The sequence below is a fragment of the Motacilla alba genome, chromosome 20 (assembly GCF_015832195.1).
Source record: "Motacilla alba alba isolate MOTALB_02 chromosome 20, Motacilla_alba_V1.0_pri, whole genome shotgun sequence".
Classification (NCBI taxonomy): Eukaryota; Metazoa; Chordata; class Aves; order Passeriformes; family Motacillidae; genus Motacilla; species Motacilla alba.
In genome coordinates this window covers 8,845,185-8,985,864 of record NC_052035.1, presented here as the reverse complement: position 1 = coordinate 8,985,864, position 140,680 = coordinate 8,845,185, and the positions used below count along the sequence as shown (strand labels likewise).

Here is a 140,680-nt window from a genome sequence, read left to right as displayed (position 1 = left end):
ACTCGTGCTCAGCATCCTGCTGACCCCTGCTGTGCTCCTCTGCCAGCACGGGCAGTGACCCTGCCCAGAGCAAGGACATGGCTGATCCTTTCCCAAGGATCCCCCCTGCATCATCAGCAGGTTCTGGGAGTCACACTGAGCTGTGAGTCTCCCTGGCAAATCATCCTGATGGTCTTCTCTTGAAGCTGGAGCATTGCAAGGGTTAGCAGTGCCACAGATGTGCCTCTCTGGGCTGGTTTTTGCTTTTAGTCCTTGACTTAATTCTGCATCTTAATGTTTTGGCTGAGACATCTGCCTGTGGGAGAGATGGCATTTATTAGATAAAAGGAAGAAGGAGAAATGGGGATGTCATCAGTAAATACCAGCAGAAAAGGATCCCATTTTAGTGCCAGTGTTCCCTGAGAGATTTAAACTCCCACCAGCCTCCTCCAGCACCAGCATGGGAGGAGGGGACACCAGGTGCCTGCCCCTGCCCCCTCTCACCTGCCCTCTCCCCCAGCCATGGCACACAGAGGGTCAGTCCCAGCCCCACCCAGAAGTGCAGCCACCACCCCATCTGCTCCACTTCCACAGCAGCTGATGCTCTCCAGCTGCCACCAAGGGCAGGGACAGCCCAGGCCAGGCAGTGACACCCTCACCCTGCAAACATTCACTCCTAACTGGGGCAGAACCCATCCCAACATCCTGCTCATCATCACCTTCTGTCACTGTCATCTCTGAGATGTGCAGAGAAGGATCACACGGACTTTTACCATCTGGGCTTTGTCTGCTGGTGTAGCCCCAGGAGGGACAACTTCTTTCATTCCCTTGACCATTCCTTGGCTTTTCCCTTAGCTGGCAGCTCCAATGTGTGATATGTGCTAATTCTGCTCAGACAAAATCTAAAAATCAAATTAGTAGCTTTACCAGAAACATTAAACTGTGGTGAAGAGACACTTGATAGGCAGCCTCCACTCCAGGGGATGGGAAATGCAAAAGATCTTCCTGACAGGCACTGACAAGTGCTAGTGTTGCCAAATTTTCAGGGGAAAACAATCTTCAATGTGTCAAGAGAAGAGTTTGATACCTTCAGTCCTTCCCCACTCACCACGGGGACCAGGATCCAAATATTCTCTTTGGATGCTTGGACCTGCTGAAAAGAGTTCAGGGAAGCCACAAGGATGCTCAGAGTGCTGGAGACCCCTGCTCTGGAGACAGAATGAGAGCTGGGAGTGCTCAGCCTGGGGAAGAGAAGGCTCTGGGGAGACCTCAGAGCCCCTTCCAGGGCCTAAAGGGGCTCCAGGAGAGCTGGAGAGGGACTTGGGACAGGGGCATGGAGGGACAGGACAAGGGGGAACAGCTTACCACTGCCAGAGGGCAGGGTTAGACGGGATATTGGGAAGAAATTCTTCCCTGTGAGGATGAGGAGGCTCTGGCACAGATTTTGCTTGCACAAATCCTTTACATATTTTCTAAGGAACTTCACCACCGTACCCAGGTGCTTTCCACATAAAACCGCGGTAAACCTTGGTGGTTTGGGGGTCTGTAGGAGGCATTTATTTCCAGGATGGAAATGTACTAGGCTTAGAAGCTTTGCTTGATGAATATTTTTTGCAAAAAGCTTTTCGTTTCTTTTCCTTTCCTTCCCCAGAGGATTTAGTTCAGTTATGTGCTCTGATTTCCCCGAAGGCACACACAGCACAAGGATCCAAACAGAACAAACAAAGATCACAAGTTCAGAGCAAACTTTCATATGCCTTTTTAATTCTTAGCTGAATCCTAGATGAATTTCATCCAAATTTTCAGGCAGTTTCAGTTGACTTTGTACAGCATTTTTCCCAGAAAGTGAAGATGCAACTAACATTTTCTTGAAAGCTCCAGCTGAAGTCGGAGCCAAACCCTGGCTAAGAGACACGGTGACCTTGATGGAAAATAAACAGAAGAAACGTGAAACAGAAACACTCAGAGTCCTCCACAGCATCCTCTCATGACATCAGGCAGCTCAGCTGCAGAAAATGTCACCTCTGGCAACCAGATGACGTCGAGGAAAATTTCTAGGAAAAGGGAAGAAAGAAAGAATAAAGACTTGCTTTTATTTTAAGAAACATCATGTGCAGCTGCCGTCCTCGAGGAAAAGATTGAAAAATCATTTCCTGGTTAGCCAGGGGCTGTTGGGTTTTTTGTTCTTTAACAAGGAGATACGGCCAAAGCTAATGAAGGAGGAGGATGAAGCATGTGCAGCCCCTGAAGCTGGAGGGAAGTGCTGTTCCTGCAATCCCTGGATGCCTGCACTTGGAGCACCTCTCTGGCCATGCCATGCACAGGGCTCTGGAGAGCCAGCCCGAATTTGGGAGAGCTGAAAATGTTTATGGCAGCATCACAATCCAGAAGCAAATTCGCGCTGCCATAAATGTGAGCCCTGCTGGCACTGCCATAAACATCCAGAGCAGAGAATTCCAGCTCCTTACCCTTGCCAGACTATCCACCTTCTCCAAACCTGTTTGCAGCTCATCAGCTGCTTTGGGCAGGAACGTTCCCCTACTCCCTCTGTGCAGGTCTGCCTGCACCATCCTCTTCCTCCCAGCCCAGGAATGACACGGGGACCTTTTCCATCCCCAGAAATCACTTTGCCCCTGCTGAGCCTACACAGTGGGTGCATTAAAGCACCAGCCAGATCTCTGCTTGGTCACAGCCTCAGATGATGGGCCATGTCTTAAAAGCATGGAAAAGCTTTTAGGAAGTCATTTAGGAGATTCTATTTATCAGTTCTCAGGTCATTCCTCAGGCTGTGGCTCAGTGCCAGGAGCAGGAGCTGTGTCCTCCCCAGCTCTGAGCAGCATCTTCAGAAGGTGCAGATGCCAAAGGAAGCCTGTTCCCTGCTATTAAACAAACCTGCAGGAGCAGAAAAAGCCTCAGGGGCATCAGGGTCCAGATAGAGTGTGTCCCTCCCAACCCAAATCATTCTGGGATTGCCCCAGATGCAGTTTGGGACCCCAGGATGAACCCACTGGTGGCTCTGGCCCACCCCTGAGGACTGGCTGTCCTGGGAGCCCACCTGCACCTGGCTAAGAGCAGAGCTGCACCACTGATTTACCTGGGACTCCACCAAGGGACTCAGACAGGGTGAAGGTTTCCAAGATCATTCCTCCTGGGATCACATGTCACTCTGAGCCCTGCTGAGGGACATGTCTGGGTTTTTCCCAGCCCAGCTGATCAGTGGCTGCTCCTACCTCATTTGCTATCCATCTCCTCAAGGGCACCATGCACTGGAAATTTGCTCATGGGTTTTTTTCCTGGCTAATCCCAGTTTTGTCCTGTATGTGTAAAGTGAATCTCACCCAGACCTGGATTACAGACCCAAGCTCCCCTTCCCAAATCCCTGTCTCTCAGCAAGGCCAGCACTCCTGTCTTAAGGTTGTACTTCAGGTCCTGAATTTATGTGGCTTTGGGCTGAATACTTAAAAGAGTTGTTAGGTGATTTCATCCTTGGATGCTGAGATGCAGCTGCTTAAATACAGTTCCTAAATTTTCTTCTTTTTTTAATGTGAAAATATTAATGTCTGAGGACAGCTGCTGTCCAAGGACTGACCCATTTTGACAGTACAGCTGTATTTTTCTGGCCCATCTTCTTTTCGCTTGTGCAGTCTTTGTTTCCTGAGAGAAAACAACAGATCAATTTTGCTTCATTATGTTCACGGCACATTTTTAGAGATTCCTTATAAAGTTCTCTGTACTGTTCCACCTGTTTATCTGAAAGGTTGCAGGAACTTGAAGCATCGTTAGATCCTTGGCAGAAATTATTTCTGCCTACAATTTACCATCCCTGCTTGGAGAAAAGCCTCAAATCAAAGGCAGGAGAGCTGCCCTGGAGCTCATTAGCTGTGTGAGGCTATGCTCTCTGTGCAGATCACATCAGCAGCTCACCCAGGGCTTCCAAAACTTCCTGATGTTTTGTGGAAAAAAACCCTGACCCCCAAACAGGACTTTGCTTCCTGTATCATGCTCCCAGACCACAATCCCCAGCTCTCCTGCAGCAGCTTTTTTCAATATCAAAACCCTAGTGGGAAAAAATCCTTCACCTCCTAATCCATGTTTACTCCAAATTCTACAGAAAAGCTTCCCAAACCCAATGGGATAAGAGCATGTTCAATAGCACTGAGGAAAAGAATGGCATGTCCTGATGTCCAGTTTGTGCCTGTGGAGCATCTGCCACGGCCTGGGAATGGGCTTCTGGATGCTGCTGCTGTGAAAGTGCTGGGACCTGGGTCCTCACACTTTGGTTGCAACCATTTCACTCTTCCAAAGCCAAAAATTAGGGGGAACAGCTTGAAAACACAACGATTTATAATATTTCCCACTTGGCCAGAGAAATTCACTAAACCAAGTGAATTCCTTTTACTTTGCAATATGTTCTTGAGAGAGAGCACTGAGGCATTAAAAACATTGGCTTCCATGGATTAAAATATCCCTTGTTTGTCCTCCTGGAAGAGGTGACTTTAAAACACTTGTGCATCAATTCACCCCTAATATCACCAGGCCACTGCAAAAACAGCTTTTAACCTGAAATCACATCTCACATGTGAAACCGGGGGGAAGATAAGCCAAACAACAATTTTGTGTTAGCCTAGAACTGTCTTTAACTTGAGCTATTAAATAAAAACATTGGAAGTCCACAGAAATGTCACAAGCATTTGTTTGCACACCCGGAGGCGTCAAAGCCTTCATCCCAGTCCTGGTGTGACCTTCCTCCCTTTATCTTACTCTCCCCATCTCTACACTTCGGATCCCTCTGGGGACAGTCAAAAAAACCCCAGACAAGGTCTTTGACTGTCACCAAAGCCTGTTGGCCAGCAGGCACACCTTTATTGCCCCTGTACCATGGGATGTTGGAGTGCTGGGGGCTGGGATGCTCCCTGTGGACAACCACAGCCCAGGGGGAGAGGTTTGCTCCAGGGGCTGAGCACCCTCAGCATGAAAGAAGGCACCCACGAAGTCCAACAGGAATGACTCAGCCTGGGAGACCCAAGTGGCAGCATTGGCTGCAGATGGAGATGCATTCCTCACCCTGGAGGGGTGGCACGGGCTGTGCCCTGGGGGCAGCAGTCACTGAGCAGCTCCTGGCTGATTCTCAAAGCCACTGGGTCCCTTCCAGTCCTGTCAGAAACCTGAAACACGAGAAGAATGGACAGCTTGGGGCCTGTTTGGGGCTGAATTTGTGTTTCTCCTGGGGTTTCATGGCTTGCTTGGGGGTCATGGCTAACAGGGAGGAAGAGCCAGGTTTGGGCAGCATCGCTCTCTGCTTCCAGTCACCCACAGCTGGGAGCAGTGCCTAAGGAGGGGAATGGCACTGAGAGGCACAGCTCAAAATCAGGATCCTTTTGTTCCTGTGGAGCCCTCAGCATCCTGGGGAAGACAAAAAAATCCCCTGCCTTGGGTTTGGAAGACACTGTTGCTGTAAGCACTGTAAAGTACCTCTGGACACAGACCCCGTGACATCTGGGCTAAGCCAAATGCTGAGAATTTATCCAAGTGCCTTCTTTGATGGAGTACAGCTCCTTGGGTAGATTCTATCACTATCTTTAAATGATTTTTTTTCATTTAAAAAATGTTCTTTTCTATTGGATTGCATCCTCACCCATAATCATTCCATTTCAATGAAAAAAAACCTTGGTTCTCTAACAAATAGCACAGCAAGAGGTTTTCTGTCCTGCAAAGGCCAGTGCTGGAGCTGATGGAGGCTGAGCCCTCATCAGTGCCACTCCCCCAGCAAAGCTCCCACCGTGGGGTAAGGATCCCCATCCCTGCAGCTCCCTGCTCCCACCAATGTTTCTCTTGCCCCCTCGGGTAGTTTAATCCAAATTCCATGTGAAACGATGTCAAACACTTTGCAAAACCCCAGGAATATTAGAGCTACCTAATAACCATGACTAAGCTAATGAATTCAGATGTCTGTGGATCTGTGTTTCATAAATCCATTAGTTTTATCCCCAGCCTTTAATTCTTCCTCATTTGAATTCCCTTTCACCTATACCATTATTTTGCCCAGGATTACTGGCTTGTAGTTATCTGGGACGTGAGGACAGCCTTTTGGAAATATAAACCAGCTCTTTCCCAACTTTTCTGGTATTGATTAAAAACAAACATCTGCAGACCTCAATCTTCTGAGCCTCTCAGACACGAGTGATATGGACACTGATTTCTAAGTGTACCCCCTGACAAGGCAGATATCATTTACTACACTGTTGATTAGAGATGGAACAGGAACGATTTTATCTCCCATTAGAGAGATAAAGCACATCATTCTGTCTTTCTAAATGCCACAAAGAAATACTGACCAGATCTTACTGTGCTGATTGAACTGTGTCACCCAGTGATGAACACACCAGCTGGCACTATTTTTTTTTTCTGTTTAATGATATTTAAAATTCTCTTGATAGCCAGAGACTTAAGCACTTGTCCTTCATCAGCAGGCTGAGCTTCATAATTCCTGATACACATCACTGGCTAATCAGCTTCCTTTACAAATTACTCCTTTTTGCAGTTTTTTGGAATATCTTCTCTGACCTGGCTCCTGGATCTGGAAGTCCCTCAAGGCAAAGCCAATCTCTCTTGATAACAAATTCCAGGGGCTTGTCCACATTGCGATCTCTACCTAAAGATTTCCCAAGTTGTTCACCCCTTTCTGTTCATATTTTAGCTTTCCAACAATTCCAAGTTGGGGAGGCAGCCCTATGGAAGCTGCTGTAGGACCGTATGGCTGCAAATAATGATGCTATTGATGAAAATGCCCTTTGTCAGCCCATACTGGACATAGTCAAGCGCTGATCACCAGTTCCTAAGCAACCACAAAAACTCCTGTCCAGCAACCAAGTCCAGAATAGGGTCCAAGTTTCCTTTGGTCAAAATATCTTCTGTGTTAGAAAATGATTAGCTCATTATGAGAAAGCCTTGCAGTGTTTTAATTACTGGGTGCACGAGACTTCCAGCAAAAGTCACCCTTGGGAATCATAACAGGTTTTTTCCTGCAGGTTGTCAGCAGCAGCAGCAGAGCCCACCCTGCTGCAAGATGCAGCATCTCCTTGGGAGAAGGATCCCCCTCCCACATCCCCAGGGCTCATTAGGAAACACATCCCCACACATTTTCACTCCTCCAGGGTTAAGCAAGAGGTCTTTTAGAGCTACAGATAAAAGCACTCCCTGCTCCTGAGAATGGAAATCTGCCTTCCCTATCAGGTGATTCCCAAATTTTCAGCTTCCCAGCATTTCTGATCCCATTTCTGAGTAAGGAGTTATTTGCCAGAGCTGAATCTCTCCAGGTTTCCACTCCTATCTGCTTGTATTAAGCCACTTCAAATTTCCCTCTGGGCAGAAATTAAATCTGAATCAGGAAAATCTGGATGGCAAATAACATTCTCTCTCCAAAGGATATATTATTTTTTCTTCAGTTAATTAAAAAGTGAATTACATCCTTTTCCAAAGTTTCTTGAGTGTCTGGAGGTTGTGGGCACCTGAGAAGCAGCAAAGACAACTCAAAAGAGCATGAAACAGCCCTTTGCAGCAGGAGATGAAAGAGTCAGCACAAGAAAAACCCAACTTCTTGGCACCCTTCAAAGGACCTGAGTGTCAGCAGCCAACCAGCAGGAGGGCAGAGTTTAAACAGAGATCACAGGGAGGGTTGGTCACCTGGACCTGCTCTCACATCTTAGCAGGGGCCTGGGAGAAAGATGTCCCAAAATGTCCAAAAATAGAAATGCTACAGACACCGGGCAAAGGGAAAAACTGCTGAGAGCCACCGTGCCAAGTGTCCTCCATGCCCTCTCCAGAGGGCACGTGGCCACTGCAGTGCAGGTCACCAGCAGGCAGGGTCTGCAGCACCAGACCAAACCAACCTCCCTCTCCCTCCATCCTCGAGTTTTCCCAGCTTTAGCTGTAGGGCAGCACCCCCTCTGCAGCCTGAGCTCCCTCCTGACCTTCAGTACCTCTAATCGTCTCCCCAAATCTCCCAGTCCTTCCTCCCATCCCTCCTCTCATGTATCAGACATCTCCCAGAGCTGTGGACTATGAGCACCATTCCTGGTGAGCAGCACGTTGGAAAGCTCAGCTCACGTTTGCCTCTCTCTGTTGTCTTCATTCTGGGGACAAGGAGAACTGTCCCACAAGAACCTTCATACCACAGTGATACCTCTGCTTTCAGAGCAGCTGAGCTGTGCTTTGAGCTGTGCTAAACCCCAAGACTCTCCGTGTCCAGTGAATCTGAGATTGAACACATATTTCCTTCAGAAAAGAGTTTTTTCCCCTTTTTTCCCAGCAGGCAAAAAAACAAGGCAAAGTATCTCTGTTAAAACTGAATCAAAACTCAGCTTTTTCTGTTGTATTCCAGGTAGGTGACAATTCCTGGAGTTACTCTCATCCAAAACACCCAACAGCTTTGCTTAGATATTGAAGGATCCAGCTTCAGAAGTGTGGATTTAAAGATTTCTCTGCAACACTTCTGAGCTCTTCCCACCTGTTAGAGCCATGCTTCCCCAGAGCTGTGCCTCTGGCAGGCAAAAGCCAGGATGCAATTCCCTGAATTCAGCAGAATATTATTTATCTGAGCAGGGAGCAACAATAGCACAGCAGAGATTTCATTTCCTTTCAGCACATAAGAAATCCAGCGAGTGAAGGTGAGATTCAATAATGCAGCAGACAGAAAGAAAGCAAGGCTAGGGAAGGTTTTCAAGTCGTTTTCCTCTGCAAGGAGGAATGAAAACCTTACAGGAGGCTTCACATCTGCATCTCCCTGGCTATCTTAACAAAGGAGCCTCAAAGACTCCCCACACAGACTCACCACAAGCTTTCCTGGGTGGCTGCAGAAGGACCCATCTTCCCAGCTAGCAGAGTTTAATGTGGACTGGCTTGGGGTTTGCCACTCAAACCATTGATCCAGCTCCTTCATTTTATCACAATTTTTTTTTTCTTTCATAGGGAAAAGGTGCTGCTTGATTCTGGAGGACAATGAGCAGTACAAAAGAGTCCAAATTCCTGATACTTTTGTTCCCAGCAAAACGTGTCAGGCACGCTGGCAGGAGCTTTGCAGACACAGCACTGGGCCCTGGGGCCACTTGGAGAGGTGTTGAAGTCCATCCTCACACAGGGAAAAAAGGTTTCAAATTTAAAAATTAGGAATTATATCTATATATTGGAGATTTAAGCATGTGCTTAAGCATGTACAGGCAAACTCTGACAGGAAGGGTGGGCAGCTGAGCCCACCCAGAGCTGACAAACTGTGAAGCAACTGATGCTCACACGAGTGGAAGGAATACACAAGCAAGATGCACAGAAGGAGGAGTGACATCTTGGCACTTCATTGTAATCAGAAACCCAGGTTTTGGCAGTGCCTCACGGCTTTACTTTCAGCCAATACAACAGAAAATGTTGTGCCTCCTGTGCAAGTGGTTGCAAGAATTCATCAGTCTCATTTGAAGCCAGAATAATCCTTTATCACCAAAGACTTCTCGAGATCTGACTGTGAGCCAAGGACTGCAATGAAATGTAGGACTTAATTATGTTTGACAAAAGCAAGTCAATTAGAGGCTGTTTCACATCTGTGCCATTTGACTGGGGCTTCTGCTTTATCATCTCCTCTCTGGTCCCTTGCAGAAATTTAATATTTATGGCCAGGAATTAGGTCAAAGCTCGGGAATGAATAAATGTTTGCAGCTCTTTGCAGGAGATGGGGAAAATTTCAGATTGCTAAACATGAAGTAAACCCCTCTTTAATGGCCCAAATGGCCAGACAAAGCCATCAATAAAGAAGGAGCCTCACCTGAGCATGTGTCATAGCTGGGCAGCCTGAGCTGCAGTGGTGGTGGGGCTGCACAGGAGATGCTCAGGGCAAAACTGTTCAATCCACAGAGCCATTGCCCATTTCTGGGTGTTTTATTTCTCTGACATCCCTTAGATATACCTCTAAAATCGATGGTAGAAATTACCCTTACTGGAGAAGTCACGAACTCCACAGTTCACTGGCTTTTAAGTGCCTGGATTTAGATTTCAGGGATCTGAGCCTCAAGTGCCTCTTTGGGAAGTGATGTTCCCACAGTGAAGCTCTTCCCAAATGTGGGGCTTGCATGCAACAAACTCCCCTGACTCCCACCCCTCTCCTGAGACCCTCTTCTTCCACTTCAGGATCTTTGACCCCCATCAGCTGCTCTAAGGTACAGGACACTGCACAATTTAACTTTTTACTGCGTGCTCCAAAGCAGCCAGGCCAAGTTTGAGTGTACAGGGAGGGGAAAATTTGTGTGTTTGGTGCAGCAGCACAGCCCCAACAGCATCACCACACCTTCAAGCCCACCTGCCTCTCCCTTGTGTTCAGCAGCCAGCAAAGCAAAAGGGATAAAAGCGACTCCCAGGTCACTTCTGAAAACTCTGAAAAAAGTGAAAAAACAACAATTTTCTTTATGCTGACTGGTAACAATTATTTCCCCATATATCTAAATGTAAGTTCTGAATTAAATTTGGCAGAATCTTTTTAAATGAATTTATTGAAACATGATGTTTACCTATTCCTCCTTATACCATTCAGGGATTGTTTTTCTCATATACTTGCCCCTGACAGTTTAATATTTACACCTATATTAAACTACTCAAACTGCTTTCAACACATTGTCTGACATCATTCAATCTTTAATAACTTGCCTGCAACAAAATTGTTTCCAATATACTTTTAAATCCTGCAGCAAGACTTTTGGTGCCAGATACTAAAAGCTGACACTAATGGTAGAAGGTTTGGACCCAGCAATCCAGCAGAAAAGTTTATCATACTCCAGAGGAACCTGAAGACACAATATAAATATGGAGCAAAACTTCCCAAATATGGAGCAAAACTTCCCAAATCACATTCTGTCTTCTGGCTTTTACCTTTTGTGAGGAGAGGATGACACAAAACCTGTAGGCTGAGTTGCTGCCAAAGGATTCTGTGAGTGCAGGGCTTGGCTTTCCAGCACTTTGGAGGAAAAGGTGTTGAAGCAGATCAGGAATGCTGGTGGTTACCCCAAAGGAGAGGAGAGCAGAGTCCTGCAAAGCCCCACCCAGTGCAGGAATTGAGAAAGAGCAGGTTTAGATTGGATATTAGGGAGAAATTCATCCCTGTGAGGGTGCTGAGGCCCTGGCACAGGGTGCCCAGAGAGGCTGAAGTTGCTCCATCCCTGGAAGTGGTCAGGGTCACATTGGATGGGGCTTGGAGCAACTTGGTCCAATGGAAGGTGTCCCTGCCCATGGCAGGGGTGGAATGAGATGAGCTTTCCTTTCCAACTCAAACCATTCTGGGATTCTATGATCTGTCTATTAAACTCCCCTTCAAGAAAATAAGTATTACAATAAAACAACATTCTCCCAGCAAGTGTCCCAAACACCCGCCAAAATCAGATGTACATTTCTGCATCCACAGGGTTTATAATGGACACAAGGTTGTGGCTTTTTGAAGCCATCACCTTGCTGGCATTACTCTTTCATATAAAAAACATAGGAAAAAACAACCTAAACTTAGCAAAAAATATCTTTGTCAATTAAGCCCAAATTAAATTAGTACTTGATTCTCCTGGAGCCACCCACAAAGGCAGAAAAACAATCTATTATTCACCTGGCTTTAATTCCAACTTCTCTAGAGAGATGAGGTCACCCTCTATTAATCACAAGGATATTACACAATGGGCAAAGAGGTAAAAGCTTTGTTGCCTGGTATTTATTCTGTCTTCCTTTTGAAATAACAAACCCAAGATAAACAGAAACCTTTTACCCTGCTCCAGCACTAACCACAGCCTGTCCTGAGGAGCTGGGAGCCAGCAGGGCTCTGCACCAGAGGGAAATGTGCTGCAGGCACTCAGGGAAGGGCACCTCAGAGCTGCTGCTCACATTTGCCCCCACATGCTTTAAAGCCCATCCATCCTGCTGTATTTTTAAACATCACATTTATTTTCTTTGTTAACAGCTCATCTCACTGCAAAAGGAAAAAGCAAAATGTTGGGGAGTTAAATAAAAATGCCCTTGGTGCTGGAGGCACTGGGGTGAAGCAGAGCATCCTCCTGAGCTGGTGGATGGTGACTGATGGACTGACTGCTGGGGCTGGCTTTTATTTTTTTAGTGTTTTAAGGACTTTCCTTTCCCACCTGACTCTTCATTCCTGATGCCTCTGGAGGAAAGGGTCCCTGTGGGACAGATCCTCCCTGTGTTTCCCATCTCCACCAAGGTTTTGCTGCCCCAAGAGGGGTCACCATCCCCCAGGGACAACTTGTGATGGAGAGGCTGGAAATGGCAAGGCACGAGCCACAGCTGTGCAATTCCTGCAGGAAAGAATAGTAAGGACCCTTTGGGCACTGCTTTTTCTTTCCACGCGTGGAAAAGAGCAGCAAAGCCTTTTCAGACCTGCAACGTGAACACTTGGCACAGTCAGGCTGGATTTGGACCAAGGTTTAACTCACATTCCAGGTAACTGAGCAGCAAAACAGGGCATGCAGAGAGAGGGCACATTCATGAATTATTGATGTTTCTAAGACCAGATTAGATGTCTTACAAATACCCTGTGTCTACAAAAGCAAGGGAACTTTTCTGTTAGTGATGTCCAAGCTTCATCCACTCCCTTCCAATGCTTTTTCCTTCCCCAAACCATAACTCAGGGCTGTCACAAGCCTGGGAATAATCTCACCTGGAATTGGGACAGGAAAGGCTTCAGAGGACCAAACACTGCCTCCACCCCACAGCATCCCAAGCCTGGAATATTTCTGCTGCAGAAAGTCCTCAGGCATCCATCATTCCAGCTGGGCTTCCACCAGAGGCTGTTCTTGGGCCAAAAGGCACTGGAATAGCTCAGACATCACTCCAAAGCTCATTCCTTCTGTGGTTTGAGACTCATTAATACAATGGGCTGTCCCTCACCTTCACACTCTGGGGCCTTCCCCTCTCCCCACAGTCTTTGCATCAGGGGAATTTCAGCCTTGCAGAAGTGATCATCCTGCTGGAATAATTATATCTGTGCTGAGCTAATTCCTCTCCTAAAGAGCCTGGCAAGCATTAAGCAAAGACAACCCAGCTCTGTCCCCTCAGTGCATTGAGAGGGTTCACACTAACACAAACCGGTGCTGACAGCCTCACTCTCTGCTTCACAGGTGTTTTCTGCTTCCTTTCTGTTTCAAAGTGCCAAGTGGAGCAGGATTTTATTTGCAGGCAGGAGCATTTCTGACTCCCTGCCAGGCAGAGCGAGCCAGGCTGGAGCTGGGGAGGCACAGAGACTCGAGTGAGCTGTGGCTGATTGCCAGCCCCAGGTACAAAGGCACTTCCCTGATCCAGCCTGGGGGCAGAGGCATCTCCCCAGTCTGGTCCCAAGAACCAGAGCCCCTCCCAAATAGAGCCCTCACTAAAATCCACCTCCGAATGGGAGCTCCACCCTGTATCAGACAAGGGAAATGCTGCAAACACCCCAGACATGGCAGGAAAAGCTGGGAGTCCCTGGCAGGTCCCAGCTCCACAGCTGATGATGTCCCCTGTGCTCTGCTGTCTCCTGGCAGCCCTGTTTTATACCCATCCTGGTTCTCCTTGAGGCTTCCTGTGATAACCTACAGGAAGGGCAGCAGTGGCTGATTAATGAGCTGATCCCAGAGTCAGGAAAAACACCTACACCAGGAAGGAATTGGAAATATGAAAATAAAGGCTTTCCTTTATTTTTTCCTCCTTTCTCATGTGTTTATAAATGATGAGTGATGGCTACTTCATGTCAACAGCAATAAAACCCCCACAAAATACAAGATGCTTGGTCCTCTTCTAGCTCAAAACTAAGTCTTTCTCATGTCAAGAAATACTTCAAGGGAAGAAAACAATTTTTCCCTCTATTCATCTCTTTATTGTGGCCTTTTCCACCCTCTGTAATTCACAGCTTTCTCCATCCCAGCGGGGTTGAAAATTAGCTCTGCCACCCTGGCCATCCAAAAGTGCTGTACAGCTGGCAGCACCACCAATTGCCCAATTTTCTTCAGCAGTTAACTCCTCTGCCAAGAGGAACAGAATGATTTACAGCCTCGCTGCCCATGTATTTCCTTGCTTCATGTGATTTTTCTGTCCTTGTCTTAGGCTGTCCCAAACAAATAAGAGCTGTTCCTAACCAGTGGTGCTGTCTCCTGCAGGAAGTGCTCCACAGCCCTGCCATGACACTGGGGGAAAATATGGAGAGGAAGCAACCCCTCTGGGGAGGGAAACGTGGTAATGTTAAGGTTGAAAAAGTCCTCTAAAATGAACAGGATCCACTCCTCAAGGGCCACCAGGGAGACCCCAGGAAGAGCGGGATTGTTCACCCCACAGTAAGATATCCAGGGGGAAAGAACTGCCCAGGTGGACTCAGATAACCACTGGTGCCAGATTGCTTCTATTTGGGGCTCCTCCTGCCCCCACAGGCAGCAGAGCCCCCCAGGAGGCAGAGGCATTGCACCCAGAGGGCTGTCATCAGCTCACACACAGCAAAGCCATTGCAGCTAATGAATCCCCTCTAGAATCTGAATTAGCATCTCTCAGTAACAGCAAATCACTCCTGATTTCTGATTGCTCATGAATAACCTCCCCATGACCTCAGGAGCTTTCAGACAAGGCTCAGGAGCCCCAGTACGCTGCTGAATTCCCCTTCAACCCATGGGACTCGCTGCTCCCTGGCCACAACCCAGTCAGGCTGGATTCTCAACTCCCTTGCTGTTTTTGCAAGAGCAAAAGTAGGACCCTTTTAATCCCCAGGAGGCTGGTGGGAATATTTATGGCACTACCTAATAATTAAACTCTTTATGATTTATCCCAGCTTCCTCTTCCATACAGTTGACAGTCCTTCACAGGCTGACAAGTTAAATGGATGTAACAGATCCAGTGCTCTGCTACATTTACATCTTCTGAGCACCTTCTGGCTGGGCAGCAAAGGGCAAAGAGCTCATCCAGGACTGGCCTCCCACACAACTTCCTCCCTCCTCACAGATAATTAGCCTTGTTGTCAAACCCTTTTAATTTCTCTATCCTGTTCCTTGACTTAATTCCCTCATTTAATTCTAAAAAACTGCTTTTGGAAGTCTTTGCATGTAAAAAGTGAAGTTAAATTCTCTTCTGTTCAGTGACATGTTTCCCAATGCAGAAATAATTCATCCTTTTATATTTAGAGGGACTGAGGGGCACTGCCTCAAGAAAGGCTGGGGGGTGACAAGGGTGTCATCTCCAGGAAGTCATTTTTAATGCTTGTATTTAGTAGTCCCTGACACTGTAACACAATCTGTCACCTGAAGATACAGAATTGTTTCATCAGCGTGCATTAAATGAGGCTCCACATCCTGCTGCGACTCCCAGTTTCTACATCATAACATAGGGCTGGGCTTCACTTGGACTTCCCTCCTTACCCAATATCACCAGTGGTTTTTTTAGTAAACCAGTCCCAGCAAATGGATTTCCTTTTGTTTTACGAAAGGCAGTAAACAGTACCACAAAACCTCGCTCTGTAATTACGGGAACACTCAACTGTTAATCACGGCTTAATTGTTTTGTACCTTTTGTCAAGTCCTGAACTACTCAGACTGTGATAATTCTTGTCATTAGTGTCTGAACCTTGGGGCAATCTTACTCTAACATCTTAACATTTGCACTCTGTCACTAGAGAACAGCATCAAATATGCAGAACAGGAGCCAGGGTGGAAATGAAAGGCCTTGTTGGAATTGAGAGTGCTCTAATCAGAGTTAACGACCTCCCTCCCACCGCAGAGCAGGACTCCAGAGCTGGGCTTGCCATCACTTTGCACAGGGGGGCTTAGCAGAGTAGCATCGGGGCTTTTTCTCCCCCAAAATATTGTATTCTCTATGCACCAGCACCAGCCCGAGCACAGGAGGGTGAAAAGGGGCACCCCACACCCAGCTGCAGCACTGAGGGAGAAGCAGCACCCCAAAATAACAGCACTGCAGTCGTGCTGACCGGGGTGCATCCAGACCAAGGCACAGCACTCGATGACACTGAGCGAGCTGGTACCCAGGACACACAGATGTCTCCTGGTGGCTCATTTCAAGAGCCACAGAGTCAAATGCCAAGTAATTCCAGCTCCCTAGGAAGGCCTGTTATCTCTCTGATTCCACTTCTTTTGATGTAGTGTCTTTCATACGTTGTTGATCAGAACAATTTACAGCCAGAGAGGAAAATAACAACTTCAGGCTTCGGTGAATTGCATGCAGCAGCCCCCTGGAAGAGCAGAGAGCTTTTCATCCAGCCCTTGTTACATTTTTGCCATAGCTGGGTAATGTGTCTCGGCCGCGTGGCTGCACAGATCACTCCATCCACAGAACCCAGCTCCCAGATGAGGCAGGAATTCTCCCTGTTAAAATGTGCAAATGGTAATACCCTGGAACTGAGGCTGGCAGCAGCTTGTTTCAAGTGCACGGGCTAAACACCCAGCTCTGGGCTGACACGGGCTCTGCATCTGGTTAGAAAACTGCTGTCAGTGCTCACAGTGAATCACCGGCCGTGGTCTCTGTACAAATCACAAACAGGACAGGACTGCTGGGAACGTGCTTTGAGCTGTTTGATTTTCCAGCAGCAGTCTCATTACATGGTTATGACAATGGGAAGATGCCATCAGCTCACATCCCGGGCAGCAGACAAAGAACTCAATGTTACAACTTACTTTAAAAGTTTTTTGACCAATCTCACAAAGCAAAAGCACATTGACAGTAGTTCCATCCAATCACTATAAGCACACGTACCTTTGGTTAAAACAATGCTTGCTTATTTCAAATGCAATACCTGCTTGTAAGCCTTCAAACACAATGCACAGAGCTCCATCATTAAGCTTAAAACTTCCTAATATCTCGCTAGATAGACTTTTCTGCAGCTTAGGGAGTTATTCCAGACCAGCATTAATACACAGACCATTGTTCTATTTGTCCTTACTTTTCAACTTCTTACATCATTTTTCTGCTGACCTATCTCATGGCTACTGCTGAGCTCTAATCACAGCTCTGCTGTCTTTGAGGCCTGCCTCTTGCAGCTTTCCCAAAACCCTCTGATTTTATGGATTCCCACACCAGCGTGTTATGGGCTCCATCCACAGAGCCCAGAAACACAGGGAGGGCATCTGTGCACAGGCACTCAGCAGCCCCAGCTACACAGCTTGGGAGGTGAGCTCCAAGCTTCTCTCCTGCCCATCAGTGGTCCAGCACCTCCTTCCAGGGCAGGACAGCATCGAGTAACAACTTACCCAGCTGCCCATAATTGTCACCATCACATTTTCTGGAAAAATCCCCTTGCCCAGGATTCTTCTCCTGGGAAGCTGAGAAGCCTCAGAGAAAAAGGAAAACAATATTATAATATCTCCTTTGCTTTCTCCTGTGTTTTGCTGCTTTGGAATGTGTTTGGAGATTGTTTATCCAACAGGTGGTTGTTGCATTGGTTTCTGATGTGAGTTGTTTTGACTCATTGGCCAACCATGGCCAAGATGGGTCAAGGCTCCGGAAAGAGTCACGAGTTTTCATTATTATCTTTTAGCCTTCTGTAAGTATCCTTTCTGTATTCTTTACTATATTCAGTATAGTATTCTTTAATATAAGACAGTATCTTAAAAAAATAAGTTAGCCTTCTAAGAACACGGAGTCAGATTCATCATTCCTCCCTTTGTCTGGGAACCCCGCAAATACAAGACATAACCATCACAAACCTTGGGCGGGGCATGTTCAAGGAGGAAAGAGAAGCGGCCTGAGAGCCAGCAGAGAGGTGGGAACGGGACAGCTCTGCAGATTCCTTCCTCCCAGGCCACAACATCACACCTTCTCTCCTCTGAGGATGACAAAAGAAAATATTCAGGTGAGAGTTAGGCATTCTTTCACCCCTCATCTAGCCACAGCCACTTTCATCACCCTGCTGACCTCAGCCACACCCCCTCCTCCACAGCAGCTCTCCCATTTATCGGCCTTTTCCAGGTCCAAACCCCACACGACCCCTCCACACTCCATCTCCCAGCTCAGCGCATGCTTTCAGCTACTCAGGAAGCTTTAAGGTCACAATGTTCTCATCTAATTCCACTTTCTGCAGACAAGAGCCATCCATAAACCCCCAGCTCTCCACAGGAGCCCGGTGTCCTCACAGACCCCGAGCCATCGTGTCAGCCACAAAGGATGTCACTGACGTCTGAAGGTCTTTGCTTTTGCAGCTTCACCCACTCTTCCCAGGAACGTGTTTGCCATCACCCTGTATTTAATCTTCCTTTCTCTAAAGCAACAGGCAGTGGCTCTTATCAGAGAAATCTGCAGGGCACCTCTGGTCAACGGCTTCTCAATAACGTTTTTAGCAGTATGTTCCCAAAGGCTCATGTAACAGAAAAAAAATTAAACAAAATAAAAAGAGTGGAAAAAACAGAGCAAAACAAGTAGCTTGTGTGTGGCTCTCCTGGAATTGTTTAATAATCCACCGAGTAAAAAGCACTGCAGGGGAGAGGCAGGAGCAGCACTCCCAATTACACCCTCTGCAGCCTAATAAACCAGAAAAATGTGGGGATTGCTGGGAGTTGCCAAATCCTAATGCTCCTTAACTACCTGTACTTACTGTGTTTGGTTATTATTGTGGTTTGAGTGCAAGCCCCTGCCTCACAAAACTCAGGTGAAAGCACCTGCGAAAGTTAATCCTTCCTATCCCACAATTCCCATATGGCTTTTCTGTTCCTGACAGGAGCATTTCACACAAATAGAAGGCTGAGCTCAAGCTCCTGAGATTTTCCAAAGGAAAATCCTAATCTTTCACATCTTGGTGAAATTTGGAGCTTCACCTGTGCTGTCTCAGCCCACACACATCAAGCGAGGACAGGGTTATGGTAGGCTGAGATGTTTCCAGTAAACCCCCAGAAAATGAAAGAGCCCAACACTGTAACACCAGAAGAGAAGGTGTGGTTCCCAGCACAGGGGCTCAAATCCAACGCCAAAATGACCCCAGCTTTGTGGCAGGAGCATTGCTACAGCCACAACAGCTCAGCAAGAGCAAGGCTCTTTGCAGCCCAGGACAGAGAGACCCAAAGATTTTGCTGTCATTTTACAGAGCCTGGAGAGAACATTGAAATCTTCATTGCTCCTTTGATTCATAGCACAGCTTCCATGGGAAGGCCATGCAGCAATGCACCAATAAAGTTTATTTCAGTTGATTTCTCCCCTGATTACCATGAAACTCCTGCAGACACACACAACTGTCCACACCCCATGTCCTGGGACCACTTCTGCCCACATCATGCAACTTTTAATGTTTCAAATATTTCAAGTTTAGCATCCCTTAGCCTGGAATCAGAGATAAGAGTCTAAGGAATAATGAAGAAAAAAGTCAATTTGTTGGAGAACAACTTTAAGCTTTCCTTGGCAAGGAGATATCTGTGGTTCTTATTGAGAGAACCAGGCACAGTGTTACATGCATCTTTTAGGAAAATTAAAATGCTATTGCTACTCCAAGTCCACTGAAAGCCAACACCATTATTCACTAATAAGCTTAAGGGATTTCACAATTTCATTGCAATTCCCTCAGAACCTGGACATTACCCCAGTCTCAGTCACAGGTACATGTCAGAGTCCCTTCACGCAACTGAGAATGGTAAAATTAATTTGCAAATTGAATGAAAGCCCAGAAACATGTCAGGAATATCTCCCCCAGGCCAGGCTGCTGGTGATGCTCAGCAGAGGAGCCTCCTGTATCCCTGTTTCCCACTCTGCTCACTTTGTCAGCTCTGTGAGCAGATGGGGATATCTCATGAAAAATGGCTCCTATTTGTTTCAGTCTGCTCTGGCTTTGCACCTCTCCCCACATGAGACCATCAGGATGATGTCTTGCTTTCCTCCCCAGAGCCACTGTGGATGGGAAAAGGACACAGGAAAACTGATTTTCCACAGAACATAACTTGTTTTTACGGTGTATGTTACAGTCACCCTGGAGAGGGAGGAAACCACTTTCTTCAGTGAAAAGAAATTAGAAAAGAAGGCATCTATATTACAACCAGAAAATTTTGTTCTATAAAGCCAGGAACAGGAGAAAATTCCCATCACCAGCTGGATTTAGGAAAGAAGACAGCACAGAAGGACACATTCATTTTTACCAGCAAAATCCCAGGACAACCCCCAGAGCTGCCCTGTGGTCCAGCACCACACCAAGGGATGCAGTCCTGCTCAGGCAGAATCCATCCCACACTCATTTCTGATCCAGGAGTGAGTCCTGGCAGTCCGGACCAGCACCTCATTTGTCCATGGGAAATTTTTCCAGCTGTCTCTCTCCACAGAGCCACCCCACACAGCACAACAGTGCTCCCCACACTGTCTCCATCACCAGAGGAGAGCAGAACAAACATGAGGATAATCCCTTCCCTGCCTGTTGCTGAGGAAGCAAATCTCCTTTCTGGGGAGTTTTACCAGCTTGTATTCCAGCTGTTAGAAAAATTACAATGCTGATAAATTGCCTGGGCTTGATGAGGTTCGCAGGGAGCTCCACCAGCCCCATCCAGGCTGCAACACAGCCTTGCTCATTCGGGGGCAAAGGAGGTTTCATGTCCTGTTTATGGATAGGCAGGAAACAGGAGGAGTTGCTCCTTAAATCTCTGAGAATTGAGGGCTTCCTTTTCCTTGCAGAAAGTCACCTCAGAGAGACTTTCCTTTGTCCCTTGATGGTCTCACAGAGAAACTGCCTCCATGAAAAATAGGAACTTCAGTGAGTCCCACCTTTCTGTGCTCTCCTCGAGCTTTGTTTCCACCCTCCTCACAAACACCAGCCTGCCCCAGCTCCCCATGGATCTGAGCAGGGGAATGGCTTTCCATAAACAGCCCCTAATTGGAACCCCTGCAGCCTGGGGCTCTCATTAGAGGCCAGGAGCTGCCAGCACAGAGCCAAACGGGGGTGAGTTACACCCCAGAGGCAGTGCATGGTGCAGAGGAAACCCCTGCAGGGAAGGTGAGACGCTGGATTCCCTGCACAGCATCCTCCCTCTGCAGTGCTGGGGGAGCCCAGCAGCAGGAAGCTGCTGTGGGCCACCCTCCTCCTCCACTCTTCCACTCTTCCACCCTCCTCCTCCACTCTTCCACCCTCCTCCTCCACTCTTCCACCCTCCTCCTCCACTCTTCCACCCTCCTCCTCCACTCTTCCACCCTCCTCCTCCACTCTTCCACCCTCCTCCACCACCCTTCCACCCCCCTCCACCACCCTTCCACCCCCCTCCACCACCCTTCCACCCCCCTCCTTCTCCTCAGCCCTGTCCCCAGACTCAGACAAGGCTCAGGGCTCCCCTTGGAGCAGGCACAGCCATCCAAGGGAGCAAAGTCACGTTTGGATGTGACAGGAGATGCCCTGTGGATTGAAGCCCGCAGCTCAAGCCGTGCTGTGTCTCAGATGTGGCTCCTGCAGACACACAGCTGATGCCTTCTGTTTGCTCCTGCCCTTCACCAAACACCCCAAAACTTCTGTGCCATCAGCTCACCCGAGGGCCAGGCTGACCTAAGTCAGTGACACCCAGGGAGGTGGGGCAGGCCCAGGAGGCTCCTCCAGGCTCCCCCCTCTGTGCTGTGTCCGTGCTGGACAGCTCTGCCTTCCTCCACACGGCCACCACGGGCTCTCACTGCCCTTCACTCCAACCAGGGCAGTCCCCAGCCCCAGCAGGAGCACAGCAGGGCTCAGGGCTGTCTGGAGCTCGCAGCCAGGAACCCAACACATTGGCTTTTACCATTTCCCAGCTTTGACAATTTGCCTGGGAAGTGGAGGACGAGTTATCAGCACTCACAGATAACCAGGCAATTGCAGATAATTGCTCAGAGGGATCAGAACCTTAATTGAATATCTGCTCTTCTCCACGCAGGTGTAAACCAGGGGGGGTTGGGGTTGTTTTGTCCTTTTTAAATAAGGGCTCCTCATGAGCTGACAGACATTAAAGTCTTCTGAGCATCTCCTGTCACTTCCAAGACCCCTCTGGACCCAGAGCAGGACAGATCCTGCAGGATGCTCCCACCCACCAGTGCCTGGGGCTGCAAATTGCAGGACAGAGCAGAGAGCTTGCCTAATTAGCTAATTCTGCTAATTTAAAACATCTCAGCAAGGCATACGATAACATGCAATTTGACCTGCCCTCACTTCAGTGAGTCATTTTGTGGAATCTTGTATTGGTTTTTCAGGATAACATTGAATTAGAATGATTGCAGACAACCAGGAGGCACATTCCCTTTGGAGAGGGGATTCCCCAACAGGGCAGCACCTCCAGCTCGAGGTGTGGGGCACCCCAGGACCCTGTCAGGGACTCCTGGGGTCCTGCTGATTTCAGCAACTTGGCTGTTGCCTTAAACACCAATGAGATTTGAGACTTAAGAGAAACAAGTGAAAGCTGAGAAAAATCTCTTTTTTGATGCCTCTCTACTGACTTGTGACATCCTTATTTCCATCTCAGACACAGGCTCTAGCACTGCATTAAGGGGCAATTGTTCCACATGGTCCCTGCAGCATGCAGGTATCCCAGCAGGAAGGATCCCACAGGGATGGGAGTCATGGGTAATGCTGGCCAGACTGCTGGGCTTCAGACAGAACTGCAACAAACCAGCCACAAGAGGCTTTTCCTATTGTTATCTATCTCACTGTCTCCAGTTTCCTCCGGAACCACGTGGATAAGCTCTGGCTATTTATTTAGTGAAAGCAGCACTAAATAAATGTATTCATGTAGCAGCAGCAGCTGAGATGATGAAGCACATCTGCACATGCTGGAGCTCCTGCCAGGAGCTGAGTCCCTCTTGCAGCAGCTGGAGGAGGAAGAGGGAGGTTGGGGAGCAAACACAGAGCTGGTGTGCACAGCTGGAACATGGGCAAATCACCCAAATCACCAAGTGTCCTTTTGAAGAGGTGAAGGATGGAAAAAGCAGAAAAAGGCAAATAGAATGTGATAATTGGTTTATCACTAATTTATCTACAAATCATGTTTAACTCTACGTTATTTCTTGCAGGATGAGCAGTGAACATGGGGGTAATTGTTCACAAAACATCCCCTGATGAGGATTTTCCTTTCTGCTCTAGAGTAGAACTAACCAGCTGCATATCCCATCCATTTTTCTGGCTCTCTCCTGCCCTTGGGTACCTGAGGAACTGACCTCCATGTACCTTTGTTAGCTGTCACATTGGACATTTGCCCAAGAGTAAAAGAACACACATTTCATCAACCAGGTTTTCCCTCGCCCAGAGGCAGCACTTGATGCTTTTTAACTGCAGTTAAGCAGCAGAAAGACTGAAAGAACACCACAAAAAGGCCCGTGAGGCAGCCTTGAGCTGGGATGGTGGTGATATCATCCAGCCAAGGAGCAAACCTGAGATCCTGCCCTGATAGCAGAGGAGCCAGCAGCCATCCAAGTGACTGCTTTCATCTGTCTCACAGTGGGTTTGGAATTTAAATCAGGTGTTCCAGCTCCAGAGCTGTAATTGCATCAAAGAGCATCTCACGCCTGCTGCATCAAACACCGAGCGTGAAGAATTGCCAAAGGAAAATTAAGGTGGAATTAGAGTGGTAAACTAATGCACATGAAAATAGCTGAGGCAAGGGCAGCTTTTCCACACTCACACTTCTCACACATCATACTGTGTGGTGAGCAGTGTCTCCAGGGATGGAACGTTCCCTCAGGCCACCAGCCCATCTCCTTCCCAGCACCAGCTTTTCACATTTATTAGAATCATTTCCAGCTTCGCCAGCTCAGGAGAGCAACAAGAATCTGGCACAGGTGGGACCAGCTGAGCCTTCCTCCCTCTTGATTTGCCAAATGGTTCCACACAACTGAACATTTTTTCAGTCCCTTTTTTCCTTAACATTTCAGGTGTTTCAAATTCTGTTCGAGAAATACCCAGTGACTTTCTTACTGTCTGAACAGGAACATGAGATTCATGTTGGGTTGTTATTTATTTTTGTAGCTTTACAGAAATGTTATTTTATTCACAGATCCATGTTAAGAAAAACCTCTCAGAGGGTCAGACCTCACTTGAATGTGTGAAAATATTCACATTGCAGGCTGTTTATCAGCCCATGTGAAGAAAACACTTTCCTTGTGATGAATCCATCCCTCCCATATCAGCCAGGACAACTCAGTGCCATTTCACCTAAATTCTTACTGGCTTTGAGAGAAAATCCCTTTTAAAGTGAATTTCATTAATTAATTCTTCTTTCAATTTGAAGAATAAACAACCAAAAGCTAAGAAAACATCCACAACATCTCCTCAGGGCCCAGCATCATGAGCAGGATCTGATTTATCCCATTGATTTATCCCATTGGAAGCTCCCTGCCTGGGAGCACGGCTAGCCTGAAACAACATTTCCACACAGCAGTCATGGAGCAGATAAAACACTAATGACAGTCAACAAATTCCATCATTTTTAAGTGTTTTCCATTCCCAACTGCTGCTGCTGGCAGAGGGGAGCATTTGGGGGTGTTTCCAGCTTGTTCGTAGTAAATAAATCCCTTTTCTCTCCATCTGCCATGCTGGAGGTGGCATGGCGGGTTCCCCTCGTCCCTGGAGAGCTGGAAACCCCTGAAACACCATCAAAAGCGAGGACATGATTCAGGCTGGCTGTTATAAATATTCCTACCCCGGGACCAGACACATTAGAGGAAAGCTCAGCCACATCCCCCTCAGTGAAGTCATAAATCTGCCCTCCACCCCAGAGCGGTGCCAGGAGCAACGTGGCGGCCTTAGAAATGCAAATATACAAAGAAATAATTAAAAAGCCTGGGACAGGGCAATCATTCCCACCTCCCTGAGGGGAAATCTTCAGTATCCTGGATAAAAAATGCTCTGGGAAGACCTTAGAGCATATTCCAGTACCTAAAGTTGCTCCTGCTTGGGGAGGGACTTTGTACAAGGGCATGGGGTGGCTGTGCCAGCAGCAGAAATGGCTTTGACACTCCCAGTAACATGGATCCTGCTGTTCTTGCCTCTGGGCAGGCTCAAGACTTCAGGTTTAGCTGAAGCACCATCATTTCCACAGGTTCTTCCTCCAGAAGAGCCTCCTTCCATCTCCACACCACTCCTCTGATGCAGAGGGCACTGCTGGGCTCCCCACTGCCCCCAGCATTTGATCCGAGCTGCTGATGGGTTGAGGCAATTAATGCCTCCATGGGAGAGCAGCTCTCACTGCTAAGTGCTCTCAGAGAGGAATAATTTCAGTAAGAATTCCAGTGCAAGAAGATTTAAGCAGAAAATCTTTGAAGAACAAGGCAGAAGACCTTTATCCACCAGGATACACAGTGTTTGTGCAGGAACTGCAAGCTGCTGCATGGAAATTAAATGTCATTCTTTTTTATGGTCTCCTACAGAGGCTCAGCAGAAATAAAAAATTTTGAGGACATAGGGCTGATTAAAAACAACAAACTTTGAGAGCTGCAAACTTCAAACCTCATTTTTTTCCCTTGCTATTCTTCACATGACAAAAAAAGAAATGAGGTAAAAAAAGAAGAGCTCATGCAAAGGGCAGAAAGAGTCCTGGTGCTGTACACCAGGAGCTTCATCTCAGCAGCCTTGGGGACCACAAGGACTTTCTGACAGAGCAGGAAGAGGACACCCAGACCTCCTGCAAGAGACAGCAGAGGGGCAGGACTACAAACCCCATGCCAAATACCCAGCCTGGGCCAGCAGGGCAGAGGTGCCAGCTCCAGCCTGGCTGTTCTTCACAAAGGCACTTCTCCATCACACTGTGCTTAAACAGACATCGCTTCTTTTCAGTGATCCTGCACAGCCCAATCCTCACCCCATTCCCTGTAAAGTCCAAGGAAAAGCAGCAGAGAGGCCCAGAGGGTTTTCCAAAGGCTGGAGGGAGCAGGGCTGTCCCACCCCACCCCTGTCCCAGCTCCCACGTACCCATCCCGTCTCCCTTCCTCCCCTCCCAGCTCCCACCTGCGAGGTGTTTGCAGGGAACTGTTTTCTGCAATCTGTCTGCCACTCCAGAGCCATTAACATCCTCCCACAATTTGGGCTGTCATTTTCCCTAATGATATATTTAAAGAAAATGATACCACAGGCAAAGCATTTCTGGGTGATTATCACACATGGCAAGTAACACCACCGGGCGTGAGTCAGCCCACCCTGGCTGTGTTTGTGCTCAGTGCTCCAGCTGCTGTCTGCTCCTCCCAGCAGGCACTGCCAGGAGCCACAGAACCACAGGAGACTCCAGCCCCTCATCCCACGGAGAGATGCTCCCCCAAAATCCCACCACGCTGGGCGTTTCTGTCCCACACCAGGCTCTCCCTGCTCCTGCAGGTGTAAGGAGTGTATCCCTGAAGGGATGATGCTGTGGGATGCAGCTCCAGGCCAGTGGGATGGGGCTGCAGGGAATTCCTGGGTTTGAGCCAGGGCAGGGCTGATGCAGAGGTTTTTATATAGAGCTGTGACTGGTGCACTGACTAGTTAGACAGTGTTTAATGCTGCTGAACAGGCACAGGTTGGGCTTGATGCTCTTGGAGGTTCTATTCTATGGTTCTGTATATTTTTCCCCCCTTTAAGGCTGAGCCACCTTCAGAGCAAAGTTGAGGGACGTGCAAGACTCCCAACTCCCCCAGCCTCAGAGCTGAAGGGCAAACAGGTTATTTTAAAAGTCTGATCGCCAAAAATAGAGAGAAACACAGCTACCCAAGCAGATCCTAAGCACAGGGACATCCCAAAGACACCATTAATACCACCTGGGAGTTCATTTATTGCCATTAAGTTGATGAGCAGCTGTCTCACACCCAGAGACAGGCAGCTGTCATGTGCACATCTTGTTCCAAACTGGGTTTTCTCAAAGGCAGGATCTCTTGAGACAGCTGGAAACACTTCCAGATTTGGCTTGTGCATCCCAGATAAAGCTACACTAGGTGAGAAAAATGCTAAATCTCATTTCAATAGCAATGGCTGAAGTGGATCAGTGTGGAAAGCCCAGCACATCCTGTGGGATCACCCAACCTTCAAGTCTGGTTCACCACCTGCAGCCCCACGTGCACCTGCAGCCCCTCTGCAGCATGTTCCTTTCTCTTGCAGGTCTCTCCTGATGCCATTCCAGCTGAAATCAAGACCTTGGCCTTGTCCAGGCAGGTTTTTTATTGCACTGCCATGAGCAGACTTCCAGCCTCCAGCTGTTTGCCCACTGATGGCACTGAACAGCCAAACTGCAGCACTAAGCCAGAAAGTGATGAAATAAAAGAAACAGGGGTGACATTCCAGTGCAAATAAATAAGTTAAATAAAGGAAATTTCTTTTTCTTGGCCTGTTTTCAGTTGATGCCATGAGGTTTCAGCAGTTCCAGCAAGGTGGATCACTGCACCAAGCACTCCCCAGCATCTGCTGGGCACTGAGTCATTCTGGAGCTTCTCTTAACTCCAGATGACAGGCACATGTTTGGGTGAAAACCTTCAACTTTGATTGGAAAAGAGGAAAAACACTTCCATTTCCTCCTGGCATTTTTCACTGAAAGGCACATTTGAGCTGCTGAGCTTGTGAGGAGCAGCTTGAGGAGGTGACAAAGTATGTCAGGAGCAAATCTGGCTGCAGCCAGCCTGCAGGAGAGTCACCACAGGGTGCAGGGAGCTGCAAGCTGGAGCTATCAGCACATGCAATTCCCCACACGGCAACAGTGAAGGAGATAACTTCCTTTAGACCCAAAAATCTGCCAGCAATTTGGGCTGCCATGTCTCCCACGATGGAAAAGTGTGGATGAGGACATGATCATCACCACCAGCAGGGACTCTTCCCTCTCCATCAGGTGCTTCCCTGGCCCGGAGGGCAGCAGGGGAGACCCAGGGGGACACAGAAGTGCCTGGAAGCAAAGGCACTTTCACAAGCAGGGAACAAAGACAAATGTCCCTTTGCAAATACCCACAGCAGCTCTCAGAGGTGATCCCCACAGGAGGGCTGGGGGCAAAGAAGGCAGCAGCTAAGGATGGGAGAAGGTGGGAATTAGAAACTTCCAGTTGCTTCCAGGAGGGATCCTGCACAGCAGAGGTGGGGACACAGGACAGGCTGCCATCCCTGCCTCGGGGCAGATCTGCCTCCAGAGAGAGAAAAGTAATGGAAGTGGTTAAAATTAAATTTAGATCATTGTAGCAATGAAACCAACGCAGCGAGTCACTTCTGCCTGTTTTCCAGCACAGCTCCAAGCAGCCTTCCCTGTGATTAATTTTCCCTTCTGTTGCCTTGGCAAGTTTGGGGAGACACATTGTCAGCAAAATCTGGGAAGAGACCCCCCCGGCTCGCATCCAGCACAGATGGAGGAGGGCTCTGCACCACCTCTGTGCCCACCTGCCACCCCCAGTGCAGAAATCACCACGTCCAGATCATCCAAAAAGTGTTTTTTTCCCTGTGCACGCTCCCCTGGCCCCTCACAGCATCAGGGAGGGCAACACCTCACTCAAGGCTTTCCTGCACTCCCCTTCCCACGAACCTGCCAAATTCATAATTGCTGAAGGGGTGGCAGTGAACCCTCAGGCTGTCAGCACGCTGAGTGCTTGCCCTTCTTTAGGATTAATTTCTACGAGGCAAGCAATTTGGCAATACCCGAAGTAGGGGGTGTGCAGTTTGGAACAGTGTGTCACTAAATAACCAGCTCGTCACCAGGTGGATCCCAATCAAACATCAGCAATTTAACTTGCAAAACACAGGTTGTGGTCCTGGAAGGAAAGGAAATGTCTCCTTTTGTCTGAAACACCACATTTGCCTCTCTCACCAGGAGATGCTGTTGTCAGTCTCTCCCACTGCAGAAGGAATTATTATTGCTAAACACTCTCTTTGCTATTTTGGGAAGAAAAACCAGGATTGCTGTAGGACTCTGCAGTTGCACCACAGCTCTTCACTGCTTTGTTTGGGAATAACAGCAAACTGGGGCTGGGGTGGGCACTGTGGATGTGGTTTGCACCAGGAAATGCTGCTTAGGGTCTCCAGAACCAGGATATTGGTCCCCAGGGGCTTGGAAGGGGAGAGCAGTGGGAAGGGAGCTGCAGATACCCCAAAGAGAGATCAAGAAGAGAGCTCGAAGGGGTATTTCCCTCCTTTTCCATATTATTTTCAGGAAATAAAGGCCGTAAGAAAGAATACACAGGAAGCAAGCACAGAGGAGCACAGCACTGCGTGGTCAGCTCTGCCCTCCCAAGGAGATCCATCTCAGGGCATTGCTGGAGGTAGGAGAAGGGATTTTTTTGGACAGGAATTCCACAAACACACAGTTACACCTTTTCTGAATTCTCACTCAGCTCAGCTCCACTGCAAAATAAAATAGTGGGCAGAATCTAAGCTTCACCCCCAAATAAGCCCTGGAGCCTCATCTCCTGCCAGGATGGCAGCGCCACACATCCCCCACAGGAGCCAGGGGCCGTGCTACTGCTGCTCAGAGCAGCACAGGCAGGTTTGGAGCATGTTAATGAGGCATGAGACAGCTGATCTGCATCTCTGCAGCCTTGTTTGGATCAACATAAATTACATACACTGAGTTTATGCTGATAAGTGTGTGCCTGCACCTCCCTGGCTCTGTGCTGCTTTGTCTCCCCTCAGATCCCTCAATGCTGCTGGCTGAGACACAGAGCCAAGCTCCCAATGACCTCCAGAAGCTGCAGAGTCCACTTTGTCAGGGGGTAGGGCAAGCACCTGCCATGGAGATGAATGGCAGCAGTCAAGGACTCCCAGTGCCTGGTGAGGGACCTCAGGGACCTCAGAGCCACTTCTTCAGCAGGTCCTGGTGTCTTGCACAGCAGCACACACACAGGATCACGGGGGAAAGATTCCATGGGCTTTCACCTTCCGTGAATGCTCACTTCTTCTTGTCTTGTGGAAAGGATAGAAATAAAAAAATAGGTAATGGAAAACAGATATGGAAAGATTTCCTAATCAACATTCCTAGCCAGCCACAATGTTGCTATAAAGACTGTACAACAGCCCAGAGTAAGAATCCTGTAAACCCTCCTCTACAGTATCTCTTATTTCTCTCTCCAGGACAGGTTTAAGGCTGGCATAGTCCAAGCAGCACCTTTTCCCATCTCATGGGAAGAGCTACAAATCCAGAGCACCCTTTATCGCAGGAGATCCTCTTCAGAGCTAATAAATCCCTTCCGCCTTGACCCCACTGTGAATATTTTCCTGCCACTTAAATCCTTTCTTAGCCCTGATTCTGCTGCTGGCACGGGGTTTAGCAGCTTTGGATAATCACCTGGCGAGTGACACGTTCTGTTCTCCCTTTTGTTTGGGAGGTTGCCTACAGCAGTGGAGCTGTGCTGCTGTCATTCCTGATGCAGACAGGTTTCCTCCAAGTGCTTCCCCACAGAGCTCTGCCAGGCCAGCTCATTTCCAATGCTTCCCATCCTCGCTGCTCCCTGGGGATGCAGGGCAGCTTTCAGAGCCGACACGGCTGGCGGGGTGGAATTAAATCCCTGCCTCCAGGAAGCCTGCCTCCAGGATGGGGTGGAATAATATCTTCTGACTTTGACACCCTTGGCTTTGGGGATAGCCATCACCAGAGCCATCTGCCTGCTGCAAGCTCTGTTGCTGTGCAGAACTGGGCACCTTGACCTCACCTCCAACACCCCCTCCTGACCCCTGAGCTCACACTCCACTGCCAGAGCCACATTTCCACCCAAATATGCCATTACAGCCACGAAGATCAGATGGCAAGGAAGGCAAAAAAAAGATTCAATTCCCCTGAATATTTAATATTAATTGAGGAAGTGTATGGGAAAGTCGGGTACACTCTGCACAAACACTTAATATGCCAGATGGGCTGGAGTAATTCTAAGCAGTGGTTTAGTAAATGTCTTAAGAAGAAAATGAACATGGGCACAGAGCTGCATAAGTGACATCCAATAAATACTTCAATCACTGTGCATTAAAGACCAGAATAAAGGCTATTTACAAAATTTCAGTAGGTAAAAAAAACCACTGTGATTTTAATGAGATACGAGGGCTAATTAGTTACTGGTACTTCACAAGACAGCAACAGCTGATGAAAAAAGTAGAAAGCACCCATTTGAAAGCATCACTTCTGTGCAACTGCTTTTTTTTTTTTTTTTTTTTTTTGAGCGTTTTTCCTGAACAGTTTCCACCAGAAAAACTGGCAGGCAGATGGTGTTTACTAACTGCAATGGTGGCAAGGAAAATGGCAAAATTTAGGCCTTCCATCCATCCTCAGCATCCTCCTGCCCAGCAAGGACAGGCAGGGACAAAGAGAGAAGTTCCTACAGCCCCCTGGGCAAACTCATCCTTTCCACAGCAAAAAGCAAATGTGGACTGACATCTCTAATCCAGAGACACATTTCTTCTTCCCGTGGTAGACAACCTGCTTTTCACAGCCTTCACTTCCTTTGAAGCTCAGAGGAAGAAATGTCATGTGTCAGAGGGCTTAAGTGGGTGCTAAGAAACCTGTGTTTCCAGACAAATGGGTTTCTTGCCATTTCACATCACTTTCTACATTCATCTGTGCAAACAACAGTTGTATCCTCATTACTATTTTGAACCATGCTGTTGCCATGCTGAAATGTCACTCCATGGCAGTGGCAGTGCTCCTTGCTAAAGAGAAGCCACCCTTGGCACCAGGAGATGATGCTTATCCTGCTCTTACTATATAAAAAGCCTCTGAGAGGGAAAAATAATTCCAAAAGCCTACCATCCATCAGAACCTCTTTCCCAGGTATTTCTTGAAGCAAACACACGAGCATCCTCTTTTCAGGGGCTCCTGTCCTCACCACTGAACCCTGGGAAAAACTCGTGCTCTTCCCTCACCATGGGTCACCTGAGGCTGCTCCAGGATTGCAGAATAACCACGGAGGTGTCACTGAGAAACCCCCCAGGGAAACAGCAGGAGGCAGAATCCCAGAAAAACCCTCTGGGAACAAAACGAGCCACCTAAATTGTGGAACAAAACCTGCAAAAGCTGTCACTTAGGGAAACCTGTGATCCAACCCCCTGAGTCACGGCAGCAGAGCCTGGAAAGCAGAGCAGGCTCTGCCTTGGCAGCTCTTCCCTTCTGTCCCATTGACTTCCCAATATCCTGACAAAGCCCTGGGAGATTCACACCCATCCCTCCTACCCTTGTCCCCAGAAATGGGTTCTGGCAGCAGGCAAGGCATGTTTTCACAGGGCTGAATCACTACCTGCATCCTTCCCACGCACCCACTGATACCCAGCACATCACCCAGCCCTCCCCTAGTGCTGTGACATGATGCTAGGGGAGAGATGTTCCCCCAGCGAGAGCAGCTGCCCACCCACATCATCCCTCTTGGAATAAAGCAGCTTCCAGCTGACAGATGCCTATTATTAATTATTAATTCCAGCACACAGCAAAGTTATTCAGTGAGCCCCAGGATTTGTGTTGGCGCCGTTAGGAAGAAGTAACAAGGCAGAACTGCAAAGACACGGGAAAGTTTGAAGGGAGAAAAACATTTGGTTCCAGGGAATGCCCATGGGGTGTCAGCATTTCTGGGAGTTAAGCAGGGTGGAACATAATCCTTCAAGAAAAGGTTAAAATTAACATCCTGATTAAGTTGCAGCTCACAGAAACCAGCTTATAGGAACAGGGCAAACAGGAGGATTTGAGTATGAAGGACCCCCAGGGAGGGTTTGGGTGTAAAGGTCACACATCTCTGATCTTCAGCCTCTTGCATGAAAAAAAAAACCAGCAGCACCCAGCTGACAGCAGTCCTGGATCCCCAGCCAGCTGGCATCATCCAAGCTGGAAAATACAGAGGGGAAAACGCTCTAGAGCAGATGGGAGCAGAGGAACGTGTAACAAGATGTTACTCCACTTCTGGAGGCTTTGCTCTTCAGAAGCCTTTTACATTTACTTATAATGGGATTATTCTTGAGTCAGGCTCTACAGCAAATCTGTCCTGGCTTTTGTCAGAGTCATACTTCAGGACTGCAAATTGCCTCAAATGGGGACAGTCCTGGCCTTGCTCTGTGTCCACTTGGATCAAAGCATCTCACCTTGACTGAGAGCAGGGCTCCAAGGGTCAGCTCAAAGCCTTCCTCATCATCATCCCATGCATCAGCCTGCCTCGCACGTGGGGATGAGCTCAACACAGGATGATACATCAGTGCCATTAAAGTCTCATCTCCTTGGATTAATTGGCCTCATGAACTTTGGGAGATTTGTAGAAAACAAATATGACTTCAGCAGAATTAAATCACCTCCTTCGGTGGGACATCAATTGTGGAAAATGCCATGCCAGAGTCTGCAGAGATCCCTGAGCACAAACCCCAGCATGGGACCATTGCAGATTTTGAGCAGGGATCACTATGGGATGTGTAGCACACACTACTGCTTCACGAACAATTTACTTGGGATACTCTAGCAAGGAGCGATTCTTCAGTGGCATTCATGAGCAGAACACAGAACAGGGATACTGCCCAGGAGGGAGGAGGAACAGGGGAAGACAGGAGGGAATAAAGAGAAGGAGAAATGGCTTCAGAGCCGAGCACAGTGACCTATGATGGAAAAGTAATTAGCACAGGGTTATGATTATCATAGTGAACACATCAGTGGGATCCTTCCACAAAAGCACTCAAGGGCGCACAGTGAAATTTAATGGCAAATTGCAGGGTGGAGAAAAAACCCAGCAAAGCCTCTAGGCCAGGGAAGAACTGCCACAGACCCCAGATGTTAAATGAACCTGTGGAAACAGCGTGAAGGGCTCTGTGAAGTAAATCCTGCAGCAAAACACACACAGCAAGAATGAAAAATAAGATCAAGAAAGAAAAACCTGTTCAAGTGTACTTTTTATTGACAAAAATGAGAGGCACTTGAAAAAAAAAAAAGCCAAGTGGGTTTTTTTTGCATCACCTCGAAGCCTCTGCCACATTTCCCCTTGTCTGGGCAGCTGTGCTCTGCATGCAAAGCGGGAGCAGTGCTGCTGGCAGAGAGATCTGACTGGCATTTCCCACCTCTGTTTGCAGAGCCAGAGCTGAGGATGCACTCTGCAGCTGGGGCGAGTCTCAGGGCTGGCTGCACAGACACACTCTGGAACCACTCCAGTGGTTATAGGAGCTTCTGTGGATCCCCAGATAAAGCCTTGCTCAGCCCCATGGTCTTGGCTCTGGCTCTGCCATGACAAACAGGGAGAGGAACCAGCACCATACCTGGGGAGTAACACAAAACCTCCCCAAGGATACATCTTCCCCCTGTAATTTGGGCTACAGAGGTGGATGGTGCCAACAAGAAATCTGGGAGGTTAATGGGTCACTGGCGACTCCCAGAGTTGGCTTGTCCCAAACTACACATCCCCTGAGCTCCACGTGTCCCTGGCCAGGCCTGAGAACAGCCAGAGCAGATCATCACCTCCTCTCAGAGCAGTGTGAATGCATGTCCAGCTCCCTTTTCCTAATTTATCCCACTCCTAGCAGTCAGAATTAATTGACTTCATCGAGCAGCCTCCACAAAGGATGTTTCCTCTTCCATTCACTGTTTTTAAGAGCAATGAAAGTTGCCATTTATTCGATGGGAAAATAAGTTGGTTTAGCTTCTTCCCCTGTCATTAGTGGGCATCACATTAAGACCTCAGCAAATCACTGAGGAGAAGAAGAAACACTTGTGCTAATCAGATTTAAAGAGTTGACAGCACGGCCTCAAATCGAGTTAGAGCAGCGAGTAACGGATGGCACTCACTGCCTGGTGGAAAACACCAGCATTCCTCTGGCTATGCAATTTCCTCACCGCCCAAATGCAAATTCCCCTTAACAGCACCACAAATTTCTGCAGACATCCATAAGAGTTTGGGTTAAATAAGAGTCAGCAGCAGAGTGTGAGCTGGCAGCAAACACAGGTCACCCTAGAGTGGCAGGAGGGGTCTGCAGTGCTGCCGAGGCCACAGCTTGCGTCCTGCAAGCACAGCCAGGGAAAGGAGGGGTGAGAGAGCAGGGAGTGAAAGCATTTAATGAGGGTTCAAATTTCCCCACAATTTTAGCACTATGCCCTCCCCACACCTCAGAATCTGTGCTCCTCATGGCTCCTTGTAATCAGCTGAGCATCACCTCTGATCTCTGCAGTGCCCCATCCCTGAGGCTCCCCAGCAGCCCAGCCACACTGCTCTGCCCGTGGGAAGCAAATGACCCTGCTGGGCAGTGACAGTGACAGCCTCAGTTCCTCCCAGTAACCAAAGGCCAGGGATAAACCAAGGCACTGCTTATCCACCCATGTACCAACACTAACGAAGTGGGGAAAATGCAGATGGAGAAGCACAGCAGTCTTAAGAGAGCAAGAGCTGGCTGAGCCTTTGCACAAATCCAGGATGTTTGCAAAGTCCAGCATCAACCTGATGAACTGAGGAATGGGAAATAAGAAAAAAAAGCTCCTGCCTCAGCCCTTTGTTATTTCATACAGTCCCTTTGTTATTTCATACAGTCCCTTATCATCCATTCCTGCCTGTCCCCTTCCCAAAGCAGCTGTGAATCCCACTTGGGGATCCTCACCCAGGCCATCCAGCCATCTCCCTTCAGTCTCTCTGGGACAGACCCGCCTGGTTCTGCCCAGTAACATCTTTTAATGCAGCAGGGAAAGCCATAAGGAGCCCCCGGCCCTGGAAACTGAAGTGAAATAAAGTGGGAGCTAGAAACAAGAGAGATTTTAATTGCCAGTTATTTCCAAATTTAACAAGGTCTTGTAGGGGTTTGCTAACATGTATCAGTGTTGAAGTTAAGATGCAGCATGTGCAGGAGATCAGGCAGAACTGTGGGCTTGCAGAGTTAGGGGGAATACTTCACACCTCCGTGGAGGTCGGAGTAAATAACCAAAGTGATCCCTTCCAGCTCCAAAGGCAGTGAGCTCCCCTTGGCAACCGAGTCTCTCAGAGCACACAACTCCATGAAATTAAACCAGAGCAAGGGTTCCCAAACAGAAATGCTTTAATCTGGTGCAATTTAACACAAACTGCCCTTCCATGCTTATCTGCAGCCTGCACGTGTAGCCCCCGGCGCTGATTTGCCGCTCCTGATAGATCAGAGCGCAGCAGAGGAAGCACAGAGCCCCACTCAACCCACCTTGGCTGGCAGACTGCACATCACAAAAGCGAAAAGATGTGGCCAGAAGCAAGGCAGACATGCAATACGGGACTTGCTTTCCGAGAGGAAAGTTACCAGGAGTATAAGGAAGCACACAAGAGCCCCAGGCCAGCTGCCTGCGAGGGCAGGTACAGGTGTTTTGGCTGATGAAGCCCAACCCAGCACCATTCTGGTGCCAGACCTTGGAGCACCTTCCAGGGCCTAAAGGGGTTCCAAGAGAGCTGGAAAGGGACTTTGGGAAAGGGCTTGGAGAGACAGGACAAGAGGGAATCCCTTCCCACTGCCAGAGGGCAGGGTTAGATGGGATATTGGGAAGAAATTCTCTGTGAGGGTGGTGATTTGTCCAGTTCATTCTTTATGTATCCTCTCAGTCACTTGGGGATACAAGATTTGCCCAGTCCAGCTCAGTAATATGATTTCCTATGTTTCCTTTATCCAGGGCCTGCCAAGTACATTTTATACATTAACCTGAAACTTTCAGCGGCACAATTAATTCGGCAGGCGAGGCTATTCATAGGGCAGCTCTTACTGAAAGATTTGCAATATGAGCTAATAAAATAAACAACAACATATGGGATTGCAGGGTGGATCAGCAGAATGTAATTGAGTGGACTGGAAACTGGCCAGGATAGTAAAATTAATTATTCTATTTTCTTTTGATGTCCAGGGGTGGTCTGGGCTTTGCATCCAACCAGCTCCAGGTATAAGGTAAAGGACAATCCCCACTGATTTTGAGAGCACAGCAAGCCCAGCTGACAAGGGGGAATGGCATCAAACCTGACAAAGGGCAGGATTAAATTGGACATTAGAGAGAAATTCTTCCCTGTGAGGGTGCTGAGGCCCTGGCACAGGGTGCCCAGAGAAACTGTGGCTGCCCCATCCCTGGAAGTGCTCAAGGCCAGGTTGGACAGGGCTTGGAGCAGCCTGGGATAGTGGAAGGTGTCCCTGGCCATTGCAGAAGGGTGGAATGAGATGAGCTTTAAGGTCCTTTCCAACCCAAACCATTCTGGGATTCTGTGGCACAGCACGAGCACAAGCCCCACTTTCCCTGCCCCAGAGTGATGCTGGACCATGCTGCACCACATTTCCTCCAGCCCTTTCCCCTTTCCTCCATCACCCTGCACAGCCAGCTCTGCCCAGAGCTCCATCCTGACCCAAATTCTCCCCATTTCTCCCAGCCCTCCTCTGATCAGCCACAATAAATGCATCAGATTGTCTTGTGAGGAGGGAGGGGAAAGCAAACTACCCAGGCTGCATCTCAGGAGGCCAAAATGCCCAGAAACTGCTGTTTCTGTGGGAAATAAACAGCTGGGAAGAGCAGTGAGGTCATGATGAAAGACAGAGCCAGGGAAAGCAGAGCTCTCCTTGACTTCTTCTGCCTCTAGAGAGCATTGTTGCATTTTCTTCCCAGCAAGAGACAGGAACAGAGGCATCTCCAAGCAGAGGACTTGAAACAGCTGCAGTGGTACATGGCAATCTCACATTAAACCCCGAATATCTCTGCTGTGAGCTGTGAGGATGAACAAAGCCTTGCAGAGGAGGGCGCTGGGGTTTTGGGTGCAGCTCACCTTCCATCAGGTGCTCTTTGCTGGCTCACAGCACAGCTGCTGAGGAGGGGGCGACTGTCCTTTTTCAAAGGAGTGAAACAGCTCCTCAGCGCCCCAGGGCACGGGCAGAGAACCCTGGGGAAGCCTCTGCAGTGGCTGCCAGAGGGAGGAGGAGGCAGGAAAGCCCTTTCATGCAGATGCAATGCTCTGCAAGGCTCTGTGTGCACACAGCCCTTGCACAGTGCCAGAAACAGCCCTGGGAGGGACTGATGGTGAGGCCAGTGGTGTTGCTCACCCTCTGCTCATGCCCCAGAGGCTGGCTATCCACGCCCTGCCCGTGCCCTGCCTGCAGCACCAAGCCTCCTGCACCTTCTCCACGGGACACAGCAGCCACCTCTCCCTTCCCCTTGCCCTTCCCCATCCAGCCATTCCTCATCCCTCCACTGCCCGCTCCCTGCTAAGCTGAATTCATTACCCAAAATCAATTAAAATATATTTTTGAAGGAGCATCATTGCTGTTATGGAGAGAGAGGTTATTACAGGTCCAATTTGCTGTGGATGGAGCAATTACTTTCTCCCACACAGTGTGAGTCAGGCTGCAGCTCCCAAGGCTCGGACTGCGGAGGCACAGAGGTGTCTGCTGGGAGCTGAAGGGTGATCTGGTTAAGCTGATGGGCTGATAAGAGGGCAGCAGAAATTTGTGGGAACACTCTGTAATGAGCTGAATTCACTGTTCTGGCAGAGCATTTCTTCCAGCGTTATCTCCTTCACACCGGGAGCGGGTCACAGCTTCCCCTGCAGGGCACGAGGGAGGCAGGGATGGAGCAGGGTGGGACCAGAGGGACAAGGGCAAGCATGTGAAGAGCAAAGCAAAAACACCATTCTGTCCTAGCTCAGCTTCTGCAAAGGCATTTAGAATATTCCATCTGCAGATCCAGCATGTCTAGGGCAAGACAAGAGCTTCAGCTTCTCCAGGTCACAGCCACCTGGGTGGGTCAGAGGGAAGAGGAGCTGAGCCAGGATTTGTGCTCACAGCTGGCCCTGTGAGCCCAGGGCTGAGCACAAACTGCTCGACTCTGCTTTTAGAGCAGAGTTCAGGAAACCTAGAGCAGCTCTGCTGGATGGGGAATGTCTGTGCCAAGCTTCACACCTGCTCCCCAAACCGTCCCCCCTGAATGCTGCACCCCAGTCGCTTTCCCGATGTGTCTCACACATGGCAGCCCCCCCTTGTAGCCACATTTCTCCTCACAGAGAAAAGCAAGGCCATCTTCCTAAGAATATTTCTGGGATTCACATTCTCTGAACTTCAGAGAACGATCAAAACAATTCTTCTCTCATTTGCTGTGCCTGTGTTTGTGCAAAAGCAGAATGCAGTATGGAGATTGTTTGCCCACAGTGATGGTGTTTTGCTTCCTTGGCCTGTCAGGGCCAAGAGTCTGTGTCTGTGTGTCGGGACTGTCGGCTGACAGTCACGAGATGCTGTGCAGTTGTGTGCAGAGTTGAGGGCTTGGCAGATTCAGTTTAGATGTAATATAATGTAATATAGTATAGAATAATATAGTATAATAAAGTAATTAATTAGCCTTCTGACAAGATTGAGTCCTCCTCATCATTCCTCCTTCATCGGGGGCATAAATATCCACTACAGCCACTCTCGTTCAATTGTTGTCACTTCAGGGCAGAGGTTTGGAGTCACCTCTCCTTCAGCTTCTCTCCCTGCCACCCTGCAGGAGAAAGGAGCTGGGATCCTTTGGGTGTAGTGTGCTGGCTCAAAAAGCATCTCCCTTGCACTTCACTGCTCCAGGCAGTTGGCTGAGCCCACCCTCACACCATTTCTATAGCACTGGGAGCAACTTTTTCACCTGAAAGGGATAAGCATCCTCCAAAACCCCTGTGGGGCTCCAGGAGTGGAAATTACTTGGAGCACATCTGACTGCCTCCTCTTCTGCAGTTAAATTTCAGAGAGCATCTTCCCAGCTCCTGGAGAGAAGTGACCTGCAGCGAGCAGGTAATGAAAATCGACTCCCCAGAACCTTTGGATACTTGGAAAATACTCAGCTCAAATTGAGAGCAGCTTTCTGCACACACGGCCATCCAGCAGGACAGAGAGCGCACACAGAGCTCACAGGTGTCACACAGTGGCTCCTAAGTGCCTCTCCCTGCTCTTTCCCTGCACTCTGCTGAGTGGATTTCTGTCCCAGCTGAGATCTCAATCTCTGTGCAAACCCCAATCTCAAACGGGGAAGCTGCTGTCCTCCTGCCACCACGCAGGCACATCCCTCCAGAACAACTAAAGGTTTGGTTCAAGGGCTCTGGGCACAGAAGAAAGGGATTGTTCTGAAAGTTTTGCTACTGGCTTTCCTTTCTTCTGGGGTTTTATCTGCTCCCCCCCTGAGCCCCACTGCCTACTCCACCCCACTGTTAACACAGACCATCCCTGGTCCCAAAGATGTGGGTTCTGCCAGCAGCCTCCCCTTCCACAAATGCAGGACTCACTCAGGAGCACTCTGCTCATTGCATCACTTCACTCCTCCCCATCACAATCCTCTTATAATGTGGTGAAGGAGTAAACACCTTCTCTTTTTTTGCCCTTCCCCAGCCTGCACATTTTTCTCCACTGAAAAAGCCCCATTTTCGGCCTGGTACTGCAAACTGACAGTGCCTTCAAAGGGATGGTGCTGGGTTCCGGGGCACCAGGGGTTTGGGACAAGGCTCCTCATGCTCCAAATGTTTTCATTTTTTAATCCACAAAGTAGATTTATGACCATTGCATCCTCCAAGGTGAGAAGAGGGTCCCCAAGGTGTGCTGCCATCAGAGGGTGTGGGTGCCAAGACTGGGGAGAGCAAACAGCTCTGCCCAGGAGCTGGCCAGACCCACAAGAGGAAAAGAAGCTGTCAGCTGGGCAGGAGATAGGACATCAGTACCTCTTAGAGGTGGCAGACTGAATCTCAAGGTGGAGTGTGTGCTTTTCCCAGGCCACAGGAAAGTGTGCCATTGAGCGCAGTGAGGCTGGAAGGGCACCAGGGAGCTCCCCTCTCCTTCTCCTGGGGCTCTGGAGCTGGGAGCTGTCAGTCCATCCAGAAAATGAGCATCCAGGAGCCTCTGGTGGGTTGACAGTACCCTGTAAGACTTTCCTGGGGCTTTCCTACCCCACTCACTCTGGGCACGGCACACCCTGCTCCTGCTCCAGGCAGATCCCAGCAGACACCAAAGGGCTCTGATGTGAACAAAACCATCCAGCCTCTCCCCAGCAGAGCTGGAAACACAAACAAGCCCCTCCAATACCCTCCAGGAATGACATCAGGGCATTCCTGTGCTTTTCCATGCTGCATCAGGAGCAGGGATGTGGGCATGAAGGGACAGTGGCCTTGCACAAGCCAGCCCAGCCACATGGCTCACCCGTTCCTGAAGGCATTAACCATTCCTTGCTTCACCCTCAAAATGAAAGGCATTGCCTCAGTAGCACTGGAAGGGCTCTGGAAAACCTATAAAGTTGTCAGGCTCTGAGTCAGAGACCTCGCAGGAGGGAGGCAGGGGGATGGACAATGCCAGCAGTGAGACAGAGATCTGGGAGCCAAGGTCTGGGGTGGCAGAGGGCTGACAACAGCAGAGCAGCCCCCAGACCCAAATCCATGGGCATTGCCCCTGCAGGAAACCACCACTTCCCAAAACCCATGCCCACAGTGGGCAATCCTGCAGAGGCACTTGGCCCTGCAGAACAGCTTCCAGAAAATCACCTTTGTTGGGAGGAGCCCATCACCATCACCTCAGCAGGCAGCCCACAGCAAACACAGTGAAGCTGTGTCTGTGCAGGAGCCAGAGCCCAGCCCACGTCGTGCAGGGGGGAGTTTTTGTATGCTTTATGAATAAAGAAAGCCAGAAAATCAGCCTAGACTACAAACCACCTGGCCAGGCACTAGAAAAAGGTTCTTTTCAGCCAGAAACTGGAAGACATTTCCCGTGTTAAATTGCTCTCTGGTCAGTATTCAAAGCCCCGCGGCCCCTGCGGGTAGAACAGGAGTCGGAGAGCGAAGCCTTTGTCCTGTGGCTCCTTTGGAAGCTGGCCTCAGCGGGACAGCCTTCCCTAGCACTCACAAGGTTTTGGCAAGAGCTCGGTTTTCACACCCACTCAAGCAAAACTGTATTTTCTAGCAAAGGAAAGTATGTCAGGACATTGATGTCTTGGGCAACTGCACCACAGAATGGATGGAGCTAAACTCAGTGATGCATTAGGCTGTTGGCTGCAAACCAAACACCTAGTAAAAATGCCTTCAAACCAAATATTTTTGTTGTTTTTTCTAGTGCATTTGGAGAACAGCCTGCCTGCTCTAAGGCCTTCCCTTTTGTTCTTGACTTCTCCATCCAAATAGGAGGGTGGTGTCACTTGGGCTCCCTCAGCATCTGCTCATGGGGGGATGCTTCCATTGAAAATTAGGCAAATAGGAGAGAAAAAACCAAAACTACATGAACCGTTGGAAGAATGGTATTCACAACCAGTGGGAAGGAAGAAGTGATCCCCAGAGGTACAGCCTGGCTTGCCCAACATCCAGAGGAGAGAGGACATCAGCATCCCATCAGTGCGGAGCCAGAGGGAGCCTGAACTGCAGGAACGGGAGGATGCACCAGCACCTCCCCTCCTCCTCCTCCTCCTCCTCCTCCTCCTCCTCCTCCTGGCCACAGACCCTCACAGCCGGCATGGGGTCACGCCATGGGGTCACACCATGGTGGTTCACGGGCCGATGAGCCGCAGCCCTTGTCCCCCGTGCCCGGGAGCTCCGCACAGGAGCCTGGCAGCCAGAGCGCTGCAGAAGGCGGCTGCTGACACCTTTGTCCAGCAGGATTTCTGAGGCGGCTCTCAGCGGCAGCTCCACGAATATCCAAAGAGGATAACGTCAGCTCTGGCTCTGGGAAGCGGAGGAGGATCAACAGAGAGGAATCGCATTTAATCACCTGCCTTAATAGCTTTGCATCTGCCAGAGGCAGCGCTTGGAAAGAGCATCCCCAGCAGCGGTGGGAGCAGCAAAGAGCCGGCTCCCCCTCTCAGGGGGGACAGAGTCCTGCTAACGACAGCAGCCCCCCTTCCACAGGAACAGCGAGGGCTGAGCAACACCCCGGCCTTCATTTCACACAGAATTTAATTGGCCGTGCAGGGCTGTGCTGTGACTCCGGAGGAGGAAGATGCTTGGCTGCATTCTGAGCAGAAGCACCAGGCACAGCAAATGTCTGAAGCCTCCCCCAAATTTTTCCTGCTTGTGTTTCCTGTAGCTCGTGATGCCCTGGGATTTCAGATGCCTTGATGATGATCCTGATGAGTTTTTCCTTCTGGCCTCCAAGCCCTCTCAGCTTGGCCAGATGGAGACGGGAGCAAGGATTGGCAGTGCTCCTCCATCCATCCCACTTTGGTTTGGAAATGCTGGAAAATAGGAAGCAATTGGCTGGAGAGATCTGGCCACCGTGGGCTCCATCTGCAACCAGAGGCACCCAACATGCACCCACACACCCAAGGAAGGCGTGGGCAGCTCCCCCTGAAGCCCCCACCTTCAGCTATCCTGCTCTATAAACCCAACCCAGCTGCAGCCAGCAGACTGACTGAGTTAAAGGAAGAATTAGATTGTTTAGTAGAGAAAATTGAGAAAATTTCTTCACTGAAAGGGTTGTCCAGGACTAGAATGGGCCGCCCAGGGCTGTGGTGAAGTCACCATCCCTGGAGGGATTTAAAAGATGTGCAGATGTGGCACTTGGGGACATGGTTTAGCGCTGCCCTTGTCAGTGCTGCAGTGATGGTTGTGCTGAAAAATCTTAGAGGGTTTTTCCAGCTTTAAAAATTCAGTGATTCTGTCCAGGTCCCAGAGGATTTGCCCGACTCCAAACTGCGTCCCAAGCTGCATCCCCAAACATCTCTAACCTCCCAATTAGATGGTGGCTGGATGGTCCCCACGCCTTGCCCATCACTGCCCACCTCCAGCTGCTGACCCTCCCAAAATCCCAGCACAGCCCAACACCCCTGGCTTGCTCACACACACAGAGGAAACCACTTTGCTGAAAGGATAAAAGGAAGGTTCTTTAGGCATCACTGGAGAACCTCCCAACAGGGAGCACTGGTGTAGATGTTTTAAGACAGCCGTAATTTCTTTAGAGTATTTCTCCAAGCATACCTGGATAAATTATTCACAAAGAACAAGAGACTAACCCATCTGGAAAAAAAAAAAAAAAAGGAGAACAGGCCATTGGGATCAGGCCAGCAGCTTTTTCCTGTAATGCTATTGCCACGTGCAATATTCCTGCTTCCTCTGTGAAAGAATATAGCAATTATTTATATTGGTTTAATGGAAAGGAGCTTTGTCACATGAAATAGCACAAGAGCAGCTCATGAAGCAGAGAATTATGAACAGGGAATAATGCTGTACCCCTGGATAAACAGGGCAGTAGGAAGGGGGGAACCCACCCACCATGGCAATAATAAAGAAATCATCATCATCACAGAACCAACCCAGCTAATTTTTACTCCATTTCCATGTTACCACTAAGAACATTTAAATTCTGTTGCCATTTTTAGAGAGGAAAACATATTTCAGTAATGTTTGTTGGAAATATCATTAGGATAACAGTCACCCCCGCAATGTTTTATTGCAGGCAGTTACTTCCACGCTGCCATTCGCAGAGATTACTCCCCAAATTGCTTCTAAACATCCAAATTGCAAAGGGAAGGAGTTAGTCTAGCACTGGGATTGATTGCTGTAGTTTCTCTTGCAAGACTAATAAGAATATATCTATCTCTTCTGCAGTGTTTTGTTTAAAGTGGTTGTGGAGCATTTGGTGAAGGGGTGGAAGTGCTTCTCCATGGCAGCAGAGCTGCCTGCAAAGCCGTGACCCATCACCCTCTCCAGTGGAGCCAAGCACATCAAAGCAAATCAGAAGGACAACTCACTAATCTGCTCTTAAAATCCTATTTCCCAGACATAACTGTGCTTGGAAGGTGGAAAAAAAAATCCTAAAAAGATAAAATTTCCTGAAGGCAGTTGAAGAGTGCATCTCACAGCAGTGTTAGAAAACAAACACCTGGGATTAAGGCTTCTTTAATCAACATTTACTGCAGGTTTAATAATGTGTATTAAAAGCAGGCAGGCAAATGGTGTTTGGGAAACGACAGGAAAATAAAGTAGATAAATGTACTAATTGCAGCTTATCTGACAGCTCTGTGTTCTCCTCCACAGCTGAGACTCCAGATCGAGTATTTATACATCAGGCAGGATTGATTCTCTGGGATCAAGCGAGACTCAGGGTAGGGTGACAGCAGCTGATAGATGGGCATGGTGTCTCACCAAATCCTGGCTTTGTCCAGGTACTGCAAATTGAAAAAGGAGGTATTTTACAGCTGACAGCAGCTGTTTACAGCAGGGGAGACTTGATCTGCCTGGTTTTACAACACATTTGAGCAGGGCTGTTTTGCACTCTGAGGCAGCAAGAGGTTTTATGTGTATTTGTGTTTAGGTGGGCTCCATCCTTCTGGGAAGCTCCCTCCCAAATAATCTGTACAAAAAAAAAAAAAGAGGCCCCTGGAAATCTGTATTTCAGCCACATGTCATGAAGAAGAAAAGAGCTCAAAATGGAGAATTTCCATGGGGCTGATGGGTCCAGCCCCACGGAGGTCAGGAGGCTCAGCTCTCCCTTGTGGGGGCAAGTGGCAAAGTCCACCCAGCCCATCCAGGAGTGACCACTGCCCCAGGGGCTGGGGACACACACCCCGAGGTTCTAAAGATCCAGTGTCACATCTTCACTCATCCAGAGCTCCCCTTGTCAAGGGGCCAGAGATCACATGCCTGCAGCTCAGTTTTTCCATGGCTCCATCAATTCCATCATTTCTGAGCCAGGAGAGGTCTGACCACAGCCTGAGAGGTCTTTCCCTGTGTCCTTGCATGCAGCAGCCATCATGAATTTTGGCTTTCCTGCCCAGTTTCCCACTAAGCAGCACATCTGAAGGGGCTTGCTAAAATCTTCCCTCCCATTTAGTGCTTATGCAAAGAAACAGCCAAATCTGGGGTGGCCTCAACTGGTTTTGCAACTTGAAGGGAAGGCCTTGGGGGGGCTTTTCCTGAGGCAAATCCCAGGCAGATAGCATCTCCCCCGACCACAGGAACCAGCTCCCTGTTGTTCTGTGCAACCACAGCATCTGCAGCCCCCTGTGCACAGCCATCAATCACAGCGAACGTGGTGGCAGGGCCCTGGCAGGGACCGGGGTGTCAGAGTTCCCCAGCTCACGCATTTCCGCACAGGGCAGGGTTTAACGAGGGGAAAAGCATCCACTGGAATCACCAGCAGCAGCCAAAGAGCTGACCCAGCAACCCAGAGAGAAGCTTTTTTTAAAATTCTTCTTTCTTTCTTTCTTTGGGAAAGAAGAGTCTGCAGAAAGAATTGTTCCCAAAGCTCATCACTGACAAGTTCTTCATGGGTGCTTCCAAGGGTGCTGATAGGAAGGAGACAGAAATGCAGGAGTGAAATCAATTTGCTCTTCTGAGCTTTGGGCTGTGCTTGACAGGGGATTTCTTCCCCCTGAGAGACACGCTCAGAGGTTAATTCTCTCCCTCTGCTCCTCACAGACTGCAGTTGTTACAAACACACCCTCCTGAGCCACCTAAACCCAGGAGAAACCTCAGAATAAGCCAGCCTTCCCTCTGTGAGTGATTTCCCCTGCAACTTGTGCCAACATTTCCAAAAGAAATCCTTAAAGCCAGCTCTGGAGCCGGCTTTGGAGAGAACAGCATCCTTCTGCACTCCTGCTTTCCTTCCTCAGCCTGGAGCAGAGTTCCACCCACTCCCCCGGGAGCAGCAGCCAGCTGCCCGCAGCAGGCTGAGCCCATCGGGTAGGGCTGGGCACTGCCAAAGCCTGAGCACATCAGCCCCAGCTTTTTGTATTTCCACTCTCTCAATTAACCGAGAGAATTGCTGTGCTCCCCACTGACACGCTTCTCCTCCTAAAGCCCCAGGGACACTGCAGAGCCCAGAGGGGCAGTGGGACACATCCCATGGCAGAGCTGGCCGAGGCCACACGGACCCTGTGCACGCATGGGACTGCCCAGAGGGCAAACACAGCCTCAGAGCTGGCCCAGCTTTGTTGGTTGCTCCTCACTGAAGTGGAACAGGGAGCATTTCAGCTCTGCCAGCCCCACATGCTGCTTCCACCAGGCCACAGAGAGGAGAGCAGGCCCTGCTGGGCTGAGATTCAGCTCTTCCCCTGGGAAACTGCCCCTCGTTTTTAGGTCTGCTAATTTCACTGTGTGGGCAAAGCAATGTGAAATGTAATTAATCACTGTCCTATGTCCACTCAAGCCTGCAGTGCTGTGGAGGCAGGGATGATCCCAACAGAGCAGCCCCAGTAGCCCCCCTGGAGCCTTCCTGGACTCCCAAGGATTCTCCATGCCCCTGAAGCCTGAGGATTCTTCTGGTTTTCAAGGCAAGAAACCCATTCCTGTGACCTGCTGTCACAGCCACGCTGGGGATGGGGCCGTGGGGATGCAGGGATGGGAATTAGCAGGCTGGCACCCATGTGCTCCAGGACCAACGGGCTGAGGGTGTGGCACACATGGATCCAGGCTTCCCAAGAATGCAACAGGCTCTTCCTAAAATCCTTGCAGGCACCTGATATGCATTGGGACCCCTCCCTTTACATGGTCTGTCCTGGGCAGCGAGTTCACCAGGCAGTTTCTGAAGGGGGTTGCAACCTGCTCTGGTGCACAGGGGATTTGAAGTCTTTATGGCACCCCGGCCTCTCTGGCTGGTGTATCCAGTCCATGCTCATGGTTTGCACAAAAGCAAAGCTCAGACCATGCACGGCTTTGCAGGGAGTCTCCCTTCCCCGGCCACCACACTTCCCAAGTGCCAGCAGCCAGCCCTGCTCCACATCCCCGCCTGCTCCCCAAAACCAGTTTCCTCTGCTCAGCCACCCGGGCTCTCCAGCCGGGTTCCTGGTGAGAAGAGGAGAAACCCGTTCTCCCAGGCTGTGATTTCCAACCAGAATGATTTTCATTAGCTCTGTCCCCAAGGCACGGAGGGGGACAGGCCACACAGGCTCTGAGCAGCCCCGAGCTTGTTGGAGTCAGAAGAAAACGAGGCAGAGCTTTGCTTGCAAAGTTAATTTGAACCAACCGGCAGCTGGAGGAGCAGCCAGGAGAGCCTGGCCCTCAGCAAGAGCCAGCATTTTCCAGGGATAGCGCAGAGCTGGGATGGGGACAGCAAAGGGCTTAGGCAGAAGGTTTGGGCACAATTATTTCAAGAGCGCTGCAGGCACACGGAGATGGGCTCTGGCACGCGAGCTGGGACGTGTCCTCGCTCACATGTGCAGCTCAACTCCAGGCAAGAATTGGGGGACACAAGGAGGGCCCCAGGGGTGGTTTGTGGAAAGCTTGAGCCCTCCTGCAGGCACCAAAAAGTGGCATCCAACACGGGATACTGCAGTCGTACCCCGTGTGCGTCCTCCTTCCAGCCTCTGCTGCCCTCATTTTATGCCAAATTAATGGAGTTTTATTATTTGCATAATACAATGGCTGCAATAAAGATGCAATTACTCCAGATGGAACTTGCACTTGGGGAAAAAAAATTGTATTTGGGACTGGTGAAACACATCTTACCAGGAGTGGATGGACATGGAGGATGGAGTGGGGCTGAAAAACCAGGTGAAGTATGAGCTGGTCACACTCATGTCCAGGCAGGGCTGTGGCAGGCTGGGCTCTTCAGGCAGGGCAGATGTGAACAGCACCTGAAGAATCCTCCCAGCTGGGTTACACAGGCAGGAAAAGATCCCCAGAGCCACACACATAGGGCTGGGAAATGAGAGCAGGGACAGAGTATCAACATGGGTTTGGTATCATCCCCAGCCCAGGAGACAGATGGAGGGTTTGGGCACAGCCAAGCAAAGATGCTGGGCATGCAGGCAAGGAGAGGGATGCCTGGGGATGTATCTGGCTGCCAGCAGGATCCACATGGTAAAATGCATCTTTCCAGCATCCCTCCTGCCTTCTTTAGCTCTGTTTCCCTGGCTCTCCTCTTCGGGCAGGAATCCATCCTCACCCCAAGCAGGTAAAACACCTGGCACAATGCTCACTGTCTCCATGACAGGGCAAGGGAAAGCAGAGCAGCCCATCAGCCACCCCTGCTTGCAACACCACCAGCACACAGCCCAAATTACCTGGTTCATTCCAGCTTCTCCCCACAGGCAGTTCCAGCATGCCAAGGAAATCCCAGAGGCTGCTGCAACTGGCTCAAAACCACCAGCCCTGTCAGCTGGTTTGAATTTTCCTTGTGTTTGCAAAGGCAAAAAAAAATAGATTAAATGGCCTTTTAATCCTTATTCAGCATGGCTCTGAAGGCTTTTCCAGCTAAACTAAAATGTATCACCGATGCCTTTCTGTTTGCATTAATAGCCCAGAGGGACTTAAAGCTGGCTCAGACTGTGTGTCAAATGCCCCAGAGAGCTCAGCAAGGGCAGCCAGGCTCTTGTGCACAGCCAGGAGCTCCCACAGCCCTTCCTTGGTTTATGCCCATGCCACAGGCACTGCGCCCAGCTGCAGAGCCTGTGCCACCCACCCAGCACCACTCCTGGCCCACGGACGCTGCCCACACTGATGATGGAGCTGGAGAGGGTTTCTGACATGGACACAGAGTGACAGGAGGAGGGGTTATGGCATCAAACTGGCACAGGGCAGGGTTAGGTTCATATAAGGACAGAATTCTTCCCTGTGAGGGTGCTGAGAGGCCCTGGCACAGGGTGCCCAGAGAAGCTGTGGCTGCTCCATCCTTGGAAGTGTCCAAGGCCAGGCTGGACAGGGCATGGAGCAACCTGGGATAGTGGAAGGTGTCCCTGGCCATGTCAGGGGGTGGAACAGGAGGAGCTTTAAGGTCCTTTCCAACCCAAGCCAGTCTGTGAGTCTCTGAGAAGGCTCCAGGTATCAGGACTGCTCCCAGCTCCTCCATGGTCCTGCCTTCCCTCAGGAGCATGGTGTGGGTGCATGGCAAAGAGTCTCCACACGTGCCTGGATCAGCTGGAGTCTGCAGTGGGTGGATCAGCCCCATCTGCACCACGAGGAGGGGGCACAAAATCCCCCAGCAGCACAATCCATCCTCCCTTCATACCCCATCATCTCAGTGCTGTCAGAAACAGGGCAGAGCATCCTGGTGCTGATTTACTGCCAAGGAAGGTTTAATGTATCTGTGCAAAGCACGGCATGATCAGAGCTCCTTCTGGCTTCTCTCCTGACCCAGCATCATGGAAGGACCTGTGGCTGGCCCCTGCACCTAGGGACATGCACGTCCTCCTAAACTGCAGCAGGTCAACAGCACTCACCAAACTCAGATTATTCAGCATCTTTATGCCAGCTGGTCTCTGTCTCTCCCCTTTTCCTCTCAGGGTTTGTCAGGTTTAATTAAAATTCCTAAACTCGGCTGGTTTTTCACGCTGGCTATTATCTGCCTGCAGTGTGCTCTGCTGCCTGACTCGAGCTCATCTCATCAGGAATCCACCTCTTGGTGAATGGAGCCATATTTAGGAGGCAAGACAGGGCCAGTGGTTGAGTCTGAGTAGTTCTGTTGACCCATCCCCCTGACGAGACAGATGTCCCAAGGACCTGTTCTCAGTGTTCCTGCTACTCATCTATTTCTAGTGAAATGGTGATTTGGCTCACTGCAGGAAATTACAGCCAGGGAAGAGGAGGAGGTGGAGGTGAGCCTGCCCTGCCCCAGCACAGTTAGATTGCAGGTCACACTGCCCAGCACACCGTGGGGACTCACATGTGTGCCCTGAGCACACCACGAGTGTGGGTCTGGGTTTTAATCATCCTGAAGCCAACAAACACCTGCAGAGTTTCTCCCTTCCTCCCTCCCTGGGAAATCAGGTCTCACATGTCTCTGTCACTCTCACAAAGACATTTGACTCTGCCTTCTCTGGTCTCACACATCAAACCTCACTGGGTTCCTCATGGAAGCAGGACTGGGGATGGTCTGCAGGGGGTGACAGATGAGCCCTCTAGAAGAATGGGAAATGGAGAAAAAGAGCCACAAACAGCTTTCAGAGGAACAATCCCTGGAAGAAAAAGCGAACAGAGAGGCTGAGTCAGCTCCCATGGCTGTGGAGCTCTTCCTCCTGGGTCTGTGAGGCAGCACAGTGCTGTCATGGGGCTGGGGACAGGCACAGGTCACCCAGCCTTGCAGGCCACCAGCTCCTGGAGGTGTTCAGCAGCTCATGTGTTACCTTGAGCACACCCAAAGGGAGCCTTTCCCACACAACTCAACCCCACATGATTTTTTCCCCGAGTGTTTTTAGCTCAGCCCCTGATCAAGGAAACCTGCTCTTCACTCAACTCTGCTCGGCTGATGAAGAGTTCAAAGAAAACCTTCTCAAATGCAGACTCCATCACTCAGAGGATCTGTGTTGGGTTGGCAAAGGCAGGGAGAGATGGACCCAGCAGCAAAGCAGCAAAGGTACAGGGGCAAAAGCAGAGCACCAAAGCAGAGCAGCCCTGGAGGTGCAGAGCAAAGCCCGGAGACTGTCACAGCCATGGGCTTCAAGGGGCTGGTCCCAAGGCCCCAGGACACCAGCCCTCTCCTGCTGTGGGCAATGGGCCAGCACAAACAGAAGCCTCAGGCCAAGCCCTCAGGACATGAAGCACTTTTTAGGCCCTAACTGAAGCTCGAGCCCAGGATTCAGATATGTTCCAGATACAAAGCACTGAAGAAACACAAGAGCCTTCCTCCTCTTCCTCCTCCACCTCGCCATTGTCCTCAGAGGAATGCAGGTTCCAGCAGGCTCCTTTGGTCCCCATCCCACACTCTGAGCCCCCCCAGCCCCACTGCAGCCCCCTCCCCTGCCTCTGCACGCATTTCCTACTCCCAGCAGTAGCTGCTCGCTCCTTTCGGCCACTGGCTGCTGGTTCCCATCCTGTACATTCCCTTCCATTTACAGATATTGTCAGTTAAGAATCAGAGCTCAGATGTTTGTTATTCCTAATGTAATCCTGAGCCAAAATAGGAGGCAGGGTGTTTAGTCTTTGCCTGGGCTCTCAGTGCTGAAGAATGGCAGCTGAGGCAGCAGCCGGCGCTCCCCATCGCGCCGCGCTCCCCACGGACACATGGCAAACCCTGAACTCTTCCAGCAGCTCCCAGATATTTTTACTGTCTATTGCTTTTTCGCCTCTGTTTATTTTTCAAGCTGAAATAAGCGGAGTGATGGGAAAAAGAAATCTCCTGCTGAGCATTGCATCAGAGAGCAGATTCCCATAAGGATTAATTTCAGTGGAAACAGCAAGGCGTTCGTTTTTTTGGCAGGGTGACACAGCAAGGGCTGAGCCCTGCATCACCCAGCACAGCGAGGCAAAGCTGCTTTCTGTACTGAGCACCTGTGGCTCTGCTTTGGCCTTTTTAGTAGAGAAAAGGTAAATGTGTCAAGACACCACCAGAAAACCTTGTTGGTTCAGATAATAACTAAAGATTCTTCAAGCACAGAGCCAAGAAAGTTCCATCCAAACAGTTTGGGGCTTGTTTGAGCCAGTTTGACGCTGCTCCAGTGCCAGGGCATCCCAGGGAAGTGGGTGACTCCAGGCAGGCAGAACTGACCTGAGGAGCCCATCAGTGCCTGCCCACTCTGTGCTGCCCTTCCCCGCCCAGGGATGGAGCAGATCCACAGCACCGCTCCAGGGCAGCACTGTGGGAACATTGTGGGGATTTGGGAACTTTAGGGGATTTCCCACTCCGTGCTTTTACTGACTTTTCTGGGGTGGCATCATGTGATCCAAAGTCAAGTTCTTCAAAATCGGGATTGCATCACTGATTTTTGTCTCCCAGCAGCTGTGCTCTCTGCTGCAGAGCAAACTGCCCAGAGCCCAGCAATAGTTTTTAACCCCAGGCAGGCCATGGCCATAGGATAAACTCACAGGAAAAACAGAACACTTGACACTGCTTTTGTCATGCCATAGATAAAACCCAGTGGAGACAGAGCAAAAGTGAAGAAATCCCAGCTGGGAGGATTTGGGGAATGAAGAAAGAGCACAGCTAGGCAGTGGTGAGGTTCTCTTGCTATTTCCATCCTTAAATTTAAAAAAAAAATCAATGTAATCTTCTGTAACAGAACATTTCCCTGTAAGAAAGGATGACAGCAAGGGGTGTAAGCGTGCCTCTTCTGCAGCCACATTTAAATCATCCCTCATCTGGATGGCTCAGCTGAGAAGGGCAGCTCTTGGGAGAGCTGCAGAGAGGTCAGGGCATGGCCCGGGGGCTTGGAGGGCTGCAGGATGTCAGAGCACAGGGATGCACATCGGCACCAGCAGGAGGAACCCGGGAGTGAGCTGCTTTAGGAAAAGCTCCTCACATGTCAGCATAAAACTCCTGTTGACACACACCTGCCCTGCTCCTGCCAGGAGAGAACAAGGAGCTGCTTTCATCCTTCTGTGGGAGCAGAGATGAGGCTGGAGCCCAGCCTCAATAAATTAATGGAAAGCCTTTGCTTTCGAGCAGAGGCACATCACAGCTTTTCCTGCCTAAATGAATGTTCAGCTGCCGGGGAGCTGCAGCTACAGGCTCTGCCAACACCTTTCTGGGACACAGCAGCAGCTCTGCCCCAATTCTTTGGTTTGTAGGAACAGCCTCCTCTGCCCATCAAGGGGACCAGACCCAGGCGTGCAGCAAGCTCCTGGCATTCCTTCATGTCCTCCATGCCAGTGCAGCTGACAGCTCAGACCCAGGGGCACAATTCATCCTCCCAGCCTCACTGTGTCCACAGGTGAAGGCTCTAGCCTTGCTCACTCCCCTGAAGCAGCCTTCCCTTCCCACTCCCTATTTAGTGGCCTGTTTAGGCTTATTTAACTCTGGGGTAGCTGCACTCCAACAGCTGCAGGAAGAAGCTGAGTGCCTGGAGCCAGGGATGTTTATTGGCACCTGAAATGCCATCCCTTTGCTGGCCCACCCCAGCCTGGGCAGCTCAGTGCTGCCAGCAGCCCTTGACAGCCCCGTGTCCCCCAGCCTGCCCACCCAGCACCCCCAGGGACAGATGGGCAGCCTTGGAGCCACCTCCCTGATGACAGCCTGGGGAAACCCTTCGTCCTGTCCCTCCAGTGCCCCCCTCCCTGCTCACAAGAGATTTTTCCCATTTGTGCCAGTCAACAGGAGCTTGACTGAAGAGCAGCAGCCTGATTGCCTGGCATTGCTGAGGAGAGCAGCAAAGAAAGCTGCCCGTGAGCCCAAAGCTTACAATTAGAAATAAAATGAGGAGTTAACAGGAGGATACAGCCCTGGCATCTGGCAGGAACATGGGTGGGATCAAGAGGAGGCAGAGGGTGGCTGTGGGCAGGAGGGCAGCCCAGAGGATGAGGAAGAAGAGGCAGGAAAGGTGGGAAGCAAGGCCTGAAACAGCATCCCAGTGGATGCAAGCTGGCCCACGGCGAGTTTGTTGAGGCCAAAAAAAGGATATTGCAACAAGTGGAGGGGGATGTGATGAAAGAGAAGGTGAGAGTTTTAGCTTTAGGAAAGGCTTAGCAAGGTTATGCAAGCTGTTGAGGTGCCCAGGATGTGAAGACATGGGAGGAGGCAGGAGATGAAGGCAGGACTCAGGTTCTGGCAGCAAAGCAGCATCCTGGGGTTGATGAGCTCAGGGAATCCCTGAGCTGAGAAGGAGAGTTTAAAAGCTCTGAGTTGGCCATGTTGTGCTTGAAAGGGTGGTGAGACATTCACGAGATGTCAGAGAGCTCCTCTGAGATATGAATTTGGACAGGGAGAGGAGAGCCCAGAGAGGGGCTGCATGCCTGAGTCATCACCATAGAGATGGTATTTGAGTGTGGCTGCAGTGAGATTACCCAGAGACACAGCACAGAGCAGGGACAGGGCTCTGTGAGCTCCCAGGGCAAACCAGGCTCCCCAGCACCCAGCACCAGCCAGAGGGACAACAGGGGGCCAAAACTGGGACATGCTCCCAGCAAGGCTCAGAGCCAAACAGCCACAGCCCTGCCTCACTCCAGAGGGTGACTTGGACCCTCCTCCTCAGAAGTCCATCTCTTTTCTGTGTGCTGTGTGCTCTCCACACAGGAAATCCAGGTCCTCAAAGCATCAGACACCAAACTCAAGCACTTCAAAGGGCACAGAGCTGAGCTTCTGACCTCACCTCTACAAGAGAGGGGGAACTGCAGGCTCACACCCCACAGGAGAGCCACAAGGGCAACTCCCACAACAGCAAAAGATCTCTGGGGCCAGGGGTCTCAAGGGACCTCGGAGAAGGACCAAGATGTGCTGCTGCAGAGCTCCAAGCTGTGGTCAGTCCTGGAGAGGGTGACCAGGAGGTGGCAGGCTCAGCTCGTCCATGGTGGTGGCTCCTCTGCAGGAGAGCCCGGCCTGGGGGCAAAATCTCTCACAATGTGCTGAAGGAAGCCGGGGAGCTGGAGAACTGAAGTGCTGGAGGAAGAGGGAGGGGGAAAGAGACAGTTTGAGCTGTTTGAAAAGCAATCACAACTTGGGAGAGATGTTTCTGCCACCAAGGCTGGCGCCTGTCAGGGACACAGTGGTGATCAACACCAGGAGTGGCGTGGGGACGGTGGCCAGGACTGTTTCTCTCCACTCCTGTTACAGATAACACGCAGGAATCCGTGGGCAGGGGGGACATATCTGCGTTTCCAGCTGTCCCTCCCCACCCCCAGCATCCTGGTCCCTGGGAGAGCATTTGAAACATTGCAATCGCTATAATTAGAAGTAACACTCACTTTCCAAGAGGAAACTGTGCAAAAGGTTGATTTCCTCTTTAATGCCATTTCAGATCTGCAGCTCCAGTGGTGAGGGGATTTGCTGAGCAGCAGTCTGGATCGCTAAGAAGAATTAAGAGTTCCCTCCCACTTCCGTGGGGATTGCTCACTCCAGGTGCAGGATGCCAGGCCCCAAGGTGCAGAGGAGACTGTGCCACCCTGTCCAATCCCTCTGCAAAGAGCTGAGCCCAGAGGCATTTCCATCCTCATCATCTCATCAGTATTATGCATTGCCCCCGAGGCTAATTAACACTGCTGCATACAGCACTGACTTGGGAATGTCAAAGACTTTGGGAGCTTCGTGGCTGGAGCTTTCAACAGAGCTGCAAGTCACAAGCAGGCTCCTTGTGATTCCATACAAGGAAATATTCACAACATACAACAAAAATAGCCTCCATCACTACACGTTATAATCACATCAGGGAGTCTCCAATCTCTGCAGCAATAAATGATGCCCTCCCTCCTCACCCAGAGCACTCTGCACACACCCATTAACCCTCCCAAAACCCAAGGATGGGCTGCAGAGACTGAGGCACAGACCTCAGCCAGCAAAAAAAGCATGGCAGGGAGTCAGCAGCAGCGCCTGGACTGTAACAACCTCTTTATCTCCTCGATAATCTCAGTAACACGAGGCAAGTTTAGTTTGCCTTGTCCTTTTCAACCTTTATGAGACCTTAAGGCCAAAAGAAGCTGCTGAGTTTTCTCCCCCTTCAGAGTTATTTTTGTGCTGAGCCCAGGAACTTGTGCTGGATAAAAGCACCTGCAGAAAGGTCATCAGCCAGAGCTCAAAATTATCCAGAGATAAAGAAGCTCCCCCTGGCAGAGCACTCTGCTGTTTCAGCCTCACACTATTGAAAAGGTTTTCCTGGTTTCTAATTTGAACTCATTTGCATTTTGTATCCAGATGTTGATCCTTGCTAAGCCCCACAGAGCTGCCTGCTGCTGCACAACTCAAGCACCACAATCAAATCCCTTTGATAAGCTAAAGGCAAAGGGCACTTTGATCTCTCAGAAAGACACCAGACCAGTTCCTGGAAATGCTCCTTCAGCCATGAGGATGGAGCCTTAAGACCTTCTGCAATGAACTTTCTTGCTCAGATGCCCCAGCCCCTCATACAAATTCACCAAATGAACTCAGATTCTCTTTCCAGCCACCACTGACACAAAGGGCATTTCAGTCAGCCCCAAAATGGTTTTGTTAAGACAGAATTAGGCTCAGTTCTTTGATTTCAAAAATATCTTTAAAATAATATTCCTAAATTTTTTTCAGACAAGTAACCAGACAACATTTTTTCCACTCTTTAAATCCAGCCTTGGAAGTGAGATGTGCCATCCCTGACTCGTTTGTCACCTTTACCCTCCTCTGTACTGCCAGAATTAGATGTGTGTGTGTCAGCCCAAGCTGCTGATCCCTCCTGCCTCCCCGAAAAACCTCTGCAGGGCTCTGAGTGGGTTCTCTGGGAGCCGTGGCTCCCATACAAGGCAACTGATCCCTGGCCAATGAAGGGCAGCTGGAAAGGCCTGACCAAGTAAGAGATTGACTTGGCTGAGCATCATTTAATTCTCTACAGGGGGCACAAAATATACTCAGGTCACCTAAAAAAGTGAAATATCGTGTCTCACTTGATTCCAAAGAGTGATGTAGTTTCTGTGTCATGCTTGTTCCCATACAAGTAGAGAAGAAACTGGATGTGGTGGTGAGTTGAACGCCTTCCTCCTCCTCCCACTGACTTCAGAGGGAGGAATTCCTTGGGTGGATAAACTCCTCCACCAGCCTGCAGGTACCCTCCCCATGCAGCAAGGCTGAACCTCCAACCCAGGCAGGTCCAGGCTGCTCTGCAGCAAGGCTGAGCACCAGAGAAGCTGTGGCTGCCCGATCCCTGGAAATGTCCAAGGCCAGGTCAGACAGGTTGGAGCACCCTGGGATAGTGGAAGGTGTCCCTGCCCATGGCAGGGGGTGGAACAAGTTCAACACAAACCGGTGTGTGATTCTGTGATTCCATGATCAGCATCAGCCCATTCCCATTCCCTTTCCCATTCCCATTCCCTTTCCCATTCCCATTCCCATTCCCATTCCCATTCCCATTCCCATTCCCATTACCTTTCCCATTCCCATTCCCATTCCCTTTGCCATTCCCATTCCCATTTCCTTTCCCTTTCCCATTCCCATTCCCTTTCCCATTCTCTTTCCCATTCCCATTCCCTTTCCCTTTCCCATTCCCTTTCCCATTCCCTTTCCCATTCCCATTCCCATTCCCATTCCCATCCCCATTCCCATTCCCATTCCCATTCCCATTCCCATTCCCATTCCCATTCCCATTACCTTTCCCATTCCCATTCCCTTTCCCATTCCCATTCCCATTCCCATTCCCAGTGCTGGGCTGCAGCTGGCAGGCAGTGTGCAGGACCCTGGGGAAGCGCTGGTCACGCCACACGTGCCTGTGCCGACCTGGCCTCTTTGTGTTTGGAAAGAGAAAGGCCGTGGCACGTGTCAGGCAGATTAGAAGGTGACAAATAGATGGACAGGCAGGCAGACTGACTGTCTTTAAATAGCCTTCATATTTTTGCCATAAAATCTGTCTGTGAGGGTTTAAATTATGAGCCTTACTTACAGCTTTGAAAGAATTCAAAATGTTTAAATCCTTGTTAAAAACTAAACTACCAAAGCTTGGCTGCATACTGCACTTTTAATCCACAATGAAAGCAGTGCATTTGATTTGAAGGGCTACAGAGCTCTTATGGAAATACCCTGCAAACACTGAGCTCCAGCTAATGACCAGTCTGCTGTAGAAATGGTTTGGTCTCAGATACAGATCCTGGCTGAAGTGAGTCCATCAAAACTCCCCCATCCTTCTGAGCGAAGGATCAGATATTGGATGTGCAGTTTGTCCTGGTTTTAGAAACCTCACAGGCAGTAAATGAGATATTGAGGACCCAGATGTTGGCAGGGACATGGGAGAAATCATCTAGCTGCCTCTCGCCCCAGGGAGTGCAGGGAGAGAGCAGCAAGCCCCAGAGTTAAATGCTTCCAGCAGGACCAGCGGCTGCAGCCCCCCAGACAAACCAGCCACACATCCTGTGAGCTCTGCTCCCCCTTACCCAGACACAAGGAGGATGTGTCAGGTGAGGCAGGTTCCCAAACCTTTGGAAAAACCTTTTTTTAGATGATAAAGTCCCAGAGAACACCTCCAGTTCCTGTTGGTCTTTATTTATCATCCTCTTCGAGACAGACAGGCGGGTTAACTTCCACCCTCCCGTGCTGATCACGTCCCACTGTTTGCAGAACTGCACTGCTGGCAGGCAAGCCCCACACTTCCCAGCTTCTAGCCCAAATCTGCAACATGGCCAGAGCACCAGCAGGCCCCACAGCCCAGCAGCTGTGACACTGCTGTCACCCTGGCCACCGCCTGCACCCACTGCTGCCTCTGCGAGAGGAAGCTCCATCCTGTCTCCTCCACAACTGCTGTGCTCTGAGGGGGAACTGTGGATGTGCCCCTGCCAAGGAGTGTGAAAAAGGGATGGAATGCATCCCGGAGCAGGGGGGGCACACAGGAACATCCTCACCATGGGATGGAACCCACCCCGGAGCAGGGGTGGCACACAGGAACATCCTCACCATGGGATGGAACCCACTCCGGAGCAGGGGGGCACACAGGAACATCTTCACCATGGGATGGAACCCACCCTAAAGCAGGGGTGGGACACAGGAACATCCTCACCATGGGATGGAACCCACCCCGGAGCAGGGGTGGCACACAGGAACATCTTCACCATGGGATGGAACCCACCCTGGAGCAGGGGGGGCACACAGGAACATCCTCACCATGAGATGGAACCCACCCCGGAGCAGGGGGGCACACAGGAACATCCTCACCATGGGATGGAACCCACCCCGGAGCAGGGGGGCACACAGAGGAACATCGGTGGCACAGGGGAACATCCTCACCGTGGGGATTTCCCCCCTGGAGCAGGGGTGGCACAGGGGAACATCCTCACCATGAGGATTTCCCCCCCCGGAGGAACACACTCGCTGCCAGATGCGGGGCCTGCTCCCCATCTAGCCTGCAGCTGGATCTCATTGCCAGGGGAAAAGCTTCTGCCTCCTGACTATTCTGTTTATTCTGCTAAAGACCATAATCATTCTGCTGTTTGGGTTTGTTTGGGGCGGGTTTTTTTTAGCAGGCTCCTATTTTTGTGAGCTCATGTGCTGCGCTCCCTCTGCTGGCTGGCTCATTGGGGCTGGGGAGAGGCTCCGGGGAAGGAATCCTGGAATCTGAGAATCCCGGCATGGTTTGGGTTGGAAGGGACCTCGTTCCAGCCCCTTGCCATAGGAAAGGACACCTTCCACTAGACCAGGTTGCTCCAAGCCCCGTCCAACGCAGCCTTGAAAACTTCCAGGGGTGGGGAAGTGAAAAAATAAAGCCCTGCTCTCACTGCCTGTGAAAAGTAACATCACAAACCATTCCCAGCTCCCGACTTGTTAAATGTGAGTGTTGAGGCCTGAGAGTGGCATTCTTGTGTCAGCTTTACTCCTTTTGGCCAGGGCAAGCAGAGTGCTGTCAACGGAGAGAAATGGGTGGTTTGATAAAATTCAGCTGATCTGTGCTAAGGATGGAGAAACTCTCCCACAGCAAAGAGACAGGTTTGTACTGCTGGTGGTTTAGAGTGGTGTTCAAAGCCGCTCAGCACCAGTAATTACATCCAGCACAAATCATGAGCAAAAACATGAAAGCAGATCTTGAAAAGCTTGATTACAGAAAACCTCCTGAAGGGCAGGAAACATCTCATGAGAGGAAACAAGGAGATGCTTCCCCAAGGAGTCGTCCCAAGCCCCTCATGCTTCAGAGAGCATTTCTCACACACAGAACAGCTTTTGGGAGCCTTGGAGCCATCTTTCCCTTTCTGGAAAGCTGGTGGAAGGGATTAAGCCCAGAGTCCTGCAGCATTCACAGTACTGCTTTCATCATCAGAGGAACAAAAAAATCCTTTGATGGACATCAACCTAAGAGCAGGGGGTTTTCATCAACCCTATGGGTTGATGAAAAGGCAAGACAACCCCCTGTATAGATACTTTCTTACTAAAACTATTAATAAACAGCACACATTGCGTCAATCTCTGAAGGTCAAAGCAATCTTTTTCCCTGGTAGAAGCTCTTAATGGAGGTTTTTGAGCTGCATTTTATGCCTAAATGTGCTTCTTTAATGAGTGCAATTTTACATCTGCCCAGGTAAAGCGCCTTGTTGTGCATTTGCTTTTCTTCCGTGGTTTTATTACACCTATTTGGCTGATGGTGCCCAGCCAAAAGAAATGAAAGATGCTGGGAAATAAAAATGGACTTTCTGAAAGTGTTTGTCTTCATAATAAATTTAAACAAAAAAAAAAAACTAAATAAAAAACGGGCTTATGAAGCAGAATGCTTGAGTACCTGTTTACTGAGATTTCACTGTACACCTTTCCCTTATATAAAAAGGCATTTAAACATTAAAAAAAGGAATTATTCTGCCAGACAAGCTGTGACATGAGAAGGGAAAACAAGATGTCTGTGAACATCTGTGAGCCCTGTGGGCTCCCTGCACTGCCTTGAAGCAATGGAGGGGAGTGGTGGAGTGAGAATGGCAGCAGAGAGAGAACCCTGACAGAAAATTCCCCTCTGGGCTGGGGCACTGGGCCCTGCTCCACCCTGTGCTGTGCTGGGCTGGCAGGGGGTGTCAGTCCTGTGTTCCTTGATCTCTGATTTCTCCCAAACCTTCCTGGAAAAAAAATTTAAAAGATCATTTAAAACATCTATATCTCTACAAATATATTTAAGGTTTGTTTCTTCAGCATCCATGGGAAATGTGGTGTTTGAACACAATCATCTGCTCCTGGAGTTGTTCTCAGCCTGAACCAACAGCTGGGGGGTGAGGATCCCTCTGCTGGCTCCAGCAAGGTGTTAGTTACAGAGGTTTTCCAGAGGGCTTTTTCATTTTTTTGAGTCTTATCATGTTTTATTTAGGAAATGTACTTACTATAAAGGATTTGTGAGCTAGAAGGGGCTTTTCGCTGTCGAGAGCAGCATCACAAAGATTGGTTTTCTGCAGCTCTCATACCTTATTCCCTTTGTGTTATTGGTAATTATGTAATGTCAAAAGAACCTTAAGAAGAAGATGTAGGAAGAAATAATCTCTGTTCCCCAAACCTACAGTTCTGAGTTAGAGAAACAACAGTGAGTGACAGGTGGCAAAAGACAGATGGGGAGAAGGCTAAAAGAGATCTCTAATTCTATCAGTTTAATGAGTTCTTTCCTTATCAGCTTCAGCCCTTGTCCAGGTCTGCTAAGTGGTTTTTCTTAGCGATAGAATCACTATGAATTAGTGTGTGGCAGCTCCTTTTGTTCCACAACTGAGCAGATTTCCCAGAGTTCAGTCTCTGAAGAGCTGAGCTGTTCCCAAAGCCTGGCTGCTGAAGGGAGCGCTCAGAGCGGCTGGGCTCTGCTGAGCATCCACCCTTGTGCAGGGCCAGGCTGGGAGGCCACGGCTCTTCCTCCCAGCCAGGCAGCAGCCTCGGGGGCTGCCTGCCAGCAGCTCCCTGCCTGGGACCCCCCTGGGGTGGGCAGCCAGCCCTGGGAGCCAGGGCAGCCCCAGGGCTCACACCTGACCTGGGCTCAGGCCAAACGTGTGTGGCTGCGCCCACACTGCAGCAGCAGCAGTGCAGAATGGCTGGGAAGTATCTTCCCCCAGCCCAGAAAACTGTTCTGGGGGAAATCCATCTTTCCTTTGTTTGCAGAGGTGTTTTCCATCTGGGAGAGCAGTGATGCACTGAAGCAATCCTTGCTCTTTGCTCTTCTGCCCAAGGAAAGCAGTGGGGGCAGCCTTGGCCCCAGGGCTCTTGGATAACCTCTAGAGCAAGGATCTCACTTGGCTCATTTTTCCCATCGTGAAAACTCGTGTTGTTTCACCTTGGACCACAGGAATATCAGGAGCTGACCTCCACTTGGGAAGCTGGATAAACACTAAACCTCAATGTGCAGCCATTTATGGAATTTAATTCTCACAAAGGCCACTTCCAGCAGCAAGGAGAAACCTTGAAACTAAAAGAGCCAAACAGCAGGTGGGCCTTGTTTATTAGGCAAGGGTGCTTCTTTCTCCAGCATATTTGGAATTCAGTTGTGTTTTATCAATTGCAGGTTTAAAATGTGACTACATTTATTCCTTCGTGTCTTGTCCAGAGTATTTTCTCACTGATGAAAAAGCTGTCCCTTGCTTTGCTGCAGAAGGCAGGGGTTGAAGCCATGTTGTGCCTGGGAGACAGAGGCACACAGCACATTTCACTTTTCTGAGGGGAGGTAGGATATGTGCCACTGAAGCAGGGACCCTTTGAGCCACACAGCTGAGAGCTGGGGTTTTTCCTTCTGATATTCATCCCTCTGATGCTTGGGTGACAGCAGGGAAATTTATTTCAGTTTTGTAGCAGGAGCTGACAGAACTGATGCATTACAGCGTTAGGAGATTTAATACACACGAACAGGCACTGCTAGATCTGCACTGGATCTGATTAAATTAAAGACTGTGGAGTCAGCCTCCTGAATTTCTGTTCACAAGTAACAAACAGCATGGAGGTGGGAACCTGCATTTTGTTACAGGCTCACCAATATAACACTGTAATGAACCATTTATGAGCGAGCCTTATGAATAACTATTTTACTCTGGGTTTGGATTTAAGGGCTCTGAGAGAAATTTAAGATTTTTCAGCGTCATGCAGCTACTGACCTGAACTCAACTGCTTAAAAGCTGTGTAGATTAGCTGAAAAGAATCTGAGCTACATTAGCTACACAGGAAAAGAAGCACAGACTTAGACTCTGTGCAGAAATACACAGGCACCTTCACTGAAAATATGCCAAATTGATACAGATATAGATAGATAGATAGATAGATAGATAGATAGATAGATATAGATATATAAATATATAGATATAAATATATAGATATAGATATATAGATATATAGATATATAGATATATAGATATATAGATATATAGATATATAGATACATAGAGATATAGATATAGCTATAGATATATAGATATAGATGATACAGATTAGATATATAGATATAGATATAGATATAGATATAGATAGATATAGATATAGATATAGATATAGATATAGATATAGATATAGATATAGATAGAGAGAGAGAGGTGGAGATATACACTCACAAAAATTCTGTGGGTGCACCCCTGTGTATTATTTGTGTGCACAGTTATTTTTGAGCATATTCAAATCTGTGGCAAATGAGTGTCTAGAACAGAAACTGTTTTCATTTGCAGCAGCACATGTGATGGCAGCAGTCACACAAGGCTGTCTGCTGAGAAACCCCCCTGCTCCTCCTGGGGAGCAGAGCTCTGCTGCTGCCTTTGAACCTGCACACCACATCAAGAGGGAAAGGAAAATAACACGCCAAGGACCTCAGCAAACATGGATTATCTTGTTTGCTGTAATCACTTCAGAATGGCCAGGGCAGGCTGCAGTTCCCCGGGAGTGAAGTTTCCCTGTTTCTCTAATAACATCTCCTCACCCTCTGCCTGCTCCCCGCAAGAGCCCCCAGTGGAGCAGGACTCTCACGAGGTGGGGCCTTCACCAGACACCTCGGGAAGGCTTCAGAAGTTTCAGTTCCTGAGCAGGTTTTGCAGCAGCCCAGCAGCACCCTGGAGCCAGAGGGGCTGGGGCAGTTTGGGGTTGGGCTCAGGGGGTGCTCACAGAGCCCCCCAGGCTCTCCATCCCCGCTCGGGCACAGCTGGGGTGGGACTGGGGGAGCACCAACCCTCCCTGAGAGCCCAGCAGGGCTGGCAGTGCTCAGAGTCATCCTCAAAACCACTTCCTCCTCCTCGTCAGCACATCCTGTGTGATTTCCTGTGCTGTTTTGTAAGAGCAGCACAAATGAAAGGATTCCTCATTTGTAGAAAGCCTTTCTCTGTCTTTAGCAGCTTTTCTTTCAAATCTACTTACAAAATCCCTCTTTAAAGCATTTTCCTACCAGGTTTTCTTGTTTCTTTTCTTCTTTTTTTTTTCTTTTCTTTTCCCCTGGAATTCAGAGTTTTTTCTCTACAGTCAAAATCCTTTTCCTCACTTTTTCTGTTTTGTTTTTTTTTTTTTTTAAATACAATTACTGTTCACATAGAAGCCCCAAGACTCACAATTTTTGTTACAAAACATATTTACAGCACAGCAAAGCTTTTAGGTCATGCACAGGAACCAATTTTTCACTGAAATCACTTACTGATCGTAATAACCACAAACATTGTTGGCTTTATTTCAAATAGAAATTAATTTCCTTTCCATCTTCATCCCAAAATCCAGTGTGAAAAGCTAATGTATTCTGAGTCATTTGCAGGCACTATGCACCACTCCCGCTGTGGTTGGGATGCCACTCCCTCCCACAGGAACATAAACTGCTGACTCAAAGACCCAGCTTTAACACTGCTTTGATGGATCCTAACTTGAGATAAGCTGGAATTTTCTGGCAGTTTTGGCAGAAATTGAACCTCCTATACACTCAATTTGATTATTTTAGTTCAGTCAAATCACCATCCGCCTTCTATTGTGTGTTATAAATACTCCAAACACCCTCAACTTTCTTCTTTTTCTATTAATACACAAATTCAATCCATTTACCTCCCTGCTAGTCATGTTCATCAGGGTGCAGCTCTAAGGAGAACCCAGCTGAGGCAAAGGCAGACTGTTTACACTCCACAATATTCCTCTGCTCACAACATGTTATTCTCCATGGCTTGCTGGCTTCTCTGCTCAGAGTCAAACCCATTTACTCAGTCTCTCTTGTTATTAAGAGCATTGCCCATGTAATAATCCTGAGGGGCTGTGCAGCACAGACAAATTCAAGGTTTTTTCACACCACAGGGATCAAACACGTTTGTTCCTCCTGACCAGCAGTGTTTCCTGTGATAATAATAGCTTCTGCTTACCACAGACTGCCACATATTTACTACAAATTCCAGTTCCTGAGAACAAAATAAGTGTGTCCTTCGTGTGAAACTCGACAGGTTTGGTTCACATGATGTGGTGAAAACACCCCCAGCTCCCAGAGCTCACCCATGGGTTTGTACTGTTCCCCTTGTGTCTTTCACCTCGCCACATTTCAGCCATAATATCTGTGTTTTATCCACCTTGAGCATAATTTTCACCGGTGGCCAGTTTGTTTTAACCTGCAGTCAGCAGTGTTTTACCCCGAGGGCTGGAAGCAGGAGCTGAACTGCAGGGTTTGCTCTGGAACACTGCTGAGACTCCAAGGAACCTGTGTCAGGAGCAGCAAGCTAAATTCACCAGCAGCTTCTGTTTTACACAGCCTGTTTCCAGAAGCTGTTGGCCTCACCCTGCCTCTCTGGGCTTCTCTGCTGTGGTGACAGCCTGCCTGTGAGAGCCCTGTGTCTGTGTCCCAGTGCTGTGCTTGAGGGCTGTGGTTTCCCTGGATTCTGGGCAGTGCTCCCTAGCTGCTGTCCCTGCTGCAGGTGTGTGGCAGGCATGAGCAGAGCTCCCCGAGCCCCACTTTTAATGTGGGTGCTGAGTTTGCACTCCTTAGTCAGCTAATTACTATTTGTGGCCTCAGTAAAATGAACATTGAGCTATTTGGGATCTTCCCAGGCCTTTTACAATGATCCCTTGGTTAATGTTTGTGGAAGGTTAGAGTATGCACGATACCTTTTGAGCACCCTACATATATAAACATATATATAAGCTTTTTTTTTTTTTTTTTTTTGGATCCATTAAAGCAGTACTGGGATTTCCTGATCTCCTGAGCAGCAGATCTGCAGTGGCTCGTACCCTCTCTGTTGTTTTCAGCCAGAAGCAAAGCACACACAAGGCAGCATCTCTGTGCTTTTTATACTTGGCAAGAGCATGGCAGCCCCTCGTGCCTTTGACTCATGGCCTCAGCTCACACTGCAGCTGGGATGGCCACTGGCAGCCTCAGCACAGAGCTGGGATTGAACCACAGCTCCAGGAATGCTGCCTGGCCCAGCTTCCCCACTGCTCTGAACTGGGGAGCTGTGCTGCCCTGCTCTGCCCAGCACCTGCACACCCAGCTCCTTCCTGAGGTTTTGGGCTGGTTTCAGTGCCTGCCTTGGCACTGAGGAGGGCTATGGAGCTCTCAGGATGCACTTGACAAGCTGACATGGTCTGAGCTAGTCAAACAACCCCAGCCATGGCAGACTTTCCCTGTGGTCCCTGAACATTTCCAGTATTCTTGCTTCACTGTGAGTGAAATTATTCCCTGTTAATTGTGCTTCTGCTGCAGATATTCTGCTTCCACCCAGAGAGAGCTTTTCCCAGAACTTGAAAACACTGTTCTTTCACCAGCCAGATTGGACTTTGAATCTCATGAGTGGCAGGGACTAAGTACACTGTGCCTGTAATGCCCCATCTGTCTTCTCTGAAGTTGCACAGTGCACAGCCAGAGGACCTTTGGGCTCATGAAAGCTGAACTAAAAATAGTAATTACTGGGAAACAAAGGGGACAACCTGACCCCGCAGCTGGCAGCCTCAGCACAACAGCAGTGAGATGTAATTGCCTGCATATTTCTGAACTACACTGGGGAGCAGCTTCCAGGAGCTTCCAAGGAGAGCTCCACGCACAGCTCTGACAGATGGCTCCTCCTTGCAGGGGAGAGGGCTCCTTAGAATCTCCAGTCCCCATCCCAAATACAGACTAGGCTGTCTGGAATATTGCAGCTCAACCACCAGCAAAATATCCCAAGTGGGCCAGAGCTGACTTTATTCCCTGACAGCAGGGGACTTAAAGAGAACAGTGAAGCTCTAAATTACCCTGATGAAATAAGACTGGGGCACTGTAGGAGTGATGCCCTATGTGGTGGTAGAAATCCCAGTGTAGATCAGGGTCCTGTATTATTTGGCAGTGAATGGATGTCCTGCAGTTCTTGCAGAGAAAATGGGCATAGCCCAAGAAATGACAAAGATTTGAGTTTGTGAGGGCTAAAGCACAGATCAGCATCAAAGCCACAAGCTTTGCCCATCTTCTGAGCCTGACAGCAATGCCTTTATTCACTGGCTGAATTAAAGTAGCTATTGACACCCTAAATTAGTACTAATGTCAGTTAACCTCTTCTATCCACTCCCTTGGCCAGATGACCTTTGTATTTTATCTTGCAACTCATAGCAGATAATTCAAAAAAAGTCTGTCCTCCTACACAAATATCATTCCCCCATCTTCTTCCTCTCTTTTCCCCCTTTAGGCTGCTCTGCAATGCACAGCTACAATAAAGATGATTTCAAGACAGAAACTCACACACAGAGGACTATTGCTAAACCAAAAGCATCCCTCAGTCTAACACCACCCAAACCAAGGTATATGATGTTTGCAGAGCCCGCTGCTGAGAAAATGAAAACCTTGCTGGCCTCCCACACCTTTGTGGTGGAGAACAATTACTTCCCAAGTCAAGCCTTGAACAGGTAAAGAGCAAAAGAAAGAGGCTGGGGTTGTCAGGCTGCTCAGAGCTGCAGAAGCCCAAAATCTCCATGAAAGCTGAGATTCTGCTCTCAGGATCTAAGTTAACCATCAGAGGAGCTCTCGCCAGGGATGCAGCTGCAGCAGTGAGAGGCAGGGCTAATGAATGCAGTGCATGCATCAGACTGGTTCAGCCTATCCCAAAATGTCACTTTTCAGATGTTGTCTGCATGATCAGAACCAGGAAGAGCAGAAATAAAAAAGACATTTCATTTTTCACAGTGTCTTCAAGTTTATCCACTGCTTTCCATGGGGAGACACCCTCTAATCCAACCCACTAAACTGAGGGAAAACATTCCAATGGTTATCACAGACATCTGCATGGGGCAAAACCCTCTTGCCTGGCGTTAGAGAAGAAAAAGAAATCTGAAATGGAATTTTGCACAGCGATTCTATGTTGTTGTTGAGGCGGTTGTGACATAAAGTAGAGATTCTAAGTAGTTTTAGCTGGCAACTGTTTATTATTGAATATGGCTGACTTTTTATACACTCTCTGATTGTTTATGCTTTTTTTACTTTAACTATTGGATATAATAAATTAATATAACACTATTGGTGAAAAGTTATAGTGACTTAATTAATTTTCTAAAAATATTTTATTTAGTTGCAAAGTTCTTATCTTTTTTTTGTTCTTTACTTCTCTTGGTTTCTTTGGTTATACTTTTGGAGAGAGTTCTTTATTAGTTTTTTTTTTGTTGCTTCTCAGTTTTTTCTCGCTCCTTTAGCTAACAGGCTCACTGTTAGCTTCTTCCACAATTCTATGGTCCCTTCTGCCAGGTTTGAGCACGAGTGGATCATTTAGCAGGACAAATTCAATCCAGATCGTGCCTGGGCACACAAGGACGTTTCTGTTGGATCAGCCAGGGCTCAAACACGGTGTTTGTGCTGGCTGCATGCCAGCAGCAGGAAGAAAGACAATATCTAATCTGGCAGAAAGCCTACCAATACAGACCTCATGTCATAACTTCTTGAACAATTTTGAATGGGATCAGTGCTTTGGGTTGTGTGGTCTAGGATTTTGTACCCAGGAGCCCTAAAGCCAGGTTTCCTGTTTTATCAAACTAGGACCATTTTTTGCTGTGCTTGTGTTTCTCCGTAAAATTTTCTCTTACTATGAGAGACCCCAACCCATTTGAGTGCTTTCTGTAATTCATGATAGTGCTGTACTCACTAAAACATATATTCAGGATCTCCCTCACAACAGCCTTTCCCAGTTGCTCCTGCAGATCTGTGTGTGTGTGTAATTGTGTGTAAATTTTGTAAAACAAACATCCCAGCTGTTTGCTCGGCTGGGCCGATGGATGCCCACGAGCTGTGCCTGCTTTGTGCAGTTCCTCTGATGCTGCCCAGGCAGCCATGGGAGCTGTCAGTGCTGGCCTCTCAATCCATCCCTGCAATGATAATTTCTTCTTCTCCACTGCAGAGCTGGGTTGGAAAGGCTGAGCTTGCTCCCATTCCCGGGAGGTGCTGTTTTCTAAGAAAACTGACAGAGTGCCAGGCTGTCACTCCCTGAGGAACTTGGAAGAATCTGCTCTCTGAGCTGTTTTACCTGCTGACACTTCTCATCCAGTCAGTTTTACCAGAGTAATCCTCCTAATTTACGGCTACAGGCTGGTGTTTGTGTAGTCTTTGGGAGAAAACTTATACTGGAAAAGTTGCTTATTTTAGAACCCACAGCCTCAAGGAAGATATTTTTCCCCTAATCCTAAACTAAATGATATCATACTTGGCTAGTGCTGTAACCATGGTACTGCAGTTATTTATGACTCTGAAATTAATGCTATAGTTAGCAACAGTGGAACAGGGTTTCTTCTATGCTACTGTCCAAGTGCTTTCCTCCCCCAGCCCGAGGCTACACTGGAAAGCAAGACAGAGTGTCTCCAAAGGGTCTTTAATTTGCAGTAAACAATGTCAGCCTCTGCTGATTTCCAAAACTTGGCAACACACAAGTGGATATGTACAAAGATGCGTCTTCTAAGCAAAACAAAGCACTTGGCTATGTTTTTATTGATCTTATTTTGTGAGGAGATTTATTTGGGTTTTGTTTGTTTTAGTTCTTAAAGTAAATGTTAATTTCTGTGAAAGGACCTGGAACTCCAGTGTGCAGAGCCAGGGCTGGCAGGAGGAGGGAGAACTCGGCTGGACACTGTTCATCAGCTCCAGCATCAGGGAATCACCACGAGGGCAAAGAGGAGAGGTCAGCTCTTATGCCTGGGACACTCTGGAAGTCACCTCCTGGAAATGGATAGCCTGCGTGTACAAGATATCTGGGGACCAAACCAACATTATTCCAGCCTGATCCCTCTGCAATGAAATGCCAGAGAAATCTGGGGAGAATCCAGCAAAGTAGAACAGAGGAAACACAGAAAACCACACAATGCTGAATGCCTCCTGGTCAGAGACCAGGCAGTTCCCTGCTTCCACAGTGCAGATCCCTGTCAGGAATACTCATGGCCATATCCTGTGGGTCAGATGGCAGCTGGGGACCCAGGCACCTCTCTCTGCTCTTGGAGGGGACTCGTGCCAGCAGCAGTAGCTTCTGCATGCCTTACACAGCGCATCACCCCTCAGCCAAGGAATGAAGAGAGCCATAAAACAAAACTGCAATAAAAGCACTGAAATAGAAATAGAGACAGCAAAATGCAAAAGGGAAAGGGAAAAAAAAAAAGAAAGAAAGAAAAAGAAAACAAAGGAAGGAGAGACAGAGCCAAGTATGAAGATGTGATGGGATTGTGCTGTGGGATGCAAAGGCAGCCCATCCTCCGATCCACACCGAGAGGCAGTTTGAGTGAATCTGAGTGAAGGAATCTCAGGTTGCAGTGCAGGCAAGTGCCCATCCTCAGTGCCTGCTCTGGGACAGCAGCCTGGGGTGGGCATACAGCACAGCATGGTTGGACACTTGTGCCACTACCATTTGAGGTAAGGGTCTGACTTCATGTCAGCTCTGCTGCCTGGATTCACCTTTTTATGCTGCCTCTGAACAGCAGCTAACAGAGCATTCTAATTCTGTTTATGCCAAGAATAAGGACGATCCAAGTCATTACCCCCCAGTTTAGGATTTTCCAGATACTTTGGCCTTGGCCAATGTGATTTACAAGTTGGTGGAAGAAAGTCTCAGAGCTTTCACTGAGAAGTAGATAAGGCATTCTGGGAAAATTTATTGGGTGAGAATGTAGCATTTATTTGGGGTTTCAGTTTTATTTTGGTTTACAGTCTAAACTTCCAATTCCCAGAGCCACAATTCTCCCATTGCCTTCATGGGATTTATAGTGGAGTCACTTGACCGGGTTTTGCTATGTCTAACATGTTTCTTTATTTTTTCCTTTTAAAATTTTTTTCTCCTTTTGACCACAGGCAAAGCAAATAAATCATCTGACATCGTGCCAGCAAACTGCCACAGCCACTTTGAGATTGGAGGAGTTTCTCCTGTCCCAAAAGAGCATTAAAAAAAAAAACTGGCTGATAACTTGGATGGGGTTCAGGTATGTTTGTGCACATACCAGCAGTTAAACTTATTTCTTTTACTATCTTATCTGTCCATTTCTGGTTTTAAAGGGGAGGAAGTTTGGCAGGCAAGTTACTCTTGGAATGCACTCAGTAAACCATGGGCAAGAGAAGTGAAGAGCATAAACAGAAATAGCCATAGGTACAGCAGCTGGGAGCCTGACTGCTGCCTGCTATTCCTGGCTTTACCCATGACTCAGTTGGTGACCTCAGACAGCCACTTCACCCCTCCATTCTCCAGCTTTCTCACAGGCAAAATCACCCATCCCACAGGTCACCCCAGCCAGAGGGACCCTGTGTCTTCCAGATGGGGGGGAAAAAGCACTGAAATAGAAAAATTCCTCCTTTTTTTTGCCAGAAAAGCCCCATCCTGCTCCCTCTGCCAGCCCCAGAGCCCTCCACCACGCAGGATCAGGACGTGGTGCCTCCCTCCCGGAGGGGAGCTGGCAACTTTACCCGAGCGCATTTTGTGAAGGAAAAGCACTATAACAAAATGTTGCTAATTTTAGCGTGACAGCATACAACACATTCCTGCCCTGGACAGAGCTCTGCTATCAGCCAACTTAATTATCCACTACCTTTGCCCAGTTCCCTCCTTATTAATTGTGCCCAGAGCACTCAGCAAGGCCAATTTGCTGCTTGCTCTCCGTTTCTCCTGATGCGAGACCAATTCCTTGACAGCCGGACCGTGAGGCTGCTGCTCCGGGCAGTTTCTGTGCTTTCCCCCCACAGCAGCTGCAAACATCTCTCTGCACTTTGTTCCTGCAGCAGATTCCTGGGATGTTCATGCCAGGCACTGCTCTGGGATGCGCAGTCCCATGGCTGGGGCAGGATGGAGCTGGGCTGGAATGCACCCCTGGAAAAGCAGACTGTGGTTTTGCAGGAAAGGCTTTTCAGAGGTGCTCGGGAACCTCCTGGTCAGAGGGATGTCCCTCCATCCTCAAACCCGAGATCTGCCCCTGGGGTGCAGCCAGGAGGATCGCAGGCACCAGCGGGAGAGCTGAAATAAAACTCAGAGAGCCCACGGACAGCCTCAGCCCCTCTGTGTGCATCGGGAGCGGCAGCCGCACAAAGGCATCCTGGATCTATCGAATTTCTGTGTGAAAACAGGAAACTGCCCCTCCCTTGGCCAAAGCAGAGGGAGGGCTGCGAGGCTTGCATCTATCTCACCGAGAAAAGGGGCGGAGGAAGGAGCAAACAGCTCCCTTCCTTTTATCCCGGAGCGTGTCGGAAAGAGGATGCATCAGTCAGTTTGCTCCTGGCATGTTTTTAAGTCTGTCCCCAGGACAGGTCTTAGAAAACAGCGAGAAGATTTCAGAGCTCAGACCAGACAGGCTCAGAGCTCTCCTGACACCCATTTCCAGCAGGAGAAGCAGAGTGGGGGATTGGTACAAGCAGCAGGGCAGGGATGTCTCCCCAAAACACCCTGGGAACTTCAGGTGGTTCCAAGTTCAGTTTGGGCTTGGGGCAGCTAAACCCCAGTGTCACCTTATCTGAGGGTTGTTGGTGACCTGGAGGAAATGGATCCTCACACACAAGCCTGCCTGGCCTCCCCTCCTCCTCCTCCAGCCTCACAGCAGGGAAAGCCGAGACTGATTCAAGACTGAGCAAAAATAAACCCTTTCCCTTCAGAAATGGTGCTTCCCACACTGAGCCAGGCTTTGTGAGGCCCGGGGAAGGCTCTCACTGCTGACATTTAATTCTACAGTGAAAACATCTTAAGAGTGCTGGGATGTCATATACCACCTGGCCTCTGACCCACAGCCACTACAGAAAGAAGAGGGGAAAGTGAGAAAATATCTATATTCCTACTGTCTTTATTCCCCTGGATTGAGGGAAATTTACTTTATCATATCTTGGGAACTGATGTATTTTCTCAGGGCACAGCACCCTGCTCTCCTTTACTACATCATCTCACCGGGTCTGAGGGATGTAAGGTGCCAATATAAATCCTGCAGCTCCACTGTTTGCTCTGGCATTGCAGGCAATGCAAATCAGGCTGCAATCAAACCTCTACCGTTTCAGTGTCAATGAAATCAATGAGAAATAAGGATTGTATGGTGTTAAACCAAAAACCACATTCAAACATCATTGCTCTGCATGTCAAAGTTGTTCTCGTCTTAGCATATAAGTGAGAAACCTCAAAATCATGACCAGCTTTTCCTGACAATGACTCCTGGACGTTGCTGTGTTCAAAAGGAAATATCAGGGTGGTATTTGTTCACACACTCATAACCATCATTTGCTTTTTCTGCTGTCTTGTAGTCAGCAGGTCATGAACTCTGTGTACCAAATGATTTAGAGATGAGGAAGCAGTGGGGAGATGCTCTTCATGCAAGGAGAATTAAAAAGGGAGAATGTAGATTCTTCTCGGGGTAGATTATACAGCTGAGAGTATCTTTATCTTCCCCTTTTGGGCAAAGTATTTTCTTTTCATGATAGTCACTTGGCTTCTCAAACCTTCCTCTCAAATACACTCTTCTCATCTCTAAGCATCAGCATCACCTTTCCCCTGCAGCCAAAGAGTGGAGACTTCCCATGGGCTCTCCACACATCCTCAGGAGCTGTTCCACTTGCTTGGGGAATGTTATACAGGGACCAGACCAGACCGTACTCGTTTTTACAGCTGGAAGAGCTCCAAAGTATCTCTCAATTCCTATCTGTTCCAATCCGCTGTGATAGTTCCAAAACATCTGTGACTCTTTAAAATGTGGTCCAGCTTTTTCTGCTGTCCATTTGTAGTCAAGGAAAGGGCACATCTGCCCAGATCTCCCCTGCCTGACTGAATTTCAGCCAAAAATAATCAGAGGAGTCCAACCACCTCAGCTTTGTCCTTGTTGTCACCACTTCTCTGTGACATAGCTCGTAACGAGTGTTCAACCACCTCTCAAACACTGATGAGAGTTTGAGAGAAAGTCTGTGGGTCACTGAGAGGCTCAGATGACAACTGTAGGGGTAATAGGGATTTTAGTGCCCTCCAAGGCGCTATCAGTTTGTGCCACCCAGCAGCAGAGCTGATAACTTGCAGTGACTCCTTCAAGGGCAGCATCTTTACACCACCACAGGCAGGCTTTGGGACCTTTAGCCCCAACCTGGAACACCAGCACTGGCCCTTTTGGCCAAGATTTCTGCTAAGCTCCTTCTCCCTGCCCACCCCCTCCCAGCTTGGCACCAGAAAGCAAACAAACAGCTCTGGGAGCTGCAGAATCTGCAGAGTCTGGCTTTCAGCAGGCTGGAGTCTCTTGAGGGACAGACCTGGGTGCCTGTGAGGGCACAAACCCCGACTGAAGCTTTTCCCACGGTTCGGGCATTAATCAAATGTCAGCTCCAGTGGATTCTCCAGTGTCTAATAAGGTCTGACAGCATGTGTTGGTTTTTCTCACAGCTGCAGCCCTGGCAGGGTCCTTCTTTGCCCAGCTGTTTGTAATGGCAGCAGCTCAGCTCTAACGGCTCTCAGCTTTCCATAGAACTGGCCAAAGGGTTAAAAAGATTTTGAAGAGAATAATTTGGAAGAACATGAGTGGGCTAATATACAGTGTGATTGCATAAGCTCTGTTACATTAGGAAATCAAAATAATCGACCCTTTTCCCTCTAAATGGGATAGAATTTAAAGACCAAATGCTGAGCCTGGTAGTGCAAAATCCTCTTTTAAACTTTGCTCCACGACCTCCAGACACACTCCAGAACCTCAAGTTGCTGCTTTATCTTCAATCTCGAGTACAGGAGAGGCAATCTTTGCACTTCAGGTCCCCGTGGAAAAAACTTGGCCCCAACCAGAATGGCTCTTGAGTCAGCCTGTGAGCAGCCCTGGGGAGCCACAGAGAAATGCAGGTTTGCAGCACACCTGATAGCTAAGGCAGAGATTGGGATTGGAAACGTGTCTCTGACATTCCACAGGAAGCTCTGAGGCCTTAAAAGAGTAAAAAGGCTGTAAAGGCTGCACAGATACTTCTCACAAGGGAATAAATTAGCTGTGATCAGACTGCACAGCTCAGACCAGGTATTCTGCAAAGACAGCTCCACCACTGAGACACACAGAGTGGATTTATGCCCTGGAGCAGGGCTGCTCCCCAGAGCAGCTCTGCTTCCTGCACCCTCACGTGCCAGCTCTGTGCAGATCAGAGCATCACCTCAGCGTGTCCCCAGCTGCCCTCAGCAGAGGAGCTGCACGTTCAGGGACAGGGTGAACATGACCTTTACAATCTCAGCTCTGACGAGCACTTCCTGCAGGGTGACAGCACAGAGCTGCTTCTCCTCTGCCTCTCACTTGGGCTGCAGAAGCTCAAGGACTGTTGCTTCCTCAGAGCCCAGTGCCAGGAGCATCTCTTTTGGCCACTCCAGTCTGAACATGCTCTGCTGCTTGGAAAGCTTTAAAAAGCCCAGGTAGCTGGTGGGGGAAAGGCTTTCCTGAAGCAAAACATCTCTGAAGCCTTCACCCATCCAGCTTCATCACCTGCCAGCCTCTCAAGGGACACACAAGCTGGAAACACCCTGGAAGGGATCAGCCCATTCTGCTGCTGCAGCCAGGCTGATACTGCAGAGCACTTTGGAGATGGCATTGAGCAGCCGTTGAAGGATTTCTCCAGCAAATTGTGCTTTGCAGACCCACTGGGAACCTTGCTGCATCTCAGTCCTGACACAGGCTGGCTCATCTCAGATATTCATCAAAGGAGGCTTCCTGTTCCTGAGCATCCTGCCTGGAGTTACTGGAGTTCTCCTTGATGAGGAACACCAGCTCTGCAGGGGCTGCTGTTGTGCTGTACTCACAGCTCCCTGCAGGCTATGGCAGAGCTCACCTCTGCTCACCCAGCACCTTCTTAGAATCACAGAATCAGAATGAAACAGAATTGTTTGAGTTGGAAAAACCCTCTGAGATCATCAAGTCCAACCCTTACCCCATGACTGCCAAGCCCGCCACTAAACCATGTCACCAAGTGCCACATCCACAGGGCTTCTAAATCCCTTCAGGGATGGTGACCCCACCACTGCCTTGGGCAGCTTGTCCGATGCTGAACAACCTTTTCTGTGAAGAAATTTTCCCTTATATCCAACCTAAACCTCCCATGGTGCAACTTGAGGCTATTTCCTCTTGTCCTTTTGCTTGTCCCCTGGGAGAAGAGATCAACCCCCATCAGGCTATGATCTCCTTTCAGGCAGATGTAGAGAGTGAGAAGATCCTTCCTCAGCCTCCTTTTCTCCAGACTGAGGCCCCTCAGCTCCCTCAACACGAGGATTGTCTTCCAGCCCCTTCCCCAGCTCCATTCCCTTCCGTGGACACCTCCAGCACCTCAATGTCACCTTTTCACCCAGCACCGGTTTTGAGGTGTGATCTCAGCAGCTCCCAGGGAGCGCAGTCGCTGTCCTGGTCCTGCTGGCCAGGTCTGAGCCTACTCAGCAACACCAGCAGAAAATTAGGGGAAACACGGATGGAGTGCCCAGTTCTTGCTAACCGGACTTCCCTCCGGTGTGTCCGTCGGGTACCTGAGGAACCGGCAGCAGCTCCCGGGGTGGTTCGCGGCTGCTCTGCGCCCCTGGGGCACTGCAGTGGGCCCGCTGCCCGCTCCCCGCTCCGCACAAACTCCTTCTCCCGGCGATCGGCGGGGGCACGGAGCTGCCAGAGCCCCGCCGAGCCGCCGGGAACCCCCGCCCCACCGAGCCACGGGGACCCCCGAGCCGCCGGGGATGCCCGAACCGCCGGGAGCTGCTCGGATCCCGGAGCCGCCGGGGAAGCCCGAACCGCCGGGAGCTGCTCGGATCCCGGAGCCGCCGGGGATGCCCGAGCCGCCGGGAGCTGCCGGGCTCCCGGACCCCCGAGCGCCGCCGGCCGCGCTCCCGGCGGAGTCGGGCGGCACCTGCGGGCAGGTCCCGCTACTGCAGCGGCGGCCGCGGGGCCGGCACCGCCGGGACCGCTCCGGTGCGGGAACGGCCCCGGGGCACCGGCACGGGGAGCTCCGGGCAGCGCCTCCGCCCCCGGCTGTCACGGTTCAGCACCGACACGGCTCGACAGAGGCTGCCGCTCTCTCCGCCGCTGCCTCTGGGTGCGGCAGGATGCTGCCAGTGCTTCCCCGGGAGCTCTCCAGGCTGGCGCGGGGGGAAAGCAGCTTTGCAGCCCCCAGCAGTGTTCCTGGCTATGGATGGCAGCGTTTCCGATTGCTGGAAAAGGTGCGAGGCCGAGCTGCTGCACCCTGAGCAGCCAGGGGTGCGAGTCTGGCTGTTCACTGCCAGCCCCATGGTGCAGGGGGTTTGGAAGCTTCAAGCATTTCCTCACAATCCACACTTTTTTAAGGAAAACTGTGATTTCTCATCATCATCTGAAGGGACAGACTGGATGGAGAATCACAAGAACTCACAAGCACAAATCACAGAATCCTGGAATGGCATGGACTGGGACAGACCTTAAAGCTCATCTCATTCCAGCCTCCTGCCATGGGCAGGAACGCCTTCCAGTAGACCAGGTTGCTCCAAGCCCGTCCAACCCGGCCTTGAACACTTCCAGGGATGGGGCAAATATTCGTGGGAATTTCTAAAAATCCCAAACACGCACTACAAAGCAGTTCCTGAAGACGTGGGAGCCTTTATTGGCATTTGTGAGCTTCCAGTTAAATGAATTGCTAAAGAAAATCGTGAGGGCTGGTGGCCCGGTCACACAGCAGGAGGGAGCAGCCTGGCAGTCACAACTCCACACTGGAGAAGATTTGCACAAGCTGCAGTCAGAGGAAGGACCCTGCTTTGTCTGCAGAGGTCCTGGGGCAGGTCCCCCCTGGGTGAGAGCTGTGAAGATCCCACTGTCATGAGCTGGATGGGTGAAAAGAGCAAAATCCAGAGTGCTCGACAGGGCAGGTTGAAAATGTGGGAGACACTTTGGGTCTGTCTGATCCCCCAGTGCAGAGGCAGAGGGATTCAGCTCAGAGATGCTGCTGGCATGGGTGGGGGTTAGGGTGGAGTTTTCACTGCAGGAATCACATTTGGGGCCTATTTTAAGCACGTCCCCCACGTCGCTGAGTGCACGTCTCGAGGATTGAAATAGATGGCGGTTTGATCATTGTCTCTCCCAGGGAAATGGTTTTTAATGAGGTTTTAAATAATAAAGTGGGATAATTTCCCTGGCTGGCAAGATCATGAAATTTTTATGCCGCCTTTCTCTCCCAAAGTTTTATCACCCTGTATTTTTAGTGATGTATAATCCCCACTTTTGAAAAAAAATAAAAATAAAAAGCAGAGAAACCACTGACACAGGGAAATCCACTCCTGGGCAGGGAGCCTTAGGTGGGAAACAGTCTGGGGGAAGCTTCACAGACAGCCCTTCCCCATCCCCTGGGGATTGGAGGATTGGAGAACACCCCAGAGGGGCAGAGGGGATCCCCAGTGTTGGTGCAGGGTGCCAGTATTGGGTGCACGATGCTGGTGCTGGGTGTAAATACTGGCTGCATGGTGCTGGTACTGGGAGCCAGTGCTGGGTACACGATGCTGGTGTTGGGTGTAGTACTGGCTGCAGGGTGTGAGTACTGGGAGCCAGCACTGGGTACGTGATGCTGGGTGCCAATAGTGGGTGCAGGGTGCTGGTACTGTACCAGCACTCGGCGCATGGTGCTGGTTATCAATAGTGGGAGCACGGTGCTTGTCCTGTGTGCCAATATTCGACACCGGGCACTGGTGCGGGGTGCTGGTACTGGCTGCAGGGTGCTGGCACCGGGTACCAGTGCCGGTTCTGTGACGCTGGTGCCGGGCACAGCAGTGGGTGCCCGGTGCTGGCGCTGGGGGCAGGGAGCCGGGGCCGTGGGTGGTGCGGGTGGGTGTCTGTGTGTGAGTGTGCGTGCGTGTGCCGTGAGGAAGTGCCAGGGCTGCAATCGCTTTCGGAAGTGGCCGGCGGGGCCGGGCCGGAGCCTGCGCAGTGCCGCCGCCGCCGCTCGGCTCCCGCTGCCGCTCCCTCTCCCTCCGGTGCCCAGCCCGGCGGCAGCGCAGCGGCGGCGGCCGGGGGCGGCGGCGGCGGCGCGGATGCCCGGCCCGTGAGTAGCCCGCGCCCCGGGCAGGGGCTGCCGCGGACGGGGGGGACGCGCGCCCATCGCCCCCTCCCTCGCCCGCTGCCCAGCCCAGCCCCGCTCCCCCGGCGGACCCCCGCTTTGCCCACCCCCCTCTCCCTCCCCGAGCCCCTCCGCACGCTGCCCCTGCATGGACCCCTGCCCCGAGCATCCTCCCTCCTGCACCGCTCCCCCCACGCGCGCCGAGCCCCGCGGAGGATGGAGAGCCCTGCCCGTGCCTGTCTGTCTGTCCGCGCGTCCGTGTGTCCGGCTGCCGCCTGTCACCGGCCCCATGTGCGAGCGCTGGGGCGGGGGGATGCTCCGTGGGGACCGGCCGGCGGGGCGGGGGCACCCCGAGCACCGAGCGGGGAGGGGGAACTCCCCGCCGCATCCCCCCAGGGGAGGGCAGGGCTCCTGCCAGGAGGAGGAGGAGGAGGATGGAGAGGGGGAAGGAGGGGGGCACCCTCCAGCCGCAGGGCCGGCTGCGCCGGGGTTTGCCCAGCCCGGGGCGGGGGTTGCAGGGAGGATTTCCCCCCGGAGGCCTCCCCGGCTCTTCTGCACCCACAGGTGGGTGCCAGGGCGGTGCCGGAGCATCCCCGCAGCGGCTCGGCCGGGCAGAGCTCCCTGCCCGTGCAGCTGCCCGGGCACCGTGCGAGGGTGCTGAGCCTCGCCGGGGCGATGGGCAGCCCTGAGCCGGGAGCCCGGGGCTCGGGCAGCGCCGGGGCTCGGCAAGGTTGCCTGAGGTCAGGACAGCCTCGAGCTGCGGTCCCCGCGGGGTTCTCCGGCAGCGACACGGCCGAGGGCTGGCTGAGGGACTCGCCTCGGGGGTGTCGAGGACGCGGCTGTCCCCCGAAGGGAGGTGACATGCGACGGTCGCCCAACACGAGCCCGTCACGCGGGCGGCGTCGCGGGATGCCGCCGCTTGGCGCTGCGACTCGGTGGCCAAGGGACGGAGAGGGCCAGCGCGGCCACCGCGCCGTGTGCGGGTCACCGCGGGTCCCCCGGCACCCAGAGGCTCCCCGGGAAGCTCCCTCTCCCCGCTGCTTCCATGAGGCTGCTCTGGCACGCATCCATGGCCTTATTTAAGAAACTAAACAAAACGTGTTAAGCGAGTGGGAGGGATTCCCCTGCTGCGAAGGGAGTTCATTCCCCTCTGGATGCATCTCCATCCCTGTCAGTGGAGATGCTCATCCCGTGTCACGCTGCATGAGCAGAGCTGTGGCATTTGCTGGCCTGGTGCACGGTGTTTTCTTTGGGAAAACGGGTCACCCCAGTGGGCACATATTTCAGAGTATCTCCCAAGGGAGAGCGCCACATCAGACTTCCCTACAAGGATTTTAGCTGCTCCGCGTCAGCCCTTCCCCACAAATGACTCAAGCCACTGATCAAAATACAGTCATGTTCTTCAGCAGTTAAACAGCCTCCACCTCACAGGACTGTAGTGGAGAAGCAGGAGTTTAGTGACACGAATATATCTCAGTCAGGGTGTGGGCACCCGTTTTGATATTATTATTTAAGAAAAGAAGGAACTGAAGGCAGATAAATAATTCAAATGAAACCTAGAAAGGGTAAGGGAGAAAAATACCTTGGCAGGGTTGTTGGTTCTGAGTCTGCCCAAGGTGCTGGAGCAGCCCATCTCAGCCATCTCCTGAAGTGCATCCTCTCCCATCTTGGCTGAGCTTCGGTTCTAGCTTTTGCTTTTAGGCTGGACCTGGGTTTCAGCTGGGCTGATGTGAAGTGAGTGGGTGAGCTCAGTGCTCAGAGCTCTTCCCTGTGAGCAACAGGTCAGGAGCAGCAAAGCAGCCACTGTGTCACTCCTCAACCTCTGCAGAGCATGAGCCTAAGCTGCTGAGGCTTTTCCTCTTTTTTTTTTTTTTTTTTCCCAAATTTTTATACTCTGGATAAAAATAATTTTGGAAAGCTCAGGAGGAGGTAAGAGCCACTCTGCCTTTCGCCCCCAGCTCCTCCTGCTCTTCAGATCAGTTCATGCACCAACCCCTGGCCATGCCTGAGCACCCCAAAACAGACCAGGCAGGGCACAGCAAGGCCAGCAGGCACCCCCCCCCTGCCATGCCACACTCTCAGGGTTCAGCAGTGGGTTTTGCCTGGAATAACAGCAGGTTCTGAGTGATCTGGTGCCCATGGCCTTCACCCGAGACTTCCTATTGCTCAGTTCCTTATTCATCTGCACATCCCTCTCTGCATTTCCATTACAGAAGCTCTTTAGAGAGGGGGATCTAAATCCAGCTGGTTTTATACATTATTTCATAGTTGTCACTTATTCTGGGGAGAAGAAAAGATCCTGGACCTTATCAGTGATTTTTTACATCCCCCCCATGTGTTACAACCTGGCTTTTACCTGTGGGGAGGACAGGAGAGGGGAAGTGTCCAACATCTTCCGTGGTGTGAGAGGGGAAGGAGCTGAGCTCGCAGGGACTCCAAACACCCTGTCACAGGCAGGGAAGCAGCTCTGTGGTGCCATCACTGCCCCTGCTATGGCAGCTCAGGGAATGGGCATCCAGCCCCAAGCATCTCACTTTTCACTGCCCATCCTGCACCAGCACCACTCGGGCCTCCTGCAGCTCATTCCCATCACTGCTGGGCTCAGCCAGCCCATTTCTATTCCCAGCTGCCACTCCATGGGTTACCCCATGCAGCACAGGGAGGGTGACCTGCAGAAAATCCTGAATCCTCACTGCCCCGGCCATCCAATGGCTGTGATGGTAACTCCAGTAACACCACGGGCCAGCTCTCCCCTCTGCTCCCTCGGGTTTCAGGACATCCAGAACTTCTCACAGGGATCAAACATCTTAAATCCAGCTGTGCATGCTCTGCAGGAGCCGTTGGCTGTGCTGGTTCACAAGCCCTGGGGTGAGTCCCCTGTGCAGCTGCCCAGCCTTCCTCAGGACCTGGGGACACAGGAGCTGGTGGCTTTGGGGTAAAACTAGTGAAGGCAGAATCCTGGCTCAATGCCTATCCCAAGGACCTTATAAAACAAGGCAGCAACCCCAGAGTTTTGATCAACCTTTCACCCTTCTGTGAAAGTGCTCCCTGGGAGCATGGAGAATTATTTTATTTCTGTTATTTTTGGCTGGAAATCCACTGGGTTCCTTCTTCGGAGTGGACCAGTAACAGAAACCTCCTGCCTGTGATTTTCCCCCTCCCCAGACACTGTGCAGGGCATGGAGCGTGATGCCTCAGCCCATCCCATCATCTCCTCTGGGTCCATGGGACCTCAGTCATTGTGGGTGAGTGTACCACGAGAGGCAGGGAGTGCTCTGCCACTCACCCATCCTGCAAAACCTCCTGCCCTTGGCCATTTCGTGAGAGCAAAATTTAACCAGCAGAAGGGTGGAGCAGCAATGAAAACAACAACAAAGTTCTTTGGGGTTCAGCTTCACCATTCATCTTAGACATGGAAAAAAGGGGGTTTCCTGACAGCAGGAAAATGTATGGTTGAGTTTTAGAGCAAGCCACCCTTCCAGTTCTCCAGGCACTTGGAACCAGCCTCGGTTGACCTTTTGAGGGCTCTTTGCTCCAGCTGTGGAGACACGCTGGGCTTGGGGGCCCAGGTTTGCCACACTCCACTCTCACTTGTCAGCACTTGCCCCACTCTGGAGGCAGAAATGCTGCAAAGCCTCCAGGGCAGCGAGGGGATGGGCACGGCAGAGCGGAGCTCGCGGCATTCCTGGGCACGGCTGTGCCTCTGGGTGCAGGGCACAGGCTGCGGGTGCACTGGCAGCCCCCTCCCAGTGCTGCAAGCACTGCTGGTTCAGCCTAAAGGGGCTCAGCGAAAGGGTTTGGGGCAAGGGTTTGGGTTTTCCAGTTGCTCCCCCTCCTGCAGGTTTAACCCAAGCAGGGCTGTAGCTTCCTCGACAGAAGGCGAATGCCCAAGCAGCGCTCCAGGGCAAAGGGCAGCAGAAGAACAAACAGGTACACATTGGCATTGGTGGGCAGAAAGCTTCAAGCTAGACTAGAAGAAAACCAACAAAAACCAAGGGAAGATGCTGCCTGAGAGCCTGGTGTGGGTTTCACCAGGAAGAGAGAGCTGGCGAAGGAGATTTGGGGCTGCAGAAATGTATTGCTGTGCCAGCAGCTCGTGTCCTCTGATGGGACCTGCACCCTGCAGCAGCCTGGGGGCTCAGCAAAGGCCATCACCATGGCCTGTCAAATCAGGGTCTCACTGAGATGCCCTGCAAGGCCCACTCCCACCACCTGAGCCCAGAATGCCTGCAATGGGCACCCACCATGGCCAGGGTCCTGCACCCCGGCTGTGCCTGCCCTGTCTGGCAGCAGGGGGGTGAGCAGCTGCACTGCCAGACAGTGTCCCAGGGCATGGGGCCACACAGGGTGACAGCGCTTCCTTCCTCCCCATACTGCCAGCTCCTCCCTGGGGTGATGGAGCTGAACCCAGCCATCAATCTTCCCCTTTGTCTGGGGTTTAAATCACCAGGGCAGCTGGATTCGGAAGACACAAATTGCTCCCTCTGATCCCTTCTGGTGGCTGGGGCAGGGCAGAGCCTCCCTGCTGCCCTGGCACCATGACCACACCACTGGGGTCACCTGTGACCCTTGGGATTCTCCAGGGGCGTTGGGCAGGGCATTGGGTCACCAGATCCCCCTTTCCCTGGGTGTTTGCCTGCAGGATGAATCCTGGGGGGCTCATTCCTCAGTCCCTCTGTTTTAATGCGGGACTGATGCATTACTAATGAAGTCTGATGTGGGAGGAGGTTTTGCTGGTACAAGTGACAGCCCAGCTCTGAAAGCTGTAGTCCAAGGACCTGATGCTGGGGACATGTCCCCACCAGCACAAAGTGACATCTGCCTGGAGCCAGGCTCCAAAGGCATCTGTCAGGGCTGGCAGTGTGCAGGCAGCAGCACCCACAGCTGAATAAACCATGGTGGGCAAATGCCCCTGGGTGCAGCGTTTGGGACGTGCTTCCCTTGTCCCCGGCTGTCCCCAGCTGCTGGTGTGGCCCTGGCCTGGCTGGTCCCACTGCTGGTTGAGCCAGGCTCTGCCCTGCCCTGACCACATCAATGCCATGTGGGGCCACGCTTTGGGCAGGAAATGTGGCTGGAGAGCAGGGCCAGACCTGTCCTCGGCGTGGTCACACTCCTCTCCTGCCCGTGCCAGCACAGGCTCCCAAACCTCCTCCTGCACCTCCTGGTGCGTCCCCTGCAGGGCTCTGCATGCAGCCAGGGGTTTGGTCTTTTGCTGGGGCTGGGGGAAGAATCATCCCTGGGTTGTGTTGGGAGCTCTCAGAGCTGTGCTAAGCCAGCCCTTTGATCCAGCATTGCCCTGTGATGCAGTGTTCTTCCTTTTCATCCCAGTCCTGCCTTGGTTCTCTGTCTGGTTCCTCATTTCCTTGAAAGATGCCACTCTTCATCCCTCAAATTGCCAATCTCCATCCCTCAATTACAATGTCCTGTGGTCCCAGGGGCCTGGCAGCTTGCTATGAACAAGGATCACCCCACCACCTGCCCAGCTCAGCTCTTGCCGTGGCCATGCCAGAGCCGTATCCCTCCCTTTCCTCTGATCTTCCCTCCCATCAACCAGCAGGCTCCTCCATCCATGGAGCCCCTGCTGAGTATTGATCACTGATCTGTCTTCTCCTCTCCCATGGATCATTACCAAAGGCAGAACAGGCGCCTGCCCTAACACCACGATACCTCTGGTAGCAGAAACATAATTGTCAGGGCTTGCCTTACTAAATCCCCCAGCTGATTGGCATGGGGCTATTTTTATGCTGTGAAATAATGAACTCTGTTTCGGTGTTTCAGGGTCGGGGGGTGGGTGCTGTGCCTGTCCTGCTGCCCAGCAGCCATGGTGCCAGGACAGAGCCATGGGTCTGTTCTCTTCCCAGCAGGTACTGGATAGCTTCATGTGGTGCTTTTGGGAGGGCTTATGGTGGGATTCAGCTTGGAGGATGCTCAAGCAGAAATACACTGGGAGCAGAGGAGATGGCTGGTCTGGAGAAGGACCCTGGCATCATCCTCATCCTGGCAGGAGAGGGGCTGTCAGCTCTTGTGATGTTAGGGACTGGGGAGGTATTCGGACACACTGAAGCATCTCACAGCTCCCATCAGCAGGATTTGCCTTTCCAGCCTCTGGGAATGGCAGAGGAATCACTGCAGGGCAGAGGATCTCCCCAAAGGTACCCGCTGGCCACCGCTGCCTCAGCCACGTGTGCGGGCACTTCTGCGGCGTTATCAGTGCCGTGGGCTCCTTATCAGTGCCGTGGGCTCACCGGGCAGCGAGGACACGGCAGGGTGCAGCCACATGGGCATAACCACGCCTTCATCCCAGCAGAGCCCACCCAGGCACTGCCAGGGATCCCCAGCACCTCTGTGCTGGTAGGATTGGGGTCAGCCCAGCCCCATCCCGCAGAGCCAGGGGGCTCCAGCCCTCAACCTCTTTAATCTTTTTCTAAAAGATTGCTAAGGGGGGGGGGGGGGGGGGGGGGGGGATTGAAAACCGAGTCTAAAAATAACTCCTAAAACTTCCTGTGCTGCTGGCAGGTGGCTGGGACAGGCTGCGGGGGCGGGAGGCAGCTGTGGGGCTCGGCGGCCGTGCCTGGGCTGTTACCGTGGGGTAACCCCGGCAGAGGGGTCCCGGGGGGTGCCAGCCCCCTGCCACCCACCCCAGCTGCCTGCTGGGCTGCCTCGCCTCTGGTTGCACTCAGTGCCTGGTTCCAGCCAAATTTGGCAGAGATCAGAGGTGCTGGGACCTCCTGGGAGAATGCCAGGGAGGGGGTGGGGAAGCTGCAGGCTGTGCTGAGCCCTTATTAGACACTGGAGAATCCAGCAGCACGCGGGCAGCCAGGGCTGCCAAGCTCGCCTTGTGCTGATCCAGCGTGGCTGGTCTAGCAGGTGATGGGTGTTTGCAGCTCCTCCAAGGCATGGAGAGGGCTCGGATCCGGTGCTGCTCCTGGCTGAGGCATCGCTGGGCTGTGACAGGGACTTGGACAGGGATGGTGTCTCCGTGCCACTGGAGGTTTGCTCATTGTCTCCACCCATATGGTCCTTGCAGGGTTCTGTGATGAGCAGCAAAGCTGCTGTCCAGGTTTTGACCCATAAAATATGAAGGGAAGGTCTTTTCCTGGGGTGGAGAGTGACAAGAGGTGGCCAAAGAATAAAAATACTCTGGGTGCCTGTGATCTGGGGGTGCCAGAGGCCGTGGGAGCGTGGCTGCGTCCTGACGGCCCCAGCTCTCTCCCTGCCTTGTAGCAGCAAAGGGAATCCTGGAAAACCATCTGGGGAATAAATGAGGTTCAGGTGCCCAGAGAAGCGGAGCCTGGCTGCGCCCCTGGAGCGCCGGGAGGTGACGGCAGAGGAAGGAGCTGCCCCTGCCGGCGGTGGCGTTTGGGTGACGGGAAGGTTCCATCCGGATGGAGTGGCGCTGGGGACAGCGGCAGCACAGCCGCCTTGGGTTTAGGGTGCCGGGTGTGCAGGCTCGGGAGGAGGGGACATGGTGATAACTCGTGTCCGGGGAAGGAGAGGGAAGAGGCAGCGCTGGGATGAGCCGATAACAGGCACATGGCGCTGCCCCAGGGGAGCGGGGGCGGCTGCCAGCATCCCTCCTCCCTCTTTCTCCCCTTCGGCCCCCTTTCACCTGCGGTGACACCGTGCCACTGAGGGGCAGCCGCCAGCAGAGACCACAAGCGGTGTTGGTCTCTTGTGGCTGGAGCCTCCTCTGCCCACAGCAGTGCCGAGGGTGAATTTGATCAAGACAACGGAGGTTGGCAGCTGATTTCTCTCTCTCTCTCTCTCTTCTGTTTCTATTTTTCCTGAAGAGGAAAAAAAAATCAAACAACTTTGTTTGTGAGTCACTCTTGTCGAGGGAGCAGGGCTGCGCTCCGTGCATCAGGCTGGCACATCCCACCTCGCACGGACGATGCTGCCGGGAGGCGCCGCCGGCGGCTCTGACTCAGCCCACCCTCAGCACAGCCCCTCTCCCGCGCTGCCCACCTCGCTGCCGGTGTCCGTGCCCTGCGGGCAGTGCTGGAAGCCCGGGGACATCGGGAACACAGCGTGGCAGAAAGCGCTGTCGCTTTGAGGTGGCCTCGGCCGGTCACCGAGGACCGAGGTGCAGCCTGTGCGCACCCTGGGGACGCGTCCTGCCTGTCGCTCTCGGCAGAGCCGCTTCCTCGGCCACGGGGCTCTTCCAGCACCAGCGTGCCCGGGCTGTTTCCGAGAAGCTGCCATCAGTGCCAGTCCCGGCTGGGGAGCCCCATCTTGGTAGCCCTCGTGCTTGCAGCTGCTGCCGGATCCAGCCCTCCTGGGAGGCAGGAGGCTGACCTGGCTCAGCCCCTGGTGGGACCCACTGTGCCCCTCAATGGGGCAGCTGGCCCCATGATGGAGCAGCAAGAAGAGCGCCTGGGCCGGGCTGGGGCTTTCCCAAAAAAGGCCTGAATTCTTCGGTTGAGTTTGCCACTTCCCTTACCACTCCCTTTCCTGTGAGAGGATGTGTTCAGCCGCTTTTCTTTTCTCTTTCTCTCTTCTTTTCTCCCCCACCTCCCTGCCCGCAGAGCCGGCGGTCCTGGCGATGCCGCGCACCCCCTGAGCCAGCCGGGGTCACCCTGGCTGGTGCCATGGCCAGGCTGCAGGTATGGACACATCACAGGAGCTGCTCCCACACCCCCTAGTCCTCCCAGCACCCCTGGCACAGGGTCGGTGGGCACGTCGGGGGCAGCACAGGTTGTGCCGGGAGTGCCCGTGAGCTGAGGTGGGTGCTGATTTGTGCCCCGTGCTGCAGAACTGGGGCAGGCTGCTTTGCCCAGGGCGAGCAGGGCACAAGGAGCTTCATATGCAGGTGTATGGGATGGGGCCAACATCCCAGCAAGGCCTGCTAGAAGGGGAGGTTCCCCTTTGAAAGTGATTTTGGGGAGAGCTCATCTTGTCTGCTTGCATGGAGGGTCCCCACTCCGTTTGGCAAGAGGACAGTGCCAGACATCATGGGGACATCACAGGAGTGTGATGCCACCTGGCACAGCCCAGGGACACCTGGCACACGGGGACTCCCAGACTCATGGGGGGCTTGGGGAGCTCAGGGAGGGTGGCTTCCGGGGTGTCTCTTCTTTCTGTGGGGAAATGTCCCCTTTTTGTCATCCTTCCTCTTTCTGCAGCCTCGAGCGCACGCCCTTGCCTTCCCTCCGGCACTTCCCTATCCACCAGCCCCAGCAGCCCCGTGGGGAGGCCTGGCACTGGGGCAGCTGGTGACAGCCCCACGGCACACGGGCCCTGCCAGCGTGGGGAGGTGGGGGTGCCAGGGGCATTAAAAGGGTACACAGTGCGGGGATATCATCCCTGCAAATCCAGACCATGATGGCAGTGCCCTTCAGTGTCCATCAGAGTGATGGCATTGCCTTTTGGTGCCAGCAAGGATCACACCAGCAGCACCTCTTGCTGCCATCAGACCAGGTCCCTGTGGTCCCTGTGCAGGCCCACAGTTCCTTTCTCCCTGCTCTCCATGGCGCAGCACACTCCTCCAGAATGGCCCTGGGCGTGTTCCACAGCACCCAGCGTGGGCAGTGACCTGACCCTGCTCCTGGCTGGGTGCTGAGTGCACCCCTGGCATGGGAAGGGGGTGTCTCTGCCAAGGGATGCCAGTCCCTCCTGCTGCCTCTCCAGGGTGTGTTGGCTCAGCCACTTACAGGTCAGCTCTGGCCAACGAGCAAAGTGAAGTACCTGGGTGTCCCCACAAAGCAAAGCCACACGCTGTCCCCACATCCCAGTCCCTCAGCCACCCCCAGTCCAACTATTCCAGCCAGCAAGGGCTGTGGCAGAGCCAGGCTGAGCTGGGAGGGAGCTGGGTGTTCCCAGTCCTCAGGCTGTCCTGCTCACCCCGTTCCCACAGCCTCGACCCCTGCTGGTGTTGTTTCGTGTTGGTGCCGCAGCCCCTGGCAGTGCTGGGTGCCGTGGGATGAGCAGTGGGATGTGGGTGGGCAGTGGGAAGAAGGGTGCTGGGAGTGGAAGATGGTTGGTCCAGGGGAGGCAGAGGAAAGGGAGAAAGTGGGGGGTTAAGCGGACCCGAAGGCAGCACGGTGCGAGAGGGAGCAGGGCTGCTGCTGAACCGGGTGACAAGGTCACAGCCATCCTGCCAGCACTTGGGGCTATAAATAGGGACAATTGGGAGTGAAACACAGACTCTCTCCTTTTTCGTTCCTGTGGGAGCACTGGGACTGTGGGAGGGTTTGTGAGGGCCCAGGAAAGCGCTGCTGGGTGATGGCTGTGCTGGGAACAGGGGGGCTCTACCCCCAGGGCTCATGGAGGGCTCTGGGGACAGCTGTGTCCCCAGCTGCATCCCACATCCTTGCTCTGTCCCCCTGCCGAGTAGCAGCAAGACTCAGATGAGGCCTGGGGCTGCTCAAGGAGAGGATACTGAGGCTGAGATCTCCGGGGGCTCTCCCTGCCTGCTGCCTCTGCTCCCATTCCTTCCTTCTGGCAGGGGAAGGACCAGGATTGCTGCCCATCACCCTTGGCAAGGCACAGGGAGGTAGAGCCAGCTGTGGCCTGACATAACCACTGCCCACGCTGAGCCCAGCACCTCTCATACCCAGGAGCATCCCTGCTCCAGGCTGAGCCAGTGGTGCAGGCAGGGACAGGCAGGTGGCCTGGGACAAGGTTTGGTTTGGCACCAGGAGCTGTGAAAATGCACCACCACCACCCTGTTTCCTTCCACTCACATGATGCTGTGAAGCAGCTCCAACTTCCCCATCCCATGCCTGAAGACACCAGGGATTTCAGCCACTCTTCCTCGTGGCACAGGGCATGGCCAGGGGTGTGCAGGGCCAGCACTGAGCCCCTCACCCTGCCAAGCCCCGCTGCTGCCTGCAGTGAGCCCCACAGCATCCCTAAAGTGTGGGATGGGATCCCAGGCAAAGCGGGGGGCTGACAGAGCATGTCCCAGTGCATTTCCTCTTCTACTTTCCTTCTCACTTCCTTTTCTTGCACTTTCTGCCTGCTGCCCTGCCCTCGCTTGCCACCTGCCCAGGGCTTTCCCCAGCACTAAGCTGCCCCGGAGCCGCTCGAAGCCGGGCGCTCTGTGCGGTGACGTGGTGCCTCTCCTCTCCCTCCCCACAGGCTCCATCCAGGAGGCGGCAGGGACATAAGCCAGGGGGTCTCACAGCTCACCCGCGGGCTGGGAGGAGCTGAGAGCGGCAGAACGGCCCCCGAAACACGACCCAACGCCGTCCACCGTGTATGAGGCTGGGACACAGGTGAGGCGTGACCGGCCGGGGGCCGGGGTGGCAAGCAGGAGCCAAAATCAAACCGCAGCGAGTCACTGCACGGGGGTTGCTCCTCCGTCGCTGTGGGCTTGCACAGGTGGGGTTTGGTCGCTGGCAGCTCCCTGACCCTCTGCACCTTTCAGTACGCAGGACCCGCGTCCACAGAGTCACTCCTTCCGATGTCCCGGCATGAGACTTCTCCGACAACGGTGCAACCCGCCAGCAACCACCGCCCCAACGCCTGCTGCTTCTGCTGGTGCTGCTGCTGCAGCTGCTCGTGGTACGTCCCACCGCCCCCTGGCCTGGCTCCTGCAGCTCACTGAGCATCACCCACCCACCTCGTCATCCCATAGGCAGGGCAGGTGATAGAGTCCTGGGTGCGCTGTGGCTGCTGCTCATGAGACAAATCTCTTGGAATACATAGAGGGACTCCCCAGTGCTGCCCTGATGGTGTCCGGGGAAGGATGGCCCCATCCATGTGAGCCCTCTGGGAAGCTCTGCCTTGGAGCAGTGGGCAGAGTCCAGCCCTGCCCTCCCAACACTGCCCAAAGCCAAGGATGAAACCAGCTGCTTGCCTCCATCTGCATCTCCTGTCCTTACTGAGGATCTCAGCTCCTTATTCTCTGGATAGCCCAGATTTTGGAGAGCCCATCTGCTCTTCCTCCTCAGCATCTGCTCGTTCAGAGATTGCTGAATACTCCAGCTTTGCAGCAGCTTTGGTCTTTACAGCCACCAAGAGCAGCAAGCTTGGAGGAGTAAAAAACCCTGGAGCTGAGCCCTGTGCATCTCCCTCCCAGACACTGTCCTAGGCTTGGTGGCATTCTGTGTGTCTGTCCTTCATTTCTGCAAGAGCAGAGAGGGAGCAGAAATCCCAGAGATGGGACAGCTATCCCCCCTGTATCCTGCTCCTGGAGCAAGTGGTGCTGATTGCTCAGTGGGGCTCAGGCCTGGCAGGCAGTGAGCCCTGGGGGTGGCACAGGCAGGGACATGCCCACAGCTTCACCCACCCCTGCTGCCCACGCTGGGGCAGAGGTTTGCTCAGCCAGCCCTGTGTGAGCAGTGAGGACAGTGTCGCAAGCAGGAAGGGCTGTGGTCAGTGCTGGGCAGCGAAATCCACGGGCCCAGGGGAAGTTGGCTGATGGCTGCTCTCCACTTGTGCCACCAGCACCCCCAGGGACGAGGGGACACAGGGACAGGGAACACCACATCCCCAAGCCCCAGCACCTCTATCCCACTATCTGCCTCCAGGCTGGGCTGGTGCTGGCACATCACCAATAAAGACTTGTTTATTTCTTGGTGATTATTCCTGACACAACAGCTCACAATTGTTGTGAACACATCAGCTTCACCTTGGGCTGGTCCAGCACTGACCTCTGCCGGCTGCTGTGGCCACTCTGGCTCAGCTCAGTGCTGGCACATGGCACTGGCACATGGCCCTGGCACACAGCCCGAGTGGTGGAGCGGGAGCAGAGCCACAGCAGCCCCTGAGCACAGGGACAGCACAGGGACACGCTCACGTGGTGACAGCAAAACTGCTTGAGGGAACCAAGGTGCCACCAGGGCAGTGGGTGAGAGGAAGGCATGGGTGGGGGGTGCTGGTGCCCACGGAGGAGATTCAGTGCTCAGGGGTCAAGGTGGGGTCTGCATGTGTCCCCAGTGCCCCTGACTACCTTTCTGTCTCCTCGTTAGGAACGAGGACCGAGAGCGAGCATGGAGGGCATCCCGGGAGACCAAACTGGAGAATATCCCAAACTGTGAAGCGTGGTGAGTGGAGGGCCAGTGCAGTGGGCTGGGGACAAGCACAGCATGGCACAGCATGGCACTGTCCCCTCTGCCACCCTCCATGGCAGCCAGGACTGTGTTCTGCCCTTGGGGTACACACCAGGGTTCAGGGGTTCCTGGTGGTGTGTCCAGCTCATCCCCAGTTCCCACCAAGAAGCAGGGAATCTGGAGCCACAGGCTGAATCCTACTGTGATTCTGCCCTCAGGCCCATTGCAAAGGGAAACTGAGGCATGGAAGAACCTCAGCAGATTTTGGACCTCATTCTGCCATTTAGACCCACTGCCAAGAGCATCTTGCAGCCACAGGGAGAGGAGGGAACAGGCCGTTCCCAGGGGGTTTCAGCACTGAAGTGGAAGCAGCAGCAGTGTCCACATCCACTCAGGGAGGAGCGGGATGGGCCAGCACTCCACTCCAGGAATGCTTGGCGCCAAGCACCCATTCCCTGAGTGACAAGTGTGACACACCCAGCCATGGGGGCTCTGTGCAGTGCCTGGAACAGCGGGGTCAGGGTTAGATGTGCTAATTAGCCATGGATAATGAGTGTACCTGGCCTGCTTGAGCAGGTGCTGAGCATTTGCTGGGAAACAGCCTCCCTCCCTCCTTCCCTCTCCACCCCCTTCTTTCCCTCCCCAGCTGAGAGGGGTGATGGACCCATGTCAGTCTCTTGGCTCAGAGCTGCCTCTCCACCAAAGGGCTTTTCCTCCTGTTGGGATTTGTGCAGAGCCAGCACAAAAACACACCCCAGTTTGGGAAATCCAGCCCAAAGCAAGGCCACGCTCCAGCCGGGCTGAGCAGAGCCAGGACAGACCCCAGGAGTGGCCTCTGAGAGCCCCGCAGCACCGGAGCCTGAGCAGGAACAGCCTCCTCATGAGCACGGGGGATGTGGTTGGGCACAGCTCCTCTGGGGTGGGACCAGGGATGAGCAGGAGGGACACAGTGGAATCCCTGGCCGGCTGTAACACCATCCCCTTGCCTTGCCACGGACCTGTCAGTGCCAAACCCACGCCGGAGGAGGTGCAGGGCTGGGCACAGTCCTTCGACAAGCTGATGAAGAGCCCGGCGGGGCGCAACGTCTTCCGGGAGTTTTTGCGGACTGAGTACAGCGAGGAGAACATGCTCTTCTGGCTGGCATGTGAGGAGCTCAAAACCGAGTGCAACAAGCACACCATCGACGAGAAGGCCAGGATGATCTACGAGGATTACATCTCCATCCTCTCTCCCAAGGAGGTAGGAGGCAGAGCCTTTGAGGGGAGGGCTCTTAGGGAGAAGTCTCAGTTCCAGCTGCTGCCAGAGCCCTGTGACAGTTTGGGGATGAGTTTGGCAGGGTGACGGCTGTGGGAAGGGGATATCCAGTCCCCCAAAATCTCCGGGACGCTGCTGGCAGTGGGACCGCGGGCCGGGTTGTGCTGCGGGGCCGAGACCTCACGAGGGCACCAGCGGGCCGAGAAAATTCTGCATCCCGGCTTGCAGCATCCCCGGCGTGAGGGTACCCAGGGCGGGACCACCCCAACACACCTCCCTGTGCCCAGCTGGGGGACACAGGGGGGACCCAGAGAGATCCCCATGCCTCCCTGCAACCATTCCCAGCCACCAGGGCTCCAGTGCCAGTATTTTCTGGGATGGAGCACACCGTAGTCTCCCCACATCTGGTGCTGCATTGTTACCCCGTCTCCCTTGAGAGAGAGTGCAGGGATGGGTGCTGGGCTGGGGCTTGTCCTTGGGTGTCCCCCAGCCCCCACTTTCTCTCCGTGCCCCCCAGGTGAGCCTGGACTCGCGGGTGCGGGAGGTCATCAACCGGAAGATGCAGGAGCCGTCCTCGCACACCTTCGACGACGCACAGCTCCAGATCTACACGCTGATGCACAGAGACTCCTATCCCCGCTTCCTGAACTCTGCCATTTACAAATCGCTGCTCCAGACCGTCTCCCACTCCTCCTCGGAGTCCTAAGGGCACCCACTAGCCGTGGGGACACCAGTGGGGACATGGTGGCCAGAGGCGGTCGGTGCCTCCTCCCCTCTGCCACCCACCTTGCCAGACCTCACCAAGTTTTTAGCTTTTTACCTATGAACTGTCAGCCCGGGGTCTGGGCCACACTCCAGGACTGTCCCCAGGACACAGCCTGGGCCAGTTCATACTACTGATTCTCTGCCCTGTCCCCAGTGCTGGCCAGAGCGAGCTGGGGGAGCACGGGACAGCGCCCAGGGCCTGGCTCCCCACACCCCGTTTGGAAGAGATCACTTTATCCCATCTCCACCACACCTGGGGACACGGCCCGTCCCCATTTGCCACCTGAGACCCAGTTGGGGACTGGGTTGGGGTTTTTTGAGGTGGGGGTGGAAGTCAACTGTTGTTGGTTTGGGTTTGTTTTTTTAATTTTAAATGCTCTTTTGGTTGGCTTTTACTGGGGGACTTGAGGTGTGGGAGGGGGGTGTTGATGAGCATCTCTGTACATATAAAAACTTGTCAGGTTTACCTGGTTCCAGCTGTTTGAGGTGGCCCAAAGGGCAGGGGGGTGGTGCTAGAGGCTGTTTGTATTCCCAGTGGATGCAGATGGGGCAGAGGGCAGAGCTCTGAGGTGCCATAAGGGACCATGGGGACGTGCTGGGGGGGGTGGGCAGATGTCTTACAGCCGCCTCCCCTGCCAGTCCCCATGACACATCAGCCCTGCTTCAGCCACAGGACACCGCACACTGTCACCCCAAACCCAGAGCACCCTCCATCCTTGCTTCATGGACCTCAGAGAGGGGGAAAACACCTGTGCAGGTGGTGTTGCCCTCCTGCAGAACCCACAGGCACCAGGATGCCTGCATGAGAGCTCCCAGCTGGCCCAGAGCTGCTGTGCCAGGCCCAGGGGTCTGCCCTGGTCTCTCACTGAGCAGGGACCTGGGCTCCACAGGATGGGAAGTGTCACAGGGAGGAGACAGAATTCCCATGTTTTTAGACAGCACAAGGAATTATTTACTGAAGGCTCAGTATCCAGGATTAAAACATGTCTGTCCCTGCCCTTCACAGTGAAACAAAGCCAACACAAGGGTTTTGCTGCCAGTCTTTGCTTCTCCTGATCCACCACAGCAGTTTCTTATTTATCCATCCCTTCCCCTCCTCTCTTCAGCCCTTCCAAAAGAAAAAAGTGCTTTTTATTGAACGTATTTTTTAAACAAACCAATTCTTTCAGCTTTTTTTTTTGTTGTTTTTGTTTCCTTCCTTCCTCATGGCATGACTGTGTGGAAATTCATGTCAGTAAATTTAGTTTTCTTTGCCAAGCTGGAAATACAGTTCAAGAAAATGTATTTTTGAGAGAGACCAGCAATGGTTTATTAGGAATGTTGGTATTGTTATTATTGGCAATTTTCCCCCAGTCTGCAACCTTACAGCATCCCCACCCTGCACTGGGGAAGTTTTAGTTCTGGGTTTATTCTGTGAGTAAGGGAAATACTCTCAAATGTGGCCCCAGCCTGAGGGTTGGAGGTTGAAGCTGTTCAAGAGCATGGCAGCAGGTCAGAACCCCTCCACACAACACAGAGGTCTCAGCACAGGGAAGACCCCACTGCCACGAAATAATCTAGTTTTTCTCTTGCTCCCACTCCCTTTTAAACACCTTACAAGCAAATCTTTACTTCTGAAGCACCTTTTTATCCAGTCTGCCTCCCGTCCCTGGCTCTCCTTGGTGTTATCCCAGAAAACTGAACTGCAAAATGACATGGTACTTTTCCCAGACTCCTGCTGGGGACTCTTGGTACCTAATTCAGGATTGTCAGAAGGCTGTGCACAAGCTCAGCTCCGCTCCTCACAGGAACACAAGAAGAAAGGCAAGAGGCACTGGTAAAGAGCTGGCTCCCTTTCCCAGCACACGAGCCAGTGCTGTGGTCAGCGTGGCTTTTAGATCCTAAAGCTTTTTCAGCATCACTGCGAGGACACTGCTCCCTCCCAAGCCTGGCTTGAATAATCCCATTCACCACAAGACTCGTGAGGCTTAAAGGAGTTGTCAGCATCTTTGAATATTTTCCTTCTTGGGAGACTTGGCTGCACCCTGTACAGTGAAAGCCCTGAGCGAAGGATGCTGGTGGGATCCCTGCCTCCGGAGCAGCACAGCCCTCAAAGGGGCTGGGAGCACGTTTTCCGCTGCTTTCATGTGGCTGCTCGCTCCTCTCCAAACATCTCCGAGGTCTCTGCTCAATGTCTGCTGTCTGGCATGCTGGGAAGCCAGTGGAAATACTTGTTTTTCACTCTGGAAGAGGGAAGCGATGCCATGAGAGATGTGACTGCAAATGCTCCTGCCCTGCCTGTCAGCACAAGAGCTGGAGGGCACAGCACTGCTCCTGGGCAGCCTCAGACCCACTGACCTTGCTGGGGTCCCCCAAATGCTGCATCACCCCAGTTAAAGGCTATGAGAAGGGAAAAGAGGGATTTTAGGTCTGGCTGAAAGCTGTTGTGAGCTCAGATGGAATTTCCCCACCAGGTTTTAGTTAGCTCCCAGAAGGAGCTTGATTCTGCAGGTCTCCTTCACAGGGTCACATCTGCAGCTGTGGCACCTGGGGCTGGCTTTGCAACAGGATCCTTTCCTTATCTGACCTCTTCCAAGCACCAGCTCTGAGCTCACTTCAAACCCCCTCCACTTCTACAGCTAAGTGCTAACAGCTCCCACCCATCCCTCTGGCCCTTACCTTGTCCAGATCCAAGCCTCTGGAAAAATTCCTGTATTTGCAGCATTTTCCCTCCTCCTGAGCCTCTCCAGCAAGCCTCTCTGAAACTCCAAGCTGTTTTTCAGCTGTCAAGCTGAAAAGCAGAGCACAAACAAGAAAGTGCCTGGGACTCCCTGTGAACAATTTGGGCTGGGATTTTCTGTGGCTGGTGTCACCCTGCTTTCAGTCTGTTACAACCTGGGCAGTACATTCTGATCTTTGCAGCAGCGGATGTTGTTGGCATTTAAAGGCTCAAGATGACAAGGAATCAGTGCAAAATCCAGTGAGTGCTGCCAAGATGGAAAGCAACATCTGATCTTTGTCCCAAAAGCTGTTTCCTGTCAACAGTACTGCCCACCCAGCTGCCCCAGGCCGTGGCCCAGTGGTTGAGATTCCAGGAGGTGACAGAAACAAGCCTTCACACATCAAGGGTGTGCCTGCAAGTCACATCTCACTTTCTGCTGCTCCAGGCATGATTCGGTCCTCATCCACCTGGACATGGACCGCCTGTCAAGTTCCCATGCTGGAAAAACAAAGTGCTGCACACACAGTTGAAATAAAAGTCAGAAACTGACAAAAAATGTTTAATATTAGTTTTGAAGAGAAAGTGACCGTACTCGCTTAGATGAGAAAGTAATGACTGGGTGTGTTTAGTGAGCTCTCCCGCCAACCTGTCAGCCCACGGCTGTGGCTCTCTGCGAGGCCCAGGCCTCCCCGCTGCTGCTCTCAGCGTGTGACAATGCAAACTCACTGGGACACAAAACACAACTGCCATGGGAGCCGGCGTGTGGAGGCTGCGCTCGGGTCTGCGTTTGGCTGCCGCTCTGGGCCTTGGCACATGTCAGCAGAACTGCAAGAGAAGGGAGTTTAAACCCCAATTAGAAACCTCACAGCCAAGGGGAGCTGCAGAAAAAGGTAAGGATCCAGGTGAGGGCTTGTTTCAGAAGCTGGCAAGGGCTTGGGGGTTCTCAGAAGCAGGGGCCAAAGGGAGCTCCCATGTGAATTTCTCGCTGTGGCTCTTTGGCAATTTGTAGCGGCATCATTTCTGCTCACCACTGACCAGGAGATTTCTGCTCACCCCTGAGCTCTGTGCACAGCATGAAAGAGCCATTTGGAAATCCTGAACATCATCACCACTACCCTCAGAGGACAGAGGCAGCATGGAAAGCACTGTGAAGCTGGTTATGGAAGAAGGGACATGAGAAGAGAGCAGGGAATGTGGAAGTGAGACTTGACCCCAGATGGTCTGCAGGGATGAACCCAGGAGCTCTCGCCTCTGTGCTGGGAGGGAACATCACTCTCTAGAGCCAGTGAGGGTTTGGCAAGCACCTCTGAGCAGCAGCCAGCCTGCAGCATGGTGGATGCAGCCACCCCAACACCCCTCAGTGCCAGTAATAGCCCTGGTGTGCTACCTTCCAGCGATTGCCACACTCATTGCACACGACGAAGGTGGTCATGGGCTCATCGGAGCTGCGGGTCTGCACCTGGGGGGACAGAAAGGAGGTGAGAGCTGAGCATCACACACGGCCCTGTCCCTCTGGCCTCCAGGGGTTGGTGCTGGGCTCACAAAATCAGTGAGAGACCAAGGTTTGGGATGGCAAAAGGAGCTTCCCAGTAAAATCAGTCTGTTGTTTGTGTTACACACAGTGTACACACAGACACATCATGACCCCTTTCAGCCTGACATTACCTCAGTGACAAGTTTTGGGACAGCATATTTCCCTCCTCACCCAATCTGCTGTCCGTTTCTTGCAGGTGACTCTGGAAGTGGACATGCCCACAGCCAGTCCCTCCCCAAAGTGTCCCCCAGGAAGGGATGTGGCCAGCACTGCCATGACAAACCCCTCAGTCCCAAGCACAAAAGCATAAAAAAAGCACTCAAGCCATTCCCATTTACAGAGCAGTCCTACATCCTGGCTTCCCAGGAACACACTCCGGGTTAGCAGGTTCTGCACAGTTCCAGTCTGGTTTGTGTTTGAGCCATTAAGGAACTCTGATATTTAACCCAGATGTGATTGCTGCCTCTGACTGGCTCTTGCCAGAAACACATACTTTACTAAAAACCAGATTTTCGTGGCATTTGAATACCACAAGGCAGATCTAGACTGAAAACACTGGTGCTCCCCACACTAGTCAGGCAGAAATGTGCCAGGGGGTGATTATGATGATCTGCATGTGTAATTACCCAATGTGCAAGAGTCACAGTATTTACATGATGCAAATTAACCATTTTTGCAAGAATGCTGGACAGCTAAATTCTGTAATTCTCCCCCTTTACTGTCTGCTTCCAACATGTTCATAAATGCCAGTTCATCTACTTGAGACTTACATCTCATCACCCACTACTGATTTCGCTAGAAAACAAATCAAAGTACAGAAAGCCTCCTGATATTGCTATTTAGAGGACACTGCTGTCTCCTGCTCAAATTCCAGGCAGTCAGACTCCAGTCCACTCCAGGTGGAGACAGTGCTGTGTGCTGGGACAGCCCAGGAATGCTTACTGGGAGCATTGGCAGAGCGAGGCCCCTCGCCTGAGCCAGCCTGTGGGATGCAAGGCTGCTGCTGAGCCAAAGGAAACTCCCTGGTCAGATTCCTGGATCTCTTTCTCTTTCCATGTGTTTATATGTCAAGTCCAAGCAGATGCAGGAGTCTCACCCGGCACTTGCACACGCAGTTTGTGCGCAGTCACTCAGCAGCAATCTGGTGGCTGCTGGTGCATTTTTGGGTATCTGCACATTCTAAACCACTGACTCACAGCAAAGGCACATTTATCTCCAGATGCCTGGCACAAACATGGGAGCTAAAAAGCACTGGTAATGCACAAGGCTTCCAACAGCTGGCCACAGGGAAGAAAAATCGTCTGTCTGCTCACATCACAGCTTCGTTTATTCCTTTTGTTTCACTCATTTCATGCTATTTCATTTTAAATAAGTTGGGATTTATCCAGGTGCAGGTAATCTATATTCTTGATTTGTACTTTTAATACCATCAACATGTCTGAGTCAGTTTCTGCAGCCTCTCCTCTACACTACCCACTCTTTCTTGTCTGAATCCCAGCATTCCCACCTGCTTTCAGTGTAGAGCACTGCTGAACTTTTGAAAGCTTCCTCAGTGCTACACAACTCCCGCTCTTGTACAAGTGAGCCAAAAATTACACAAGTGCACAGAAGCATGTGCAGAAGTACATTTTAGACAGCCATGAGTGTTTTCTATCCACCAGTAGCAAAATCTGTGCTGTGCCGCAGGGCCTGTCACAGAGCAGTGCGAGCTCATGACCATGACAGATCATGTCCAGTGCAGAGGCCAAGACAGGATCAGGAAAACCAACCTGGGTGTAGGTACAGTTCTTCTTCTTGCATTTCCCACAGGTGAAGAGGTCAGTCTGTGTCCCTCCTGTCTTGGCCATCTGATGCTCCCGGATTGCTTCTTTTGTCATGGCTTTCCTGATCTCTTTCAGCTCATTACTGGCCATTTCCTTTCAGGAGAAAAAAAAAGAAAAAAGAAAAAAAAACCAATAAAATCCCATCTGCCCAGTTTTACCACCACACCCACTACAGTGGAAACAGCCACCAGGACAAGGCAGCCTGACCGATGGGCATTAAGACAGAAAGCCTGTTCCAATTCTGGTTTCTGGTTCATACCCAGGGCCCCGGGATGATGGGAAGGCCCAACAAACCACTCTCCACACTGCAAGCTCACTCCATGCACCCTGGCAGCAGCTACTGAGAAAACTGCAACCCTTGCATCAGCCCAGCTAAGCCCCAGGACATCCCCTATGAGAAGCAAACCCTGCTCCCCAGGCTCCCTCACCTCCGAGGTCATCACGGCGATCTGCTCGGGGGTGATGGCCCCACACAGCACGTTCTTTTTCAGCTCGGGATTTTTGGAGTCCTTCAGGTTGGAGATGCGGCTCCTGACGCGGTTTTTGTATTTCATGTCGGTGTTCTTGACATCCTGGTAGATGCGTAAGGGCAGTCAAGGAGCCTGCAGCCAACCCAGAGGCATCAAGCACTTCCCAGCCACCCGTGAAGAGCAGGGATTGTCACCCACTGCCAGGATGGAGGTGCTGGGACACAACAGCAGCATCTGCTCCGGGAGGTCAGTGCTGGATGTGAGAGCAGGTTTATACAATCCCAACGTCCCAGGGCTTCCAGCTTGGACTTTTTCACTGTGCTGGAAATATTCAGCTATTCTCAGGTTCTACAGCCTCCTCTCTCTCAGCAAGGCAGCCACAAACCCCTTCACTGAGAGAGCCCAGCTGCACCTCCAACCCCACAGTTCCTAACCCAAGCAAACTCCACACATAAGGCTTATCTCACATTACCATGGGAGTTGATCCTCACTGCTCCATCCTTTCCATTGCTTTTGTCTGGATCAGCACACTCTCCTCAACAGGGAGCACAGGGAAGTTGTGTGTATTTGGAAGCAGAATCAAAAGCAGGAAACAACATTCTGATGGGAAGGACAAGCAAGGGATTACAGTCTCTGAGCTCTAACTCCACATTCCTTAGTGACCCAGCCAAGCAGAGCTGGAACCAGACCCAGAACCCTGACAAGCTGCAGCACACCATTTATGCACAGACAGTCCCGTTTTTCTTTTGAGCACATGGATTTCAGTGCTGGAGGCATGCAGGAAGCACAGCACAGCAAGGATATACTCTTCAATCTGGGCTGCTATGTGCTCGCAGTCAGCACCGATGGCGATGTAGTCATCTGCAAGACAGCACAAACAGGAGCTCAGTGGCTTCCAACCAAGCCAGGGCTCCCCAGGCTCAGTATGTCTGAGCTACACATCTGGACAGCTGGCTGGTTTGATTCACATGCTCTTCCCATCAAATGGCATCTTGGCCTTTGCTCTTGCTACTCTCTGACCCTTTGGAAAAGGGCAGTGATGAAAATAGATTAATCTAGCCAGTCTGTGCCCTGTGCCTCTCTAGGATATGGACTGCATGAGACAGAGCTAACAACAGCCTTGGCCCAAGAGCTTATTCATTTTCCAATATATTTTTCATACAATTGAAATCAAATGTATATAGGCAGGAATTGAGTTTCATCAGATATTTACCTCAATAAGTAACTCTACTCAGGCTAACCATCTGGGAGGGCCTGGAGGTGTGCAGCATGGGGATCAAGCCTTCCTTCCTCATCACACTCCAGGACTGTGTGCTCCTCCCCTCTTTTCCCACACACCAGTTAAACAGCACCATACAGAGTGCACAACTGGCATGGATTTGGACAGCCAGTACGATAAACACCATAAAGGAAGGAAGGTAGGGCACAGCTGAGCTTAGGGAAAGGCTCAAGGGAACTCTTTCCCAGATTTCATATGGAAAGGGTTTTTCTAAGAGCTGTGCAAAACATTTAATGCAGCATATAAATACATGCACAGGAAGGCTAGAAATAAAGACCTCATGAACTTCTCCATCTGTCATCTATATTCCTTGTCTGCAAATTAATAAGACTCTGCAATGCTTGGACCCCAATTTTTTAAAGGGATCTGCAATGTGGACACAACCAGATGCTCAAACTTCCAGACATCCTGAGTACCTGCCTCTCACTTGAGATGGCACAGTCTGAATGCAAGAGGGATCTGTTCCACTCCAGATCCAGAGGATCACAATATTTAGGGAGCTCCTGTCTGCAAAGGCAGCAGAGTCTGACAGCAGATGCTGACTGGCATGAACACCATTCCTACAAAGTTTGTGTACTGAGTTACAGATTCACTTTGTGCCCCAAGGGTGACATGGAAGACAGCTTCACTTAACAGCAATCAGAAAAGATCTAGAAAGTGAAGCAAATCCCTGCACACCTGAAAGATTAAACTTCAGCACAGACCACCCCATGTTGCAACCCTGTGTGACAAACCCTGTGTTCTTAACAGCCATTACTTATTGTCATGCCTCCAGCTCAAGCCAGGTCCCTGTGTAAGTGTCTGAAAATGCTGCAACAGCAGCCAGTTCATCAAAGGGGTGACCAGTGGCTAGACTGAGCTGCTGGCAATAATCCTTTGACAAGGCTGCTCTAGAACAGTATGTCTAAGCTGAGCTGGCACTGACAGTCTCTGTCAGAATGGTCCAGGAGCTGTGAAGCACTCGAGGCAATGCAGGGCTTCCCCCAGCACTTACCATCAGCCTGCAGAGCTGCTGTCAGCATCTCCCTGCATTTGTTGCGCACAGCGTCGCACGTGATGGGGGCCGGAGGGAAGGTGGTGATTTTGGGGGTGGTCGGAGTCTTTGGAGGCTCCTGCCTTTTGTTGGAGCTAAAAGAAAAACTTCACCTGTCAGAATGTCTCAGTTTGGGCCACTGAGAGCAGAGAAGGAAGCAGCAGGTATGTGGCCAAGCATCCTGTTAATCACAATACAGAACCAATCAGAACACAGCGCAAAGTCATTGTCCCACAGCATCACAGAGCACAACGCGGCAGCCAACGCCCTCAGCCCAGACAGGAGCTCTCCTGTGGACACTGCTGGCTCCAGCTGAGGTTTAATCTATTAACAACCCTGCCAGCTATCTTGTGTTATTCAACACACATCAGCTGCTGCACCACTGGGCATCAAGCAAAAACATCACTGTTGGACACCACCAGTAACCCAGATACACTCAGGACATCTGAGACCATCAGCTCTCTCTCAGTTTGGCAGTGCAGTGCAGATTCATGGTACTTCTTTCCTCTTTAACTTTGCAGGACACCAGGCCTGTAACTGCTCTCAGCAGAGAGCAAGCAGAAAGCTCCAGAAGAAGGAGCTGTGCTAAGGAAAACAAAGAAAAAGAAAGAAAATGGCTCCTTCAGCTTTGATATTTAAAAAACACCACCAACAAAGCGTAGCACATGAAAGGTTCTTCCTTTTTCCTGTAATCTGAGCAAGACACTGATTACTCATCTCACAGAAGAGCACCCCTACATAGCCACACACAGCTCATACAGGTGCCAGGCTAGCACAGGGCTGAGAAATACTCCATTTCCACCTGCGGGCAGTCATGGGCACAGGCAAGGGAATGCAAACACCTGCCTGCTGTGGCTGACTCAGTCGGGTCACCTGCCAGGGGAACTGGATGGAGACCTGCCTGCACAATCAGCACATGATGTGGGCAGGCTGAGTCACTGCTGCGGGGTCTGCATGCAGAGAAGGAACCTCAATGAGCAGCTCAGCTGGGTGTGCACACAGCAAGCCTAACATCTGCACATGGCGTTAGTCAGCCCTGCTAACACTGCTGGTAAAAGATCTGGGTTAGTATGAATCACAGATGATTTTCTAGAGCTTTAGCCTCCCCCCTAAATTGAGGCAGCAGAACAGCAATTTTTTTCAGCAGAGATTGCTCTGGCTTTGGTGATTTGGCTGTAAAATTCCCTGTATTTATGGCCAATGCCTGGTACCATTATTGCACAAAGAGACAGAAAGGGGAAAAAAAGATACCTCAATATTTCACCCGTGGCATGCTGGCAATATCTTCTTGAAGATCCAAGAAGCTTGACAAATTTTGTTAAGCTGGGTCACTACTGCCAGTTCTTTGCCATCAAAAATAAATTTGCTATGAACAAGCACTTCCACTACACTGTCCTGGAAGGGATTAGTCAGCCCACAAAAAAACAGCACTAAGCTGGAAACCTCCTGAATCTGCTGCCACACAAACCGAGCCAGACAACTTTAGGGACTTATCCTGGGAGCTCCTGTGACTAAGGTCATATCCAGTGTGGCTCAAATCCCACAGATCACCACTGGGGCTACCAGATTTCCTCAGTTCAGAACCTCACCAAGCCCTTTTCAGAAGCATCCATCAGTGAACCTTCAGCAAATGGTTGAGGTCAAACCAAAGCAGAACTTTGATTTATTGCTGATATGAATGAGATGATGCACTCTGTACTGTCAGCTCACTGTGTTTTTCTAACCAGTAGCTGAATAAAACCCCTTTTTACCAGCTGGTTTTACTGGTCGCCACTGCAGGAGCTTATTAAAGAACAGATTTGTGTCCAAGCAGCTCAAAACATTCAATAGGACTTACACTGCACATGTTACAAAAAGAAGAAACAACTTAGCCTGTAAATAATCCATTAGATGATGATTTTCTCCCATCTGGAATGTAGAAACTGCCATCAGGTACTTTTGTGCTTAAGAAGCTACACACAAATCACAGGCAGCACTCATGGGGGTGTATATACCAGAGCATACACTAAGGAATAACCCATAATTCAGGAATAACCCATCTAAAAAAATCACAGCTTCTCATGTTACATAAAACAGTTTGGGAAAATTAGACTTCCCAAAGGACAAAGGCAAAGCATACTTACAGTAAAAGGAAGGACTGAAGGAATATGGGTGGTTTGTGGCAAGGGAAACTTAAAGGAGACAAGTCCTGAAATTCCTTACAAAGGAAGATGGTAGGGAAAAATCCACAGGAGGGTGTAGAAATGGGTTTAGTAAGACAGGTTTTGATTGAGAGTAAGTTTTAAACTGTAAAAGTGAGCTATGAATTGGAAATACTGCCAAGGGCAGCTGTGGAAATGCCTTGCCCTGAGGTTTTCTAGGGTTGTCAAAGAGCTTGAAAAAAGCCTGTCAGGGACAGCATGGGCAGAGGTTATGCTGAGCTAAGAAGGAGCTGCAGGAGAAGTTTCCCTGAGAGCTCTTCCAGATTTAAATATTGTATCATTTTGCAATCAACAAACAAAGGTTTTCCAGAGCAAAATCCTGTGTGTGAACTCAGTGACCTCAGTGTGAACTCAGAACATCAACCTTCACTACAATGAGTCCTCAAACACAGGTCTTCAATCCTGTATTTGCAGAGGTAATATTTGATTCTCAGGAAGGTTCTATCTGCAATTGAATATTTAGATGTTTATTCCTTGGGAGTGGAAAAAAAAGCTCAACAAGATGCATGGTAGTCCCACTTCTGTTAGCTGATGAGGAAAGCTACATCTGCCTGCACACACACACATCAACCATGCACTGAGATGAGAGCTGATCCCTCAAGAATTAGATGAAACACACTTCTCAGCCATTCCAAAGACAGAAAATTATTTATTAAGGTTTAGAGGTTAGTTTATAAATAGAATTGTTGGGAAATAGAGCTCAAACACACCTAGAAGACTTATTTCAGGAAATCCTTGTGGTTCACACTGTTCCTGTTAAACATGAGAAAGAGCTTGTAAATCTATCCAGGCAGCAAAAGTTTATACATAAAACAAGGCTATGCTGGAACAAAATGGTGGCAAAGCAGCAGCCAGAGACTGCAAACAGAACTCAGGGCTGCACTGGAAGAAAACGCCACAGAAGAGCTAAATTCAGGCCACAGATCCAAAACCTCCTAATAAAGGCAGTTTAGAGAATCCTGGAAAAGAAAAACCTCATGCTGCCAGAGACAGAAACATTAGACACAGCCCATTAAAATGTACTACACTATGGGTCTGAAACTCTACAGCACAACAGAGTATGCTTTGGATTAGAGCAATGCAGTATCTAAATTCACAGGTGCCAGCTCCACGCTGGCTGGCTCAGAGCCTCCAGGTCTTGCAGTGATAGCTCCAGTCACTACACAGGGATTTCTACATCTGTGCTCCAGAAAGCAAGATGAGTTGCAGGCTAAGAGTTAGTCAAATATTTTTCCCTGACCAAAATGGAAGGCGTAGCCAAAATCTAACAGACTAAGAGGCTGAAATATCTGAATACAAACTGATTTCTTTGGTTTCTTGACAGCAGCCTCATCTGAACCAGCTATCACACACTGAGCAACCAGTCTGACTCCACTGCAGCCTCTGCTTCAAAGAACAGAGACTCTCCTCTGCCAATAAATTATTATTTTTTTAAGGCAGATTAGTAGTTTATTTTGCAGGACTGGAGAAAAAACATTCTTGTCTCTGGAAGAGAGCCTGGCTCAACAGACTAACACCAGGAGCTGGCCCCTGCTCCTGGTCTAGGCTACACTAATCCATTGGCTTCTGTTCATCCTCCACAGCCAAGGGGATGCTTTGCTAGTCAGAAGATGGAGGCTGAATACACGTAAAAAGCATCAAGGATTAAAAAAAACCCCATAAAACTGCAGTACCTGCAGCACATTAAGGTACAAGGGAACATCACCAGCACAAGACAGCTCCACCCCACATACCCCGTGATAAGTGACAAAGCAAGAGGCAGCAAGGAGGGGTTTTGCCTCTGTGCCTACAGCCAAGATCCTGTTCTGAGTGAAATCCCACACAGATACACACAGATCTGGACAGCCCTGGCTCCCATTCTGCACTGCATCACTGAACTCCATCCTGGCTGTGAAGTCTCCCAAGTCCTTTCATTGCACTACTTAGCAAATCCTTTTTCCCATTTTATGGAAGTGAAGTAACCAAAGATACCAATCATTTAAAGTCATGGAGCATCAGCAGCCTTCTCTCCATCAGCAGCTCTGGATCGAGCTGCAAAGGCTCACCCTGAAGTGCCAAGCCTTGAGAGAGCTGAGCAAAACCAAAGAAGTGACAAGAAAGTGACAAACAAAGGCTGCAAACATGGAAAATCCTGCAAGCCAGCAGGACTACAGCCTGAATACTCTAAATCTTCTGTCAAACTTGGGAAATTGGCTAAATCACTTAAGAGCCAAATCTAGGAAGTGCACACCCTCCTGGGATCTGAGGCTGGGAGAAATTTCTAGAAGAAAGCTTTAAATCCCATTTTTCCCCTCCCCTTTGATCACTGTCTGCACTCAACAACTGCTGTCACAGGCAGTGGAAACAGGATGCAGCATCCAAGGCATGGCAAGGAGCAAGCATGCAGCTGACCTGCCAGCTGGGGGACATCAGCCACAGGGAAAAGGGGACTTCTGCTGGGATTTGTCAAGGACAAAGAAATGGAAGTTTTACTTTAGTAATGTATCAATCAATCCCATCCACTGCAAAGGCCAAAAACAATCTTCATTCTAAGGAGTTCAAAGTTAGAAATAAACGAAAATGCATAAAAATGCAACATAAAAAATAATAGGGGAATGCTCTACTACTAGAAAAAACAACACATTACCAAGAGTAAAAAACATTAAATAAAATATGAATAAAATTTAAAAACTCACTAAAGCCACTGTATTTCTAGATGTGTATTTCTGCATTACAGTTAATTAATAACACTACACAGATGAACCTTGAAGAAGAAATACTTCAAGCATCTCTGACCAGAAATTTGACTATACAAAATTCCTGACTCAAGACACTTAAAAATAAAAATTAAAGTAAGTTGCCTTTATAAAACTTAAATTCTCTAACAGTGTCATCTTTGGTAAAAGGGAAGTATTACCTTTGGTCTCTTGAGTTACCAGTCTCCCTGGAGGAAGATGTTGGCAAAGACAGGCTTTTCTTTTTGTCCTCATTTTTTTCCTCAGAAGCATCTGTGTTCAAAAGAGGAATAAGTTCAGAACTGGTCTTTATGCTACAGCCCTGTCTATACTCCTCAGTGTTTTCACACTACCCACTGTTGGCCTAAAGTTACTATTCTCCCAAAAAGAATCAGGAGAAAATGCCTTTATGGCCTTCCTGCTTCCCAACAGACCTTTTCTTTGCCTCCAAGTAGAAACTAATTCAAACAAAAGCTTTCCTCACCAAACTAGAGAGCAATCAGTTTCCCTGCCTGGGAGATAAGCTTCCTCACAAGACAAGCCTCTTCACAAAAGTTTCTTTCAGAGGCTGCTGAGCAGGGATTAGATCAAGCTCTCTCAAGCACAACTGCAAGCAGAATTTCCAGCCAACACCAGCTGAAGGGCCAGTACAGGCTGGTCCTTGTGGAACTACAGCTTCTTCTGATTCCCAAGTGCTGCTGAAAGCCAACAGCACAGCCCTGGAGAGGACTTTCATGACACTGTACAACAAGTTTGACCCAGAGGTAAATTGTCTGAGTCTAGCCAATACACACCCAACCTAATGAGGAGGTAACAATCCAGGCGGGACAGGAAAAGAGCCCTTTTAACATTTATCCAGCCTGGCAAGAAATGGGAGCCCGAAACGGGGAAAGCCTCCTCAGCTGGAAATGGTCCATGTGAGTTTATCTACAAGATGGTGAACTAAGATCCTTCTCCAACTCACCACCCCAAATCCATTCCAGCACTTCCCTTCCTGAGCTGCTGCACGAGGTTGACAGCACACATGGTGCTAATGCCACACAGAGCACAAGTGGGAGCAGAGGCCTCAGAGCACAAATAACATTGCTAATTATTATGTGATGAGGTATAAGTTAACAGTCCTGAAGCTTTCAATGCCCTTCCAATGATGAGCTGGCTAAACAGGAGCTAAATCTGGGGGGATGCATGATAGGACACAAAACTCGAAAGACAGAGAGGGTGGAATTGTAAAGGCTGATTTGCTAGAATGTTTATTCAGATCAAGAGATAAGCTCTCCCAAAAAATTCAGCCTCCCACTGAAGGCAGCTTGTTCACAAGCTGAATCTGACAGGAACATGCTGACTTCCTTACCTAGAAGTTTCTTCCAAGATTTGATGAGGGATTTGGCAAGTGATATCACTTCTTCATCTGTGCTCTGCTTCCTCAGTGCATTCACCGACATCCCAATGCGGGTGGACTGCAAGGGAGCACCCCAGTGAACCCCCCCAGAACAGATTCAATATTAGTTACTAACTGAAAGCTCAAATAACCACGACAAAGTCAAAGCCATGACCAAGACACGAGTATCCAAAGGCTTGCAGAATGATTCTCTGACCCTTACAATTTTGGAAGAGTGAGGTGACACTCTCCAGCTTGCACAAGTGAAAAGAAGACACATCCAATCTCCCACAAATCCCTTCCCTACACACTTGTGAGTGACATTCAAGCTTAGAGTGAAAAACTCCAAGATGCATCACAAACTCCAAATTGTAATTCTGCTCACTCCTCCCCAGTGTTCTAAATATCAACATTACAAAGAACTTCTCCCACAACTGCCCTCTGTGTTTGCTACTTAACCCAGTCTTTCCTCTTTTTGCAGCCTACAAACAAGATTTGAGCAGTTACACCCATGGTGACCCAGAACTCTTTAACTGCCAGTCCAAAACCCAACTTCAGCACTATTTTGTTGGATTTAATGTTTACTTTTATTCTTTGCATGAGGTGAGAAGTGTGAGGAAATCTATTAAGTTTATTTAGACAACATTTTGAACTCATCCAGATGTAAACTTAAGCTTTTTACCATAACTGTGCAACTGACCTGAAGTAAATCCAAAGTCATAGGCATACTTTTCAGTTCTTTCAGTAAATCCATTGCACCTTCCTGGAGAGGAAAAGAGAAAAGAGAATGAGTGCCTCAGCTTTTATTAAAGAAATTCAACAGCTTGGGAATAGACACAGAAAGTTGAATTCAAAGGGAAGAACACCAACAAGCATTCCCTGAAACATCAGCAAGCACACTGCTGGGTGCTGTTTCACACAGACAGCAGATCCTGCAACCTGCAGGCACCTGAATCATTGGAATGGGCAAAGCAGATCAGTGGAGTGCCACAGTTCCTTGCTTGTGTATGGTGCAAGTGCAGCATTAATTTATTATTCTTACCTGGCACACTGAACGTTTTTAACACCAGAAAAACACACTCTGAATTACAACTGTCGATGACTCCGTGTAGCTGCTCCCTAGTTTTCATATTAATACACCACTCTGCTCAGGAGAAAAGCTGAGGAACAAAGCCAGCTAGCTGTGATGCTGAAGAGTTGGTCATTTGAAACTTGTTCTGTGAAGTCTCCTTCTAGAAACACCATTTCTACACCCCAGAACCCAGCACCAGGAAAAATCTGATGAGGAAACTGTAGATACCTAAAACTGGCAGTCACTCAGAGAACTGGAAATCACTTGTCTCCCTCTAGCACATCCCAGCCTGGCGTAGGCCTGTCTCCATTCAGCTGGCTCCTTCCTCCCAACCCCCTTCCCTCAAACAAGGCTTCCAGTGTTCACATCTAGCAGCTCATTTACAACACCGACCACTCCAAGCCCAGTTGCAGCACAAGAGCTGCACAGCCACCATTGTAGGGGAGCGAAGCCGCCTGCACTGCCAGCCCTGTCCTCACATCCCGCCCTCCCTATGCAGAAGGGCTGCTTCCTACTCATCCCAGGAAGCAATCCAGCTGCAATCCACCCTGCAGAACAGATGCTCAAATCAAAGCAGAGTCAAAGCTTTCAGCGTGCACACAAGCAACGCACACCAGCATAAACCACACACATTTACCGTACCCAGAACGACTGACTTGACCCTCAGGCAGTTTCACACCTTCCTCTTCCTCCAGCCCTGAACACCCCAAGTGACCCGATGACTCCTGACTCCAAATGGAGCCACTCGCCACAACGGCAGCAAATGAGGATCCACAGAAAAACTAGAGCAACAAACAGGTACTCCAGGAAACTGTCCTGCAGGAAGAGGTCTAAGATTAGCCAACACACAACATGCTGCAGCTCAGCACTGTCTCAAATGCCGGCCAAGAGGAAATGTTGCATACCCCTCCTGTAAGAAGCTGCCTCTTTCCCAATGAAGCTGGAAGCAAATTCTGCAAAGTTGTTCCTATTTCAACACTGATGCTGAAAACCTGCCACCCGCGAGAACAGACACCACAGGATGTGCTTTAGCCCAAACACACTTCCCTGGGCTGTTCCAGCAGTGACACAAGTGACAGTGCTCGCCCTACTCACAGCTGGCAAGGTCAGTCCAACATCCAAAAGTTCATGTGATAACAGCACCCAGCATCCCACCACATGAATGTCACACTTCTCTAACCCCTCCCACTCCTCGCCCATCATCTCCCACTCCCCAGAGCCATTCCCAGCCTCAAAATCCCTGTCCCCACCCCAAACACAGATGTACAGCCTACCTCTTTCACAAACCCTTGTCAGCTTTCTGCCTTAGCACTTGCATGACACTGTTCTTTCAAGCACTGATACATCCCATTAAGCCGGAAAACACCGGCTCCTGTCCCCGCAGGCTGTCACACGGGTCACAGACAGCAGCCAGCAGCTTGGCCGGCCCTCCGCACTCCAGAGGCCACGGCAGCGAGCAGCAGCGCCGGTGCGGGATGGAGATGCAGGAAGCAAATCCATCAGCACCGGGGCTTTCCCCGAGGGCAAACCGGAGCCCCGGGCCCGTGCCGGTGGGGACTCCCCTTCCAAAGGGCTCCCAACGGGACAGGGGAGCAGGGCTGAGGATGCTCTCCAGGAGGGGAACACCGGGCAGGCAGCACAGCGTGAGCCCCGCAGTGCTGAGATGTGGGCTGGGGATGCCGGAGGCCTGGGGTGAAGGAACTGGAGGCTCCCACAGCACCCAAGGGGGCAGATAGGGCTGCCCGCCCAATAAGTGGCAGTGGGTGGATCCCACACCTCCGCAAAGAATGGGGAAGGGAGAGGGCGACGGGGCCTGGGGGAGGGAACCCCACTTTAAAGGGGGGAGCGGCTGCTCCAGCACGATGTAATGACCGGGGCGGCACTGAAAGAGAGGCTCCCAAAATGGGGTCTAGGGAGGGGGAGGCCCCTGACAACGGGTACCGAGGGAGAGGCGGGGTCCACCAGCGCGGCAGCGAGGAGGGGATCCTGCGGAGAGGAGGGGGCGCGTCCGCCAGACAAGAACCCGCGGCAGGGGGCGGCCCCCCACGCCAACCGGGCTGCGGGGGCCCTGCCGCCGCCACTCACCGCGTTCTTCTTGGCCACCATCTTGTCCAGGCGCCTGGCAATGCGCACGATCTCGTCCTCCCCGCCCATCTCGCCGCTCCCCGGGATCGGTGCCGGGGCCGGACGGGGGTCCGGGCGGGGGGAGCTGTGGTCGGTGCCCGGCGCCCACCTCAGCCCCCGGTGCCGCAGTCAGGGCGGGCGCACGCGGGGCACGACGGGAGTTGTAGTCCTCGGGACGCCAGCTCCACCCGCCCTCTGCCGGAGCGCAGCCCACGGGCGGGACTTCACCTCCCAGCGTGCCCCGCGCCCGTTCCGCGCCGTGCCGCCCGGCCGCCGGGGGCGCTGTGGGGGCTGCGGCTCGCCCCGCGCAGGGGGCTCGGAGCGGAGCCGGGGCTGAGGGACCCCCGGTCCCGGCCCGCGGGGCTGAGCCACGACACGGCAGCAACAGCCGTGTCCCAAAGTGCTGAGCGGGTCCGGAGGAGGCCACGGAGATAATGAGCACCTCTGCGGGGGAGACGGGCTGAGAGCTGCGGCGTTCAGCCTGGGGAAGAGAAGGCTCCGCGGAGACCTTTAAAGCCCCTTCCCGTGCCTCAGGGCCCTCGAAGAGAGGTGGAGGGAGGCTTTGGACAAGGGCCTGGAGTGACAGAGCGAGGGGGAACGACTTCACACTGACTGAGGGCAGGGTTAGGTGGGGTATATGAAAGAAATTGTTCCCTGTGAGGATGGGGACAGCACTGGACAGGGTGCCCAGAGAAGCTGTGGCTGCCCCTGGATCCCTGGAAGTGTTTGTGGCGGAGTTGTATGGTGCTTGGAGCACCTGGGATGGTGGAAGGTGTCCCATGGGAGGGGACTGGAACAAGATGAGCTTTACAGGCCCCTTCCACCCCAAACCATTCTGTGACTGTGACTGTTATCCATGGCTGTGCTGAGCCCTCGGAGCAGTGCTGGATAAACTGCTGGATAAACTGGATAAATGCTCCCTGGATGAACCGAGGCTGTGCCCCTCATACGGCCTTGGGGACTGGACAGCAGTTACCAGTGGCGAGAGGATGGATGTTCTAGGGGGGCCAGGCTGGACCCCCTGTAGATGGCACTCGCACACTGTGCGAGGGCAGCGCATCCCCCGGGAGCTGCTGCTGCTGAGCGCTGTCGCTCCCTCCAGCTGCCTCCTGGCAGAGGGAGAACTTCCACGCAGAGCCGCCTGCACAGCCCTCGCCAAGCGCTGCTTCAGAGAGGGCCCTGATTGTGCTAGTAAAGAGCGGCCGTGTCCTGCCCCGGTGGAGCTGCAGATCATGTGGAAGCACAGGGATACGCTACGTGTGGCCTCGGGATGCACAGGCAGGTCTTAGGAGCCAGAATTCCCAGCACTCATCTCCAACTGCACTCTGTCCTGGGGCAGGCTGAGTCACTGAGGGCATAATCACAGACTCACAGAATTGGTAGGGTTCAAGGGCTTGGAGATCGTCCAGCCCCACTTCAAAGTCAGAGTCACCTAAAGCAGGTGACACAGGAACTTGTCCGGATGGGTTTTGAATACCTCCAGAGAAAGAAGTATTGAACAGATCAGTGCTAAAGCTCTGATGGGTGCCTGACCCCCAAATCTGCCCACTAGCAAGCTGCCAGCTTGCTGTTCTTTATAGCAACACCATGGAGATTTATAACAATGCCACGGAGCTCTGGGATCCCTTGAGCAAGAGCTGCTCCCTGGATGTGTGAGACACGTGTCAGTTCATCCCTGAAGCAGCAAAGGTGGTCCCAGACCAAAAGTGAGCCCTGGACCCTCTCCCTAGCATGACACTTTGAAACTTCTTGGCTTGGCCCCACGTTTGTGAACACGAGTTCCCTCCACCCCACAGTCTGGAGCCTGTGCAGCACCTGGAAATACTCCAACCCTTGTCAGGGTCTGGCTGTGGTGTCAGGGGGTGCCATTTTGGAGAGGCTCACCTCTGTTAGGGAGGAGGACACAAGTCCCAACAAGGGGACCGTCTGGAAATGAGCAGCCGCCTGTCCTGTGTGTGGGGTCGGGTCACGCCGGTCCTTGGCGTCAGAGACACGCTCGAGCGGCACTGCTGCCACTGTGAGCGTGGTTTGTGTCGCTGCAACGCAGAGATGGTTCCTGACCACAAGTATGGCCGGGGACGTGTCTCAGATTCCAGAGCACGCAGTCACTGATGCCGAGCACCATCACCCTGTCGCGCCCTGCCTCGAGCGGGAGCCATCCCCCTGCCAGCGCTGGCCTCCTGCAGTGGCAGCCAGCCTCACCCAGGGCCCACCACTGCCTGCCTGGCAGTGAGTCCCCAAGGACAGAATGGCACGAAATCCTCAGAAATCCTCACACCTGCAGCCCTAAGTGCCTGCTGGGCACGTCCCCTGCCCCCGCTGTGTGCCCGTGGGCACGGGCCAGCTCTGCAGCCCAAGCCTGCAGCCTGTGGCTGAGCTCTTCCCAAGGGTTAACAGGACACAACAGGCCAGGCGCTTGCAGAGCGGGGAGGGTTCCTGGCTGACCTTGGCTGGGAAGCAGCGGTGGCGTCGCTCAGCCCTGCCCCCCAGGCGTGTAGCCCACAGCCAGAGCGCTCCCCAAGCCTGGGTGGAGGTAGATCCAGAGGAAACTCCACCTCCGCGGGAGCCAACCTGCTATTGCAGGAATTCCCAGAGAAATTCCCGCTTGGGGTGATCTGTCAACGGATCCATGAACTTTCTTTTACCTCTTGTGAAAGCAGCTACTTGAATGTGCTAAAAACAGAGCAGGGGCGAGTCCGTCAGGGAGAGGCTGGGAGGGGGCTTTTGCTGACCCCTGCACACCAAGAGACTCCCTGAAAGTCTCTGTTTGTGGTGCCTTGCTGGCAGCTGCCCTTGGCAGGCAGATCTGGGAGAGCCAGGAGAAGTTTCCTGCAAAATAAAACCCCACAAAATCTCACCTGTTTTTTCCACTGGGCTACTGTATTTCCCAAGCAACTCTCAGCAGATTTGAACACAGCGAATGGGCTGGATCAAGTTGCTTCCACTATCCTCAGTAAGTTCAAGTCATTTGGAGATCAGCCATCAAACCCCACCCTTTCTCTGCTCCCAACCACCAGGGGCTTGGTCTGGCCCACTTTTGGATAAAACAGAGATGAGAGGCGCTCCTGGGCCTGCCTTGTCCATCCACCCACCATAAAACCCACAGGGAAGCTCTGTCCTGAGACACCCCCTAACTTCAGGGGTGCTCAGATCTCCAGGACCTCAGCAGGTCACTGTTTGGAGGACTGGTTGTCCTGGGTGACACACTGGGCTCTGAGCTGGTAGTGAATGAACCCATCCAGAGAACAACAGACAATCACTAGCTGGGAGACGCTGAGGCAGGAGATGGGAGCAGCTGCCGTAGGCTTTGCCAGAGCACCACTTATTTTGGAGAGTAGTTTTGATGCATCTCTCCTCCTTTTCACCCTCAGCCTTGGCTGGAGGGCTCCTGGCTGATCCTCTAACCATGCACTTGTGCCAGCCCTGGAATGGAGGCAGGGATCTGCCTTTTCTTCCCCTCCTTGCTTGCAGCTGTCTGATGTCCTTAATCTCAGAGCTCTGGCACTGGGGACATTGGACCCTAGAGCAGTCAAATCCTCCAAACACTTAGGAAACCTGGAGAATGTGGCGTGAATGGTGACTTATATTTCTGTCTTACAGACCATCCTCTTTTCTCCTTTGAGGAGCCAAAGAACCTCTCCACACCACCTCTTGTGGCACAGACACTCCTAACACAACAGAAAGCATCATGGTTGCCAGGAGATATTTTAGGATCCATCCATTCCATTCTGGAAGAGCAGCCCACAGAGACTCCATGTCCTCCCCTCCCCACATCCCCCCACTGCATCATGTCCTGGAGCTGCAGGTGAGCACCCTGGGGGTGCCTGGGGACACTGCCATCTGGACTTCCTGGGACACGTCCTACACCAGGAAAAGCTGCAGGATTTGGCTACAGTGGGCAGCAGCTGCAAAGGGAACGTGGCCAGGACCACCCTGTGTGTTAGCCCAGCCTCTGCCACCCTGAGAAACAGGGAGCATGGAAGGGAGGATGCACAGGAGATGATGGCTCCCAAGGGCCCTGCTCATCGTGAGTGCCAGGGTGGAGTTTGGACCTCCAGCTTTGCAGATGCTCTTCTGAGACATTTTGGATTTTCCCTAAACCTCTTCCTCCTAACAATTTTAATTATACTGGCTGCTGTTCAAAACAATAATGACAGGGAGAGGAATAAATGCTAAGCAGCAGCCTGTCACGCTTCGTGAGATGCCCCTGAGGGACACTGGGCCAGACAAGCAGCAAGCCCAGAACCATGCCAGCCAAGTGGGTGCAGGCTGCCACCCCACATCAGCCACCAGCAGATGGTGGGTCTGGGCTGGCCTGAGTGAGCGTGAGAGCCTGTGCAGGCACTCGGGTCTCCTTTCTCTCCCCCTCTCTGTCTCCTTTTATTCACCTCCATAAAACATAGGAAGTTCAAGCCATTCATTTTGCTATTTGTGTCTCCTTCCCCACGCCCCGGTTCCCTCCCTTGCCCCCTGCAGCCTCTCCTCTCACTGCTTGCCCAGCATCCTTGACCCTGAGAAGTCTGGTGTGTATGCACTTCCCTTTTGGCCCATGGAAAGCACCACTCTGAACTGGTGCCTTGATAAGTCTGCTGTGGGAAGGCAGGGGCTCCTGGGCTCCCACACAGGGCTTTCCCATGTAGCATTTCCTATGCTGTCCCTGCTCACCCATGCGATCTCCAGACCCGGGCAGTGGGAAGCTCTCTGGATGGCAGTGCCCCTCCGTGGCAGCAGGGCTGACCTCCTCGGGATCTCGTGACTTGCTCTGTGTCAAAAGCCACAGTGGAAGCGTTCTCCTGAGCAGGAGGAGGAGGAGGAAAATGGTTGACTTCTTATGGGGTAACATGGCACCTCTCAGTTTAGCAAAGGATTGCAAAGGTCTCAAACGCCCCAGCCCCTTCCTCTCAGTGCTTTTGCAAGCAGAGCTCTGGTACTGTCTCCCACAGAGTTTGGGATCAACGGGACCTGTGTCCTGTCAGCAAAGGAGCAAGCGTGTGGCAGAGCACACATCGAGACCTCAGAGGGGCTGGAGACAGGGGTTGACTGGCAGAGAGGGAGGAAGGATAGGCTCAGCGAGGAGGGCTGGGGCCTTTTCCATGAAAAAACCTCAGCAGTTCAGCCGTAGTTTGCCGGAGGGCAAAGGCAGCGTGTTCCTCCTCACTGCCCTCGTCGAGCAGAGCCAGGTCACCGCGGCTGTGCCGTGCCCTCTGCTCCCCGCGGCGATGGCAGCACAGATAAGGACCTCGTCCCGCTTATCGCCCCATCAGCGGCTCTGCAGCGGCTCCGCTGCCCCAGCGCCGAGCACCGAGCCCTGATCTCATCAGAGCGCCGCACACTTGCAGCTCGAACAATAACCAACACAATTCCCAGAAATGCACAGCCTCCTGCTCTAGCCTCCCTGGGGGAAAGCATGCCAGCCGGCCTGTCGGCACCAGCACAGCCATCGCTGCCAGCCGCTGGCAAACGCAGCCTGCGGCGGCCCCAGCGCGGGGGCACCCCTGCGAAAACAAGGGTGTGCTGGGTGGGGAGGAGGAAGGGGCCGAGCTCGAGTCCTTGGGGCCACCCAGGAGCTCGCTGGCCTCAGGAAGTCCCTCTCCCTCTTGCTGTTTGTGACCAGGTGTCTCGCCCTGTCCCAGGGACCCCGTTTGCAGCCCCTGCCCGCTCTGAATGCCCGCTCAGTTCGCAAAGGGGACAAGATGCAAAACTCAGCCCCAGCTGCCTGGGCTGGGAGGATGCAGGCTGGGCCATGGGCACTCCTCGCCTCAGTGGGGACCTGCAGCCTGGAGAGGTTTTTCCACATCTCACAGCTTCCCTAAGTGTCTCAGGCTGACAGTGCCTTTCCTGTCACATTTGAGTAATTGCTGTTTCCACTTCCAGATGGAATATCTGGACACCAAAGCAGGCATGGCTGGATGGTCAAAGCAGGGTATGTGCCTTGTCTGAGCTGAGCTAACAGTGGGAGAGGGCCAGCAGTTGGCATGGCCATCCTTTCTCCAAGCACTTCCTCTGGAGCTCACCAGCCTGTCTTCTCTTCACACAAGGCCAGATGTGCCAAGGAAGCAGCACAGTACAGCAGCAGAGCTGTCACCTCCAGACCTTAGAGCCTGCAGCAGACACACCAAATCCCCCTGCAAAAGCTGCAACGCTGGCACCATCCCAGAGCTCACATGAGCGAAGAGCAGCACCTGGAACAGCACAACAGTGTTCCCAGTGCAGGAGGATGAACCTTGCAGTGTCCCAAGTGGAGGAGGACCTGCCTCCCAGTGTCCCTGACATGAGGTGCATTGTTCATGAAAACACATGGGGAAGTCCAAGGAGGACAGACTCGCTGGCTGCGTTGGGCTTCCTGCCTCCTGGCCCCCGCCGCCGCCTGACATCATCGCTCCCGGTGGGAATGGCCACCCTGGCCCCACTCGGTCCCTGACATTAGCCAACAATTTCCTGACCTCCTGTCCGGCTTTTCAGCCTCCCACGGCCCCCCATGGTGGGGAGGCTTTTGTGCCTGAGATGATAGATGGATAGATAGATAGATAGATAGATAGATAGATAGATAGATAGATAGATGATAGATAGCTGCTTGACTCCTGACACCATGGCACAAGAGCTGACAAACCTGCATCCTCTTCCTCACTACCATGGCTGCAATTGAGATGATGCTGCCCATCACCTCACCGTGTACACCCGAGGGTATGGGATGGCATGGGAGTGTGCGTTCTCCAAAAATGCCCCATTCAGACTGACAGGGGCCAGGAAGGCTGAGGAGAAGGAATGTGGTGGTAAGCAGCACAGGTGTTGGAAGGATGAGTGTGAAACACACAGGTACTGCCTGGCCTCCATGCACCAGCCCTGTGGAGGCACCCCCCTCTCCCCATCACCCTCAAATCTGCCCAAGTGACAGCAGGGTCTGGATACAGTGTGTGCCACATCACCCATCCACCCTGCAAACACTGGCTTTTCCAAATAAACAGACTTTTTAGTGAAAATGTGGAGGATTGTGCAAGCCTTGGGCTGTTGCTGCACAGCCTCTCTTGCCTTGCAGCTGTGAGTTTTTCCCTGGGTGACTCCTCACGAGCAGAGCACAACCTTGGGCTGACATGCAGCAAACCTGCCCTTGTCCAAACCCGCTGCCATCAGCACTTTGCTGCAGCTGCTTCCAGTGCTGCTCTAAGAGTTTTTCCTTGCAGCCTAAACCCCCACCGCTGGCTCCATCTTTCTGGCTCCAGCCCACTGGGGATGGAAGGTTTCTCCTTCCCGAATACAAATAGAACTGTAATCTGCTAAACCCTGCTGTTGATCCCGACTGCATCCTCCTGTCCTGAGCTTTCTTACAGTGCCTTTTATACCGGTAATAGCACCAGGCTCCTTCTCCCATCATTGTTGACTCGACAATGAAAACTGTTTGTATTATTGTGTCCCCGAAGCTTTGCCAATAGCACATGTGTCCCGAGCTGATAGCAACAGGCTTTGGCAAGGCTGCAGCTCCATCAGATAAGAGCCTTTAACCTTATTTCTGCAGCTCGAGCACTACACGAAGGGCCATTCTGTTGTGAGCCTTTCCTTATCCTTCCCCTGAGCTTGCAGATCCACGGGCTCCATGGGCCAAGAAGAGGGGTCGCTGGCAAAGGGCAGAGGTGGAGGTGTTCAGGGCAAGCAGCCTGGGAAACAGCCTCAGCTTGGGTGAGAGAAGAGCCCTGGGGGGAGATGGAAAGACAGAGCTGCTTTCCCAGGCAATTTAAGGGCCAAATGCACGGCCGTCCCTTGTCCCCTGCCTTCCTCAGGGACCCGCTCCACCCCGCCGTGCTCCACCTTGGCTCGGCTCCCGCACACAGCAGGAGCGAAGTGGAGGAGAAACGCTGGAGCCCGGAGGCCCTCGCACGCTCCCGGCTGGCCCGCGAACAAAGCCTTCGCCTTGGAGCCCTTCCCTGCCGGCTCCCTCCTGCCCCGGCCCCCTGCGCTCCGCCAGCCGCGGGGATCCCCGGCATCGGCACAGCCCCGGGGGTCCGCAGCATCCTCCTCATCCCACCCTGCATCCCTGTGCCAAACCCCTCCATGGCTGCTCCCAGCATCCCCGAGCTCCAGCTCTGCTGCTGGGGGATTTTCCGAGCTGTAGCACAAAGGATGCTCTGAAATCAGAAAGCAAAGAAAACTGTGCTGCCTGTAGCAAGCTTTAAAACCTCATTTTTAGGCCAATTTATTGGAGGGATGTCACAATTCTTGGGGTTTTGAGCTGCAAATGTAGCACATCCCCTTTCCCTTCCCTTAATGTCCCCAGTGCAGCACCTAAAAGCAAAAGTTGTTCCTCTGCTGGCAAGGAGGGAATGCTCTCAGGTCCTTCTCTTTATTCTTAGTGTTATTATTGTAATTATTATTGTTGTTGTTGTTGTAATTATTATTATCATTCTCTCTGAGGATAGAAGCACTCTGTCAGAGATACATCCTGCCCTTTGCTGGGGAGATTGTTGTCTCTAAAGGTCTTGAGGAGAGACTGGGTCACCCCATGCCCTGTACAAGATGGGGAGAAACTGAGGCACGGAGCCACAGCAGCGTCTACCCCACTCTGAGCCAAAATTTCTCTCTTCCACATGCCTTTCCCTGACTGTGTGAGGTGAGGTTCTCTCAGCAACATCCTAATTCTTTCTGCTGGGCAGCAAAAGCCTTGGTGAAACACAGAGGTGACCACGAGATCCTGTGTGCAGCGGGGTAGGCTGCAAGCTTTGGCAAAGGTTGTCACTTCCAGGGATGCTGCAAAGGTCTCGCCTCCTTCCAGGGATGCTGTAGTGTTCCTCTTCCTCCAGGGATGCTGCAAAGGGCTCCTCCTCCTCCTCCAGGCCGGGTTGTGGTGATGCTCACAAACCAGGCAGCCACCTTCCTGTGAGCAAAAACCAGCCAGTGCATGGAAACCCCGAGCAGAAAGCACTGGGCTGGGGGCTGCAGGGGAAGTGGAGAGAGAGGGGAGGGGAGAGGAAAAAGGGGAAAGGGAAGAGGGGCACATGGCACAGCCAGCAGCCATCTGCCATCTGCTGCTGCCTGTGGAGGTCATGCCTCAAGCAAAGTTAAACCATGTAGGAGCCACAGCAGTTCCTGAGAACAGCAAACCTTTCCTAGATGGAGATGTCCTGTGGTGTTGGATCAGCCATCCCAGTGAGAGAGAGGATGGGTGACCCTTCTGCTGCCAGCCAGGGCACTCAATGCCCACAGTGGTGCCACCACCCACCCTCTCACATGGGCACAGAGGTTGGGAACGCACAGAGCAGAGCCCTGTGAGAAAGGTCTGTTCAAAGGGGAGACTGCACTTCTCCTGGGGATCACATCCTCTCCTGAGAGTCCCCAAGGTTAAAGCCATGGAGAGGGGCCATGCTGGAGCTGCAGATGGCTGGGGTTCTCATGGGCATGTGTGGCTGCAGATGGGGCCGCAGATGGGCCGCTCCAACCTACCTCCCAAAAAATCCAGGCTCAGAAATTCTTCTAATTGCAGTTTTCCTTTCCTTAGCACCCAAAAGGAGGTCAGGCATCCCGAGGCAGCCAGCCTGGGCATGCAGAGGGAGCAGGATCCCAGTTCTTGGCTGCATCTCCTGCGCAGACACCAGCAAGCAGCATTTTCTGCCAACTGAAGCGATGGAAGCAGCGAATAACCCCGGCATGCCCAGGCTCTGCACAGCCCAACTGTCGGCCAGCTGCCTGTTCCTGGGAGGATGCAGTGCCACAGGCAGGGAGCATTTTCTTGCTATAATCAAGAAAAGAAATTGTGCGGATCGGAGCAGCTGAATGGCAGCCAAATCTGCTTCTCGGCGGCTTTTCTACACTCTGTATTCATGTATTTGGCATGAGTAGCTCTGCATTGAGGTAATTCATTAATGCTCAACCAAAAATGTGTTTATGGAAGTCTTGAAATAGTTGGTAGAAGTGTAAGACTTTCCTTCCTAAAAGCCTGGGCTCTCTCTGTGATGGGAACTGAGTATTAAAGCAATGAGTGCTGCTGCAATCAGCTGCCAGGGAAGCGACTGCAGGCGGCGTGTGCCCTGCGCATTCCCGCATGCTCTGATCTCCTTGTGCTGAAGCCTTTCCTGGGATTTAGTGTCCATAAGCACTGTGGGTGGGATTTTCAACAGTTCTGCTCATGCTTGGGGTGTGGGGACCTCACCCCAGGTTTCTCAGAGAGCAGCTTAGGGAGCAAACAGGATGATGTGGCTGGAAGTGCAGTGCCCCGAGCTGATGGTGGGACCAGAGAGTCAGCTGTGCCAGAAGGGGCTGTGGCAGAGCAAAAGCAGGGGAAGGGGAGGCAGGACAGCCTTGGGGAGGCCCAAGGTCTCTGGCCATCACCCAGGAGGTGCAGTGGCTGCAACCATGCGGAGCAAACAGCTTTTTCAGGTTAGCTCTGGGTTTCGCTGCTCGCACAATGGGTATCGCTGTTGTCGTTCCAGTTATAATCCTGTACAAACAAGGCTGACCTCTGGTTATTGAAAAGAGCTGAAAATAAAGACAACTTTCTCTGCTTCCTCAGATGTGGTGTCTGATTGCCAGGCTTGGCCGACGCAGCCTACACCGTGCTCCCAGCTCAGCCCCTGCAGCTGTTGGGGACTTGCAGCACGACTGGCAGCAGGGCAGAGTGGCAGTGAGCACCCAGACAGAGAGCCACTGTGGCCCAGGACACCTTCCCACTGTCCCTGATACCCTTCACTCATCAGAGGGAGCTGACAGCCAAAAAAAAAAGAGCACATGAGCAGAAAATAGCCGAGCTGGGCATTCCCTGGACTGGGAGTGGCACAACTGCCCGCTTTCCCTCACTTGGGTGGGAGTTTGATCCTGGCTGGGGACACTGGGGATTTGTCACCCTTGTACAGGCACATGGCTGCAGCCAGGATGCTCTGACACGGATGCTGAACCCCAGCTGCCTCTCGGCGCTTCCCAGCTCCACCTGACCCACTGAACTATTTGTGCCCGAGGAAACCGGGCGCTGAGCTGGGCCCTGGAGCAAGGGAGGCTCCGGTGAACACAGCATTTCCCAGGAATGACTTCAGCCTCCCAGCAGGGCTCACAAACAGCCCCAGCCCTGAGTCCTTTGCTCTCCAGGAAGTGCCTTTCTTTGGGAAGCCTTTGTTCCAGCAAGGCTGGAGCAGCCCCAGCCCCAGGGGAGCCCACGGGACCTGTGGCACAGGGGCACCTCTCAGGGCACTGAGGGAGCTCCCAGCCTGGGCCGTGCTGCACAGGTCCCCAAAAACTGTGTGAGGAACAGCCCATGGCCACCCCGAGGATCCCCATCTCCTTTGGCAGGTGTCACATCCATCCCACCTGGCTGCACTGCTCCCAGTGGCCTAATGGTAATTATTCACTATAATTAATAACAAATCTCTTCCTATGAAATATCTAATTCATCCAGTTGGACACACAATGGCACTGGCCACACACTGCTGGTAATTGCATGGTGGTTAATCAATTGGTGGTGTGAACACATCGAGAGGCAAGGCTGGTCTGTGTGAGCAAGGGAAGGCAGTGCTGGGCACCAGAGGAGGGTGCAGCACTTGCCCCCAGGCCCAAGGACCCATCCTGCCCCTGCCCCTGCCCTGCACCCTCTGCAAAATGAGGATAAAAAGCAATTTTCCACCGCACCTTGGAGCCTGGGTTCTGCTGTGCCACAGGATCCTGCCAGCACCCACCTTCCCCCTCTGATACCTGGATGCAAATTTTGGGGACAGGTCCCTTAGATTTGGTTGCACAGCCTCAGCCTGGGGCCCCTGCACCAACCCACAGGCAGCAGCAGCAGAAATAACTATCAGGCTCAGCTGGCAACAGGCTCTTCCCTTCTTGCCGTCCCCACCAGCCCCTCTTTGAGCCCTCAGATCCCTGACATCCCTTGGGATGATCCAGGTGATGCCACATCTATTTTTAGCCGGGTGGGAGCTCGGCACTGGACCTGGCTGGGAGGAATAATCGGGAGCGGGCGGGCTGGGGGCGGGGAGGGAAAATGCCTTTGTGCTGGGGAGCAGAGGCGGCCGTCCCGCCACGCTTCCTCTGCTAGGTGTGGTGCTGGGCTGCGCGGGATGCTCGGAAGGGAAGCCAGGGGCCGGAGTGGGGTCAGCCAGCTGCCAGCTCCATGAAACTGGGGAGGGAATGAAAAAAAAAATTAAAAAACACACAACTCCAGAGGCTGTGTGCTGGATTGGAGTCCAGCTTGCCTGATTCCGAGGCCAGCGAGGAGGGCAGTGGGGAGAGCACTCGGCTGGCACGAAGTGGTCCCGGCTCCGCCCAGGGATGCCCAGAGCTTCCTCCCTTCGTGCGGCTGCAGGTGTGGCTGGTGAGGAGCCAGCGGGTCACCAGCACCCCACCTTCCAGCCCTGTGGGCAGCAGGGTGAAAGCAGGGCTTTATCCCCCTCCCGGAAAGGCTGAGCCAGGCACAGACCCTGCAACTTCACACCTGGGTGAGGGGGCTTTCACTCCTGGAGTGAAGCTCTCTGGTGCTGATTGTGAGGAGACCAAGGGAGGAAAAGCAGGGTGGCATTGTCCTTGAAGGCAGGCTCCTCCCGGGCTGGCCTGGGGATATTTTGGGTGTTTTGCACACAGGCGTTTCTGCATCCAGGCATTTTTGTGTGCTTAATATACTGCTCCATCCCCTCGAAGCTCACCTTCACCTCTCTCTGTGCTTTGCCTCCTACAAAACCATGCCACACTCCATGGCTCTTCATCCCATTCCTTTACTTTCCCTATTTGTTTCCTTTTTTGCAATTTTTTTTCCCCCCCCCCCCCCTTTTTTTTCCCTTAATGATTTCCTAATGATGCAGAACCAACAGCAAATGCACTGTAAGACCAGGTTTGCAGACCCAGTGTGAGGCTGGGTTTCATGTGAGTTTGAGGGTCAAAGTGCCTGGCTTTGCTCCATGGTCAGGAGTTCTCAAACAATCCCATTATAACAGGGACAGCAGCACCACCCTGATCTCTGCCCCCTGCGACAGGGAGAGCATCCTGAGCCCAGGCCTGGAGTGGCTGCACAGAGCAAGAATGGATGACATGAAGCTCTACCTCCCCTGGGAAGGGCTTGCCCCAGCTCCTAACATCATTCCAGGGCTAGGAAAATCAGAGCTGCCCTCACTCCCACCCTGCTGCAGCTCATCCTCACCACATCCCAAATGCCAGCTGGTGCCACCAGGTCCAACCCCGGCTCCAGGGCAGCTCTGAGCACACCTGGAGGCCAAGGATTGTGCCAGGGCCATGGAGGAGGCCACAGAGAGGATGTGATCAGGGAAAGCACCACATGCTTGGCTGAAGCCTGGGAGAAGGGGGATGTCCCCACCAGCTGCCCAGATTATCCCAAAGGCTGCTCACTTCACTCCTCAGGCAGCCACAGGTCCCAGCCTGAGAGTCTCCAGATCCCCCACATCCACCTTGCTTCTCCCAGAGCAGGGACAAAGAGCCAAAGCCTGCAGGGGCTCTGCTCTGGATGGCAGCAGGGACTGCTTCTCCACCAAGGCAGTGCTCCAGCTCCCTCTGGATGGGGGAGAGAGGAGAGGAGACTCCTTGCAGCTGTGTGGGCTCTCCTGTGGACTGGTGCTGATTTGCACTTCCAAAATTTTAATAAGAAGCTCCAGAAACGTGAAGGAAATCTCACCCAAAACCTCTGCCGCTCCTGGTTGATGATTGAAGAATAAGTGAGAAACTTTTTTTTTTTTTTTTTTTTTTTTGAGGCCTATGTTTAGGGTTAACAGCAGATCGGCTTGTCCAAATCACTTCCAGACACACAGAAACCATGGCATGCAATACCCCACGGCTGTGCGAGGCTGGAGCTGGGCTCTTGCGCAAGCCAGTGCCCCGAGTTTTCCTAAGGCTGAGGTTCACATTTCAGGCTGGGGTCCAGGGCATGTCCACAGCCAGAGAGGGCCTGGGGGCAGGTACCGGGGCTGGGGCATCTCTTCCTAATCAGCCCGGTTGCCCCGGGGATTTCAGGGGGCAGGCACATTGTGCCAGCCAATCTCCTTGACTGCAAATGGGTCCCGCGGTGTCTCCCAGTGCTGAGGGCAGGAAGGACCTTCAGACCACCTGGGCTGGCCCTTGGCACTGCAAATCCCCTCTGGATGGCAGCCAAGCCAGCGGAGCAGTGACCCGGTGGCACTTTGCTGCTTTGCTGTGGGTGCCCAGCCGTGGCCGCGGCGTGCAGAGATGGCACAGCCGTGCCAGCCCCGGCAGCCCTGCAGGCTGGGTTTAGCCACCATCACCCGGCTGACGCTGAACCCCCATTCCTCAAGAGTCCCTAGAAAACACAATGCTTTTCACGTAAACGGCGCTCAAGGAGCTGTTTCTTTGCCTGACGCTGAAATTCCCACAGAAAATTGCCGGGGAGAGAGGGCTCACCCCTGCCTTCACCCCAGGGCTGCTCCCAGCCCCGGATGGGGAGTGCTGGCCAAAACACACACGCGGAGTCAGCCGTAAGGAAAATAAACGGCGAGCCCTGAACATCCCTGCGCTCCCGCACACAGCCTGGCAGGCGAAGCTGAACGCTGCCCTGCCTCGGCACCGCGGGAGATGGGGGCGAGGGCAGGGCACAGGCAGCAGAAGAAGGGCTTGAAAAGAGGGGGAAAAAAAAAAACATAAAGAAGGCATAAAGAAAGACCAAGAAAAAGAAAGACAAGAGTGACAGAAAGACAGACAGAAAAAAAAAGACATAAAGAAAGACAGAAAGAGAGAGAAAGAGAGAGAGAAAAAAAAGGGAGGAAGAGAGAAAGAGAGAAAGAGAGAAAGAGAAAAAGAGAGAAAGAGAGAAAGAGAGAAAGAGAGAAAGAGAGAAAGAGAGAGAGAGAGGGAGGATAGAAAGAAAGAAAAAGAAAGAAAGAAAGGAAGTAAGTAAGAAAGAGAGAGAAAGAGAGAAAGAGAGAAAGAGAGAAAGAAAGAAAGAAAGAAAGAAAGAAAGAAAGAAAGAAAGAAAGAAAGAAAGAAAGAAAGAAAGAAAGAAAGAAAGAAATGAAAGAAAGAAAGAAATGAAAAAAATAGAAAGAATGAGACAAAAATTTAACAACCCTTCTCCTTGGACAGAAGGGAACGGGGCAGCAGCTTCCACACCGGTCCCAGCTCGGCCCTCCCCGGGTGGCTCTTCCTGCTGGTGCCTGGGGACGCCCCCCTTCCCTCCTCCTCCTCCTCCTCCCCCTCATCTCCTCCTTCTCCTCCTCCCCCTCATCTCCTCCTCCTCTCCTCTCCTCCTCCTCCTCCCCTCGCCCCGCTGATTGGTCCAGCCCGGCTATATTTTGCCCCTTCCAGCCCAGCATCATCCCAAAAGTTTTTTTTTTGGGGGGAAAGGGGGGAAAAACCAAAAAAAGATAGGAAAAAAAAAAAAAAGAAAGAAAGAAAAGAAACCAAAACAAACGCAGACGAGCCCGAGTCCCCCGAAGGCAGGCGAGGGAAGCGAGCTGCGGGCGGCTGCTCGGCGGTGCTGGACCCGGTGGGACGCGGCAGGAATCCCGATTCTCTCTCCGGCACCCGGTCGGGTCGGACACAAAGTGCTGTCTAGCTGGAATGAATATATCTGAGTCTAACTACTGCCGAGAGGAGATATCGCAACCCCGGGGCGACTGTTCATGGGTCACCTCCGCCGTGCCGGCCGCTGAGCCCGGGCTCGCCTTCCCGCGCCCCCCGGGAGCCGCCTCCCCCGCCAGCCGCACGCCCAGCCCCGAGCCCGGCTTCGCCTTCGGCCCCGGCCCCGGCGGCGCGGCCCCCGGCGCGGCCCCCAGCCGCACGCCCAGCCCCGAGCCGGGCTATGGATACAGCCCCCCGGCCGGCCGCCCCGAGGGCAAGGCCGCCGAGGACTCCCGCATCCGCCGGCCCATGAACGCCTTCATGGTCTGGGCGAAGGATGAGCGCAAGCGGCTGGCGCAGCAGAACCCCGACCTGCACAACGCCGTGCTCAGCAAGATGCTGGGTGAGCGGGAGCGGAGCGGGAGGAGGGCTGGGGGCGCGGGGAGGCGGGGTGCGGGGCTGGGGATGCGGGAGTGTGGAGCTAGGGATGCGGGGATGCTGCGTTAGGGGGCTGCGGATGCGGAGGTGCAGGCTGGGGATGCGGGCTGCAGGAGTACAGGGCTGTGGGATGCAGGTTTACAGAGCCAGGGACATGGGGATGTGGGGCTGGGGGTCCAGGCTGCAGGAGTACAGGGCTGTGGGATGGGGAGGATATTGAGCTGAGGAGGCAGGGATGTGGGAGTCCAGGGCTGGGAATACAGCAATCCAGAGGTACAGGTCTGGGGATGTGGGCTGTGAGAGTGCAGGGCTGCAGGATGAGGGGGCACACGGCTCAGAATGATGGGGTACACGGCTGGGGGTGTAGGGATAGGCGGGTTTGGTTCTGATAGTTCAAGGCAGTGGGATGCAGGGCTACAGAGCTGGAGATGTGAACTGCTGAGGTACAGGGATTCAGGGCTGGGAGTGTGGGATAGAGCAGTACGGGGATTTGGGATGTGTGCTGAGTCCAATGCTGTGGGATGCAGACTGCACAGATACAAGGCAGCAGGCTGCAGGATGCAAGAATTTGGGGCTCTGCTAGCCAGGCTTCAAAGGTGCAGGACTGCGGGATGCAGACTGCAAGGATATGGGGTCAGGAGCTGGGGTACAAGCATGAGGTGCTGTGGGATACAGAGCTGAGGGATGTAGGGCTATGGGCTGCAAGGGTAAAGAGCTGCAGGACCCAAGCTTTAGGGATGTGGGGTGAAAGGCTACCAGTTGCAGGCTGTAAGGATGCAGGGCTGCAGGGATGCGAGCTGTAAGGATGCAGGACTCTTGGATGGGACTCTTGGATGCAGGACTCAGGCTGCGGGATGTGGTGTTACAGGATGTGGGAATATGGGGCTGTGGGATGTGAGGATGTGAAGATACAGAGCTGCATGTACACAAGATTCTGGGAAACAGGGTTGCGGGATGCAGAGATCCAGGGCTGAGGGGTACACAGCTGCAGGGATGCAGGATATGGGAATACAGGCTGCAGGATGCGGGATGCACGACTATAGGATGCGGGATGTGGGAACACGGGAAGCAGGATATGGGTAAATGGAGCTGCAGGATGCGGGACTACGGGAAGCAGGATATGGCCAGACAGAGCAGCAGGATGCAGAGACACGGGGCTGCGGGGTGTGGGGATGTGGGATTCAGGATACGGTGCTGTGAGTTTTTGGGACGGGTGATTTGCTCTGCAGAGGTGCAGGCTATGGATGCGACATGCAGTGGTCTGTACTAAGGGACAGTAGGAGGCAGAATCCCCAGCCCTGGCAGAGGGGTTCCCATTCCATGTAGCCCCATTCTCCCACAGCACTGAAGTGCTGGGCACTGCCGGAGCCTCCTTCTGGGACAAGGGAACAGCCTGGCTTGGGAACCCATTCCCCAGCCCTTCCTGCTGCCAGCAGCGAGACCCTGCTCAGGTGTCAAGCCATCTGCAGGAGCCCTTCACCCCTGGGCTGCCTCTCCCTGGGTGCCCCCGTGCCCCGGCCAGTGCCAGGTGGCTGAGCCACTCTCACAGAGCTTCTCTTTCCTCTTCCAGGCCAATCGTGGAAAGCACTGAGCGCCAGCGACAAGCGTCCCTTCGTTGAAGAGGCAGAGCGACTGCGAATCCAGCACCTCCAGGATCACCCCAACTACAAATACCGCCCAAGGAGAAAGAAGCAAGCCAAGAAAATCAAGAGGATGGAACCCAATATCCTCCTGCATAACCTTTCCCAGCCTTGCAGTGACAACTTCAGCATGAGTCACCATGGCGGCAGCCAGCCGGGCCACCCCCAGCCTCCCCCACTTAACCACTTCAGAGAACTCCACTCCATGGGGTCGGATATTGAAAACTATGGCTTGCCAACTCCTGAGATGTCTCCCTTGGATGTCTTGGAACAGACCGAGCCGGCGTTTTTCCCTCCGCACATGCAGGATGACTGCAACATGATGCCCTTTCGCGGCTACCACCACCATCACCAGATGGAGTTTCCCCAGGAGAAGTGCATGGGGCGGGACGTGGCCGTGCCCTACACTCAGACCCCCTCACACTTGGCCGACGCCATGAGGACTCCCCATCCCTCCAGCCTTTACTACAACCAGATGTGCTCAGGAACTCAGAACGGGCTTTCCGCCCACCTGGGCCAGCTGTCTCCCCCGCCTGAAGCCCACCACATGGAGAGCGTGGATCACTTGAACCAAACCGAGCTCTGGACAGACGTTGACCGCAATGAGTTTGACCAGTATTTGAACATGAGCAGGACTCGTCCCGAAGCCTCGGGCCTCCCTTACCATGTCTCCCTGTCCAAAGTGACTCCTAGAAGCATCTCCTGCGAGGAGAGCAGTTTGATATCTGCCCTGTCCGATGCCAGCAGTGCTGTTTACTATAGCCCCTGCATCACCGGTTAGGTTGACCCCACCATCCAATGCGTGCACCAGGAGAGCCCCAACTCTCCTCTAAAAACAAAAAGCCATCCTCCTTTAACCACGAGCTCCATCATATTTAGAGTATCTCATTAAATGCATCGCTTTCTTGTTTGTTCTTTTTTATTTTGATTTTTTTTTTAATTTTTTTAGAGACAGACCGTGCTGAACTCACTGATATACCGTATAACTATATAACACAGATAGACGCCTTTCCCCGCCGTGCTCCCCGCTCCAGCCCTCGGCAGGGCACATCTCCAGCTCCCACCAGCTCCAAGGGGCATTCTCAAGCCAATTCCAGTAAATCCTGCCTGAAACAATCACACCAGGATGAGCCAAATTGTGACCTGTCCCCAGTATTTAACCCAAGGACAGGTGAACTTTTAGGGGGAAAAAGCTTTTAGAAAGACTTTGCCGGGGCTGTTAAAGAGTCGGCGCCCATTAGGGGTGGGCTTTAGGACAGTTTTTACTGTATTCTCAGCAATATATTTTAATTGGGCAACAAAACTATATTTTTACTAAGCATTTTTATATATAAAATGGTATTTAATGTCTTCTGGGGTTTTTTTATTAGACTTTTTAAAAAGAAATCAAGGGATATCCATGAGATCTAAAGCATTTATGTAGCAAAGCTGGATTTAAAGAAAAAAAAAAGGAAGGGAGGAAAAAAGGAGATATTTTGTGAAAAGGGAATGCTAATGTAAATATTGAGGAACAACTGACTGGAATTTTGTACAAAAGAAAAATATGACTGCAAACACTTTTATTGTCTAGAACTGTATGGAGAGCAAACTGTTTTATTCTGGTTAATTATTAAAACATCTTCATATAATTGTTCCCATCTTGTGTGCTTGTTGTGTGAACACATATTTTCCGCAAATACATGTTGTCCCAACCATTTCCAGATTTTTGTATCCGTTGATTAATGTTTTGACAACCTGGCAAATGTATTAATTTCCAAGCTGCCGCCCGCCTGCCCCATCAGCCGCCTCGGGCTCCGCGAGCGCGGCTCGGCTCGGCACGGGACGGTGGCTCGGGATGGGATGGGATGGGATGGGATGGGATGGGATGGGATGGGATGGGATGGGATGGGATTCTGGCGGCGGCCCCACAGCACCGCGCAGTGCCGCCCGGAGATGCTCCCAGCAGGAAAAGCAGCTGTTCTCAGATTAAAATATAATAAAACATGTGATATCCTCCTCCGAAACGAGCCTTGGTGTGGTCATTGTTTTGGCAGGCTGGCAGCACACCGATGCGTGGTCCCCGTGGCTCACCCTGTTTTCCCATGAAACCCCCCAAAAATAGAGCCAGGCTGCTCCAATGCTTTCTCTCCAATCCTCCGAGCTGGAAGAAAATTGGAGCCTTTCCTCCTCCTGGCCTTCATTGGCTGCTTCCCGGCTCCAGCAGCGGCGGATCTTGCCGAGCCATCACCATGCCCAGCCGGATCCTGCTCAGAGCTGCTGGTGCTTTGCTGGAGCTTCATCCCCCTCCTGTGAATCACTGTATGATTTACAGGGAGCTTTTTTGTTCAATTTGAAAAGGAGGAACAACAATCTGTTGCTTAAAACCCGGTGGCATCCGTTCCTTGAGCGCCGAGTGATTTAAACCAGGCTGATATCGCCAAAAAAGGCTGTTTAAAAAAAAAAATTAAAAATTGAATAGAAGAAGAGGTTTTTTTGTTGTTGTTGTTGGCAAAGAATTGCCTTTTAGGGGAAATGGATATTTAACAAATGACATTAATTTTCAAGCTTCTCCTAAATTAAATTCACATTAGTGTTAACAGGACTCAATCCTGACTCACTTTTTTTTGTTGTTGTTGAATGTGCAGCGCTAATAAACGGGACCACTCCGGGGGCTGGCGACGCGTTCCCATGGAACGCCACAAAGGCGCTTCATTGTCTTTCCATATACAGTATGTAAAAAGGGGGAATACATGGAAAAATGACCTCACTACCTACACGGGAGGGCTGGCGGGCGCCCGGCGGGTGCCAGAACCCGCGCTGCAGCAAACAAACACAACACCAAATGAGAAGCATCCTGTGCCGCCGCCGATGACTATGAAAGGAAGCAGCCGGCTATGGGCTCCATCCCGCTCCGCTCCCCGAAGCGGCCTGGGAGGAAGGAGATGAGGGAGGGGGGAGAAGAAGAAAGCCCTGAGTTATTTTCCAGCTCCCAGCTTCCAGGTACCTTCCAGGCATGGATGCGGTCACTTCCTGCGGTTCAAAGCAGCGGTGAGCAGGCCGCTCCTTGCCCAGCTGCCCTGCCGTGCCGGGGAGAGCCGCTGTCCGTCACATCGTGGAGCAAATGTGAAGTCACTTTTCTGCAGCAGAAATTCCCTTCTTTTCCCGTGGTTCAGGCTGTGCCAGCTCACCGTGGTTCTCCAATTGAAGGAGGGTCAATTTAGATTAGATATGAGAAGTCATTAGAATGAGAGTGGTGATGCACTGGCACAGGTTCCTGGAGAAGCTGTGGATGCCTCATTCCTGGAAGTGTCCAAGGCCAGATTGGATTGGGCTTGGAGCAACCTGGTCTAGTGGAAGGTGTCCCTCCCCATGGCAGAGGGTTAGAACTTGATGACCCTTAAGGTTCTCCAACCCAAACCACGCTGTGATTCATGCCCCAGGATGCTGCTGTGGGGCTACAGCAGGCACTGAAAGCTGCAATGGATGGTCATTCCCATCCATAACTGCACCAAGGATACACCACGTTGAAGCCACAGCCACTGTGAGAGCCCCACCTCGCTGGTCAGCCCTACCCCAGGTCACAGGGAAACAAAAGAAAAGGGAGAGAGGAAAAAGCCCTCCATCTCTCCACAGTCACAGCTGCAGCCTCATGGTTTAGCCATGGCCAGGACAGGATTTTTCCCCCTCCAAATCCAGGGTTTGGTGAGACTGGTTGCACAGGGGCTGATCCAGCTCCATCAGGAAAGCAGAGGGTTTAGCTGAACCTGGGAGAGGTGCTGGGTCCTTGGGAAGGGTGCTGGCTCCTTGGTGGGCTTTAACCATAGCATTTATTTATCATATTATTTTTATAATTTTATGTCTTGTTTCATATATATTAGTTCTATGTTTATCTGTATTATTTTAATACACTGGAATTTATTTTTAATTTTTTTATTTTAATATTTTAATATGTTTCAGTATTTTTAAGATGTTATTTTTATATATTTTTAACATATATATTATTTTTATCTTTCCCCTGCCCCTGTCCCCGTACAGCTGCTCAGGGGCCAGGAAACCATCCCCCAGTGTTTTCTTTCACTGCATGCCAATGGCTCAGGTGTGACGTGGGACTGGAAATGGCTGGAGCTGACATAGTTTGAGGATGATTTCACTGCCGTTATGGCTCAGGCTGGGGCTGTTACTGCACAGCCCCTTCCGATTTTTATGACTTAATCTCTCCAAAGCTCAAGGCCGGATGGTTTTGGGCTGGGGAGGAGGAGTGAGGGGCTTTTAGCAGGTCGTTACGGCAGAAATATGGAGAAGGTACTTGACAGGTAAATGGAAAACCTGACAGCCCATCCCGCCGGCTTTCCCAGGATGCAGGGAGAGGGGGAGGCGATGCCAGGTCCTACCTGGGCTTTATGGGCAGGTGGCACCTGCTCCGTGTCCCCTGGGGGTGCAGGGCAGTGGATTCTACCTGTGTGCAATTGTGTGTGCGTCCCAACACATCCGTGTGCAGACCTGCACGGGTGCCAGCATCGGTGTGCATGGGTGTGCAAGCACCCGTGTGCACCTGCACCACTGCAGGCATCCATGCTCACGTCCATCCCTGGTGCATTATCCACGTGTGCAGGCATTTGTGTGTGCACACCCCTGGATATCCGTGTGCCTGCATCTGGGTGGGTTGTGTGTGTGCACGTGTGTGCACCTCTGCGCGTGTGTGCTGCTCCTTTTGGCGCATCTTTGCTGTTGTCCCTTTGCGTGTCTGAGCCTGCTCATGCATCCACGGGTTCCTCCATGTGTGTCCATGCGTGCATCTCCCCGTGGATGTGTCTGTGCACACACATGTAGGTGCATCCGTGTGTGTGTGCATCTCCGTGTAGGCATCCCTCCACGTGCCCGTGTGTTTGTCCGTGTCCATGTGTCCGTGTGTCTGTGTGTCCGTGTGTATGTCCACATGCACACACCCCTCTGTGTGTGTGTGTGTGTGTGTGTGTGTGTGTGTGTGTGTGTGTGTGTGTGTGTGTGTTCTGCTGGAGGTTCACGGATCAGCTTTATAGACGTTCTGGATTTTTTACAGCGTTACGGAGCGCTCGATGACATCACCCACCCAAATATTAAAACCTGATGTGCCAGCCAGCCCAGCCCGGCAGCGTTCAGCTCCGGGCTCGCTGTTCCCAAGGCTGGGGCTGTGGCACAGCCAGGGGCAAACGGGATGCTCAGGGTGGCAAGTGGCAGCTCCTGGGCAGCCCCAGCCATCCCAGCCCAGAGCTCACCGTTGGGGTGGGAACACTGACACAACAGCCTTGATGAAGTCATCCTGGCTGGGATGAACAGGGAATTAGAGCCTCTTGATCCCTGTATTTTGAGTGTTCAGCGTGAGGGCATCTCTGGGAAAAGGAACATGCTACTGATGCTGGTTCCTCACTGTGGCACCAGGCAGCTGCTATAGACCAAGTGATGGGATTTATATTTTCCCCCTCTTCCAGAAAAAAAAAAAAAAAAGATTTATCAAAACCAAACCTGTTTGTGGGAAACAGCTCCAAAACATTTCCTGACTCGAGGAAAAGTTCATTGGAAAAAAAAAAAAAAAGTTTCCAGGAGGCAAAACCTTTGGAGAGGTAACAACATTCTGTGGTGGGAGGTTAACCGAAGGGAAAAGGTTGAAATGCAAAGAAAGGTTTCAAATGTTCCCAGAACAACCTTTCCTGGTCAAGCAGAAGCAAAGTTCCCAAGCCTTCCCCAACTTTCTTCTTTGCATCTCAGTTTGGGAAAGGAAATGTTTGGAAATCTCAGTGCTCCTTGCAGACAGGAAAGGCCCCGTTTCCTCTGCGCCATGCCCAGAGCTGCCGGGCAGCAGGAACACTTGGGTGAGGCTGGGTGCCCGCCCCAGCTCTGCTGCCAGCAGCAGGAATTCTCTGCAGGCAGGGGAGGGCCTGCGGGGAACAGGAGCTGGGGTGTCATAAATATTACAGGTTTTGCAAAAGAAAATAAAAAGAAGCCAGCAAGGAGTCCTTAATGTGCCCTGGAAAATCTGTGCAGCCTGAAACGCTTGAGCACTTTTCTTGCTGTGAAGTTCAGCCTCTACATCCCTCGTGGAGCTTCGGTTGTCTTTCCCCAGCTCCCAGCATTGCCCCCACCAGTCCTCACATCCCTTCCCCTGCCTTAGGGCCACCACAAGCCCCTGGACCCCCAGTCCCCTGCCCCACACCAACATCTGCTCACCCAGCACTGTGCTGGGGCCCCGTGAGCAGGACAGGTCCCTGTGAAGGAGGTAGGTTTGAGCCTCATTGTGTGAGCCATAAGGGACTTTGGGGGCTTCTTCTCCTCGCTGGCTCTGAGCCGACTGAGCCTCACAACATCTGTCAGAACCACTTTGTGCTTCTCCTCTGAGGTGATCTAGCAATGCTCTGAGATTCCAGGAGGCCAAAGGGTCATGGAAAGGTTTGGAGTGTTCTCCAGAGGTCACCTAGGCCAATCCAATCCAACACAAAACAATGCACACAGCACGACCTAACCCAACCCACCCAATCCACCTAATGCAATGCAGCCAAACCCAACCCAGCCCAGCACAACCCGTCATGACCCAACCCAGCCATCCAACCCCAAAGAACCCAGCCCAAACCAACCCAACCAAGCTAACCCATTCTAACCAAACTCAATCCAATGTAACCTGTTCCAAGGACCCAATCAACCTATCCCAACATAACCCAACACAACCCGACCAACCCAGGTGAGCCTACCTAACCCAACACAACCCAACCAGCCTAACTCAACTTCCTACACAAGTTCTAAGACAAGTCTCCCCATCACCTCCCTTTCAGCCGAGCTCAACCCTTCCGGGATATTGCAGCGGTTTTGGTGGGAGCCTCTCCCTCCTCCTGTGCTCGGCAGCCCAGGGAGGTTGATCCCTTCAGGGAACTGAATCACGTCCCCCCCATCATCGTGGGAGCGTCACAGAGTGTCTGAAGCTCGTCAGGAGAGTCAGGCCAGGCTGCGCGGGGCCGTTCTGGGAAGCCATCCAGCCATCCGCTGGAGAGAGGAGTCTGCCTAAAAATGCCTCTGCTGGCTCCTCTCCACACTCCGACCGTCCCATATGGAACAAATGTACATTTTCCATCAATTGTTTGTATTTTGCATTTAAAGAAAGAAGGGGGAGGGAAAGAAAAGCCAGCGAGCAAGCGGGCTATACATATACGCAAAGCATCGGTGACAGCAGATAGGCCCCATTGCGGAGAGGGAGAAACACTGGCCGGCGTTCAAGAGACTCAAACGTATGGTATGAAACAATAAATTTTAAGTGTGTTTTGACATATTTGGTGGTCTCTGCCTCATGCTTAATGAGCATTGGTCCACGTTGCGGGGGAACTGCACAGCTCGGGTGGTTGGCAGGCTGTGCCGGGCGGGGGGTCGGTGGCCAGCGAGGCCGGAGGCAGGCGTTGAGGAGGTCCTGGCATGTGTGTCCCAAGGGAACGGGGCACGGGGATGTGACACCACGGACTGCTCTGGCATGCTCGGAGGAAGGGATGCTGTGGGTAACGCAGGGCCCCGGGGGGACAAGCGGTGATGCCAACTTGCAGGAAGAAGAATCAAGAGGTAGAATTGGGTTAAATTTGGTCAGGAGGGGACACACAACGTGGTGGAAATATCCCAGAGCAGCATCCGTCACCTCTGCATGGCTTGGGCAACCTGTGCTCCCATCTCCAGGCTGGGTCCCAGCCAGGCAGAGCTGCTTTGCCTGCAGGAAGACCGTGGGCTCCCACATCCCATCACCACAGCAAGAAAGCCCGAAGGGATGGGCAAAGCAGCAGGACAAGGGAGCGCAGCTCTCCCGCATCCCGCGCCTCTGTGCCAGGCTGCCCGGCTCCCCCCGTCTGGCAGGGCTTGATCAGAAAGATGGACATGAAAGTGGAGCTTGGCTCTGGTTTCTCTCTCATTCAGAACATTCAAAAACTATTAACTGTGGTGGGGGTAAGCAGGCAGCTGGTTTTAATATCGTGCTCTTCCAATTGTGTTGGGTTTTTTTTTCCCTTGCTTTTCGCGAGCACTTTAAGTGACATGGTTACATGTATTTGATTAAAAAGCTGTAATTCAACGAGTGCATTTTCTTGTACTGTACAAAACGGCTTAAAGACACAGGATTTATTTACGGTGGTCTCCCAGTTTTCCAGCTCTGCCAAAAAACAAGATGACAGTGAGTTCACAGGAGGGAGAGCAGATAGCAGCAGAGGGGGACATGCAATCTCTCCTGGCTTTCCCACTGCGGGGAACACAACTGGGTCATTTCCTCTGCTGTAAGGTCAGCCCACTGCCACCAGCCTGGTTCTTGGGGCCATCCACTGGTCCCAAAAGCAGTTCCTTTTGGTGTCCCCAGGACTGGGTCTCAGCTTACAGGAGCTGGCAGAGGTGACAGCTAGGAGGGGACAGCTAGGTTTGTCCAAACTGGCCCCTATCCTGCCTGCAGCAAGATGCTGCAGGACACAACTGGAGGCAGGAGGGAGAGATTTTTTCCAACCATGCCCGTCCCCTGCCCGTGCAGAGATGCTGCCAGCACTGAGGAGCTCGTCCCAATCCAGCAGCTCTATTTCCTAAGGAGGAAAAAGCTTTTATGAGATCCCAGCAAGGAGCCATGGCCTGATGCTGCCGAGAGCCCTGGATCATCTCCCGTTAACCCCAACATCTCCCATGGCACAGCCACAGACTGGAGCCGTGCTCACTCACACCTTTTCAGCTTCTCTGCTTCCAAAATGATGAATTTCAACCCCAAAAGACAGGTGTGGAGATGAATAAAGAGCATGAGGCTGCTCTGCGACCCCTCAAACACCAAAATTACCATATCCCTCCGCTCCACTGGCCACCAGGGGCTGTGCCACGGTCCCTGCACTCCATCACATCCCTGGGCTTTTAGCATTCCTCTGGCCTGCAAAGGAGGCGTGTGCCTGTGCCTGTGTGTGCACTGCTGACCCCACAATCCCACTCCACCCAGCACAGCCTCACCTTTCTCACCCAGATGTATAGTAAAAATTTGCAATAAAAATAAATCCAGAAATGCTTGCACCTCACCTGCCTCAAAGTCCCTGATGTGCAGCCCCGGGGACATGGACACTGACCCCAGCATCACTCAGGACCACCCTGGGAAATCCCGGCCTCCCCCAGCCCTGCCTGGGGGGCCGGAGCCTGCCTGGCTGCTGGCCATGCCGAGCCGAGCCGTGTCTCTTCCTCAGCTCTCTCCTGCCCAGGGATCACCTGCAGTTCAGTTGATTTATGAACGGAGAATTTTTCGAGCTCTGTTTCCTTTTCATTGTTGTTTCAGTTGCTGCGCTCGCTTCCGCCTGCCTTTGAATAACTCCTGCCACGCTGTGAGCGGTGAGAAAGGCACCGAGTAAACACTCACACTCAGCCCAGGAGCAGGGGCAGGAGCCCTGAAAACAGGGGGACAGGGCTGCCCATTGGCTGGTCCTGCCTGCAGCAGGAGGTTGCTGAGCTGCGAGTGAGCAGAGCTCCAACATGGATCTCTCTTGTCTCAAAGCTGCAGTTTGGGATGGGGTGGCCACATCCTAACCTCCTGCCCCGTGACACAGCTCCTGGGAGGTGGCAGTCCCGTGGGGATGCTGCTCTCCCTTGCTGTGGCTGGGGAGGAGAGGGTTGTGCTGAATGGTTTGACAGGAGGGACCCTAAAATGCGATTTCTGGGGGGATGATTCATTGCCCCACAGAGGGCAGGGTCCCCCCCACCCAGGGCTGTGCTCCACTCAGCTTCAATCCTGTCCTCATGCCCAGCTGAAGAAGGGGCTCCCACTGCGGTACAGAGACGATGCTCTCTGGGGAGCTTGGGTTGATTTACAGCAAAGCCCTTGGGAAAAAGAAAAGAAAAAAAGAAAATCAGGAAGGAAAATGAAAGAAACCCCATCCGCAATCTCAGCTCAGCCCAGGACCCGCGTCCCCGCTGCTGCCACCTGCCATCCGCCTTCCCCCTGCCGGGCCGCGAGGAGCCCCCATCCCGGGCGATGGGCAGCTGCCCGTGCCGAGCTGCGCCCATTGTCCTGCCCTTCCTCCCCGCGCCCCTCGCCCCCCGCCGCCGCCCCGGGGCCGGGGGGAAAACAGGAAGCGCTCCCCAGCACGCTGCTGCGGAAATGAGACAAGCGGGCTGGAGCGGCGGCGAGGACGGCGGGAGGAAGCGGACGGGATATTTGGAACTGGCGGCGAATTCTTGGGCTTATCTCTGCTCCGCAGAGGCCCAGGAGTCCTTACAAAACAGCGCCCAGCTGGAGCGAGGCCCGCGGCTGGGGACGCGTCCTCGTCCCCAGCGCCACCCCTGGTGCCCGGCTGGGCGGCGGGGCGCTGGTGGCAGGGAGGGGACGCGCGTCCAGTGCGCTGGGTGGCACCTGAGTCCCATCAGTGGTCACAGAAGGGACCTGACGCCCCGCCGCAGTGTGGGGATGGGCAGCCCC

General features: G+C 51.9%; 4 protein-coding genes across 6 annotated transcripts; 2 read left to right on the top strand and 2 right to left on the bottom strand.

The window, feature by feature from the left end:
• Positions 1-79,187: 79,187 nt before the first annotated feature.
• Positions 79,188-95,529, top strand: RGS19 (regulator of G protein signaling 19). The gene is made up of 6 exons (XM_038159008.1): positions 79,188-79,343; positions 90,438-90,574; positions 90,727-90,863; positions 92,273-92,347; positions 93,359-93,593; positions 94,126-95,529. The coding sequence occupies exons 3-6, from the start codon at positions 90,763-90,765 to the stop codon at positions 94,312-94,314; spliced, it is 600 nt and encodes a 199-aa protein (XP_038014936.1). The 5' UTR covers positions 79,188-79,343; positions 90,438-90,574; positions 90,727-90,762; the 3' UTR covers positions 94,315-95,529.
• Positions 85,832-88,826, bottom strand: LOC119710405. The gene is made up of 3 exons (XM_038159399.1): positions 88,773-88,826; positions 87,324-87,553; positions 85,832-87,142 (listed from the first exon to the last, which is right to left on the bottom strand). The coding sequence occupies exons 1-3, from the start codon at positions 88,824-88,826 to the stop codon at positions 86,356-86,358; spliced, it is 1,071 nt and encodes a 356-aa protein (XP_038015327.1). The 3' UTR covers positions 85,832-86,355.
• Positions 95,530-97,600: 2,071 nt separating the features above from the next.
• On the bottom strand, positions 97,601-112,851 carry TCEA2 (transcription elongation factor A2). Of its 3 annotated transcripts, none has more exons than XM_038159005.1 (10): positions 112,664-112,851; positions 110,207-110,269; positions 109,480-109,585; positions 108,311-108,401; positions 103,175-103,308; positions 101,706-101,762; positions 100,860-101,014; positions 100,378-100,524; positions 98,462-98,533; positions 97,601-97,899 (listed from the first exon to the last, which is right to left on the bottom strand). In XM_038159005.1, the coding sequence occupies exons 1-10, from the start codon at positions 112,730-112,732 to the stop codon at positions 97,891-97,893; spliced, it is 903 nt and encodes a 300-aa protein (XP_038014933.1). In that variant the 5' UTR covers positions 112,733-112,851; the 3' UTR covers positions 97,601-97,890. The 3 variants fall into 3 exon arrangements, with proteins under 3 accessions (XP_038014933.1, XP_038014934.1, XP_038014932.1); XM_038159006.1 differs by lacking the exon at positions 112,664-112,851 and adding an exon at positions 111,221-111,411 and having other exon boundaries at positions 97,616-97,899; XM_038159004.1 differs by lacking the exon at positions 97,601-97,899 and having other exon boundaries at positions 98,417-98,533.
• A 15,101-nt stretch (positions 112,852-127,952) lies between these two features.
• SOX18 (SRY-box transcription factor 18) lies at positions 127,953-131,905 on the top strand. Its single transcript, XM_038159340.1, has 2 exons — positions 127,953-128,597; positions 130,203-131,905. Exons 1-2 carry the CDS (start codon positions 128,195-128,197, stop codon positions 131,051-131,053), a joined length of 1,254 nt encoding a protein of 417 aa, XP_038015268.1. The 5' UTR covers positions 127,953-128,194; the 3' UTR covers positions 131,054-131,905.
• The last annotated feature ends 8,775 nt before the right edge of the window (positions 131,906-140,680 follow it).

Excerpts from the sequence above, each read along its gene's own strand:
- LOC119710405 (XM_038159399.1), bottom strand. The coding sequence starts at position 88,826 with ATGGAGAGCAGGGAGAAAGGAACTGTGGGCCTGCACAGGGACCACAGG. Across the intron at positions 87,554-88,772 it reads ACAGGGACCACAGGGACCTG|CTTCTCGGAAACAGCCCGGG; the intron begins GTCTGATGGCAG and ends CACTGATGGCAG. Across the intron at positions 87,143-87,323 it reads GCACGGACACCGGCAGCGAG|GAAAAATAGAAACAGAAGAG; the intron begins GTGGGCAGCGCG and ends TTTCCTCTTCAG.
- RGS19 (XM_038159008.1), top strand. The coding sequence starts at position 90,763 with ATGTCCCGGCATGAGACTTCTCCGACAACGGTGCAACCCGCCAGCAAC. Across the intron at positions 90,864-92,272 it reads TGCTGCTGCAGCTGCTCGTG|GAACGAGGACCGAGAGCGAG; the intron begins GTACGTCCCACC and ends TCTCCTCGTTAG. Across the intron at positions 92,348-93,358 it reads ATCCCAAACTGTGAAGCGTG|TGCCAAACCCACGCCGGAGG; the intron begins GTGAGTGGAGGG and ends CGGACCTGTCAG.
- TCEA2 (XM_038159004.1), bottom strand. The coding sequence starts at position 112,732 with ATGGGCGGGGAGGACGAGATCGTGCGCATTGCCAGGCGCCTGGACAAG. Across the intron at positions 100,525-100,859 it reads TCGCCGTGATGACCTCGGAG|GAAATGGCCAGTAATGAGCT; the intron begins GTGAGGGAGCCT and ends TTCTCCTGAAAG. Across the intron at positions 98,534-100,377 it reads AGAACTGTACCTACACCCAG|GTGCAGACCCGCAGCTCCGA; the intron begins GTTGGTTTTCCT and ends CTGTCCCCCCAG.
- SOX18 (XM_038159340.1), top strand. The coding sequence starts at position 128,195 with ATGAATATATCTGAGTCTAACTACTGCCGAGAGGAGATATCGCAACCC. Across the intron at positions 128,598-130,202 it reads CGTGCTCAGCAAGATGCTGG|GCCAATCGTGGAAAGCACTG; the intron begins GTGAGCGGGAGC and ends TTCCTCTTCCAG.